At 41.2% G+C, this 124,539-nt stretch overlaps 4 protein-coding genes and 1 long non-coding RNA gene across 18 annotated transcripts in view; 2 read left to right on the forward strand and 3 right to left on the reverse strand.

Moving 5' to 3' along the window:
* The window catches only part of LOC104629709 (organic solute transporter subunit alpha), a 12,480-nt gene extending 5,693 nt beyond the window's left edge, over positions 1 to 6,787 (reverse strand). The window contains exons 1-5 of one of the 2 annotated variants that reach the window (XM_075774883.1): positions 6,562 to 6,787; positions 4,953 to 5,104; positions 4,763 to 4,836; positions 3,045 to 3,203; positions 1 to 74 (exon numbers count right to left, since the gene is read on the reverse strand). The exon at positions 1 to 74 is cut by the window's left edge and continues 38 nt beyond it. In XM_075774883.1, coding sequence (XP_075630998.1) covers positions 1 to 74; positions 3,045 to 3,203; positions 4,763 to 4,836; positions 4,953 to 5,104; positions 6,562 to 6,640 — 538 coding nt within the window. In that variant the 5' untranslated portion in view covers positions 6,641 to 6,787. Of the gene's footprint in view, positions 75 to 3,044; positions 3,204 to 4,762; positions 4,837 to 4,952; positions 5,105 to 6,202; positions 6,452 to 6,561 lie in introns of those variants that run through there. The other variant, XM_075774890.1, reaches the window with a different exon arrangement.
* A 22,398-nt stretch (positions 6,788 to 29,185) lies between these two features.
* Positions 29,186 to 52,310, reverse strand: ZFX (zinc finger protein X-linked). Of its 2 annotated transcripts, XM_075774904.1 has the most exons (8): positions 52,009 to 52,310; positions 45,989 to 46,077; positions 44,960 to 45,526; positions 36,052 to 36,201; positions 35,723 to 35,866; positions 35,499 to 35,633; positions 32,814 to 32,954; positions 29,186 to 31,333 (listed from the first exon to the last, which is right to left on the reverse strand). In XM_075774904.1, the coding sequence occupies exons 2-8, from the start codon at positions 46,047 to 46,049 to the stop codon at positions 30,147 to 30,149; spliced, it is 2,385 nt and encodes a 794-aa protein (XP_075631019.1). In that variant the 5' UTR covers positions 46,050 to 46,077; positions 52,009 to 52,310; the 3' UTR covers positions 29,186 to 30,146. The 2 variants fall into 2 exon arrangements, with proteins under 2 accessions (XP_075631019.1, XP_075631028.1); XM_075774913.1 differs by lacking the exons at positions 44,960 to 45,526; positions 45,989 to 46,077; positions 52,009 to 52,310 and adding an exon at positions 43,765 to 43,838.
* LOC142604970 (uncharacterized) lies at positions 52,217 to 55,623 on the forward strand. Its single transcript, XR_012838806.1, has 2 exons — positions 52,217 to 52,333; positions 53,152 to 55,623. It is a non-coding gene; the product is annotated as an uncharacterized LOC142604970 (long non-coding RNA).
* Positions 55,624 to 70,230: 14,607 nt separating this feature from the next.
* On the reverse strand, positions 70,231 to 84,308 carry EIF2S3 (eukaryotic translation initiation factor 2 subunit gamma). Its single transcript, XM_075775188.1, has 12 exons — positions 83,930 to 84,308; positions 81,523 to 81,586; positions 80,904 to 81,031; positions 80,660 to 80,781; positions 79,169 to 79,263; positions 78,212 to 78,370; positions 76,818 to 76,952; positions 75,789 to 75,883; positions 74,708 to 74,852; positions 74,110 to 74,279; positions 72,965 to 73,137; positions 70,231 to 70,672 (listed from the first exon to the last, which is right to left on the reverse strand). The coding sequence occupies exons 1-12, from the start codon at positions 83,996 to 83,998 to the stop codon at positions 70,609 to 70,611; spliced, it is 1,419 nt and encodes a 472-aa protein (XP_075631303.1). The 5' UTR covers positions 83,999 to 84,308; the 3' UTR covers positions 70,231 to 70,608.
* KLHL15 (kelch like family member 15) lies at positions 84,247 to 114,127 on the forward strand. Of its 12 annotated transcripts, XM_075775093.1 has the most exons (7): positions 84,247 to 84,344; positions 84,941 to 85,288; positions 86,670 to 86,766; positions 86,903 to 88,165; positions 88,755 to 88,871; positions 97,559 to 98,270; positions 107,223 to 114,127. In XM_075775093.1, the coding sequence occupies exons 6-7, from the start codon at positions 97,566 to 97,568 to the stop codon at positions 108,330 to 108,332; spliced, it is 1,815 nt and encodes a 604-aa protein (XP_075631208.1). In that variant the 5' UTR covers positions 84,247 to 84,344; positions 84,941 to 85,288; positions 86,670 to 86,766; positions 86,903 to 88,165; positions 88,755 to 88,871; positions 97,559 to 97,565; the 3' UTR covers positions 108,333 to 114,127. The 12 variants fall into 12 exon arrangements, with proteins under 12 accessions (XP_075631208.1, XP_075631212.1, XP_075631221.1 ...); XM_075775097.1 differs by lacking the exon at positions 86,903 to 88,165; XM_075775106.1 differs by lacking the exons at positions 86,903 to 88,165; positions 88,755 to 88,871 and having other exon boundaries at positions 84,941 to 85,064; positions 85,193 to 85,288.
* Positions 114,128 to 124,539: the final 10,412 nt, after the last annotated feature.

The following is a 124,539-nucleotide window of genomic DNA, read 5'->3' on the forward strand; positions in this document are numbered from 1 at the left end:
TTGACAAAAACATGAGCACGGGTCGAAAGAAAGCAAACTGAAAGGTGCCCAGCTTCAGCCAAAAGAGGGTTCGCCTGGCCAAAACAAAATAAAAAATCACATAGGCTAAAATCTTATTAGCAACCTTAATAACATTTTTTGGATACTGTCAACTGCAAAACTTTTCCATTCCTGTAGCATGTGGCTAAAATCTGGGGAGGAATAGCTTCAAGATTAGAAAATCTTTCCAAGAATTACCCAGTGTTTATTTAGTAAAGTCTCTACAAAAATAGTACTTTTCCTGTTCTGCAGCAATTACGTACTAACCGAAGCTAGGCAAAACATGGTGTCTTTCTCTGCCCCAAAGCTAACCAGAGAGCCAGTAGCAGCATAACCAGTTTCTGAACAATAATGCCACTTCCTTGTTGCCTTACTATTTCAGTTTTCTGACAAAACTGGGCAATTTGGCCTTCCTCCTCAGTCATTTCCTAGTCCTGTGGTAAATCAAGCAAGGGAATCATCCAGACCTAGGTGAAACAACTGGTATTTTTTCAACAACGCATCATGAATACTACCATGTAAGCATCTGGTTTTGCTCCTCTGTACTCTAGAGAGTGAACTATCTTTCGCTTGGCCAACTGCACAAGGGCAGCGGGACAGCTCAGGATTTCTGTCAGTATAATCTGCATCCAGAACACAGCCCATACACAGTAACCTGGCCAGACAGCATTAAAGGTCACCAGGAAAGGGGCAGATGCACTTGCAAACAGAGGACATGAAAGATGACTGACCTGAACTCGCCTTCAACCTTCACAGGACAAGCTGCGGCTGCTGTGGCTGGCTCACATTTTAGTCTATCACTGTGCATTTTCCATACTGTTAATGTTGCCTTCACTGTAGCTCCTTGGGCCCTTGAGACTGCATCAGAGATGGCTCAGCAGACAACAGGCTGCCATTTAGTACGTTACAGGATATAGCCACAAACCAGGAATTACAGGAATTGCTCAATTAATATAGCTAATGACCACAGGGTTATGACCAGCGCAAGCACAAGTGGAAGGGCCTACAACTGGCCAGCCATTTAGCGCATGGCCTTTTCAAAGATTTATTATTCCCAAAGGGTTTTAAGAATAATATGACAAACAGTGCAGTCACTGCAACACCAGGAGTTGTCTTCCTTGTTGACACAAGTCTACCTTTCTTAACCATCAGGTCTCTTCTGCCACATCTCTCCCCACTGTATGGCTTCTTACTTTGCCTCATCTGTCTACTGTACTTTGTTAGCGTTCCCAGGACTGCTCGATAGTATATGGCTTTTAAAAAGAATTAATCCCTCCCTTGGCGTATCTCCCTGTTTCCCCAGAAGATACCTAAGGGAGGAATATGAGACTGACCTTTCTCTGGTATAGCTTGCCCATATTTTAAAAAAAAAATTGTACCCTGTAATGGGAAAAGGCTAGAAGTCAGAAGCAGAGACAGCAGATGGGTTTCCCAGTGCTGCAGATGCTCGAGAAGGAGCCCTAAGCCCACTGCAGAGCAAAAAGCCTTTTTTTTAAGACAGCTATCCTTCCTCCCAGCAGTAGTAGGCACTATCTAGCTCCTGATGGAGTTAATATTAGCTAATCTCATCCTGGATAAACCGTCACTGGACTGATCAACAGCAAGGCAGAGCTCTCCCAAGCTCCCAGCTACCACAACCTATACAGAGGGTGACAGACATGGAAAGAAGAACAAACATACCGGTGACACATTAGATCTATAGCACAGCTCTGTCCCATGGCATTTCTTCAGCTCTGACTGCTGAAATGAGCCTGAACCAATGCCCATGAAAATTAGGAGGAGTCATTTAGATCCATATCAGTAGTTGCTGATTTTACATCATTGTATTACATCCATTTTTGGAGATATATTTTTCAGTCGGTTTACTACCCACTCTTCTTAGTGCCCCCTCCATGTAAATAATTACTGTTATTCCATTAAAATAAAATGATGGAAACAAGAGTTTAAATTCTAATACCAAATAAGGCAGTTTAAGGAAGAATTCTTATGAAAAAAAATGAAGAATTTTTGCAAAAGCATCACAAACCACTACGTTGCGTTCTGTTTGCCACTTTCATTTAACCAGACCGTAAAGTCCCTAAGGTCCCTCTGACACTAATGTCCAGGCCCCCATGGAAACATCTCTGCCTTGCACAGTCAGTCCTTCAGCTTTTGCTCGTAATGAGAGAAACATTCTCATACTCTGTGCCAGTAGGAAAGCCCTGGGAAATACATGAGGCTTCCAGGCTGTGAAGCAGTGTGTAAATGACAGGGTGACACTAGCCAGAGGAGAAGCCCCACCAGGCAGTGCTCAAAGGAGGCAGGGTTTATGTTACAGTATATTGTCTCCCATAGGTGCAGCTCTCCGTCCTCACCCTGCTTCTCAAAGGTAATACAAAATTTAGTAGAAGAAAATATTTGCTTTTGCCTCACCAGACAATGCCATTTCATTGAGATCAAAGCTTTCCAGGAATTACATCTATTTGTTGTTTTAAAAATTATTTTAATCTGAAGTAATTTTAAAGTCAAATTTAGAATGAAACGTTGAAGAGAAATTTTCTTTCAATGCAGCCTCAATTTGACAATTCTGCTTGTGAAAAATACCCGATTTGGAGACATTTGTTCCCTTCTGGAATGAAAAGAAACTGAAATCTCAATTGTTAGTTTTTCTAGAGTAGAAATTCCTCCACCCACACACCACTGCTTACTACAGAAATGGTTTCTTGGAAGAGAATGGGATTAGTTGGGGAGATACCACAGCGCTCAACATTACTATGAGTGGGAACACCGCACTGCGTTAAACTGAGAGAGCTCATGCTCTCGACTCTTGTGCAAAATTCTGCATTATAAAAATGAAATAAATTAGCGATGGTGTACAGCCTCAAAGTGATGGCACTGTTTAAAAGAGACAGCTTGAGACTGACTTTCGGGAAGCAGGGAGGCCCTTTGCAGTAAGCCCGGCCTTGCCAAGTTGGCTGCATTCCAACAGCCATTTTCCAGCTGGGAAATCTTAAAGGGCAACTCACCTAGTGATGCGCACACGAGGGAGGCAAAGGCAGCAACAGCAGCAGGGACCAGTGCTGATCTTGAAGCGACCATTTTCAAACCGTCTGAGGAGCAGCTTTTGACCTCCACACTCTTTAATCATCATCAGCAGGAACTTGTGGATAACTACAGCAAAAAATCTAGGAGAGGAAGAAAATGCCAGCTTGAATTTGCCTGTGTGTCTCTTGTATGCTGAGCAGGCCAGTGCCACCTTCCGTCCAGGATTTTTACAGCTTGTGCTTTGCAATCAACAAAAATTCTAGCACTAGCTGTGAAAAACCTTCTGCTTTCCATCACCTTGGAGGACCAGAACTGCCCTAACATCACCGAAAGAGGAATAAACTGAGGCACAGAGCAGCTGTGGAATTGCCCAAAGCCACACTGGTGGCTGGTGGCAGAGCTAGTATTAAAGCACAGGCTTTTCTGGCCCAAGCCATTATGGCCGTATTTTTCCATCAGTTATCCAGTCCTGACTGGTCCAAACTTTTTTGAACAAGTTCTCTTCCTCCTCTAAAGAAAACCCCAAAACCAACAACAAACATGGATAGGTCCATATATATATTTTTATTTAGTTAGTTAGTTATCATTGAATGTGCTGGCCCAGTCAGGATGAGGTTCCTCTGCAGCCAAAGCTGATTCAAGCACTGACTGCAAGCCCACATCTCCCTCCTTCACCAGCTGCACATTCTCAAGCCCTCCCAGGAACTAGAGATTGCACAACCGCCCTTTCCTCCCTGTCCTAAACTGATTTAGGGAACTGATTCACTGAAATCCAACACCACCAAATAAAAGAGGTCCTCTTCAGCTGCACTGCTTCCGTAGAGGAGCTTGCTGTACAGCTGAAGACTGTGAGTGGCAGTGGATGCAAGACAAGAACCTGCAGCTTGGGCAAGGGAGGAGAGGGGATGCAGATAGGCTTAAAGTGCCATAGGACTGAATCCTTGGAAGTTTTTGGTAACCTGCACAAATCGCTGCATGCTCACAGTGTTCCCTACTACTGTGTTTTCCCTCCTTTTTTACTCTACTCTCTTAGTAAATGCAATGTGACAAAGGCTGAGACTATTCATGAGAGTCTGTGATACTGTCCTGCAGTTGGTTCCAAAATCATCACAAAATCAACTGTGGAGTGCCCAAGGCCACAGCCTCCCCCCCACCTGGCTTTGCCTACCAGGGCTGCGCCATCATCTCCAGAAAGCAAGGACTACATTTCTCTGTTCTTCTCTGTGCATGTCAGAGCTGTCACGCTTGTATAGAAAGTGCTTTTATCAGGACAACTGCGGAACATTTTTACATTGATATACTCATTGGAGGTTCACTTGCCACCATTAATAACAGACCTCCATGGCTCATCATTAGTAAAAGCGCAGAGAAGTCACAGGTCAGAGTCTCACTCCACATGACACGCAGAGAGAGGAAAGAAAGAGTACCGCTTCAAAGCTACTGTCAATCTGAGGGATCAATTACATGCGAGTCACAGTTCTTTCATACTGAGGTTCCCACACTAGGAGACTGTAACACTGGGAACTGCTTTAGCATTTTCCACCTCCCAGAAAAGAGCTGCCAAGAGATTTCAGCTCAAACCAAAAATTACTAAATTGTTAAATTTACAAAATGACTGTGTTTACCAAGAGCAGTGGATGTTTAAGGGGAAGAAATTCAGGGTTTGGGGCAGCTGTCTAGAAACAAGCAGAATACTCACACTGCTGCTGTGAAATCTGTAAACATCGTTGAGCGAGGAATCCACATGCCAATGCATGAAGTAGTAGCAATCACCTACAGAGAAAGGGAGGAGACTTGTACAAAGGGCAGAGATAAAGCAGGTTCACGTGGATTTTCAGGGAAACCCTATTTTCAACATTCAATTTTATGTCTTTTCCATGATAACTTACTGGAGCTGCAGCATTAATCCAAATTATGATTGATCTTTTGGAGGAGGGGATTTTCCTGTAAATGTAGACTGCTTCCTCTATAAACACCAGATTGGCAATTAGTGTCATCAGAGTCAAGATTGCAAAGAGAAATCTCCCCGGTAGGTCAAGACCTGCAGAGAGAAAAGAAAACAGAAAGTTCTGATTTATTTCATAAGCATTCCAAACATTTAATGTTCACCATTTGTTTAATGACACCATCCCTGAGGGGCTTCTTAGCCCTATTCCTGCAAAGACTTGCACTCATCCTTAGCTACATAGCTGGACCATTGACTTCACACGATGATTCAAATATTAAACTTAAGTTCATGACTAAATCTGTCCAGGATCCACAGACAGCATATAGGAAGAATATGCCTTCACGTTCTCAAAGCATTATGCAAAAGTCCCCTTCAGAAAGGTGGAGTTCCAAGACAAATGTCCTTAGAGGAATGCAAATACGTAACAGAATATAAACAAACATATAACACGTAATATAAATACAGTAAATACATATTCTGGGAACTTTTCCAGGCAGACTACAAGCAAAAATGTATTTACTGAGTATTAGTTCTTTGCTTCTGTTTTATGTTCATAGGCATGTTTGTGTATAACTTCCTTAGGCATGCAAATTTTTTAGAGCTTGGTGGAAGTTTGTGGGGCACACGAACAGGATTAGCTCCTGATATATCTAGCCTGAGAAAAAACTTAGTATCTTCACCAAATTCTTTTTTACTTCTCCCTTATTGCTGCATATGGGTATCAACATTTACCTGTGGCTGATGGTTTTGTCTCCCTTGATGCTTGGTATGGATATCAACTTTTACCTACGGCTGATGGTTGAGGTGGATTTTCTCCCAAGAAAGGTGCTTCCAGAGACAGAAGAAAGCACTGCAGTGGAGTCATGCTTAATTTAGGGGAAGTTCACAGTCATCACTGATACCAACTGTTGTAGCGGCCGTAGCCTATCTAAAGGCATACCAAGCAGTGCTTGCAAAGGTGAGCCTCTGCCCAGCCTCTTGAACCCAACCTGCTTCAAAACCCCCAAGACTTCCAGGCGTGGCTGCGGTCCACATCTCAGCGGACATCTCCACACCCTAGATCTCACCACGTATAAGCCTGAGACGAGAGCGGAGTCTACGTGCTGGTTCAGTGCTTGGTTCGGCACGTACCGGGAGGCCCCGGCGCTCCCCGTCGACCACCCTTCCCCTCGCTCCCCCGTTCTCTCACACCTCCACCTGCAGCTCTGGGCTGGGGGCCTGATGTCCATTCTCCCTTCCTCGAAGCCGAAGGCAGCTCGGCCCCCTGCCAGGCGGAGGGCCCGCCGGCGCTGGCAGCCGCCTGCCTCCGCCCCGGGGAATTTTGTCGCCGGGAAGGAACGGCGGCAGGGGATGCAGGGGCAGCAGCACAGGCGGCGGCGGAGGCAGCCACCGTCAGCCGCCGCCGGTGGGTGCTGAAGGCGGATCGCGGCCGGGCAGCGGGCCGTTAACGGATGGGCGGCAGGCGGAGGGGCCGCCTGGCAGCGGGCAGCCCCCCTCTCCCTCACGCCTTTCCTCCCCTCGCCCCGGCTCGGGCGGGCTGCCGCACTTACTCTGGAGAAGTTCCTGCGAGTAGGGCGGCTCGCTGGCGCCGCAGGACGGGTGGAGGGTCCCGTTCGCTTCGCCCTCCATGGCGGCGCGAACGCCGGCCCCCGCCAGGGTGCCCTGGCAGTGCCGAGGGGACGGGGGACGGGCGGCGGCGGGGATCGTTGTCGGCCCGCTGGTTCCTGGCGAGCGCGGGAGCCGCGATGCGCAGCCCCGTTGCTCGGAGCCGCCGAGGGGCGGTTAATGATTAGCCCGGGAGCCGGGGCCGGGCGGGTGGCGCCCAGGGTCCGGCCTCCGCGCTGCGTCCTGGTGCCAGCGGCCCCGGGCACCGGCGGGTGGAAAGTGTCGAGCCCGGGGAGCAAGGCGCCCACCTCGCTCCCCACTCCATCTGCGAGGAGCCGTGTCCCGGCTCTTCCCGGCGGCTCTGCTCGGCCTGCATGGAGGGGCTCTTGCAGAAGCCAGTGAGCCCCCCATCCTCGTCCCCTTCCTTCACAGGCCCAGGGTGTCAGGGCACCTGGAGTCAGGTCTCGCACAGGAGCAAGGGCTGCCAGCCGAGGAGGGATGGGGAATCAACTGAGGAATGGGCTGGATTCCCCAGTGCCATGTCTGCCTTCACCCCAGCCCGGTTAGAGCAGCCCTGGGCACTACACTGTCTGCAGGGGCCTGTGCAGGTGGAAAGTTACTCGTTGAATGTAGCAGATGTTCAAAGGATTTTCCATGGAGGCCTTCACCAAAGACTTCCCGATAATCTTGGCTCAGTGAGATGAAAAGCTGCACCATCTTCTGCACTGGCTGAAGGAGAGCACGTCGAGGGTAGGAATACACTGAGAGATTCTCCACCTGCCCACATGTTTCACTTGCTGGAAGAAGCTTTCTGCAGCCTTTTCAGCCGTTTCCAGGAAGAGGGAATGAGTAATGAAGTGATGGAGTTTGGTGATAGCGAGTTGTTCTGGATAGTGAGACTGAAAGCTGGCTGCAAGAAGCAGCAGAGGGATGCTTACAGATCCTGGTGACAAGACAGCGGGTGACACGCTGTATCAATAAACGCAAAGTAGTGTTTGGGGGAGGAGGGCAGCCCTAACTACCTATGCAATGATGAACTATTGCCACTCAGGAAAAAGATCTTGGGGCCACAGTGGATAGTCCTCAGAAATGATGGCTGAGGAACCAGCATGGGAGAAAATGCAAAGGAATGCCAGGAATTAGTGGATAAAGAAGGGAAGACATAAAATGGCTAAAATACATGTGGAAGCCACCTTTCATCAAGTTGGTATTCCAGAAACTTGAACAAATTGAGGGGAGGTGGGAAATTTAGGGACTGTGGGATGTTCATAGGCACCATGGGCCCTGGTGGTAAAACCTGGCATCTTGCAGTTTTCACAGAATTCCCAAAGGTTTTACAGGAAGGACAGGCTGGACACTGAAATGCTGCCAGCAAGAACACAGGGATGAAGAGAAGTGAGCTGCTCAGTGGCCAACACCAGCAGGTACTCAGCTGAGAAAACGCAGATCCCTTCCAGTGTGGCAGGATTTGTGATGGACAAAGCTACTGACAGCCTGTTCTGTTACTGTCAGGAGGGCTTGGTTGCAGACCAAAGCCATTTATTTTGAGTCCTCCTTGGCACAGCAATGCCATTGTTTTCACTGCATTGAAAGGTGAAGCAGAGAGCTTTACAGTTTCACTGAGAGGGATGCAGCAGTAACTGGCTGTTAAAATGTGGTATCTGCCCAGTCTTCACAGGCTGCCCAGAGCATCCTCCATCCAGCACATCTTCTGCTGCCCAGCTGCAGAAAGATACAGGCAAAATTCTTGAAACATCATTTCAGATTATTTTCTGTTTGGAAGTCTGTTTACTCATCCTGAAGAAACAGTTGCTAGTAAAGGGGGAAATAGCCTTAATACACCATGGATTTTCTACCCAGTTTTTATCAAACTCCTTGAAGATGATCATGTATTCCAAAATGTGACCAAAAGCTCAAGTTAGGATTTGCTGAGATGGAAAGATGGCCCAAGGCCTTTGAACGTTCTTCCTGAGCCGAGACAACAGGATTCCCATCTGCTGCTACTTTGGTTGCCAGCTCCTTGTATTCCCTGAAAGCTAAAAATAAAAATCCCTTTCCTGTGAATCCCCTTTTTGAATGAGGCAGGTTTGTCTATGCTTTTGTTAAAGAAATCCACACGTTAAGCATAGGGGTGACAAAACTCATGGCTGTTTTACCATATTTAAAAGAAACCCAGAGTCTGCTTTGACTTAAGAATTCCTTGAAGAATCCACACAGTAACACTTTTGGATTTGACAGTCATATTTTAGCCATTCAGCAATACTGGTTTGGAGCAAATATTGCAGCACACACTGTACATGGCGTTAGAGAATTTCCTGTATCAAACCTATAGAAAATTAACAGGTTGAAGTTTAGAGGTTAAGGATTAATTCTCAGCTGCTGTTGTAGAGATCCATCTAGTGTGCTTTTCTTTTAAAGAGCACTGCAGATGTTTATCTTTCTGCCATTTTTATGATGACTTTCATTTTCACCTGCCTCACCGCAGGAAAAACTGGGCCCTCTTAGCTCTGTTGAACAGGACGCCTGTTGTGATCATTGCCCCCATGGCGCACAGTCCGGAGGAGCTGACACCATCTATGGTTTCTCCCTGAAGGAGGCATACTGGCCTTCAGAAGGTGACACAGCCTCGCTATCCCATACTGGTCGGCCAAGCCTATAGACAGAAATCCTGATGTCAGCCCCAGCTCAGAAACTGAACAGCAGGAGATCCTTCAGGCTAGCTCACAGGACAAACTCAAAGCTCTGTCACGTAGGATATATAGGATAGGTTAACGTATTTTGGTTGTAGGGAAGTCTAGCAGACATCATCAGTGCAGATGGGAAAAACAGCCAAAGATTTTTCCTGGGGGGCAAATTATGTTCAGCTGAGTTCAAGCTAACAAGAAAAGTTTGTATTAGAAAAATAAATCAAATCATTAGTGCCATAGGACTGTACATCAGATTTCTCACAAGTTTAGATACCCAACCCAATAAAGCCATTGCCTTTTCACTTATTGCCAGTAATAAGCTACCCATTTCAGAAAAGGTGGCTCTTTAATGTAAGAGAAGTAAGATCTGTATCACTTAATTAATAATGGGATTTCCTTTTTATTTGGATCCTGGCAGCAACTCTAAAAATACAATGACTACAATGAAATAGATTAAGATAACAAAACTAAATTGTCATTTTCATGCCTATTCAGATGGACAAATTTCTACATGAAAAGAATATCAGGTGTGCCAGAAGCTTTACATCTGTGCTTTTAAGAGGAAAGCTTAGACAAAGACTTAACCAGTAGAGAAGCAATAAAAGAGAAAAGAAATAGGCTTTCATTAAATCTGAAGCTAATCAGTTTGATTTTATCTCATTTCCAAAGTAGCAAATCAGTTTCTGGCAGTCAATATAGGGGAGAAATATAAAAAGGCAGAATCAAAGTATTACTTTTGTAATATGTTGTTACACTTTCATCCAGATACGATTAATTATTTGCCTTGTCTTACCTTTTTAAAGTAACTTATGAGCAATTGAATGTGGCAGTAGAACAACAGAAAGGAAATTCACAGCACTTCATAGTAGAACAAAGACCTGAAAGAACCTTATAAAATTAGGACCCCAAATTGGTGGTAAGGGGGGGTAGCCAACAATCAGCATCCTGAGGGAGAATAGAGGCAGGTAGTGCATTTTCTCTGCCATTGCTGTGATAAAGTACATATATTTGATTGCAGAGCTTTTCAGCAATGGGAGAAGTTTTTCCCCAAAGGAGTGTTGATGAGCAGTAAGACAAATATGTCTTAAGGACCAAGTAAGTGCCACTTTGTGAGCATCTCATATGTGTCCAAGGGCACTGATGGGCAAAGACAAACCTTACAGATCTTCAGCATCAAAAGGAATAGATTAGGATTAAGAAGCTCTTTCCCTAGGGTGAATTTCTGTAGATTTTTCCTTTCCAGTCTTGATTTATAATCCCCAACTTCTAGAGGAGGGCTGTCAAAAATTTTGAGAAGTTTTTGTGTCAAAAATGCCAGTTCATATGAACTGAAGCTTCTGACAAGAGGGGTGATTTTCAAATGATTTATTTACAGGACACTATTTTTTTAACTTCGGTTTATGTGGAAACATTGCAATTTGACATTTCCTACATGAACTGTTCAGCATCTGCTGTTCGAAGCAAAAATTGCAACTCATTAAAATAAAAATTAAAAGTCATGGAAATCAAAATGCAATGTTTCAAAATGAGGAAATTGCACACAAATTGATTTTTTGTTTGCTTATAGAAGTTTCTGCTTTTCAGCTTAATTCAGGTCAGCAGACCTTAACAAAAGCTAAGGACCTCTTTATGGAATAGTGTATGTAGAATCAATACAGCTGTGCTCGATATCATGGTTTACAGCTGTTTTCTGAAGGGGAAAGCGAGGGTCTCTTTAGAAGTTACTGATGTTATTCTGACTGGAAGATGGCTTCTCAGGCACGCTGCCGTTAATGAGTAAGTCTGCTTTTTCCATAACAGCGAGGTGCTGGGCAAGACAGATCATGCATTTCTTCCTACAGGTCATAACATGACAGGAAAGGTTTTTGCTCCTTCTGTCTTGCTATTACTAGGGGGGGAAAAAAACCCCAACAAAAACCCAGAACATGTACACACAACAGTAAAACTGTAATATAATAATAAAATAAAAACCACCAAACCAGAACATCCTCCAAAACTAGGGGAGACCACCCACTAGCAAGCAAGGAGAAAAAAAAGCATGCATGTATGAATGCAAAACATTGTCAGTACGAGTTTTAGTCACCATAGCAGTGAGACTGCCTGTACCAGTAGCCTGGGCATGGGTGAAATCCTGGACTGTTCACCTACAAAATCAGTGCTACAGCCCAAAACTGTACTTTTTACTTTTATATAGACACAGCTTGTGAAATTCTGAAGCTCAGTTTGCAAGCAGTGTTACGAGTAAAGGCTGGGGAGCTTAGGTTGTGTGCTTATATTATCTGTTTCTTCTTATTTCTGGCCAGACATGCACTCCTAAGGTTTTTCCTGTGAGTGAGTAACAGAAATTAGATTAAGAAAGTTACAGTCAGAAAAAAATATATATGTTGTTTTCAGTTTGATGTTATTTGAAAGCTACCTCAATTCTACAGCTGTCCCTACATGCATGGGAAATTCACGGTTTTAAAAACATATTGAAAAGCCATAGGCAATGTTTGAGTTTGCACTGAGCTGTGAAGGTGAAAAAAAGAGCACAACCATCCTTCAAATGGCATTCAATTATGAATTTTTTTCCTGCAGTTCATACACAGAGACAACAGGAGCAGCGAAGAGATTTTGGTAGAGGAGCAAGACCGTCTGGAGCACAGTTTGGCTGGAAAGGAAGAATAAAACCCTTCAAATAAGCATTAGGCATGTGTTTGTAATAGCTGACAGATAAGACTGTCTGCAGATGAAAACTGGAAGTTGGGCTTTGGACAAATACCAAAACTGGACAGGAGTAACTCGGTGATCTGAGATGTTATGAAATAATATACAGGTCAGAGTAAACCAGAAAAAAACCCCATGAAACTGTTAGCAAGAGTGAGAGACTGTGTGGCTGCCTGTAGCGCAGCTCCCTTCCTTTGCGCGAATGGAGCCTGCACCTCTGAGCCATGCGTGTGGGACAAACGTGCTCCAGACATAAAACTGCTAAGCCAGGGGCAGCTCTTCTCTTGAGGCTGGGGGGTTCCCTCCAGGACTTACAAACCTGGTTAAAATGTTTGTGGTTCTGCAGAACAGAAAAAATACCCAACCCCCTAACTTGCAAAAGACCCTGTAGGTTTCTGGTATGGACCCCTGGACGCTTTTATGATTTTTATGATTTTTTTTTTCACCTTCTGGAGTTGGTGTGCTAGGTGTGCCTGCAGCATCATCCCGAGGGGGTTTCACTAACTGTCCCCCAGCTCACAGAGACTGGCAGGGGCAGCTCAGGCTGCCAGAGGGGGGGGGGGCATCGGAGAAAGCCATGGGGTCCTTCCCAAGAGGGTGGCCATTTTTTGTGTTTTCCAGTGACAGCTAAATACTCACATCTTGGTAGTATTGCCTTGATAACGAGTAACCTGTACCGTTCTTGGGTTTTATGATATTGTTCTCTTAAAAGCCCAGTGTTTTGTTTCCACTCTATCTGTATTTGAACAGAAATGTGAGTCTTGTGAATACAATGAAGGAGATTCACAGCAGCTGTGGTGGGTTTTTTTTTTGTTTTGGCAAGGATTTCTTTCATCCTGTTGTAAAAGTCAAGCAACCTGTCTCAGTCTCAGCTTTTCTGTCTGTGTAATGGCAAAACGGCACTTGCCTGCAGAGCAGAGCAGTGGAAGGGTCCCCCCCAGTGATGGCTGCAAAAAGACAAGAGACATTGAAGTGTTTCTTGATCACAAATAGACAAGCGAATTCTTCTGATACTTTTCATATTTGGAAATGTATCATCTTTCAAGGATTTGGCGTAGTCGCCGAATTCAAATGTTTAGCTTTGCTGGGCAGAACTGTTATGATTTATTCCAAAGTGTAGGGTTAAAGGCCTCATTTACAGAGAGAGAGAGAGAGACATTGCATAATTGTATTATCTGGTATTTGTATTAGCCAAAAGATGGGTTCAGATCAGCTCGCTCCTGGAGCGTAATGAACCACAAATGACTATAAATATTCACATGTTATCAACAGCTGTCACATCATCTTAGCAGCTGTCAGGGGATACAGCTAGAAATCTGTGACTGTCCAAAGAGCAAAATGGAGTCTGAAGTAATACAAAAAGTCATCACCAAATAACTGAAAGAATAGGCTCAAACCAGCTTTAAGAAGTAAACAAACAGCATCACTATAGTGAGCATATATTTATATTTAGAAGTCTCATTTTCTGTGTACTTCTGCCCTCTCAAACCTTTGAATGGAATCTGATAGCCATGATTTCAGTTCTGATGCTTTAAACAAATATGCTACAAAAATGCCACTTTCTCCTAGTGCAGGTCTGCCTAAACAGCACTGGCATACTCCTGACAGCGTTAACTCTCATGATCCATTGATATGGAAAATTACACATTAAGCAAATTTGCAAAGGCCTGCCAGAAATGAAAAGCAATTTGAAGTGGAATAGGTATAATGAGTATTGTCATCAACTATCTGCATATCTGGATTTTATCTGAATGCAGTTTTCTTCCACTCCTCACACACCTTCATCCTCCTCAGTTCAAAGTGTTAATTTGTCATCCTCTTCCATCTGGAGTAAATACATACATAGGACGTAGGCGCACACCATAGTCATCCTGAACTGAGACACAGGTTCCTGAGCGATAGTGAATTAGGGCTCCAGTTTGCAGAGCCAGAGGACTGCAGAGCAGGACTTTCAGGTCATCACATCTGGCTTAACTCCGGAGGGATTTCTTTAGCAAAAGCTCAATACCTGTTTCACTGGGTAAAATTCAAATGCTGTCTTTCCATAAGGAAGCAAAAGTAGTATCTGCTAGTAGACAACCTGGGAGTTCCTGATTATGTCTTTCAAGCTCCAATAGAAATTCCTGCTCTGAATGTCGGAGTTTTGGTACTCCTGCATTTCCAGAAGGTCCACAGCTGACCTGGTGGCAGACTGGAGCAAAAAAGATCTGTTGAGGTGTGCCTTTGGGTAGGGTACACCTTGCATGTTCCACTTCTACAGCTTTCGTGAAGGTAGGCTGACCCGCCCCAGACCCAGCCTGGCAGCACACCCTGGTCCAACTGCCGGTGCTACGTGTGGCGGACATGGCAGCAAACTGGCATCAGGTGGCCACAGGCCAGCTTGTAACCTGAGAGGAGGGCATCACCCCACACAACGCTGCGGCCAGTGCTTAGAACAGTTATTGCAGCACTTCTTTCACTGCAAACTCAAGAGGGATAGGAAGGCTGAGGCCAAAGAGCATAAGGAGAGATGTGGGTGATGTTTCTCGTGAGGGCTGGGACCTTGAGGGTGCAGGACTTGCTTTGGGCTCTCACCCAACAGCCAGCAGCTGAGATTTAGTAGACGACCAGCCACATCGCTCCAAAGTTTCCCCGCTTTCAGGCTACTCTGAAGTTAGCGAGCTGATTTCTATGGCCTTTCTGCATGACTGAGGATAGCTGCAGCAGCATATCCCAGATGTCCACCTTGGTTTAATATCAGCAAAGTGTCTTTTAATGCCTGTCCCAGGACACTATTCTCCCAGACAAACATGTTAATATATACACACACACTTTATCAAGGTAAATTTCATCAGCATCTGTTTCAGAAAGGAAGGAGAGGCACTAGAGCAACTAGGAACTGTACTGCTGGCCACTTTTTCTTTTTTAATTTCTTGAACCTTTTTCAGAAAAGCTGTTCTACATTTCTCTTGAATTTCATCATCGTGTCTCAGGACATGCAATAATATGCTCCTGAGGGGACAAATATCATTGTAAAGAGATGATTGTTAAAAAAAAAAAAAGTCATAGAAAGAAAGGAGAAAGAAAAGCAGATGGTTTGCATGCTAGTCAGGCCAAGTTTGTAGGAAGAGATAATTAATTTTATTAGCCCAACTTGAGTGAGCTGGAAAAAACTGGGAACGCTTTCAAATGTGAGGAAGATCTGAGACAGCAGTGTGTCAGTGACATTTTAATAGATATATTTGCTTCCAGAAGAAAATGTATGGCTCAAATACAGTAACCTTAGGCAGCTTTTTAACTGTGGGTAGACTCAAGAGGCAGAAGAAATTTTAACACACTATGAGCTGGCCCCTAGAGAGACCTTTTCTGCACATCTTTCTCTTGAGTTTGATGAACTCACTAAATATTTTCAGATACTGCTTACATTCCTGATAGCCTCCTCCTCTCTTCCCCTCATCTTTTTGTTATTAGAATATCTTTTGTTATTAGAATATCTTTTTGTTCTACAGGAGAAATTGTTCGTGTTAATGTGTAAGTTGCAGGGTGCGTGGTCTATCTGAGACCACAGCAAGCTTTCCTACTCTTGCTTGGCAGTTCCCATGGCAGCATCTGTTAGCTCTCCCTTAGCCTAACATCTTTCTGATTTACCTCCACTTGCCTCTTCTATTATCTCCTCTTGCCACCAATTTCCTCTTTCCTAGCATCTGACAAGTTGACTAGCACCTTCATATAGCAACTATCACAGCTCCCCCAGCATCTTTCAGCCCTTGCTGACAGCTGAATAATATGGTATCATCTGTCCTGCTTCAGAACTGTCATTCCCACACAATAATTTTCAGAGAATAATTTTTCTGATGCCCTTTGTTTCTTTTTCCTCGGTCCCCCAATTCTACATAGTCGGCTTACAGTTTCTCCAATATTTACTCCCCAGCAATTCATTCTGACTTTGTAAGTGGAAGCAAGAAGCTGAATAAGTTCCACCCAAATGCTGAGCTGTGTATTTGCGGGGGGGGGGGGGGGGGGTGTTCAAGTCTCACGATAGAAAATTATTATCTTGCCTGACTGACAGGTAATACTTAGAGTCCGATCTCTGCAGTGCAAACATTTGCATGGCCTGAAAGTAATTTATATAAACATTTGACAACAATTGCTTGGAATTTACTATGGCTGAAAACATTCACGTCAGTAAAACTAATTCAGGGAAATGCTTGCAAAAAGCCACACTGTTATCTCTCTAGAAAGAATGGAAATTTCACAATACTTGGCATTTTTCTTGAAGTCTCATTTTCTGCAAGAATCTCAGCTTTTGCTCAAAATAAACGTCCATTTTTTAAAGATATTTTTATCAGAAAAAAATATTGGCAATGTCATCTATACCCTAAAGATTAAAAAAAATCCCAAAACAGAACTAAACCCCAACCAAATACACTGAAAGGTATATATCTCTTTAAATCTCATCATTCTGTGAACCAGGCTTCTAACAGCTTAGTCCAATAAGCTAGAATACTGAAGAAAATGTATTCAAACCAAAATCATGCTTTTAATGATTCTTGGGCTATTTTTGCAACACTTGAGAAACCTGTTCCCCTTTTAAAAGTCAGGTGTAATTCCTCTGGTGTTTAAAAATAGCTAGACATAAAGCACGGCATTGTTACATAGTCAGTATGGTTTCCAAATGCATTCATGTGGAACCTCCTGTGTTTCAATTTGCACCCGTTGCCTCCCATCCTGTCACTTGGCACCGCTGAGAAGGGTCTGGGTCCATAATCTCTACTCCTCAATAAATATCATCAGGTGTATATATATCTATATTTCACACACCACCACCACCACATATAAATACTATCAGGTATCAGGTACTCGGATCCCACTGAGTCTTCTCCAGGCTGAACATCCCAGCTCTCCCAGACTCTCCTTGTATATGTGCTATAACGTATACCTACCAACCATTTTACGAGCTCAGCTGCATCCCTGGAATATTGTGGTTTCTACATGCTTGTTTATAGAACATGGGTACTTCTCTGATTTATGAATGTATCTGTGTATATGTCTTGTATGCTCAAATAATTTTACAATGCCATTGTGGTCTTACCTCTACATCAGATACATACTAGTCAACAAGTAAACTACACCCATCAGGGTCTTCGCATATGCCTGAAAAAGTCATGAAAAATTACTCACATTGTATTTTGTGTATTTGATACAAGCTCAGTGGCATAGCTCTAAAGCAAAAGTGAACCCCCACTCCTGCTCCATTCCCTGCAAGGATTTCAGATGGGAAGGGAAGCCAGAAAAAAAAAGGAGGGAAACCCTATCGGTATGTCATGGGAAAGAGAGGAGATTGGAAGAACAGACCAGTGGGCAGGCCTGAGATGTGTGACTGTGGCTGATGCTGCTTCATTAGGTCTGAGCAGTGTTTCTGTTAAGAGTCATCCCTTAAAGCGAAGCAAAGCTTTTAAAGACAACAGAGCGCAGGAGCCTGGGCCAGCTGCCCTGCCGAAACGTCTGGCAATAATTGGACGGGGAGGAGAGCCCCAGCACTGAGCACAGCAGCACAGCCTGCCCTGAGGAAGGAGGGGTTGGGGAACCCCGGGGCACCCCTGCCTCCTGTGGGAAAACGGCTTCTTGAGCTGTTTCTTCTGAACTGAAAAACGAGAGCAGAGACGAGGGGTTTCCTGTCTGTTGGGGCGAGTAAATGGTGGCTGATGGCACAAAGGTTGAGAGAAGGTCCCTTTGCACAGCTGGGGTGCCAGCCTAAGCCACGGCACCTGGTGGTCCCAAACACCCAGGCTAGGGTTGCTCTGGAGGGCACGTCAACAGTTGCCCCACTAGAGGACAGAAGAGGGTAAAAAGCTATAAATATACCTCGATAACTTATGTTGTCCTTTATGTCGACCTTGCAAGTGTTTTCTTTTTTTATCCTGGGCTAAAATAATGTTGTGAAGGCAATTCGTTTATATTTGAGGATGAATTGGGAAAACAAACTCCCTGAGCATGAGAATGGTTAGGTGTCATTTGCTCATGGAGGATGAGAAGTGGAGGAAGGGAGACAAATGACCCCATTTAATACAGCCCTGGCAGAAGGGCTAGGCAGGGAAAAGAGGCACCTTTAGATTGCCTATCTGCAGCTATTGACTTGGTTTAACTTTGGCAGGTTCCTTGGGTATTACAGGACACAACCACTCCCTGCAGTCAGGGTTGTTCTGACAAAATCATTGTAAACCCATTAATTGTACAATCTTGTCTAGCTACTTCTTTGGGAGTGTTATTTCACTGCACTAAGAGCCCATGAACAAATATTTCCTATCGGTTGCATAACCTGGGTAAAGTCCCAAAATGAAAGGTGCTCCGTAAAGGGCGGAGAGGTTCAAAACCAGAGCGAGCTTCTTGCCAGCGACATGTGCACCCCTGCCTGCCCCAGTGGGATTAAACCTGGGCGAAGGGGAAGCCCCTCCAGATGAACCTGGCTGAGCCAGGATGGAGTTACACATGCCCTTAAGCCCATGGCCAGGCTGTCGGGCTCTGCTGTGGCCCCTCAGCTGAAGGAGACATTACTCCAGGAGGCCAAGGCCATGCCATGGGTACATTTCTGCCATAGCAGAGGCAGCACAGAGACGCCTCTGTGCCCAGGCCTTACAACACGGTGGCCACCACACACATGCAGGCAAGGGTGGACTTCCCCAAAGGGTGTCTGTCCATCGTGATGATCAGCACCCTCATCACAGTGATTATCACTTCTTGTGGTGATCTGTCATCATCACAGTGATCATCATCCACTGGCAGTGGGAATGGGGTGTGGAGGGATGGAGCTGGGAAATGTGGCACCCTGATGTTCCTGGCTAGCTCACACATGCACATGGACACGCATAAACTGCCAGGAAGCCCCCTCTCCTCCTCTTCTTCCTCTCCTAGCCTCCGGCATCTGGCTCTGAGGGCCCAGCATCAGGGGCCTCGCTTACTTCTCCCCGTGGGAGAGGCCCAAGGGGCTCTTCCGGGGAGCAGAAATACAGACAGAGGCGGTGCTCGCTCCACCTAACCACAGTGAAACCCAAGAAATAGTTACACAAAACTTGCCACTCCTTGGGAAACCCAGGTGCAGTTTTCTCGTTTACTACCTTGTCTGTGAAAAAGGGAGCCCCCTTCACCCTGCCCAGTAAAGGGGTAACGCCTGGTGCTACTGAGCTGCTATCAAAGGTAGTGTCCTGCTTTACCATACAGGCTTATGACATTCTTCCTCCTAGTTTCAACCCCGTGTGGATATTTGCAGAATGAAGACAGTAGCTTTTTTTTTTTCCCCCAAATTTCTTTAATTTTCCCCTCACTTGCTTTGACTAATATTTGAGCATGCTGACATTTCACATTCCCATAACCATCCTGGCTACTACTAGTCCTTGAAGAGTCCTTCTGTCTAATCATATTTCCCAGATCTCTTTCTTTTCTAATGCAAAATTAGACCTGGACAGTAAATTATTTCTTCTGTCTCATAAAAATATTTTGGTATTTAAAAAAAAAAAAGGTGGCTTTTTTTAAGCTTTGGAAAATGGAGGTCTTTGAAAGTAAGGTTGAAGACAGAAAAACTAGCTAGAAGACAAATATTGGGGAGGGGCAGCATGCAGGCTTTGCACAAAGCGAGCGCTCCACTGAAACTGGAAAACGGGGTTGTTCTCATGAAAAGTTTTCATTTTAACAAATACGCCACTTTCATGATGTCAAAATTATTAAGTAAAAAATCCTAACCACATGTACCCCTGATTCCCTTCTTCTACAACTATGCAGTACCTTTCTTTCATTTCTCCTCAGAGTACCAGTATATTTTTCTTCTTGTTCTCCCTTTCTTAAAAAGAAATGAAGCAGAAAAATATTCATAATTCTGTAAAGAAAATTACTTTCGATCCTATTCCCTTGTATATTATTTTTGTAAGGGTCAGCTATCAATCAATCACATTTTCTTTGCGGTAAAGTGGTAAAATGTGGAGTGCTCTGTAGCTAGAAATGTAATTGTGTAGACATAAAAATCATATCCATAACCATCCTATGGATACTTATCTCAAGATATGTCTCTCTGTCCTTCAGAGCAATAACTGTAGCAACTGAGAACAGGACAGGGGGAGCTGAAATTTTATGACGCATTTATTTCCAGCAGATGTAATAAACTTCAGAGAAACCATAGTTGTCATAATGTAAGGGACACTCTCATGTACTGGAGAAGCTTTAAAGCCATTAAAATGAAATACGGACCATTAAAGCTCTTCAAGTATTTTTCAACTTCTTATTTAAGGCACAGACACCGAAGACTGTGGTTGCGTTATTCTGTCTGATGTCTAGTAGCTTTTTTTAAAAACTAAAAAGGCCGTGCTGCCAGGCTGCCTCTTCTGCAGTTGCGCAAACATCTTCCCAAGTTGCGCAAACATCTTTTTATGATGCTGTGATTTATAATATTAATGCTAGGCAATATTCATTTATATGCTAGCATATTTATGCTACTTAGGATGTTAAACACTTTTTACATGTGAAATACCAGTGCGCTCTTCCGTCTTACAGCAAAAGGATTTTTATTTGATACCAAAAGATAAATAGCATAACGTGTGGGGCAGAGTTGAAGATCAGGAGCCCAGAGGTGTTTGCTAAAGGAGGACCAGCCTGTGCCCAGCGCAGCAGGAAAGGGCCAGACCTAGAGGGAAGGCGATGTTGAGACGGAGCAGGTAGGGAAGGAGGAGTTGGCTAGCCAGCCTGGCACAGGCACTGCAGCTGCTGCACAGAGCCTGCAAAAAATGTTTTTTTGCAGACAGTTGAGGAACTGGATGCAGTTTTTACAGATGAACTACAATACAGATGGAGTCTATTTTCTTGCAAAGCAATGTGCTTTATAAAGCATGTGAGATGTGTAAATAAAAGGAGTGTGAGACATGCAAAGTGCGCCACACATGCTACATTTCTGAAAGGTAATTGGTGTAGCTAGAGACGAAGAATCAGATGGATGCCCAGTAAAGGGATTTGTTCTTATAAACTGTCTGGAGGTCAGCAAAAGTGTAAATCAGAGTCCTTTAGGAACACGATTAATATCTTTTCGTGGGTATCTGCTGAGAAATGATGGCTTTTGCTTATGAAGCACTGCCCATGCTTATAGTGAAGAGGTTTTCGAAGGCTCCTGCCAGACTCCTTCGGCACATCATTCCTTTAAGTGTCTTACAATGACAATGAAAACTGTCATATAGCATGAAAAAAATCCCTGCAGCAGGTATTTTTCTTCACTAGAAAGCTATACCATAGTTTAAATTAGCAAGGTGCTGCTGAACCCTTATTTAAAATATGTTTGTGCTGACATCCTGAGAAAAGAGTTCCTTTATTTAATTGCACTGTCAGTGCCGATGCTTTCAGCTAAAACCATTTGGAGTTAGACCTTTTAATAGAAAGTGACAATTTAAATTGCCACGATAGCAGCATAAATGGTGCTTAAAGTCATTACTAACCTGATGTTGCAGTTGGCTCCAGACCAGTTTATTAAAGCAAAAGAAAGGTGGAAGGAGTAGGGGAAGAGGAAATTAAGTGGTGAATCATTAATTCCTTCGGAACTCGCTGTGACAACATTAGCTGTGATGAATATATTTGCCTGTGTGATGGAGACGACGTGTAATGCTATCCTTGCTTTGTGTTAACATCCCTCGCTCCTGAATCGGCAGCAGATTTGAGCTTGCTTTCCCAGGGATGGTGTCCTGGTCTCCTCGCTCACTGCTGTGGCCCATGGGGTGGGCATCTTTCTTTTGTCCCGCGACAAGGGGGCTCAGCAGGGCACCAGCTGCAGGGAGCCTGAGCAAGAGGTTTGGGGTAAGGTCTCTCCCCCCCGCATCGGCGGTGCGGAGCTGCTTGTTTAACTTTTTCCTGGGAATAAGGCAGCTAATGTCTGTGGGGCCAATCCCCCGTGCCCTGCGGGGTAATACCTCTGCAGGGGGGTGTCTCTCACCCACCGAGATGCCCTCGGGTCTGACACCCCAGGGAAATAATTTTGCTGATGGGGTCCCCCAAGCTACCGAGTGAAAGCGGGTTTAACAACGACCCTTGCAGCGCTGCCGTGGCTAAGGGCTGCGGGAGCGAAGCCGAGGGCAGGTGAAGAACACCCCGGGGAGAGGACAGAGGCCTGCGGGCCCTGCGCCTGGGAGAAGCACCCTGCCAGCTGCCGCGGCGGGAGGCCTGCGGCCGCCGGCCTTATCCGGCATCGCCACCTAGCGACAAGGGCCCCGGGCCGGGCCCGGCCACTGCCCGAGGAAAAGCAGGGCGGGGGAGGCGGGAGATGAGGGGCTCAGGCTGCTGTTGCGAGAGGGTTCGCTCGGCCACGGCTCCGGCTGTCCGGCCGGGGATCTGCGGGCCTCGGCTGGAGGCTGGGGCGCAGGCAGGCACTGGGCTGAAAGCTGAAGTGGGAAGACCTCAGGACCTCAAGATGCCCCTCAAGGGGCTGCCCTCATCCCTGGGGCACTTGCCCGAGTGCGGCACTTCCCTCTGCAGATCATTTTGGTGTCAGCAAGCTGGTGACTTTTGCCGTGGAAAGGCAGGGTGCTATCACAGAGGGGCTGCTGCCAGCAAGTCAGTGAGAGGTGCGGAAGCCAGGGCAAGCTTTGCGTGCAGGGGCCTTTCCAGCTCCAGCGGAGCAATTCCCGCTTCTCCCTCTTTCTGCCTCTTGCTCCTAACAGCTCCAAACAGCAGGACTGCCAGCAGCAGGAGCCTGGCAGGCCAGAAGAACCACAAGTTTTCTGAGCACGCATCAGCCAGGAAATCTGGTCTTCCCCTTATTTGGAGACACCCCTCATTGCCTCTCCCCTAAGCTCTCAAAGTGTTGGGGTAAGTTTTAGGGTTGGTTTGGTGTTTAATCCAGTCTCTGCAGCCAAGAACATCACACGCTGATCCAACCTCCTCTGTGGTGATGGAAGAAAAGCTGTGCACTCCTGACCTGTGCCATCATTTGGTCAGTCAGCAGGGTTTAATTTGGTCTTGGCCAGGCCAACTGAAAACCAAGAGAAACCCCTGTGATTTCCGTCCCTTGAACTGGGCATCCCCAAGAGGGAACAGGACTCCTACAGGTTCCTACTGCTGGTCCCACTAACTGGATCACCGATTTAAGGTTCACAAGCCGCTTAGTGCTAACAGGCTAAGCACCGGCAGGTCTAATGAGGCTTTGGATACAAGAATTTTCTTAATCCTGTGATGGGGAAGAAAAACCTGCCTGCGGGGAAGCGACGTGTTTGGCCAGGGGTTGAAATGGTGTCCCCAGCCCCACAGGGGTGATCTTGCAGACCAGGAGCAGCCCCAGGCATCCAAACCATACAAAACCCACCGAGATGGCTAAAGGATGGATATGGTGCCCTCAGTATTGCCCCTCGTCCTCTACAGGTCCTCTTGTAGTGATCTAGCCATCCAGTTAATGTAGGCAAAGTCTTTGGGACTAGTTGTATGTTACCTGTACAGCTCATTTTATATTCTTCCAAAAAATATAAATAAATAAATAGGGACAAAAAAACCCTGCTATTTTTAGGTACTTGAAGCTCAACTTGAAAAGGTTCCTCTGTAATCTGGCATTGCTTTCAAGTTTCAGTGTCAAGATGAAGTTAGTTTTCTTTTAAATGAAACCTGGGACACACTGAACACACATCACTTGCCAACTTGGGTTGCATTTGGTTGTCTGCAGCTCATTTCAAAAGCTCTCAACTACAAAAAGGGACATCTAGTAAGAAAAGGCGTTGCTCCTCTGCCACTCTTGCTGCTCCAGTGGCTGTCCCTCCCTCCAGCCGGAGCCAGAGGAGGAGAGGGGGGTTAGTTCCTTCTCCATGTGCAGCTGTCAGGAAGCCCCACGACCCTGCACAAGCAATTTGGACTCCTGGGAGGCAGCCAAACAGGGATCCTGCTTGCCAGCCACAGTGCAGTGGGCGCTTCATGCCACGTTACAGGGCAGGTTTTGGTCCACATTTGCAGGTAAGAGCTACCTGGCCTCAGCAGCAGGGCTCCATTGTCCCTCCTGCTGCAAGCAGGGGTCGATCCTGCCTTCCTTCGGTGGTTCTCTTTAGGCTTGCATGGAAATCCTGGCATGCAGCACTTGGAGCACAGGCTGTTTGCCTTTCTGCCACAGCCAGCTTCTTCTCATGCTTCCCAGGCTCTGTGTCTGCACATGTGAAGCATCTGAATTTGTGGTGACAGCCCCGAGCCTCAGAACTGCTCTAAAAAGAGAAGGCATGGGGCTCCCCTTGCTCTGCAGCTGCCATGAGGCAGTATCACCACCCCAGCTTACTGGTGTCTTTTTGCAAGGTGTATGTTGTATGGCAACATAGGGTTGTGGTTTGTTTTGGGTTTTTTTCCCATGTTAGGTTTATTGTGATACCGGTCAACTGTCCAGTGAGGTGACAGCTTTGGATACTGCTGCAAAGGAGCTCAGTGGATCTCGTCAAATGTCAGCACTGCTCCGACCGCCCACAGAGGATTCACACTGCTCCTTGGCAGAGGCTTCCTAGCAAAACTGCTGTGTCAAAAGCCTAAGGAAACTAAAGAATTCTCTTAGTAGGTCCATGATACATAGGCAGAATGGTATTACTGCTACCTTAATTACATTAAAAATATAGTAAATATATAAAGTATATATTAATTTTCTCAGTTTCAAGCACTTCTTTATTCTTAGCGCTCTCTGCTTCTGCCAGTCATTTGACCTGCTGTAACATCCCAGCTCCTGTACCTGTGAGCACTTGTTAGTTATGATTCATCCTTTCAAATGGATACAATCCTGGCATTCCTTGTTTTCCTGGGCTGTGTCAGACAAAACATGTCCCAGTCTTCATAAAACTAACTTTACAGTATCAGCCTCAACAAAACTCTTGATTTGTGCCAATGCAAGAGAAAAATCTGGTCTGTATTATCTCCTTTTTTTTTGCACGTCACAAAAGTGTCTTTTCATCTGTATTTGTTCAAAGGACTCATCTTGTCCATTGGATGCAAGTAGGAAACCTCCCTGGAGGATGTCGCCACCCCTCCATGGGCTCCAGGCGTTGTGGGAGATGCTGGGGGCACCACACTGGTGGGTGCAGGTCCCCCTGGGGCCTGTATAGCACCTGGCAGTCCCAAGGTGGTCACAGGTGGCTTTTGATGCCCAGGTGTGAGCAACTGAGACCAAGAAGTCTAAATAGGACAAGACAGGGCTTTTGGACCCATGGCACTGTACTCGTAGGTTGTCCTCTGAGCTTCTAGCCAACGTGCTAGACCTGGATTTAAAAGTCTCCAAACAAGCCCTTTGTGTGGCTGTTTCCTAAGGCATGGACATCTCACTGGTCCCTGCTGGAAATGCCATCGTCAGGGCCTGTGCTCTCTGGTCACCTGTTTTGGACTTCGATTAGTTTTTCAATCAAAAACCTGATTTCAAGCACTTGGCTTCTCAAAAGAGACTCCAGGATGCTCACTCAGGCACCTCAGCCCCTGGCCAGCATGGGGACACTGGCATCATGGGGCAGTGGGACAGACGGGCATCCCCCCCAGCCGGGAGGCAAGTGGACACAAGCACTGCAATGGCTTACAACAGTAACACTTTTCCTGATTTGTGGAGTTTCTGTGGGATTCCAGTAAATATTACCCAGTCAGTATGCTACATGGCTTCTGAACCCCCTGTGCCCGAGGTTTTTAAAGCGCTCATTGCCTATAGAAGTTCATAGCATTCACGATTGCCACAGGTCTGGGACAAATGAGGCAGATCCCCGGCCTCATTTAATACTTCTGCTACTTTTAGAAAAGAAAAATATATCAAAATGCTTGCCTTTTCTGCATTGTCATTCTGAGGAAACCAGAACCCTCCCTTCAAACTCCTCCACTTAGTAACTCCTCCACCTAGTAACAGGTTTTTGGCATGCCTGCCTTTTATGTATATTGACAACTGCTTTGCTCCTGAGCACTCTGCTGACCTGCTTATTGGTTCCAGTCAGCCACTCCTTGGTCAGTTTTCTACTGGTCATCATTGTTAACCTATTAATTGTTTCCTATTAATGGTATATTATTTAATTTTAATTACTACCTTTAATAAGCTAGTGAACCACAGCGAGCTGTTAGCCAGATACTTCTTTTCCTAATTAGCGATGCAGCCTTTTTGCTCGCAAGCGAGGCTGTTAAAGAACTCTCGGGTTGGTACCCAAGCTCTCCTGCCCCAGCACCCTGGGTGCCTTCGCTGCCATGTCCCGGGGAGGGGGACATCACCCCTGCGGGCTGCAGGCACCTGCGCAAGCCAGGGAGCCTTCAGCAGAGCCCGGCAGCGAAGCAGTGAGGCTTTCACAGCTCAGGAAATCCAGGAGGAAGGGGAGGTAGGTCCAAGGGGAGGGTGGGACTTGCTAGTCTGCATGAACTAGAAGAACTGGGAACTCCTGCTGGCTCTTCCCCACAGCAGCCAGAAATAGGGATGTTTGTTCTCCGGTGCTGTGAACATCTCAGGTACCCAACGTACGGTTTCATGGCGAGTGGTTGAGGAACATCAGGTAGATGGAGAAAACAAGACAACAGATCAAATCAAAACCAGATTGCTGGCAACTCGGCGTGACAGCTTCTTCATATGAAGAGTTGCCCAATGCCAGTCTGGCTGCACGATGAACCAAGCTGAGGAGTGAACGAGTCAGCATTTCCTAAAGGTATCCAGTGAGAGTATGCTAATTGGACTAAATACCCTGACGATTTCAGGGTCAACAGACACCTCACCTCCACATTTCACCTCCTCCCTTCTCAGGCAGCGACACCAACAGCACTTCTGCCATTATGTTAGTGGGGGGCAACGGGCTGGCATTAGGTCACGCACACCATTAAAGCGGGACAACCTGTGCCGGATGAGTCATTACCAAAACTGTTCCCACGTGCACAGTTTAATTTAAGCAGGTTGAAGCATTCACAGAGCAGTGGGAAAACCAGCCAGAAGCCTTCTCCATCCCCACCGCCGGGCAGCGCCAGCCCCACCAGTGAGGAGCGGCCAGAGGAGCTGGGGCAGGGCAGCCAGGACAGGCAGGGACCCAGCCCTGGCAGGAGCGCAGGGGAAGGGAGCCGGGATTCCGCCAGCCTCCACGGGTGCTCATGTGCCAAAAGAAGAGGCACCGGGAAACACATTTTATTCATTTAGTTTTAACAGCAGCGCTACACCTCGTTCAACTCGAGGTTTGGGGGGGGGGGGGGGAAGGGGTGTTTCGAGACAGTGTAGTAGCACTTAGTAGGTAACCACCTTGCGGAAAAACAGTACAGCATTTTACCAGCCACAAATCCTTTAATACAAAACCAGACATTACAATGGATTTCCAAGACCTGCTACCCCTGCCTTTCACTTTTGCAGACTCTCGCAAAGGCACCTTTCAACCAAAGGAGGGATGGCATCACCCGTGCCCTGGGACTACACCAAAGGAGCTGAAAAACGGGGAGCAGAAAAAGAAGTGAAAGGGCACTTGGGTTCGAGATGACCACGTCCCTCGGAACAACGCTTGATCTCAGTACTGGCAGCAAATAGACCAAACGTTCATTAACAGGAAAATATTTTGAATTTTATTTTTTCACGTTATTATCAAGTACACCATTACAATAATGTCACACATCCCTATATGATTCTATGTATTTTTTTTCTTTTGCCTTTTTTACAAAGTGTACAGAGGGAAGGACGTATACAATATTTAACAGGGTATTTTCTACAGAACAATAATTTATATTATGTCCTTGTAAAAATCTGTACCTTTTTTAAACATTAAACTGAAACATCCATTTTATAGCATTTGCTAAGCAAATTATTTAAGAATTAAAACTAACTGTAACTAATGTCAGTACATTAACAATAACTATAATTTCATTTTCTCTTTATACAGACAAATACATTTTACAAAATCCACTTGACCAAACCCTTATTAAAAAAAGTTTCAACATTGTGCTTTAAAAAAAAAAAAAAAAAAAAAGTGTATGATTCCAGACTACGTAAGAGAAAGAAAACGTGTAAAATTGTGTTCTTTGTCTTTCAGCTTATTTAAAAAAATAAAGTTCAAAATGGCTAAAATCCTCAGCGATGCTATGGGAATTTGTGCAGATTTTGTATACTTTTCAGGTTTCCAGTTAGAAAATGCTTGAACGTAAGGGCGGGGGGGGAAGTGGCAGGAGGGTGCTCTGCAAGACGCGAATGGAAAATCTCTACTGGGTTTTACTGCATCTGATTTGGCAATCAGTAGGCAACAGACAGACAGCTACGGCCATGTAGAAAATCCACTCGACTTCACCGGGGATTTCAACGAAGGCACAGCGCAGCACACCTCGGTATTACACACTAAAGGTTCACAGCCCATGAGTAGCAACGTTATACAAGAGCACGTTGGACAAGTCTGGGGGCACTACGAAGGAGGCATCAAAAGGAAAAAAACCCAAAACATTATACAACAAAGGTAGTGACATGGCATTCGACCCTCCTGAACTGCAAATGAAACACGAGTATTTCGGCTTACAGTGAAACAGAAGGGCTGAGCAGTAGGAGCAGGGCTTGGTAACACAACAAGGTGCACATATGAAAGGAAACTTTTGTCCCTTTATCACCCCAAACCTGAAATCATCACTAAAATCCCTGTTCAACAGGAAGTTTGCTTGCCTAGAAACAAGAGCCAACACCGGGCCAGGCCCTGAACCCTCTCCATTAGTGAATTGTTGGTTACAAATCTATGCTAAGCTGGCAGGCAGCTGGGTCCGAATTCCGCAACCCACCATCCACCGCTGGCTTCAGCGGGAATTTGAGCAAAGGAAGCGGGGCCGGGTCCTAAAACCTGGCGTGTGACTAAATGGTTGGGGGGTTTTGCGCTCCACAGTTGTCGTTAGAGTACGGGACTTCATGCTTGGTACATTTATGCTGCAATTAGCAAATGATATGGCGCTATTTTATAATAGTCTTCAGGTGGCAGAATTACATATAATAATTGTAATGTTCTGCCAGCTGTTTATAAACAGATTAAATGAACTGGGTTAATTCTGGATACTGTACTAATTAATAAACAGCAGCTTAACACAGCTGCTAATGGCGCACAAAAAACATTGCATTTAGAAACAGATCTGGTACTATCATAAGTTACTTATTAAGGATATCTACGTTAAAACATCTATACTCCTCATGAACGCATCTGCTCCACTCCATCCCCCTCTGAAACTCTCACTGTAAATATCTCATTTCCAAAATCCAGGCACCTCTTGGTCTTAAATTTTATTTGAAAACAACTCTCAATAAAAATGTGACTCAAACCACAAACTGTTCTTTCAAAGAAATACTAATATACATAAAAGCATTGAGTTTGAGGTACGTTTACCGGCACGCACAGACAGTTGTGATCTATTAACTCTGCAAACGGAACAACAGTATTTTACGTTTCCAACATTAAGACAGCAGTAAATTGAAAAAAGAAAAAAAAAGAAAAACCCAACTCATTTTGTAACAGGCAAAACCTTTCAAAGACAAAGAAGCACAGCACAATAAACAGAATATTTGAGCATATTTTCAAATTCGCCGAAGGAAGACAACAAATGCCCCAAAGCACTTATTTTTAAAAATGTTTCTCTCTACAACCTGAATTAGAACGCAGAATAGTTTCCCACGATAACGTTAGATGTGTAACTGCTCAAACGGACAATAGTTAACCTGCCACAAAGTCTGTATATGCAAAACAAGACAGTCAGGAGGGCCCGAGTGACTTCATCTTCAACATCACAATTCCCCATCGCATACAAACCTCTGACAATTTTATCAAGAGAAATTTTCTATTTTTAAAATTCACGACAAAACTGCATTAACATGGACACTGTGAGTATCAACGAGGTCAGTAAGATAAATATACTTAAATAAACTATTACGGTTGAAAAATTCAGTAAGAGACGGGGTTTACTTTATTAAATGCAACTTTATTGTTGCCATCTTTTCTTCATTTATTAAACAAACTGAATAGAATTCAGAACACGCTATTGAACAAAAGGTATAAAAGTCAACTAGAAGCAATAATCCTATTTTTATACAGCAACAAATCAAATGCACAGTATTTTTTTTTTGTTGGTTTTTTTTGTGTGTGTGATAGCAGGTGATTGGCTTTAAAATAAGCTAACTGCCTGAAAGGCAAAATTCCTTTACAATTCCAGCCGTTAAGTCTGTGAAAGAGACTTTAAGGCAGCCCAACATCTTTATGATGCCGCATAATGTGCTGGTTCTTCTCTGAAGGCCTTCGGAAACCTTTCTTGCAATACTCACAACGGTGAGGGTAGTCTTTTGTGTGAATGGAAATAACATGCCGTTTGAAGCCTGAGGCGTCTGTAGTGCTATACTCACAGTACTCACATTGATACACTTTCCTGCCACTGTGTGTTTTCATGTGTTTTTTCAGCTCATTTTGTTGCCTAAAGCCCTTTCTACATCTCTTGCACCTGAACGGAAGATCCTTTGTGTGAACTGAGAGTATGTGGCGACTCAGAATGAACGGATCTGCGATCTTAAAGTCACAATGTCTGCATTGGTGCAACTTTTTACCCTTGTGAGCCGCCACGTGTTTTTTCAGTTCCGAAGGCCTATGAAAGCCTTTATCACACATATCACACTTATGAGGATAGTCTTTCGTGTGGACTGAAATTATGTGTCGTTTCAGATCACTCGAGTTTGAGCTCTTATGGTCACAATGCAAACACTGATGTGTTTTACTTTCTTGATGCATAAGCGTATGCTGCTGTAGCTCTTTGGTATCTGAAAAAGTCTGGAAACAAATATCGCACTTGAGTGGCGTTTCCTTACTGTGTTTAGTCTTTACGTGAGTTTTCAAGTTAGAAGAGTCGGCTGAGCGGTATTCGCAATATTGGCACTGGTACGGTTTTTCACCAGTGTGGATTCGCATGTGCTTCTTGAGCTCTGACGGATGGCGAAATCCTTTGCCACACTCCACGCAAATATGGGGAAAGTTCTTGCTGTGGACAGCTAAAAGGTGGTGACTGAGCAATCCTTGTTCTGCTGTCTCATAATCGCAGAATTTGCACTTGTGCATTTTATTAACTCCTTTGTCCCTGTGCACCATCTTGTGAGTGAATAAAGTTCCTGCGTGGGAGAAGCTTTTCCCACACTCATCGCACTCAATAAGCTTTTCTGTTTTGTTGGTCAGCTTATGACTCTCCAAGTGGTTATGTAAACTTATTTTTTTATTCGTAGTGTAATCACAGTCCGTGCATCTGTATTTCTTCTTGGTAAGAAGGTGCTCTGGGTGGTTCTTCATGTGTCTTTTCAAGAAACCTCTAGATTTAAATTTCTTTCCACAAATCATGCAGGGGTAGACTGTCAATGGATGACCATCGGGGCCAATGATTATTGCTGAAAAAACAACAAAAACCCCTTCATCAGTATTATACAACAATATTAGACTTCAATAAATGTCATATTTCAACCTTAACAGTGAGCTGAATTGTTAAGTAAGCTCAGAGTCAGATACATACACTATACTATATAATAAACAAGCTTGTAACTGTGTTAGGCAGAAGAAATTGGGGGAATTACTATTTTCACTCATTTTTATTATCAGGAGAAAGGAAATACTGTTTTTTGATGGAGACAACCAAAGCATAACCCAACTGTTCTTCACCTCAAATAATTCTACTTCGAAGAATTCTGACCCAGTTCACACATTAAACACATGCAGAAACCGACGCTGGTGCAAAGAACAGCAGCCAACGTATTAAACCAAGTCTTACAGAGTGAGCATGGCACACGGTCTTCGACTTTCCACGAATCTGTGGATAAAGTTTAATCTGGCAGTTTAATCACCTACTGCTGACTACAATTCGCGTGTCCCCAAACTAACACCTCCTTCTTGTGCCATCTGTCACAATCACAGTCTGAGGAGGTATCAGGCAGGAATCAACAAGAACACATTTCACATACTGACACCTCAAAGCTTTGGAGCTTATTTGCACTCATCCATCAGCCTGATTTGTTTACCCTGAATTTGTCTAGGCATGCTAAAAAGCTCTCTTTTCTAAAAATGTTTTGGAAGGAGAACTGACTAGGTAGCTGGAAACAAAAAAAGCAAACTTTAAGATGAAAACTTGCCTGGTTTACTAATTCAGTGCTAGACAAAACAGAACTCCTACAGTTAAGTCACAATTTGGGAAGAAACTTTGAGTATCATTTAAGGCAAGGCTACTGAAGAGAAGAGTCGTGTGGGTTTTCAACTTTATCAGACCAAATAAATCGTTCAGACCATAACACGGTACCAGCAGAAACCAAATCATGCCAAAACAGCGCATCTGTTCTTACAGATGCAAGTAAGAACATTGGTGTGAACATCAATGTTGTGTTTATCTCACAACTAAAACAGAAAAGACTACAGAAGTTACATTACCAACTGCAACATATAATGTTCAGATTTTCTGCTTACTTATTGAGTTGATATAATGAAATGTATTGTTCTATGTATTTTCAATAAAGACAAAAAAGGTTTTTAAAAAGTACTATTACAGAACACTGTTTATCTAACATCACCTTTAAAAAAGTTAAAAACATTAAAATTGGTGTGGCAAGTTAAGTAGATAACCTTTTGCTATGATACTGGGGGTTTTTTTACATCAGAGATGGTTTCCTTTAAAACACCCCCCCAAAATCCAAACCAATGACGTGTTTAAAAACTTTAAAATAAAATATGCATTCATTTATGATGTAGAAGTGGTGTTAACAAAACAATTCCCAAAAGACTCACTGTTTTTTACAAGACATTGCACACCCTACCAGCAAAGTACATCTGTTAACGGATAAGCGCCTACAGGAATGAGAGTACGGCCAGCAACCAGATACTCACCTGTTTGATACTGCCTAGACTCAGGTCTCCTTTTTTTCTTTGGTTTTTGCTTAGCCAGTCTCCCAAGTCCAGCTGACTCATCTATGTGCAAAAGAGCACTTGCAGTGCCATTCCGACTTTCAATGCCATCGTTATTATTACCTAACAAGACAAGTTAAAAAGTTACCTACCGTCATCACTCTACAGATTATTCGAGCAACATACTCTACAATAATAAAAAAAAGGGATTATAAACTGTTATCTGGACATTTAATCAAACCACGATGAGCTGCAAAACTTCTCTGTAACTTACGAATTCTGTTTGATATTATGAACCTGGAGCATTGGCCCTGTTAAACTGATTTTACAGGACTACACAATTTACAGGAACTAATGGTTTTACATTCCACAAAGAGCTCTCCTTTAAATGCAGTATTTTTTTTTGCATTTTTTTGATTGCTAATTATGCCCAAAATGTTTAACATCAGTAAACAATAGCATGTCACAATATTTACTGTGCCCGATTTTCTTCACAGTCCTGAAATATATGTGTGAGCTCCCATTCACTTCTGGACATCTGAATTCACCTGACTGAAGTTTCTCACACACCAAGTTTCAGAACTGGAACTGCGACCAAAGAATCATTCTGAACAGCCCATAAACTTTCACACAAAATACACTATTTACTATTTGCACACCTGATGCTTTAACACTTACAAATTCTTTTTACTGGGAACAGAAAGCATGCTCAATATTGTGTAACAGAAAGAGGCAAACAATCTTTGCCTTACAGAGCTTTGTGTTTAATACACAAATGGTATCACTGGATGTAAACCAATGAAAACTACAAGTAAATATATCTATATATTCAGGGAGGTATTTACTGGCAATCAGTTTACCATTGGTTAATTTGGTTTAACATTGGTAATTTAAGGGCATAACTAAATTTTAATAACGAATATTGTGGTTAAGTATTTACTTGAATCAGTAGAAGGCAACAGTTCCTAGAGAAAGCAGAGCACACAAATAAGACAGGAAGATTGAAGTGGAAGAAAGTGCAAGTTGCTCAATAGCTGTTCCCTTTGTAGAGTGCCGAGAATGAATATTCATGATTAATGTAAGAAGACTCAGAGCCAGGAAAGGCATATGCAGAGCCTAAAGAGTCTGATCTATATGCTAGCTCAAGTGTTGAGCAGCAAATGTGGCAAGTTGCAAAAGCTGAAAACACAAAGCCTTTTCACATCTTACATGTACAAAGTACACTTTGTAACAGGTGCATGAAGAGTCCTTCTAGAATGTAATGCAAAACAGGCCCCAAGCCTTTTTCTAATACTAGAATAAAATTGCAAAAACTTTCTGGAACATAAAGCACGGTGGGACCGGGTTTTGCTACAATACAGCAACAAAACAAATTTAACATTTTAAGATGCCATTGTTATCAGCTCTTAAACGTTCCTTAAGTGGAGAAGAGTTCTGAGAAGTGCAGATGACAAACCTCTACCATTTTCATGCCTTTATGCTTCATTATTTCTTCCCTTCCCCGCCACCTCTCACCTTGCATATTAGGTTCCTTACTGCTGACAATGCAATGACTCCACTGTTTCCCACATTCTTAAATCCTCCCTTCAATTCCATCTCTCTGTTCTTAATGCACTCTGCTCAATTTTCTCCTCCAAAATCACTGAATATTCAGTCTACAACTGTTGTTTTGAGTTCACTTAAATTCATTTTTAATTCCCACTCAACCTGGCTTCTGTACTTTCATTGCCACTGAAACTGTGCTCACCAGTATATGGCCAAAGATACGGCTCTGGGTGCACTACCATCCATCTCTTAAGCAATTTTTAACACACGCTGCTACCCGAAATCTTGCCCTCCCTTGACTTACATTCATGATTCCAGTCCCCATGGCATTCTCAGTATCTCCCTGCCATTTGTTTGCTGGCACTATCACCACAGTCCACACCATGCAGACATATAACCTAAGTTTTGTCCTCTACTCCATTATTTCTTCTGCTCCGTTTACTCAAAGTTTGTTTAGAGGGAGAACGGAGCAATACGGAACATTTTTAAGACAAGATTTTGGTCTATCAGCTTACTAAGTTTTGGAAATCAGTTTGTGCACTAGTTGATGCTCAGATACTAACATTCAAGGATTCCATTCTGCATGCTGGAAGTATTCTCAGGGTTCTGCTACAATTTTAAGATGTCTCCCTCCAGCTTTTTTTTCATTTATCAATTAATTATTTCCATTAGTGAAATCATGTATTTATATGTTCCTTCTAGAAAGCATTTAAATCAAGCTAGAGGTCAGCGTTGGATTCTACTGTTACACTGAATCTTATATATTCCCATCTGCTTTTTTTTCCCCCCAAAATAAAAATACTCAGTTCTATTCCCAAGCCATCTCTTACTGTGTCCTAAAACTGTGAAGGACAGATGTACACGAGATGCAATTTTTCAGCTGAAAGCCCTTCTACATCATGAGAGTATGAAGGAAAATGCCTGTTAAAATAGGAATAAGAAGCAGCCTGCCTTACAGCTTCTCTCTTCTCTTTTTAAGGCTCATTATGCCAAGACATCATTCTTACACTAAAACTAAAAACAAACACAAAAGCACAAATACTCCACTACCTTCCAAAATACAATCCCCAACATTTTGCTATAGACAGTGTCACCAGGAAGAATTATTTGAGTATTACCTACCATAAGCTGCTGCCCAAGCTATGGGCATGAAAGTTTTAATTTCAGTGTCATCAATTTGCTGTTCATGGGCCACTGCTGCATCCTCCTCTCCTACAATCACTTCCATATAAACCTCATCAGCTATTTCTGCAACATCTAAGAGAAAAAGTCAAGAAAAAATTAATAGGAACACTGCACTGTTGAAAGTGAAAATCCCTGTTCCCAAATGAAAGCCACCTACTTACTTAAGTCTTCATCTTCATGCTGAGAGTCATTTACAGTCATGTAAACCATTTTCTCCCTTGGAATACGAATACTGCTATTTTGATCAAGTAATCCAACTGCGTGGTCATTCTCTGGCTCGCTCTCCACAATGTCTACTGTGCCCCCTGATTAAGAAGACCAGAGCAAAATATTTTAAATGCGCTTTGTTCAAATTCTATGCTAAACCACAGAAAACTGAAAGTTTGTAGCTCTTTCAACATTTAGACCCACAGCTCTTTACAGATGACTGTACAGATGACCGCAGTCTCTAATTACGCAAAATTTCAGATGTCAGGTTGGAATATTTTACCTAAATCATCTTCTCCAGGATCTGCTTTGAATATATACACCTTGATGACTTCTGGACAAATGCCATCCACTTTACAAGAGCCACTTTCTGACTCTGCTTCCATGGTAATTTCAGCAGAACCTTCGTGTTCTATCTTACCAGCATCATCCACTACAAAAACAAGTTAATACAATTATCCAGTCATATACAGACAGACATGTATGAAAGTCTTTTATTACTTTATTACTCAAATTTGGAAGCAGTTTAAGATTACATTGTGATAAAGAACCTACCCATAAATATTTTTTTCATATCCTTGAAAACACCGACAATGAACACAGAAATAAATTCAAGCCATATCTTCTAGTTAAGGGGGAACTGCAGGAGTGCTGCAGTGATGTGACTAGAAGCATGAGCACCACAGCAAGCAATACTAATAGTGAAATAATAATCTGCAGTAAGATGGTGGTAGGAAGAAACTGCATGTTAGTACTTACTCTGTGGCATAATTTCATTTATTCTGACTGCTTTCTCCTTCACAACTAATAAGCTATTAAGTGTTTTTTTCAAAAGCATTATCTGTTGCTCAACCATGCACGCGGTACTATTTCTGCCAGTCAGACCTGGTTCCTTGCAAAACGGTGTTATTGGTGCTTGTTCAACTGACAAAAGAGAAAACCTACAGGAAGAAACCCCTCCACTTTTCTCATCCACTCAACAGCTGAGGGATTGAGCACAGGCTCAAAACTCTGCCCTGATGCTACAGCAGTGGTGAACCTATTCAACCTATTCAATGGATTGTTCATGGTGCCCTTACTGAAAGGGACTTGCACTGGATTTTATGCTGCAGCCCAATACCCTTACTATCATCTCAGATTTTGCTCTCTTCCTTTCAGAAGTGCACTGACACCACACTTCAGTTTGAATTGCCATAACTTGCCTAGGCCTCCCACATAAACATGGCTAACAGCCAGCTTTATGAGGAACATATTTCTGATTCTTAAGACATGCTCTACATTGGCATGCTCGCACACACACCATCTTACTTTACCAAGCGTGGGTTTTCAAGAAAAAAATGTTAAATATGCATTTAGAAAAATGAGATCCAGCATCTCAAGACCTTCAGAGAATCTCTCAATTTCAGAAGCCCCAGAAGTTTCTCGAGTGTGGAGATTATTTAAGAATTCTTAACATGATGGCATACTTTTTTAATTTGTGACTTTATTGTTCATAAAGTCACTTTTGGAGGCTGACATGGATACCTTCAATTCACAACACCAAGACATGAAATTTATACTACAGGAAGTGTAAGAACTGTCCCATAAATGCTGTAGAATTTTTACTACCACGCCTAGCACATACAAAATACTTAATAAAGTATGGTCACTTTACCAGCACTCATTAAACTACCCTCATAACTAAATCATAGCTTTACTACTCAGTAACTACAACTCTTCCATTTACTTTAAGATGTACTTTTTAAAAAAAGTTCAAAACATTGTATTATTTTCCTGCCATGAAGTCAATAAATTAGCCTTTAAATTAGATAAACTAGCACATGTTGTGTCTCACGTATCAAACACAACTGTATTTAAGTACAATTTCTCAATGAGGCTTCACTATTCACAAAGAAATATGAATAACATTAAATTATGAAGTACTAAAGTAAACTAGTCTATGTTTCTCCTCACCAAAAGAGCAGCAGAAAAAAAAAATTTAAATACTCTTATGCCAAATTCATGATCAATGGCCACTGTACAGAATGTTTCAAGCAGTACGATGTTTAAAAAATGATTGTGCGTCATGGGACAACATAACATCTTGTAGCTGAAACCCCAAAGTATTTCAAAAGTAAAAACCTTCAGATGTTCTTTTGAATCATATTAACAACATAGCTCCACAGTACGTATATTCAGTTATTGAGCAGACTTTCATAAATTCTTTGGCATACACATGAAATACCAAACATCACTGGAACTCTGACAAAAGGAAAACTTGCTTTTGTTCCTACACTCGATTTATAGTGTTGTTCTCTTTTAACTTGGCTGTTTCCAGCGTCACGCACGTGTACTTGGAAGGCTGTCAAATCAGTGCAGACTGATTTTACACCACTGAAGCCAAAGGGGAAGTCTGCCACCAAGCTCAACTGATGCTGGAACATACTCAAGGAAGGAAAATGATGGCTGAAGCAATCAGAGAGAAAACAAATCTATGTACACCATGTGAAACAGACTGGTTTCTTTTAACCAAAACAGTGTTTTTTACTTCCATACATACATGGAAGTATCCATTGATAACATTTACACAACAGAAGAATTCTAAATCTTAAAAATATGCTCCATTTACTCTTCAAAATAAATTCTCCAAGGTTCAAAGTCATCTTTTAAACAACATGAAAAAAAATAATCGTTACACAATTTAGAGTTTGTTTATCCCTGATTTTCCTCCACATTCAACAGTGTTTTATAAATGTAACACCTGGTTTAAATATTTTTAACAGTGCCATTAAAATGTAAGGTAATTGATGTGTAGGAATATTAGACCAACTTTTCTCATCCAAAAGGTAAAAAAATCACTCCTGACAGGTGGTAATACTTGAAAAACTAAAGTCCCTGAAGGGCTTGAAAAGTAACAGCATTTGCAGTATAGTAGCATACAGATAACAGGAAGAAAAGTAGGGTGGAAAGGAAAAGGTAGAAAAAAAGATAAAAATCAGAAGAAGAGACAAACAAGATGAAAGAGAATGGGTATCTATCACACACTGTATCATTTCCATGGTATTTTGTCCCATGGCTACATAAGCATTTATCTATACTGACTCACTGATGCTCTGGCAGCATTTATGAAATTTGATTTCTATTTAACACTTTCCCTACGTTTCTGCATTCTCCTCATACCTCAGTCTCACAATCAGAGAAAATGATATTCACAAATACTTCACTGATCAATGTTTGAAGTTGGAACTCTGATGACGTTTGAATTTTTCATTCGAATTCACAGCCCATCAAGGGATCCCACAAATACCATGCATGACTGATCTTCTCTCACATTGTTCCTCTTTGAAATTGCAAAAAAAAACCCCAAAACAAAACCACCACCCAAAAAACAACCCCCAAAGTACTTAAAAGTATTAATTAAGCTTGTAAGAGACCGCTTCCTTTCAAGTAGAGATGCTGGGCAGTTACTAACCACAAGTCACATGCTAGAAAAAAGTTCAGACTAGCATTATTCCCAATGCTATCATACCTTGTGCCTCCATTTAATGTAAATTGCAAGAATGCATTCTATGGCTTGCTTGCCGTCATTCTTTACAGACTTCACTGATGAGAGGAGCCTGACCTTTGCATACTATGAGCTGTAAGAAACAGCTAAAAAAAGGATGCATTTCTCCAATGTTGCAATAATTGCTTCCATATAAAGATAATGCTTGATTTTTTATTAAAGTACAAACAGATGAGAAAGGTGTCACAAAATATGAAAGACGTAGCATATTTAAAGCCTGTCTAGTTGCCATTTACATTACAAGGAAATCAACAAAAAGAGACCAACAGATAAAAAAAGGAATAAAGAGTAAACCAAAGAAATAAAAGATGCAGGCAACATTAACAACAGATCGTTTAATGTGTTCTATCATGATGGCAGCATTTGTCTCCTAAAAACGTTACATCTAATAAAAAAAACCCCATATAATGTCATAAACTGTAATATCCAACCAATAATTATCTCCTGTATCTTTACTCTCCCATTAAAACATCTCCAATGGCATTTCTGGGACAGAAACAAGCTCCTGTGCATTGATAATAAAAACAGTATTTAAAACCCAGCTGAGGCCAGTTTCCCCATAAAGGAGCATAAATGCCAGCCCCAGATCCTGCATTTGCTTAAATGGTACATCTTTTGTTTAACCATGACATGTACAGTTTACCGAATAAATTGTTTTTAGGTTTTTATATCCAATATTTAATGGATCAGCAGATACAGACTTTGTAGCCTTGCAGTCTTTTACTCCTAACTAGAAAAATGCAAATATCTGTAACTGTCTTTATTTTTGTAATGGTTTCCATAAGCTTTTACATTTATTCTTTCCTACTATTTCTCCTTTATGTGGCATTAAATGAGGAAGATAAAAGGATTGCAAAAGACAAAATTCACTTAGGCACTAAGAAACCTTCCATCTTGTTCAAGTATTTTAGCTCACTGCTAAATACACACTGAAAGAATTCTTACAAACACTCTAAGAAAAAGTTTGTCTCTACACCAGTTTAACAGATCTTAAAATCTGTCTATGGAGCAATTAGACAAGAATCATCTATTTTGTCAGCCTTTATGTTCCCAAATGATTCTCTTCGTTGCTAAAAAAATGTGTATCATGGGTACATGTCTGCTTACAAAATAAACAACCCTATTTAATCATTCCTAATGAAAAAGGCCACTAGTAACTATTCTGTTTTCTCTAAAATAGATTAAAAGCATGCTGTTCCCCAGACAGACTTTGTTATCTGTGATAGAAACATTTCACTTGTACTTCGCTTGATAGCAGAGAATTCCTAGTCCACCGAATAAGTTATTTTTACTGTCTAGTTATTTCTTAAATGGCAAAGCAGGTTTCTTAACCTGTTGAGAAAATAGAAATCTGTTCTATTTTGACTGTAAAGCCACTGCCATCACGCACGAGCAAGAGTATATCCTATGTATCTGAAGCTCCCCTCAGGGCGGCAGTCTGGCAGAGAACTTCCTGAGCTCCAAATGGATGTCTAACACTTCTGGTCCTGCTCTCCCCAGCACACAAATCAGACTAAGCTCTGAGGCATCCCTCAGCTCAAGGCAACCCTTATCTCCCTCACCTCTGATGGTGACCTCCTGAGCAGCCTTGGCTGCAACAGCTGTTGGTGCCATTCCAGTGGTCAGGCAGAGGCACTGCAGCAAGTTCTACCTCACAAAGAAATATGCGATTTCCTGCATATTTGAACCTCCAGGGAAAAAGAGGGAGGTATTTATTTATGCTAAAAAAGCAGATAAAAGCATTTTGTTTTCTTAACTAGAAGTCTACTGGATGAACCAATGAAGGCATGAACTTTATAGCTTTGTTGATCAGATCCATTGCATTCAACTAAAACATCCAACAAGGATGAGAAAAGATAGGTTTCACCTAGACCTATGGGAAGATGCAATCATTATTCTCTCTGAGTACCCGGGGTTCTGACTCCTGTAATGAAAAGTGTTAATTCAGATAAACAAAACAAACACGTCTAACTCAGAGCAAAAGTAAGAATATGGATGGACATAGCATGGCCCCTGTATTTGCAAACATCATTTAACTTCCTAAAACTGCAGCTTAAACTTTGTAAGGCTACCCTTCCCTCTCTCCAGACTCCCCTCACCAAACCTCCTTTGTGCCTTTAACTGCAATTGAATATGATTATAGCAGAATACAACTTCTTGTCTCATGCAACGAGTTCATGCGAGAGGATGCGTCTTTCTCCACCAAACTGGATAAACTCAGACAAGCAAAAATCTTAATTTCCATCTCATGGCCAGTGCAAGGCACTACTTTCTTTGGCTAGTACATGCTGGGGTGGGGGGTTGTTTTGACAAACACTAGCTAGTATCACTATTACTGTTTCACTTACGGACTAAAGATTTTCCCAGCCTTAAAATTTGCTACCAAATAAGTAGTACCAGTGTGAGCCAAAACACAATTTATCCTTTCCTGACCAAACTCATGAGCTGGCTTCTTATAGCATACATGAAAGAAAACCCGATTTATCCAACCTCCCTGAGTTCTTTTCAAGCTACTAACTAGTAGCAGTTTGCATTCTTTGTTGAATGAGTATCTGATTCTGCTCTGCCATAAATGCCCCAAACTGACCACGGACCAAAAAGGAAGCCTGAGGACAAAGACAAAGCATCCAAGAAAAATGATGAGTACATCAGAAGGTAAGTGATAAGCTGTGCCAAGAAACATTATCTTGGAAATTAAAAAAACAAAGGCATATCAATGCAGAAGCTAACTTAAATCTATATAGGAAAAGAAATATTAAAATACTGAGTTTATTGAAGCAAAGTCACAGAATGAAACCCACAGGGACTGTACTCTTTGAGAAGACAACCAGTCTGAAACCAAGAAAGAAGGTAGAAATACAACATTTAAAGAAGTACACATAGATTAGTAATTTCAAACCAGGTATTTTCAGGATAAAACTAAGAAAATTATCTTATTTTAAGAAAATCTATGTAGACTCAGTTCGTTACAAACAAACGCAGAAACCCTTAAAAAGAGAGCCACAAGACAGGAAGAAGATAGCAAAAAGATTTTGCCAGTAACTTCCACTGAAGAAAACAGACTGAAAAACCTATGACAGAAAGAACACAAAATGTCATCCCCTGCTTTGCAAGTGACTAGATAAAAGAAGACCAGCAAAAGCATCCTGAAGAACACAGTCTAGCTCCCAGATCTGGGAAGCAGCTACATTTGGCTACTGTAATGGCAGACAAAATTATATTCCAACATCTGCCCCTGCAGTTCAGGGAGGTTTGCCAGAATCCAGCAGAAATTTACAGGTTAGGATGAAAAATCAAAAACTAGGCTGATGTTACTACCTTTTAAAAACCACCCAACGCTAAGTGCAACTGAAGAATGGAGACAGTCAACAGATCAATAAACACATACACTGTTGATGCAAAAAAAAAAATATATGGAAATTAATTCAATTAATGTTTTCCATACAATGAAGAGACTATTTGGCAAGATAGTCTTTACTTGACAGAAAAGAACTAGACTCTGACTTCACAACCAGAAGAACTTGTTATGCAGGCTTTAAACACAGTAGGTGGTAATAGGGAACTTCCCTTTAAAATGAACTGTAGAACATACTTAACACTTTAACAACAAATAGAAAGAATGTATGTTTTGTAGCGTAATGATTGTTTTAAATGCTGGCTTACTTAAGGTTCTGAATCTAAACAAAATGTACTGCAAGACTATCAAAAGGTGTTTAATACTAAATAAAGTACGAAACTGCAGAGATACATGACTGAAAACAGAGAACACCCTGGCACAACCAACCAATTACACTCCTGTGTTTTCTGCCAGTTACCACCTGTTGAGGACTGGTACGTCTGAGAAGACTTCCCAGCCGGGTGGGTATTTTAGGGATCATGCAGTATGACATCTACCAAGATGTTCTCATTCAGCCACTGACAATGGTTGAATGGGACACGTATTTACCCACCCCTCTCACTTGAATTTACACAGACACAGTTTGCAAAGCGTTCCTATAACAACAGCCCCAGAGGCCTCGCTCTGCTGCCCCGTGCTGCAGGATGACAACCTGCAGGGGAAGGGTGAGCAGAGAGACAGGAGCAACAGCATTTTAAAGAGCTACATTCAGGGATAAGAAACAGGTAAGGATCACCACCAGAGTCGTTATGTAGTCAGGCCTCAATTATCCATAGGTGGATTATCTACTTTGTTGCCTAACTATGTTGCAGATGCAGAAGCATTTGAGATGCTTTCATCTGATCTAACTTGGGTCCAGAATCAGAAAGTTTATCTGTACCACAATGTACAGAGTGCATTTATTAGTTTGGATCAGTACTATTTCAGAGAGCAGCATCCCTGATCTATTTCACCTCAGTATGATCTCGCAGCTTAATTTTATAATATTTTGTGTTATCCATATTTTGCATTATCCCATTTCATTGTTTTCCCAGATAATAGAGAATTAACTGTACCTCATATAAACTCAAAACATGGCTGCACAAGGTTACTCAAGGAACTCAAGAGATGATAAATTAAGAAATGCAGTGATCCTAGGTAAGGAGAAGCAACATTAAAATCCGTAAGTACAGAATATAAAATTAAAACAAGTTATTATACATTTCAAAAAAGTGTCCAAAGGAAAAAAAAAAAGGGGGGAAAAAAAAGAAAAGGAAAAAAGGTAACCGAAGCAGAGCATGAAGTATGCCTCATCAATGGAGTAATTTAATGCCAGACAAAATTGAAGTGCCTGAAATAGCAATTAAACAAACCAGCCTAACGAAGCTTTTCTATTTCTACAACAAACAAATGTTCAGCAGCGACACTCTGATGTTCCTAGGTGCTGCACTGAGAAAGCATTATTATAAGTAACACGCTTAAAAGTAAGCTCTAGTTCGTACAAATGGATATTCTCAGTAGAAAAAGGATTGATGATATGCTCTGGTTTTTCTCCACCCCCTACTTTAAGTCTTTTGAAATATGATTCAAATGGATTGTGCCACTGTTCCTAAGGGAGATTAAGATATTCACGGTTGCTTCTCAGCTATGAGCAGCAATAGCTACTCTTTTTGTTAGCAGCATACCTCCGTCCTTTGCTTAATCAAGAGAAGAAAACACATCCTAGCAACAAAGAAAATCGTATTGTTGCCTGTATCTAACTATAAATGGGGTGGAAGGGGCGGGGGCTTAGCAAAAAACCAAGACAAGGATAACAAATTGTCATTTGGACTTCCAAAAAACAGGGTTTTTTACTTTCCCTTTTCCGTGAAATAATTTCTTCTTGTTTTCTTAATGTCTTGGCAGTAATCTTAGTAACCTGCATATACATGCGTTTTCAAACAATGTCACATTTATTTTCTTTCAGTTCTTACTAAGTATATGGCATTTAGTTTACTGGAATTCTTACTCTTTCATTCATATGCTATAAAATGCTACAGAAATAATTTATAATCAGACATGCATTTGCCAGAATTTCTGTTAGCTTCACCAGAATTTTTAGCTGGTACATGTTCCTAAAAATACCCCCAATTGAGTACATTTGTGAGATCCGCATTTCATTAAATAATACAGGAATTCTGGTTTTGGTACTGTTGTAAGCCCTCCCTCAGGTATTTCAAGCACCACCCAGGCCCATATCAAGAATTTCCATGGCTATACTCAGACACTTACAGGAAATCATAAGGTAATCTTCACAGTTGCCCTTCTCATCTTGATGTTCCACAGGGATTCCATTGGCATCGATCACTGCCTCTGATGCACAGTCTGCCACCAAGACTTCTTCAGAAACAACATCTGTTCCCAGCGTATCAGTGACAATATCTGCTTCTTCAACATTGTCATGAACTACATGTTCTACATGTCCAACTTCAGGTACATGCATTGACTCACTTGTCAGTACATGTTCTGGTATAGACATTGCTTCTGCTGTTATGTCAGAAGCCAAAACATCATCTGGGACAGTGCAATGAGCCAAAGAAACCTCTTCGGCTACGTCTGTGTCCAGCACTTGTTCAGGAATAATAACAGTTTCAGATACATCTGGCTCCTCCATGATATCTGGGCACTGAACATCCTCGATAACAACATCCTCAATGACATCTTGGATTACTACAGAATCTGGATCATCAGGAACGAAATTATGCACGGTTATATCTGAGTCGACTACATCTGAAACAAATACTGTTTCCTGTACTTCCACAACAATCTGATCTCCATCCATATGTCCTGCATCAGCTCCTGAAAAACATAATTAAAATAGCAGTTAAATTGTAAAACTAACTCAGGTGAAGTGGTTAATAATTGAAATTACTTCTTTTTTACTTCAACTTTTACACTAAGCTGCAATTTAGTAACACAGGTATAATAGCCTCTGAGCAATTAAGATAGGGAGATATACGGGGAGCTGATAAAGCAAGTCCTCAGTAGGTAACTAACTTAACTAATATGAACAATATTTTCTCTCCTAGAAAAGGTTACCAGTTTTTAGACTCTCCCTCAATATCCAAGCAACCATTACTTGACAGAACAGCCACTCATTCATATTGCTCTGAGTAATAAAAACAACTGGAAATCAAAAGTGACTACTCTATACAAAAGCATTGATGCAGCATAGCACTTTTAAGCAAAGACAAAATAAACGACAGTCAATAGCAACTAATGTGAACACTCTACATATCTACATATTATCTCCTGACAGACCTGTTGGATCAAAAAATGCATTTGGCTCGTGTGGCTGCAATTCAAGCCCATCTTCATCCATGGCCTTTAACTCTCATCAGTCACAGACTCTGTAGAAGGTAAAGAAGAAATGTTATTTAATTTGTATTATGGTATGAAGGTTGCCTCTGCCTGTACACTGAAAAGCAGAAATTTTGGGCGCATGGAAGTTAACAGATAACGCCTCTAGACTTTAAGTTGGACTAGATTTCACTGAAGGTACTTCTGTCTGGGATTACAGAAATACTACTCTAGAACACAAAAACATGCAGGGTCTGAATAAAAGGACTGTGAGCTCCAACACTCCAGATCCAGTTCTCAAAACCCTACAGTTCCATAAACACAGAAGCAGCTGGTAAAGTGATATGAAAATATTATTCCTTGTAATCTTACAAAGAAAAAAAACTTACGACAAAGCCAAGACAAGTTCACACTCAAGTCTTTTTTGGGTGGTGGGAAATACAGCATTGCCACATCAATAACGCTCAATAAGGTAAATTAAAGGTAGACAGCTAATAATCCAAAATGCACACAGCTTTTGATGTCCTCTGTGTTCATACTTGGGCAGTCAGGAGGAAGGTATTCCTATGTCACTTCAGGAAATCATCAACGTAAATTGCTTCTAGAACATAACACCATATGTTTTCAAACCCCAGATGCATGAGTATTTTCAAAAACTCCACCCCAAGACAAAGTACCTATTTGCTTTTGTATTAAAAAATATCACAAGTTCTCAAAAACTACCAAATGTTGTATTCTACCAAATTTCTTTGAACAGAATGTCAACATTTCTTCAATGCATAATAACAACTTAAGATTTCAATCTTCTTAACAAAAGAACCAAACAAGACCACCAAGTTAAAATATTTGCTAAAATCTGAAACTGCAATCTAAATTTTGCTGCTTACATATGTGCTTTATAGTTAGGATCAGGCAAACCTACTTGGGTAAAATGTGATCTAACATAAACTTGTACTGCTCCCTTGCATTTAATCCAACTAGTTTCCTAAACGCAGAACCAGCAAGAGGTAACAGAACGTTGTTACACGTTTCTGCTCATGTTTCTGTACAAGTGGAAGATGCGATTCTCCTTCCTCCAAACATTTTTTCACAGTGACAGGCAGAAATCTCCCCATTCCTGTGACACTTTCACAAAGGACCTAGAGAAAACATTTAAGATTCTGCCCAAGGTTTCCATAAGAATCATAACCTTTCCAAATTACATCAACTAACATTTACATTAATTAAGTCTTCATGGGGGAAACTGCTATACAAAAGTTAACAACTACTTCAAAACACAAACCTACAACTATGATGTGTAGCAAGTATTTTCTAGACTTCACCAATTTTCTAGCTAAACTTTTCTCAACTCTTCACAGCTAACCACCTAATTTACATATCAGAAAATTTATTTTTACAAGTTGAAGGAGAAATATAGCCAGAAATTGAGCTAGAGGAAAAGCAGCGGCAGTCTAATAATTTTCCAAGGGGTCCCACATTTGTGTGATGTTCAGTTGGAAGGTCCCTATATTTTAAAGACAGCTGCGCTAACAAAGCATTGTGGTGTCCAGCTGGTCATAAATCACCTCACAATTATTCTGACTGTCAAGCATTTATGTCAGAAGCACCCACTATTAACAGGAACAGCTCTTCACACAGATGCTTTTTTCAGAATCAAGAGCAGAAGAAAAGTGTTTCTCAGCCTCAGATACAAGACATAGCTTGACTGATGGCAATCAACTTCTGCCATGCCACAGAAACCAGAACAGAAAAACAAAGTTTCATACAGTCATTTAAGCAAGAATTATTCATACCCAAATTGGTTTACTTCCATCTATTCAGTATACACCTAGCCAGTCTATTACAAATGTCTTTCCTATTCATCTTGTCTGTGTTGTCTTCAGTTTAGTTTCTTCTGTTGCTTCTTCTCCAACTTCCTGTATGCCTGTACCTATATTATGTTCATTACCTCCTCACCCACTCATTTCATCTCTGCAGCTTCTAACTACAGCACACTCCCATCATTCACACCAAGCCATGCTACTCATCAATTTGTAGCAAAGATTGTATCAGCGACTCAGAGATTTGGGGGGGGGGGGAGGGGGGAGGGGATTAAGGGTTGACGGAAATAAATTGCCTCTATCCTTGGGCAACACACACCTAAGAAGCTAGCACTCGCTGTCCAGCTCTCTGGGAAAAGTCAAGCCACTGTTTCTGCCTGTGCTTTTGAGGACTGTATTATCATACCTATTAGCCTCTGATTGACTGGGACCCAACCAGCTTGAAGTGCCAGTTCACCACTAGCTACTGGAAGAATTGGCATTTGTTTTCTCTGCTTCCTGCTTTCATCACCCACCTAACCACCACTCCACCACAAATTCCTACTTATGATTCACCCATGTACTTTCTATATCCTCTCCCCAAATTTCTGTCTCTACGAGTGAGGCTCTCCACCATTGTCCATCTGTCTGTTCTCTTCACCACCGAGATACAGAGGCTGCCCCCACTACCTCCCAGCTTCCCAAAGGAGCCCACTGACACCATCTCTTCACTGATGCTCTCCGTGCTGCCCAGATTCCAGGCGACATGCTAAAACCAACGAATCTCTGTGGTCTTCATGACGGCGCAGTTTTATGAAGACGCTGCCACCAGCAGTGACAGCTCCGCAGACCTTCAACTGCACGGTCTTTTCAGCCACAGGGGTGTAATATGCTGCAAAGCGAAGGCTCAAGTTCTACACAAACTGAGCAAGTTTCCTGGGGACATGGGTTTTCAAAACTGAACCTAAGAAGGGACACGGATGTATGCTTTGGTACTTGTTCCAAAGAAGAAGAAAAAATACCCAATCCTTTCACTGTATGAGTTTCTTACTAAATAAGGTTTCTCACAACACGTTTTTGTACCCAGACCCAGCCAACAAATTTACGTACACAAATACCCGCTCCCGTGCGGGACTTTAAAAGTGCTCTGCTAGGGCACAGACCCCACCTCCACAGAAATTTTCTGCAGAAGAGTATGCAGGCATTTAAAACAGGATTTAATTAAATTGTCTAAAATTATAAAAGTGCCTAAATCAAAACCTGAAGCCCAAAAAGGCATCAAGGCATTTGTCCATGGATAGAAAAAAAAAACAAACCACCCCACACCCCAAAAATTTCCTGAAATCATCTCACATTTTGAGCATTCTAACCAGTAGATCAGAAAATATTGTGTTTCTTCCTGATTTGCTCTTCTGAGTAGCGGGCCAGCACAGGGGCCCAAGATTCAGCCAAAGTAAGATAAGTCACATGGTTCTGTACCAACCAGCAGCTCTGTGGTGAAGATATTGTGTGACATGAAAAATACCAGAGCTTCTTGTTGCGAGCACCACACCAAACACCTTCAAATTCCTTGGCAAGTGCCCTAAGCTCTGTGGTACCATAAGGCTAAGGAGCAATTCCAGCAGTTCATTTTCTGCAAGATTTCAAGGAGGGCAGAAAGTCTCCGTTCTTTCAAAATATTGCAGCCAACACTTACCTCAGGAGCAGATTCTGGCACTGAAGTAGACAGAATCAATTTTCAGTCCAGTTTGGGAACCCAAACTCTCAAAGAGAAGCAGGTGCCCAGCCGTTTCCCTACACTTGGTCCTTCACAACACCCAAATCTACATGGTTCTTTGTTCAAATTGGAAACTGCTCTTCTACCACTACAACAGAAAAAGCCTAGGCACTTAAAACCAGGGTTTATATTTCTAAAAGACCTAAGCATCTATACCTTTTACTTGGCTTGGGTCTATGTCAGCTTCACATGGATAGAGAATTAATACAACTCTGAAATACACCTAATTCTGTTTGTGAAGTTAGTTCTTACAAATTGATTTGTATCTATTTATTCAGAGACTTGGCTGGTTTTGGTTTTATGAAAGTCAAGGCGATATTTTCAAGTGAACGGACAGACAGAAATTATAGATTAATGGAAGAAATGGTATTAAGCTACTAGCAACAAAATAACCTCACAAAATAAAAATGGGTATTTTCCAAAAATCTCATCTTGAGTACAACCAGTCAAGAAAAGCAATGTAGACACTGCACTAGTCTTGCCACATTACAAATCCTTGACTCAATAGGCTTAGCAAGGTAATCAAAATGAAATAAAAATAAAGACAAGCTGCAACATTTTAAAGATAAAAGAACTTTAAAGTAGAGTTCCTTAGAAAAAAAGAGCTCTAATATGCCTCAGAAACCAACAAGTTTCTCTGCTCTCACCAAAAAAGGGGAAAATAGGAAAAAGAGAAAAAGCAGAAACCTCAGAAAAGTCATTCTTATGAAAAAGAAACACATAAGGTAGTCCTTTGCCTACTCCTAAAGAAAGAACAGTAAATCTGTTTATTTGGGGTCAGGGGCATAAACTAAACACCAACAGCAAAACTCTGACCCTTCCCAGAAAAAAACTCACAGCATAAACAGTAAAAATTCCCCACATCCAAGCCCCTGCTCCTACCCACGCTGAGATGACTTAGTGTACAACCATAACCAAGTTCCCATCGTGCCTTGCTACATCACATTAAAAACTGCAGCACGCCTTGCATGTCCCAATTGGGTTAGAGCCCCGAGCTACCCGAAGCTTCGCTGTGGTTATGAGACGACCACGGGTTCAGTCTACACTACTGCTGCAGTGTCACAACTCTCCCTACGTGACCCACTTATGGAGAATGCACTGTACACACATGCTCTCAATCACACACACATGAAAGGGTAAAAAAAAAAATACTCCTATAGCATCTAAATCCTATCTTAGAAATAACCCCCATGACTATTAGGTGAATAAACAGAAGAATAAAAACAATGTTACAAACGCGACAGTGTAATCATTTAGCTGTTTATTTCTTGATGCATCTCCCTCAGTTGTTGCAGGAGAAATCAGTACTGCTGTTTTGTCATTTTGTAAAAAATCTCAAATCTTTTTCTCTTTGTTGTAGTTCAGTGGCGTATTTGCAGAAATTGTTTTTAAAAAATGGGTTTTCTCCAGATTTCATAAGGATGTTGTGCGTCAGACACCACCTAAGCCAATTCTTAACGAAACCTAAATTGGGGAAATAACCAGTCCCGGGCGTCCCTTTGAAACTACTTTCCACTCAGCTGGGGGCCTCTGCAGGAGAGAGGATAGCCAGAGGGGAGGAGAAGCAGCCAGCACCAAGGGGGGGCCCAAGGGGGTTGGGGGGATGGGGTGGGGGGGGGGTGTGCGACTCCACACCCGGCTCCTCGCAGGGCGCCTCAGCGACGGAGGCCGAGGGCGAACCTCACACCGCTGCCCAGCCAGCACTGCCCAAACTGCCGCCTGGGAGAAAGGGAGAAGAGGAGATCGCGGGGCTGGCGCGCCGGGCACCGCGGCAGTGGGAGCACGGCTGGCAGCCTTGGCGCGGCCGTACAGGAAGCCGCCACGGGCCGGAAAGCGCCGAGATCCCCTGCGACTCGCTGGCTGGCAGGCGCCGAGGCAGGGAGGAGGGAGAGGCGGGGGAGAGGGGGGGGAGAAGCGGGGGTGGGGAGGCTACGGGCTCTCCCTCTCCGGAGCCTGCAGCCCGGCGCTGCGACGAGCGGGGCCAGGGGCTCCCCCCTCCGGCCCAGCCTGCGCGGAGGCACGGGCTATGGCGAGCGATTAATTCAAGATGGCGCCCGGCGCCCTCCGCCTTCCCCCCCCCCGCGCGCCGCCATTTTGTCTCCTCCTCCAGACACTCTCCGAACCCCCCTCGGCCGGGCCCGGGGCCTGGCACCAAGCTCTCCCGCCTCCCCCCGGGCCCGCAACCACCCCCCTTCGCTTCCACTCCCCTCACGCCGTCGCCCCCGCTGCCCAGGGCCGTGCTAGGCGCGTAGAACCCGCCGGCCCGGGCCTTGCGGCCCGCTCTTTTGCCGGAGCCCTGGCGCGGCCTAGCTGCGGCCTCCTCGGGGCCTGCGCTGCGGCCTGGTGCGGGCAGGGGAAGGCCCGAGCCGGGCCGGGCGGCGGGGCCCAGCCCCGGGGCTGCTTACCGTGCGGGTGGCGGGCGGCGGCGCTCGCCTCGGCGCGGCCTCTCTCAGCGCGACTGGGCCGAGCGCGGCGGCGGCGGCGGCGGCTGCGGCGGGGCGGGCGGGCGGGAGGGGAGGGAGGGGCCGAGCTCGGAGCTGAGTGGAAGCGGCCAAGCTCCCCGGGCCGGGCCCGCCGTCAGCACGTCACGTCACTGCCCGAGAGAGACCCAGGAAAAGGCGGAAGGGAGCGCACCGCCGCCGCTGCCCGCCGCCTCGGGCCAGCCGCCCGCCGGGGCCGGGGCCGCCGGGCAGGCCGGGGGCCGCGGCCGGGCGAGGCGAGCCGGCGCGGGTAGGGGGGGGTGGTGGTGGCGGCGGGCGGGGGGGGGGGGGGGGGGGGGAAGGCGCGGCGGCGCTCGGCTCCCTACGGCTCCTCCTGCCGCCGCAGCTCGGCCGCGAAGCGCCGCTCGGGGCTCGACGTGCGCCCCCGAAGCGAAGCGGCTGCCCCGGGGACCCCCCTCCCCTCCCGGCCCCTCCATGCTGGCGCCGCCCGGGCGAGCCTCCCCCGCCCTCCGCCTCCTGCTGCCGCCATCCCGCGGCGCCGGTCGCCAGGCCTGCGGACCAGGCCGGACCCGGCGCGGGGGGTGCGGACAGACGGGCTCCGTGCTCCCGTCGGCGTGTTTAACTCGCGTCTGCGCGCCGGGGGACGGGGGAGTGGAATTTTAGGGTGCGGAAACTCTGCGCTGGGACAGACGCCGGCCTTGGGCCGGGGCTGGCGTGGCCTTGGGTCACCCCGGCGCGGGGCGCGGCCACAAGTGGGAATTCCGGCGAGTAACGGCAACGCTGAAGCGGCGGGACTCGGTGTCGGGTCGGGGGGGGGGCGAAGTGGCAGGCGCAGCCGGAGCCCCAGCGTTCCACGTGGAAGGCGGCCCTTCCACGCGTGACAGGACGGCGCTCCCTGCGGCCGCTGGCACTGATGTAAGGGGCTGCCGCCGCGCCCGGCCCGCGCTGCCCCCCCGGGAACGGCAGTACATGGCGGGGGGACGGACACCCCTTTTGTCAGCGGTAGAAATTTTGAAATTCTGTGCTGTTGAAACCAATTGGCTAGGAGTCTTTTCTGGACCTTGTCCTGAAATTTCATCGGAATTTTTTTTTTTTTTTTTTTTAAAGGGAATTGCTGTCGATCCATGAAAGATACATCCTAAAGTTTTCAAGGCATCAGAAATTAGGTGCAATGAGTAACCTCATGGAGATGAGGTACATTCGATTTGGTTGGAGTTCTTGTGTAACTGTGAGGTCAGGGCTTGAGGAGGCTCCTTCATGTGCTGTTCTTACCGGTTAAGTAAACTGGAAGGAAATTGGCTGTTGCACTTATCAAATGATGCAGATATGACTTATCTGGCCATGAGCAGCATACACACACTGTTTATATTGCGAATGAGCCTTTGGGTTCAGCTTTGACTCAGCTTTAATTTTATGCACTAGTCTTTTCTATCTTTAATGCACAGGCTTAAAAAGTAATTTGGGTGATACTTGTAGTTTAGGTCAGTATAGCGTATGGTAAACATGTACGCTGCACCGTGCAAATTTTAACCATGATACTGAGAATGGAAGAGGAACTATAATACTTGAAAAGTGATTCCTTTTATTTATTGTAGTTAAACTTTTGTAGAGGCAGGCCAGACCTGTATTGCAGGAGAGGGTCCTAAAATATTTCCCTTTAAAAGAATTTCTGAGCTTGACTGTACATGTAATATTAATGTAAAATAGTCTTAAATAAATATGCTTATCAGGATGGAAGAGACCAAAGGAATGAGAGCGGAGAAAGATGATGGTGAATTCATAATGAACAGCAAGGTAGATCTAATATAGAAAAGTAAAAAATGGTCAAATTATTTGTTGGTTTTAATTATGCATTGATAAGGACCTTGGTTGGAACACATCTCTAATAAGCCTGTGTTATACAATGCTTTCATAGGAGCTAGGCCATTAAAATGATTAAGGGACTGGAGCATCTGGTATACGAGGAGAGGATGAGAGCTGAGACTGCTCAGCCCAGAGAGGAGAGGGCTCAGAGGGGATCTTACCCTTGTGTAAAAATACCCGATGAGGGCAAGTAAAGGCAGCATAGCCAGACTCTTCTCAGTGGTGTTCAGTGACAGGATGAGAGGCAATGGCACAAACTGGGAAATTCAATTTAAAAGTAAGAAAAAAATTTACTGTTTGTTCAAATAGGGGAAGTGGTTTCCCAGGGAGATTGTGGAGTCTCCATCTTTGGAGATACTCAAAACCCAACTGGACACAGCCCTGAGCAACCCGCTGTAGCTGACCATGCCCTGAGCAGGAGGCTTGGACTAGATGATCTGCAGAGGTACCTTCCAACTGAAACGATTCTATGATTTTTAAGCCAGTTTTTCCAACAAACATAAAGTGCATAGAAAATTATAGTGAACAGCAGGGTATCCTATATGGTCTTTGGTTCCAAGGACATTTTAATCAATCTGTCATTCACATAGGGAATGGAGGTCCAGAATACAGGGCCCCTCAAAGATTCAGGATATCCAAATGTCAGGTCATTGCAGGGTAAGACCTCAGAAAAGCTGTGATGCCATTGAAAGGCAAATGGCTAGATGTTTTGCGAAGACCTGCATCTTAACTTCTTGACTGGTTGGCCATTCACCCTGTCTGCATGTAACCATTCACCTTTATCCCCTTGTTCTTTACTGCTCAGGAGCCAGATAGCAGCAGCTTTTGAGTCATTAGAGAGACATTTTGCCCTGATGCAGCCATCACCTAAATGTTGTCCCCAGCCACTATTGGTTCCGCTAGAAGCACCCTGCTCTGATCAGGAACAGGGTAACTCCCATCGATGGAGCTGCCAGAAAGGAAGCCATGTTTACGGCTGATATTCACAGCCCGTTCTGCTCCCACAGCTAACGGAGGAGTCGGAGGGCAGAACGCACTTGAAAACTGCAGATAAAATAGGTATGCTTGCATCATAACAACATAGGTTAGCCTTTTTGCACAAATGTTTTTGTAACTTGCACTTTTTGGAGTGGAGTAGGCAAATGGTAAAAATACATTGTAACCAATAGGATTTCTAACCTTAATTAGTAATGAGGTTGGGTCAGATTTGATACACCAGAGACAGAATATAGCTTGTATGTAGAAGTTGATAGCTCAGTTGTTTGCAGTCCTGTGAACAGAACCCTTACTTTCCGACTGTCATTTTACCTGTGATCCAGTGTTTCTTTATGTTTTTCAATAGACCTTGTTTTAGCGTCACTCAGCAGTAGGTACCATGCTGTGTCTGACTTTGCCCTCACAAAAGCAAATGAAGCCGGTGGCTTTTGCTGAATCTCCTCTTAAAATTATAGTCATACTTAGCAGTATGACTAGCAGAGTTAGTTCTAAAGATACATGCTGGTAATTTCTTACTTGGGCACCTAATTATCACATTTGCTGTTATGATGTTATGATCAGGTTCCATCTAGGTAATCGTAAAAAGTTAGTGTGTCCTTCAGGTCATGAAAAACTGGTATGGCTGTAAGTCAGTATGGCTGATAATGTTTGCATCCATCTAATGAATAATTTATGTGTGAATAAATTCTAAAAATTAGTAAAGAGTTTTTTTCAGTCACAGTTCTTTCCTATTTATTTTGTGTCTTATTTAGTTCCCTTTCCAGGTACCGGCAACACGCTGAGCAGACAGCAGTGTGCTGAGTAACACTGCCAGATTTTTCAAGCTCTAGCTCCTCTACTGCTGACAGCCCTAGGTTATAATCATAGAATCATAGAATGGTTTGGGTTGGAAGGGACCTCAAAGATCATCTAGTTCCAACCCCCCTGCTGCAGGCAGGGACACCCTCCACTAGACCACATTGCCCAAAGCCCCATCCAACCTGGTCTTGAACACTTCCAGGGATGGGGCCTCCACAACCCCTCTGGGCAACCTGTTCCAGTGCCTCACCACTCTCACAGTGAAGAAAGATGCCAAGTTGAGGGTCATCAACCTTGTGTTGACTGGTTTGAAGGCCTTTAGGTAAAGATGTGTTTGCTTCTTGATCTAGTATGAAATTTGAGTTATTTTATCATCCAGTTACATTATCATGTTTCCTTTAGCAGTATCAATTTTTCAATATTGATGAACCTATCAACTGGTGATGAGTGGTCATTTTGAGTTGAATCAAGGTTACTCCACTGTACAGTAAACATCCTGAGTCTGCTGAAGTGATCTGTTCATGTTTTTCCTATGCAGCCACAGTGATGGAGGGAAATTAGAGGTTGAGTAGGAAAGGAAGTGTGTGTGGGGTGTTCTCATTTCTCCAAGAATAGTCTTCTGTTAATATATTTTCGTGGAAATTCTATGAATAATTTTTTTTGTCTCCCAGCTTCTGTTTGAAGCTTGTCTATAAAAGAAAATCCAAGGACCTAAAGTCTTCTGTAACTTTTTCTATTTTAGTTATTAATAATACTCCATATGCACCAATACTTACCTGCAATCATTTGATTAAAATGAATGACTAAGGAGGATTAACAAGATTACTTGTAACAATGGTAAAAAGATTTACTTTGTAACTGTAGTAGCTGCTAAGTTACTGAAAGGAAGAGTTGGAAAAAACATCATTTTAGCTGGCTGTGGTGCAGCTTTGCAAGTAACTTACACGTGAAGCAGGAGTTTGGTGTAGTTAAATACAAAAACTTGCAGATGTGATTCTGATGCAGTGCTTGTAATACTACTATTCACTAAACCATTTGTGATTTCCAGGAAAACTTAATTACCTTTATTAGTAGCATTCCAGCTATTAATCCAAGCAACCCATGATATGTGTCAAAGACTGCATGCATTTTAAAAAAACCCGTGGATTTCAAAAGAACCCAAACACCTGAGTATTTAGTATTCTTGTTTTCATACTGCTTGTATCACCACGAAGACTGCCCCTGACAAGAACTGGAGAGGAGAGAGAGCTTTGTTGTGTGTTAGCAGCAAGAGGTTTTAGCAAAAGTGTATTATTTCCATCAGTAGCTGAAAAAGGGGTGGTGGAATAAATGCTTCTGTTTTCCATGTGACAAAACCAGCAAAATGTGTTTGTAGTTCATGAGGATTAAATAAAGCAGTTTTCAGTCTACAAAGAACTCTGTGAAGTTTAAATTGTGAACTTTTGCTGGGATAGCTTTGCCAGGAAGGTCAGTTCCTGCATTAGAATTAATTTACTCAGGAAGAAAGGAGTGTGGCATAAAGCATGTCAACCAAAGCGGTGTTTTGTGGTATAAGGTGGAACTGTACTAGGACCATTTTTCATGCATTGTTTGGGACAGTTACACTGAAAAGGTATCCTTGTAAAAATACGTCCTAAAGTGAAGGAAGTATGAGGGATAAGCAGTCATTCAATTGATACTATTTAATCTGCAGGTCCAGATAACCCTGGAGTCTTAAAAGTGAACGTAACAAAGGAAAGGCTGTCAGACTAAAAGTCTGTTAGACCTCATAAGCTGTTTCTGGACAGTAATCAGTAGACAATGCCTAGTGAGAAGTTACAAGTATAGAGAAAATGTAGAGTGGTACATGCCTCAAAATACAGTCCTGCCTGTTTTTGTCAGAGGAGGTGGCTGGTCCATTTACAGTAATAAATGTAAATCTCAAAAGGCTTGAGCCATTTCAGAAAGAGTGATATCAGGGCTGGTTCCCGTTTGAGCAGGATGAGTCGGGTACTAATAAGCCAGCCCATCATCTTAAAGCCAGTCCTCAGCAAAATACTGGAAAACACAGGATTTCTTTGCTAAAGAGTAAAAGGACAGGAATATAATTAATACCGGTAAGCGTGGCTTAAGGAAAAAAGATCTTGGCAAACATACCGAGCTTCATTACTTGAGTAGGAGAGAAGCTTCAGCAAAAAATTAATCATGTAGATGGTGTAGACTTTGGTAACGTGCTTCATACTACACACCAGTGAGTCTCACTTAGTTTCAGTATAGTACCTTAAATGGCTTAAAAGCTGATGGACTGACAGATTCGAAGAAATAAGTAGCATTACAACAATAACCAAACAGCTGATTGTTCGTGGAAGTGGAGCCTTAGTTACAGTATCTGGCCCAACACTTCCATCTGTGGTCTAGAAGTCATCATGGTATTGCCACTGATTTTATTTGTGGCTGTGACAAAGATGCTGGAGTGAGTTAAGTACGGATGATGAGGAAAAGACGATAATGGAGAACAGTCACATGGACTGGATTGCTTTGTAAATGGAACCACTTAAATAGATTATGTCTTAATGTGTCCACATGCAAAATTGTGTATCTAGGATTAATGAATGCAAATTGTGTACCTAGAAGATATTACTGAATCCTGGAAACCAGAGACTTCAGAAGAGATTGAAGAGGTGCGATCACAAGACACTTTGAAAAGAGTCTGGTGTACCCATGGGACAGAAAGGGCTGTTTGGGGGTGCTAACACTGGAGTAGACAGAAATAGAGTTTGTGTCTGCTGGGTCCCCTTCTTTAAATAGATGAAAAACTGGAGAGGCCAGAGAGGATCATTCAGAGGCTTATAAAGTCTGGCTGTTTAATAACAATAGGAACAAAAAAATAGATACATGAATTATATAGTGCTTTCCTGGTAATGCAAAGTCATTTTAGTCTAGACAAAGACATAACTGAAATTGATAGCCAGAAGTTTAAACAAGATGGATTAAATTTAAAAATTTAGACTTGACTGTCCAAATGGTAAAAGGTGATCAACCATGAGCAAAACACAAGGGGCAGGATGGGTTCTCCTCCCCTTGATGCCTTCAGCTGAAATTTAATGGCTTATATGATAGAGAAATTCATCCTAGGCCATCTGTGGCAATTCTTCCCTGCCCTTTCAGAAGTGGAAGGAAGTACAGGTATCTAGAAGAATATAATAATTTCTTGAAGTCACAGTTTTTAGTATTCTGATATTTTCAGTTTAAGAATAGTTTCAAATCATTCCTTTTGCTCTAAGGCATGCCCAGGTCTAGTTGCTCTGTAGTGAACAGTAAAATCTTGCTTCTTTCTGTAGTCTCTGTAGGGCTGTTCAGAATTTCTAAAGAATTGTCCAGACATTCATTTGCTTTTGTAAGTTAAACTAATGTAATTACGCAATACAAACCTATGGGGACACTTAATTCCGTGGAGTCCTCTAGTGTCCATGCTGTGGTGCTTGCACTCAGCCAGCAGTGCCTGTTTCTCCCCTCTCTCCAGTCTCGGATATTACAGGATCGGTATTTCTAAATACTGCCAAGCTTTTTACTGGCGGACTGAGACCCTATTCCTGTTTTTCTTTGCTGACTGCTTTAGGAAAGTGTCTCTGTGGCCGCCCCAAGCAAATATTGCCACCATGTTGCCGTCACCAGCCCTTCATTACGTCCGGGCAACCACTTGGTCCTTCACCAAAAATGTTCCGGGCTACATGGTCTCAAGGGTTTCCATGCAGGACCTGGAAACATCCAGTGAAGAATGGGCTGCGACCCACAGAAGGAAATGTGTCAGAGATGATTTCATCCCAGCCACTGTGCCCAAAATGGGTCTGAAGAGGAGGTTCTTTAACTCCTTCCACTTGGTGCAAAAATTCTGGCAAGAAAACAGCTGCTGGAACCTCCTAAAGCAGCTTGGGTTATTGCTGCCTGCTGTGGCAGAGGCATGTGGCCATGCACAAAATCTGAGTGGATGAAGCAAAGTCCCTTGAAACTGCCTGCAGAGAAGTGAAGATGGCTCAAGTCATCTGGAATTGACAGGATGTTTTATCCACAGTATGAAGTGTTGAATCATATCATGGCCAAAGAACCAACATCATCAAATTCAGGGAAATCACAGCATAGGACAGATGGAGTGAGATAAGAAGGACACAAGATACCCCAAGGTGTGGAGTGATGTTAAGAGGAGTCAGGGCTTGGCATTCCTGCTGGACAGGGGAATGAGAGGAGTATGTGATTAATCTTTCTTGTGGGCAGGGGATCACAAGCCTATAAAACTGCCCGGATTTCACTATGCATATGTTATCCATAGGCACCAAAGGGCAAGTGCTTTATAATCTTGCATTCCTCTCCCAAGGCACGGTTCAGTTTGACTTTGATGGGCACTAAATTGGTCACAGGCTGCTCGCAAGTAGCGGCTTCCTTGTTCTCCAGGTGGCTCTGTTAGTTACCTGCCTCATTAAGGATGGGATAAAACCAGCATAGAACTCCAGGACGGTCACCTGCCATATCCCCTAGCTTCAGCAACTAGCAGTCCTGGATTTGCTGCATGACCTTCTCCCACCAGGCAGTATCCTTACCAACGGAGCTTGAGCACCAGCTGAGTGCTGCAGCTTGGTGTGCTCCCCGTCACCCTCCCTCGGGAGGCTGTGAAAGGGCTTTGACCCATACGTCCACACTTTTGCAATCACCTCTGGTCTTCAGGGTGCTCCTTGGAGAGACCTGAAGAGAGAACTGGCGTGGCGTTGGTGGGAAGCTTCACATAGTTTCTGGGAAATGAGGCTTGGAAGGCACAGCCTGGGCTTGGAAGGTGTCCGCAGCGCCCGGGTTTCGGGTAGCGTCTGGCCCGATGCTTGTCAGAACAAACTGCTGGGCCACTGAGACAGGCACCTTCCAGCCCATTGGTATGCAGCATGAAGCCACCGACTCTCTTCAACTCATGGAGCTTGTGTATTAGTACACAAAATTCTTTTGAAGAAATTGCCATTAAAAATGCATATCAAATAAACCAAAAGTCTTTCAAAGAAGGTTTTCATGGCATTAGAAAACATTTTCCCAAGTCCCAATGTAGACGTTGCTGAGATCTGTGTAACGCTGAAAAATAAGGTAGTAGAGGAAAATCTATGAAAGAAGCATGGCAACATGTTCATGTGGAGGAAGTTCATCATGATAAGGTTGGGATATTGAATAGCAAAGGAGTGGGAAATACACAGGCTGAATAATGAAACATGATCTGAGAATATCCTATTTGTCAGTGTTGCTTGGGGTCTGGAAAATAGATTTGGATTTAGACCATCTAATGGTTCCTACTTCTAAAAAAAGAGTAATTAAAAAATGAGTTCAGATATAGCAGCCTGACGACCAACTGACATGGTTTTTATTCTAGTAGTATTGTGCATCTTAGAGATCTGTGTGCAATGTAAAGACCCCCCTGGCTGGTTGGACCCAGAAGTGGAATGCGAAGGGCTCATGATCGGTTTGCCCGTGCTGTGCTATATGTGAGATAGTTGTGGAGACAGACCAGAGGAGGGTCCAGCTATTGACAGTCTTTCTTATGGTGGTGATATACAAAGTCAGTAAGTTTTAACTGACCTAATAGGTTTAAATTGGTGCATATGTTGTAAGGCCAATATGAAATCTCTACAGCTGTGTATCTCTCTTGGATAAGCTCTCTATTTAAAAATACTAGCAATGTGCACTATAGTGTCACTTATTTTGAAGCTGTCTGACATTTTGTGTTATACAGGTTTTTAGTTTGCCAGCTTTCACAAGTCTGAAATTTTCCATAAGGGGTGTTGGCCTCAAACTGAGTTTTTTGGGAAGTTTCCAGACACAGTTTTTTCAGCTGCCTGAGATCAAAATGCATTTTTTTTCCCCTTGTTTAAAAAAAATAAAAATTTTTAATTGAAAGGTTACAGGAAGAATAAAATTCTGAAAAAAGATCTTAGATTTAAATGGCAGGGTGGCCCCTGTGTTGAGCAGGGGTCCCTGGCATCCTGAGCTGACAAGTTCTTTGGCTGCATTAAAGTCTGTGAAATATCTTGGTTTACAAATATTCAGTAGACTTCTTAATACTTGGTTGTTTAAGTTAGGGTTTCACAGGCAATTTTATTTCTAGCACTTCCTTATTAAGTGCTGTGCAAGCTTAAAGGAATTTTTAATTGGGTAGGGAGGTTAATTATTTATTCTACAATTTCAAATAACATCCTCTTGGTTTAAACTCTCATTGTTTTCGGGGCGGGGAAGGTAAACAAACAAAAAAATCCAAGATTTAGCCTCTAATTCTGCAAGCTCACATTTCATTTGCCTTATTTGTCCATGAATCAAAGTTATCGCCTCCAGAGTTGTTGGTGGGTACATGTACTAAATGTGAAAGGATGAGGAAATATTCAACCCAATACATTGCTGGAAGTCGGCACTGGTAGATCTTGAAAAAGAAAGGCTAGACAAGATTCAAAGAGTTAAAAGGTATTTCTATTTTCTCTTCTTGGCTAAAAAAGTTGTAAATGGCCCCCAGGGATATTTGCTTCAGTGATTACTTCAGAATTGTATTTTGAAACAGGACTGCACCAGCCCCTCCCTGTTTCTCTAATAAATAGTTTAACAAGACAGCAAGACATTACAAACCCAATCATGACGTTGAGGGACAAACCTTCTTTTCAGTGAGATTTTAAAGTGAGGAACAAAATTTGCTGCTAGAGTAGCAGTAAAGACAACACTGATTTTTAGGGTTGGATTTGTTGGTTCAAAGCCATATCGTTTGCTCTCTTTCCAGCAAAATTCTTCCATAGCTACATTAACTGTGCTCGGGGTGAGCCCCGAGGCTACTTTGCAACCCTCCAGTGAAAGATCCTACATAAAAATGAAAAACGAGTTTGTCCGGCACAGATACGAGCAATCTCTTTTCTAATCTTTACGTAAAAACACATGTTGTGTGACTTGAAACTGTCCTTCAGGATTGGACCAACAGGACCCAAATTAAGAATGGAGCAAAAGTAAGAAGCAAAGCACAAATTAAATTCAAACTCCTAAAAGTAAAAGGTTCTCTGAAGAAGCCCCTTGTCTCTCCCTGTCCTCCCCTGACCAGACATACGGACTCCGTGGTCTGCTTCAATGGATAGGAGTTTGCGATCTGCTTAATACGTGCAGCAGCTTTTCAACAGTCTGTGTAAGCTACCAGGCTGCACTGGAGAGTCCATTTTTCTGTGACGTTAGGTGTCAAAACAGACGCCTTCCCGTCAAGCTCAAAATCCTTTCGAAGACAAACGTGAAGTTTTAACTGTAAAAATAAATTCCCAGCATAAACACACAAACTGGTAGAATAGCAACAGCGTGAAGTGGTAAGTAACGTAAAGGAAGAATTAGACCTTCAGGAAAATGGAAGTCGTTTAAGATCACAGTCTCCAAAACACTTAAAGCACAAGCTTACCGTTAAGCGCGTAATGGCCCCGCTGGTATTAACAGGAGAATTTGTGTGCCTAAAGCGTACACGTACGTGGTTTGCGGGGCTGTTTGCTGGCTCACCGTGTTTAACACACATACATCAGGCAACTAGGCAAGAGGGAAGAAGCCAAACCCACGTGGAGAATATGTGAACGCTTGCGATTGTTGTGGAGGGAGTAATTAATGCTCTCGTACCGTTTTTGGTGAAAAGTACAGCTCCATGGTAGATTTATAAAGGGTTACGCTGGATACAGTTACTGCCAAAGGAATAAATGGGAAAGAATTTAAAGAAAGAAAAATACTTTTTTGCTAAACTTTATGTTATCAGCAGGCTTTTGGCTGTAGCCAGGTAAAAGTACAAAAGAAAGAGTACGCTACTTCCGTATGCCCAACACTAGTCACCGAGGTAAAAAAAGCTTCTTTAATGAAAACTTGCAAAAAACGTGACTTAATTCTGTATGTAGTAGTTAGGACTACATTGCAAATGAAATATTTTGAGATTCATAATAGATTACATAGTCGAATAGATGATTAAGGAAAAAACAGGAAGAAAAATGAGTCAGAGAACCTTAAAGCACATTTGCAGGAGGAAATGCTTTTCAGGTCTTCATTGTAAGCTAAATACACTGAAATAACTAAACCTAGAATTGTGTAATGTTTGGCAGGGGAAGGGGCCTTCTAAATAAGATAATGAACCGTGTCTAGTATCTTAGGGTCCTTTTACAAATGTCCACAAAGAGACAATAAAGGTGCCCCCATTCATTTGAATCCTTAGAATTGTGGAACATGAGACTTAATTTGTGAATCTTATTTTTTTTTTTGCAAATGTACTGAAATATTAGAAAAAGTATACTAGGCTTTAGAAAGCAACTGCTTGAACTGGAAAGTTGGTATTTTATAAATGCATACCCTGAAATTTCTCAATGAAGCCTTCCTCAACACAAGTAAATATCTTATATATTAACATCATTTCAACTAAAACATTTTTACAATTTTCAGCCATGCTTGAGTATGATGTTCTAGTTCCTTGTATTTTAGAAGAGACATTGAAGAATATATATTTATTTAAATGTTTGAGGTAATTCCTTTGACAAAATTCCTGTTCCTTGGCACCAAAACTCTTTTGCCTATTCCTTCTTCGTCGCGCACTGCCCACATCAGGAGACTTGTTTGTTATTTAATCCTTTTGAGGTAAGAAAGGAGAATTTATTTATGTACTTGTATCCCTTAAATACAGTTTTTGACTGCCACAGCTGAAATATCATTCACTGCATACCAAAAATTCTCCACAATGTTAATTTTACCTGGGCTTAGCCTGGAAAGGTGTGAAACAAGCACTTTTACTATTCCAGTAAGATGGACTGGAGACGTACAGAAAATTACATGTGCACGTATAGCTGTAGCTTTACAGAAACAAGAGCAGCAATACAAAGCCAGAGCATATTTGTAATTTTAGCATCACGGTCAGTGAACATCAACTGCTAAGGCAGCTGTGCCAAAATTATTATGGCAGTGGAAAAACTGATGAATGACAAGTAGTGTGTCCATAGTCTGGGGACTGCAGTAAAAAGGCAACTGGATATAATCATGCATGCACAAGCGCCATCGTATGGTCAGGAGGTGACAGGCTCTGGAAACCAGCAGTTTGGGCAATGTATTCTTCTTGTGGTGGTGGTTAGACTAAAGGGAGGGCAGCTGTTTGAAGCTTTGTGAATGTTTAGCCCCGGCCTTGCAGCAAGAAGTGACCCGGAGTGGCAGGGGCAGGCACAGGTGGGGCATGGCGCTGGCGGAAGCACTGGGGGGAAACCAGCTGTGAACAGGATGAGGGCAGAAATTGAAATCTTACACACAGGCAATACTGAAGCTATCATCAACATGACTGAGCACGGAAAACCAGTAGAAACTCCTTTTCCAGCAGTGAGCTGGAAGGAACTTTTGGAGGTGATACGAAACTAATGCAACAAAAACATAATTTTAAAATGCTTTTGGCTTTTGTATATACTGGAACAAAATCAGCAAAGATGTTAATTGAAAATTGATGCTTCACCCCTTTAGAATAAAACCTGAGATTTGGCTGGAAATGGCATTTCCCCAAAACATACTGAAGTCTCAGAAATAATTACTGACGCAGCATCTTGACTTTTTACCGTTGCTCAAGATAATCTCCTTATTTGCATTAAATAAGCATGATGTATTACATCACGCTGCCTTCTTAAATACTGCAGTAATGCAGCCTGGCACAGCAATGTCTTCAGTCAGTATTGTATCCTCTAACAATGCTTTAATTCAACTACAGCCAATACAAAATATCATAGGATAGGTCAAACCTCCTTCTCTCTTGGACTGTTCAAAACCACTCAGTGCCCCAACCAGGAAAACAAGGTGAGACAGAGGCTAATGGAACGACTGTGGAACCAGCAGATCCACTAACCACCCCCCTCATTTTTTTCCCTCCACTGCAATTTATTTTGGGTAGTTTAAAGGAGTTCCCCGTAAGACACTGGGAGAGCACTTTTCTTGTGTCACAAACTACGAAACCACCCGCTCACCTGAATAGCAACCTCCTCCACCGTTAGGTGTATCTAACCTCTACAACAACAAACTTTATACATCACTATATAACCACAGGGGGCTGGTGATTTTGTAGAGCTTAAACTTTTAGGAACTAATCTTGCCTGTTAGAGCCAAGGTGGTTAAAGCAGCAATGTTTTTTGCCTTTATAGGTATGACTACAACTTTTCCTAAACTCTCTCCTTTTTAAGGTATACAGTGCAACAAATAAAACATCATCCTACATTTTTGTTGAGTCTAAGCCTACCCATCCTTTTAAGACTTTATATCTTTCTCAGTGTTCTATGGCTGTTTCTTCAAAGAATGAACCTCAATAAGCATCATGCACAAATACAAGCTCTTAGCTTTCTCTCTTTTCTGCATGACACCATTATTCTCTTTAGTTTCTGCACAGCCATGCACGGATCTTTTTCTAGTGAGGTAGTGGTATTTGTATGCAATAGAAGTATATGTACTAATGCCTTTGAGAAAACTTCAATATGAAATGAAGATAATGACTTTCTCCCCACATTTTCGTGAAACCAGAGCTTTGAAAGCCAACCTAGGGTGTCAACAGCAGCACCACAACTCTGGGAAATGTTCTCTTCATATAACCTTCCTCCTTATACAACCAACCAGAATGCAGATACTCCATACATACTCTCAGGTAAAGGTGCCTCCTTTTTTTAATTAGCTCACCAGAGTGATTCCTAAAAATAACGAAGCAGGAGAAACTGCCAGAATTTGGGGAAACACAGAGATGTTTTGGGTTTATTTCGTCCATCGTTGACTTGCATTTTGACTGCCTGGAATTACAATATTACAGTTACAGTATCACAGCTCAAGCTGCGTTACCAGTGTGAATTAATAGATCTATGGCACTGATATATGCACATAGGCTGGGATGTATTATTAGTTTAATGGAGCTAGAGTGCGGTCATACATATAAACCCTTAAGGTGCATTAGGTATCCGAGGAAACATGAAGGTTATTGTCTGGAGAAAGCAAAATACAATTTCCCACATTCCCTGTCACCTGAAACCTAGTAATAGAAACTTCATTTTAAATCCAAGCTCCCAACAGAAAAAGACTTTCATCTGCTTCTCTCCTTTCATTTCTTAAAAAAAAAAAAAAAAAAAATTTTTTAAACCCGTTCCATCATCTGATTCACTGTACATCTGTACAAGCACTGGAGCCGATACAACAGGTATGTAGAACAAGCATCCAGGAGCAGGACTAGGTAACTAACCTAGTTTAAGAATTTTAAGTGAGTGGTTTGCAGGGCAATACAGTATTTGTGATATGGATAAACCTAATGGGGAACTCTTTCTTAAGTAGCTTGTTTAATTTGAGCTAACCAGCCAAAAAGCATTACCAAACCTTGGTATGACAGCCAGCCAGTGCCTCTCATTAGTTTTAATACAGAACCAATCACAGGTTGATAAAAACAAAACAGGTTGTAGTTGTTAACAGACACTGGTCTGGCAGGTTTCTTAGACACCAGAAGTCTTTTGCAAAATATTTATTGAGGTGATATACTTTCCTCCCAGAGCGAGGAGGTACCACTATGCCAGCACCCTCCTAAAACCAGTTACCAAGTTCTGAGAGATAATTGGCAGAGTCAGTTACCTAAGGGTAGGTGCTGGCGCCATCCCACTGTATCCAGCTACCGCTCCAGCATGTGGTGAGTGCGAGAGCTGCCCATTCCACACTTGTGCCCTGGCTAGCCATCCCATTTGAAACGCAACCACACACTGATGTTCAGGAAGCTAAATCTGACCTATGGAGGGTAAAAAAATAAAAGAAAGTCATCACTCTGAAACAAATTCTTGGTAAAGTGAGAGAGCTTGCAAGTCATTTGTTACCATTTTCACTCTGGCCGAGAAAATCAAAGTAATTTTCAACTTCCTTAGGTTTACATGGTACCTCTCTCCCGTCATTCATCTAAACCTCAGCATCACAGTTCAGTGAATGCAGAGAGGGGGAACACAGACACATCTGCGGACAATACATTATGCTTACGCTGTCCATACGTGGCGCTCTGATGCTGCAGGGTCATGTGCTTCATGCATTCATTGAAGTCTCAAAATGTTCCTGTGATTCTTTACTCATGCCAGCAGAGTCAAAGCTTTCCAGTTAGAGGATATGTAACATTTTGGTGGCAAAAATGAACTTTGTGCTTTACCTGCCCCCCACCCCTGGTGTGATAGGATACATAGCACACTGTTTATGTCATATGTAAATCATGGCTCACACCTCAGACTACCAATCCATGCTCCTAACCTCCCTGCTTCGCTTGGGAAGGATCAGGAACAGACTCAGAGTCAGGCATGTGATTCTGTAACAACCATCCCACTCTTCAGCAACTCTCTTCTGCGTGACACAGCATACATGCATGAATAATGAACCCAAGTCCACCATCAGAAAAGGAGACCCGTTCAGAATATTAGAAACTGCCTTGAGAGAGGGCTGCAGCTGCTGAAAACCCCTAGCCCAGCCTGGAAGAGCCACTGTGAAAGCAGGCTGATGCAAGAACAGGCCAGAAGCAAAATTCACCACCCTGGCACTTCATTCCCTCTGTTCTCTCTTTAGTTCTCACCAGTTCCTCCACACAGTCAGAAAAATAAAGTATTACTTAACATTTCAGAGGAAACAAAGCCCTTTCATAAAGCATTTCTTAATGCTACTGGTAATACATACCTACCTAATAAATCTGAGATCAAACTACAGCAGTATCTAATCGTGTTTTAGATTAAGTAATGACTTAGGGCTATTTAGCTGGCAGGACATAAGGCTGGCTACTAATCCTAGCACTAGGACAATACTAGTACTTTGCATTTATTACCTACCCAAGTGAAGGAGTACATGAAGTGTTCTGGAAACATCATGGCACTTTTTATTTTTTAAACTGTAGATCAAGAGATTAAGGCCTAATCTCCAAGATATCTGGATGCCTAAAAATGCCTACAGGTGCTTAACAAATTTCTCAGAAGCATTTCAGCATGTCTGTATCATCAGACCCATATATTCAGTGCATTTACAAAGAACCCTTTTGACTGGATTTCACCCTGGTGGTGGTGTCATCCTGGCACTCTGTGGTAGCTTCCTTTCTCTTCTGTGCTCACCCTCATGCTCCCAAACTGGCTAAGACAGAAGTCTATCCAAGTTCCTGGAATTCAGTTACAGAAATGAGCTTTCAAAGCATGGAAGATGCAGTCTTTGAAGCAGACATATTTAAGACTGTATACCGGTCAAGTACTAGGAGAATCAGGAAGAACTATAGCTAACTCTTTTAAAAAGGAGAAGCACTACACAAAAATTAGTGTTTACTGTCAATGCCACGTGAGGTAGAAGTACTTTACAAACAGAGAAACTGAGTACAGGAATGTAGATGGAATAAGGCAAAAAAATACACTGTAAAAATGGGGAACAAAATTCAAATTGCTTCATCGAAGTCCATTTTCATGAGTGAAACAGTACTTACCTTCAAAACACCCTTGAAGATATTGAACATGACTGAAACCAGGCTTTGAAAATGAACACAGTACTTTGTATAAAAATATGGAAAGTAGCAGGACTTGCTAAATACTCTAGTATATAAAATACCTAGAACTATGTACATTAGTCCAAATGAAGAAGTTAAACCTAAATGGATGAAAGTATTAGCGCCCTACAGCAAGTTTATTACATTCTGTTTTCCCTCTGAGGAGTGTCATTCAGGCTAGCTAAGCAAAAATGGTTTTACACCTTTTTCCTCATTCTGAATTCCACACACCCCCCCGATCATTTCCTTCTACAGCCTTTCCCAGGTGTTTTACAGTTCAAGATCATAGCTAGTATTTGCTCAGTATACCTTTGAAATAAGTCATTTACTCTTAACGTATAAAGAGCCCTCAGGTCACTCACACAGAGTTCCATGATGAAAACCACCAATGTTTCAAATTAATCACATTCTTTTTGTAAATCCATTCTAAAATAAGGTAAAAACCAGTATTGCCAGTTCAGATCCAGTTTACTTGTAGTTTTTCTCTGGGGGTTTAATCAAAACTCCTTATAACAATAGAACTGACAAATGTAAGTCAGTCAACATTTAGATGAGATGTTAGAAAGAAATTCTTTACTGTGAGAGTGGTGAGGCACTGGAAGAGGTTGCCCAGAGAGGCTGTGGATGCCCCATGCCTGGAAGTGTTTAAGACCAGGTTGGATGGGGCTCTGGGCAACGTGGTCTAGTGGAGAGTGTCCCTGCCCATGGCAGGGGGGTTGGAACCAGATGATCTTTAAGGTCCCTTCCAACCCAAACCATTCTGTGATTCTATGAACATTGCCATCCTAATTAATGAAGTGTAATCCAGCTAGAACCCTAACCTCAGAACCATAAAAACTAAGGACAAAAGTTCTTGCTGTAAACAGCTGTCTAAACAAAACAAGATGTTGTGCACAAAGGGTACTAGTCTCCAAGGAGAGTTTGTTTTCTTTGTTTTTAATTCTTGTACTGGTTGAACAATCAGCACAGTCTTTTGTTACTCAGGAAAAAAAAATGTATTAATGAAAATAAGCAATATTTTATTTCAATACCAGATTTATGGTTTGTGTGTTACACTGGGGCTGGCTTGACTGATATTAAACAGATATGTCTGAACCACAAAATAACATAAATTAGACATGCCATGGGACATGTACAATTAATTTCTACTGAAATGTGGATAATTAAATCCACTTCTACGCCAATTCTTTTACACTTTTAATGGTGATAGTGACTAGTATTTTAGTAAGAGGGTAAAATTCAATCAAATGTACAAGGACAGCCATACAACTCACAGATAATGTTTGCACAGCTTCCACTTTCACTGTGAAAATATACCCCCTCCAAAATAGAAATAGGCACTTCATCTTTAAAAATGAAGCACTCTCTTTTGTTCTTCAGTCATCGTCAACAGTTGGCTTGATTGTCACTCCTCTTCTGATTTGACCCCAACCAATTAAACTGCAAAAAGAAAAACAGTTTATATTACTTTTAATAGCAGTCAGAAATATTGAGGATAAATCAACATCCTTCTGTCATTCCTATGCCTTCAGTTCTCACATTTTGAATTTTCTCCACCTCTCTGCCACCTAAAATATCCTACAAGATCTACGACTGGTTGGTTAGTGGAAACGGTAAAAAAGGATGAGGGACAGAGAACATTTCTATGTTCGTAATCAGCTAAGGATGTACCTTTGAACAGGAAGCTAAAAATCTGAAAGTGTTGTAACTGGTGCACTGTAAATCTATTCTCAGCTTGATCTATTCTCACCTCCGCTTGCAGTGCTGCATTACTTTCAAATAGAAAAGAAAATGTGAAAATTCAGACAAGATGACAGTAAGATTATAAACAGAGCTGTCATTCTTGACGAACATGTAACGTATAAAGGTAACTCAACTCTCAGGTAAGTTCTACTATTTATATTCAATAACATTAAGGACCCTTTTATAGGTCACTGTTGCCTCAGAAAAATATGCTTTTAAAAAGAAGATAACATTATGTCCATTTCCACACTGAGCAGGCAGTCCATGTTATTCGTACAACTGCCTTTAAAAAGCTTCCAATTTCTGGCAAGGAGATATTCAGGAACCACATGTGCATCTTGATTTACTTTGCTAAGCAGCAGAGCCTGTCTCTGGACACCAGAAAAGGAACTGAAGTGTATTAGCCCAGCACTTCCCACTTTTTGGGATTATATCCATAGGTTTTAATTAATCCACCTTTGAATTCATTGTTCTTTGGAATCACTAGTGTATCCTGTTTGTTTGGCCATTTGCTGTTTAACGTCTATGCTTCTATATATTTATTTGCTACTTCATACTTCCTGTTCATCTCGTTTTCTCACTTTCTTCCATCTTTTCAGTACTCCATTGCCTCAGGCTACCAGTTCCTTTTCACAGTACCAACCGTATGTTATCTTTACTCCAGCTGGATTTTATTATGCTGTTCTTCCCAGTTTGCCTCTTTTCCCTTTTCTCAACTTTCAGTTTCTTTATGTTGTCCCTTTGTCCTTTTAATACAGCACAGAAGGTGATTTTTTAATAACAGGATCTTTATAGCAGGCTGCCATTACTTGTCCACCCCATAAACCAGAGAGAAGTGGGCTTTTTGACAAAATTTGGTCATGTTTTTCAAGTGGGAAGTAATCTAGAGAAGTAACAAAACTCAGATTAAAATTTACACAGGCTGTCAGTCTATAGCTCAAAAAGTGTAATTTCCAATATAAATAGTTTCTCCTCTTCCTTTTGCTTTCCCTGCCTTAACTTGGGTCCTAGTCATCGTCTTTTTTTTTCTTCCTCTCTCTTTCTCTCATTTCCCTCCCTCCTGTTCAAGAGATGTTATATTTTCCTTGGGGTATTTTTCAGGGAATAATCTCTTTCCTGATTTGTCAGCTAGCTCCGAGACAGCAAGCACTGAATTCTCATCTACACTTTCCTGTTGACCTGAAAAAGAAACACACATCCATGGATATTTAAAGCTTGTTTTTTTTCCATACAGTAGGGACTTCTTGTATGAATGGCTACGTTCCCTTACACTTTCTCCTCATACTACAAAAGCTGTGCAGGGTCAATGAATCTAAATACCCTTATGATACTTATGTAGTCTTATGGAATGCGTAAACAGGTACGGTATGCATAATCATCTAAAGAGAAGTATGGCATCAAGCTTAAAGTGGATCATCAACAAATTCTGCTCATCATTTTCAGCCTCCAGATGCTTCCATTTTATAGTTCTAATTTGAATGGGTCAATCCAGTTGATACTTTTTTTTTTCCCCTCTTTGCTCATAGTACACAAAATACTTGAACCTTAGAATGTCCCTTCTCCATTCCCCGGCTATTACTTCAAGATTGTGCTAGAAGTTGCATACAGCTCCACAGGTTGAACATCACTGACTTAGGTGTGTATAAGACAAGCTTTGGCTCAGCATTACTAGAATTTTCAAACTGTGCTGCCAAGATAGTCTACTTTTAGCTCAGCTAAAGCATGGCTGTTCTGGCAAAAAACCACGAACCTCAGATGTTTCCTTGTCTTTTAAGTAATAGACATCTACGCACTATAATGCTGCTTTTAAGAGGCTAGAAATTAAATAAAACAAAACATCCCACAATAATGGTGTCAATGTTTTAGGAGAATCCAGAGGAATTTTTAAAACAGACATACAATTACCTATTCTAGAGCAAAATCAGATCCATGTATTTTTTTGTTAGCAATATAACAACAAGGTACTCTAGCAATTTAGCACTAACTTACCGCCAGTGTTTCTCAACTCTTCGACTCAGGGCAATTTTTTCTCCCACTTCTGTGCAGACTGGGTTAGTTAGCACAATCTTCCCCAAATCAGCTTTTACTGCACTGACTCTCCCTCCAGTAGATAAGGATCCTATGTTTACCATTAAAACTTCATTCTTCGATAATTTTTGCACCTGGAGACAGACATATAAAACTCTGAAACATAAGCTTTAGTACTTAAAAAATATACCACAGACAATATTGAGTATTGTCTACTACCTAGCTGCCACAAAAAGATATAGCTGAGAAATGCAGAAACTATAAATATCACACGAACCATGCACAACAGTGTCAGTGGATAAAGTTTATAGGTGAAAGGACAAATATGTAAATATGTTGTCCCTGTAGTACTGCAGGTTCTTGGTATGATATACTTTCTTGGGATTTCTCTGCGTTTTCTATGAAAGATACTGAAGACTGCACATACTGTATGAAAAGTGAAAACAGTCTCAGATAATGCTATAAACTGGAAAGTTATACCATAACAATAATCTGGATATTCTCATCTCCCTTAGGCCTACATACATCAAAATGATTTCTCAAAAAATAATTCATTTCACAGGATAAAGAGAGCACTGAAGCACTTAACTTACTGTTGCATGAAACAGTTTATAGATTTTAATGCTAACAGGGAAAACTAGGACCTTTTAGTTTGTGTAAAAAGGACCACAGAACATGAGACTGTGCTGTGCATCAAATTCAGTTTCTTTTCAACTAGAGTGTTTCAAAAATACTTAACTTCAAAATGTTCTTCAGAGAGAGGATCTACAAAAACCAGGTAAGTATTAAGTAGATCAGTACGTGTATAAAACTAATCATTGCACAAATGAATAGACCGATGGCAAAGGAAGACAACTATTGAGTATGTTTAGAAGAATACCTAACTCCAGGACACATAAATACTTAATGCTACTTTACACGACTCTGATATGAGTTCCTTCTCCTCTGAAAAGCATTCTTCTACAATATTTAAAAAACACGTAAGTTCAGTGACAAGTGTATATGAACAGGAAGACAAAACTACTAGGTAAGATCAAAGAATGCATATACTAATAAAACTTAGCACAAGAAGAGAAATCAGCAAAGACTGAAAAAGGAGTACAGACCTTTGCAGCTTTCTTGTCTCCTTCAGTGCGCACACCTAATAGTCGTCTCAGCAAGAAATAGGAAATTTCTAGCTCTGTAAATATTTCCGGCAGTGCTCCAACTGCACCAAGAACTTGGCCCACCATTCGGTCAGCCCGACACAAAGTTGGATCAATCTTAGTTCCAACACCTACAACACAAGGAAAGGCACAAGGAGTAACTGGAAGGTAGCTGTCACATGTATGTATTAAAATATTTGAAGGAGATCTAAAAACAACAAACTGAGAATGTGCTAGGAATTCCCTATTACCTGGACAGCACTTTCAGAATGTCAGCAAGACTGTGAGCTCTGTCTAAACAGACAAAAAAATATTCTACTGTTAAAGCCACTACAATTAACAATGCACTTTGATCTGCGTTGGCCAGTGACAGTCAAGAAAATTATTTATTTATTAAATGTCTAATTTTCACACCCATGCTGTCTCTCTTTACATACATGAATTATCTGAAATTGCTCATAGCCTTTTAGTTTACTACACTGAGATTAACTGTTGAATGAAACCAAGTGTTTTCAATAAGCATGAAGAAATAAATCTTTTCATTAGAGAATATTCTTACCTATAAGACCTCCTGGAGCAGCATATTGCAGATCATTGTGTTCGGCAAAGAGGGACACAATTTTGGAAAAGATCGGCTTGCACATGAGTTTTCCTTCACTGTCCTTGGACACAATGCCAGGCCGCACCTCAATTTCCTGACCCACCTAATTACAGCAGTGAAAAAGTGATTAACTGGTTGTTTCACAGGAACATAAAGCTAATTACTAGTCACAGATAAGACCTATTTATCCCAAGATCTACTATTTATACAAGGCTGTGGTTCTGGGCTATTGTAGAATTTCTAGGACTTCTGTTGCACCGTTTACTGCAAATTGAACAATGCTGAAAGCTCTGTGTCTTACAGCCAACGTAACAACTGATTTTCTCTTCAATACAATTTACAAAACTGCTTTAGCAAAGGGTATTTACCAGCTTTAATTCCAGTATTTAAATTTTAGTTTAATTTTTTAAAATGACATTTTATTTAGAAATGTTACAGCCCTGAGAAAAAAAGAGTTAATTCAATTGGTGTAACTGATCAGCATCAATAAACTGCAACACAAAGAAAATACAAATTGTATAAATGTTCAAAGATGTAGTTTGCTTTCCAGCCTAACAGAGCAACTTTTAAAGTTTCCATCTATTGACAGTATCCCACAAGGAAAATAAAAAAATCAAAATACACAGAATACTTAAATGGGGAAGTGGGACCTGTGGGAACCCACACACACTTCAGGGGTACCTTTAAAGTTCTTTTGGTCCCCTCTTTCCCCCCAGTAATTCAGCAAGTAAAAGTGATAGGACTGAAAAAATAAAAAAATAGCTCCCTCAATTTTTGTAAGCAATGAAATCAGTATAATTATTAGCAAAAGTTAAGGCTATGGTAACAACAGTACATATAAAAAATAAAAATCAGTGTTTCTTGTTCCAATATTTTCAAACTGGAAAATAAAATTGAAGCACAGAACGGATGGGTGCTATCCGACTGTATTCTAGTTTCAAACCCACTCAATTATAAACATTAATTTTGTACTAAGCATGCAAAAATTCTACTCATTATTATCATTACAAATATACAGACAAGAGAGGGAAAAGGTTACCTTTAAAACACCCTTTAGAATACTGCCACCAGCTACACCCCCCTTAAGGTCATCAACTTCACAGCCAGGCTTGTTGACATCAAAAGATCTAATTACTGAAAAGAATAGACCATAACCACATTTATATTTAAGATTAGTTTTTAAAAGCATTAGTGCCTTTCTTTAGCAATTCTTAATATTATTCTTAATAAGGTATACACATATTTCTAAATATTATAAAACATATTTTAGTGTTATCCCTGAATTATGATGAATATTTTATTCTGAATTTTTAAGTATATAGTTGATTTTGTTCTCAAAACCATTTAAGCTGCTCATATACATAAATGGCCTTTTAAATGGTTTCTGGATAGCAAAAATTAAGTTAAATATCAGTACCTGAAACACAATGCAATGATCAACTATATTAAAAAAGCCCCTTCAATATTCACAATGCCAACTGTGGATATTGTAACCTTGTTTTAATGCAGTCAGTTTTTATGCCTTCTGAACATGTATTTTATAGGTCTCCCATGTTTGGTGGTTTTTTTTGGGGGGGGGGGAGCAAACAAATGGATTCATTGTAGTGGAACTGAATTTTAAAATATTCTGGACAAAGCCTGAGACTTCCAGGAGACAGGACTCTAACACAGAAAATCTAACCAGGCTACCTGTCAGGTTTTCATGGAAATAATTTAATTTTCAAATTCAACAGTTTGTCAGCACTTCGTTAAATCAAATTTAAATTCATAGAAACTACAGGAATGTTTTAAGACATGGGTAAGTTTTTAATATTTATTGCATTTTAGTGCTGTCATACACATAGAATATGCAAAAACCCCAGCAATTACCTCAAATAGATTTAACTATAGCAATTAGCTATGAACAAACAAGACAGCTCTCAGAAAACATGCAAGTTTTAAAAGAAGAGCACACTAAATGCTCCTTTTAAATCTACCTCTTTAGAGAATTCAGCAACATGCTATTTCAAGTGTAGACACATATAGGAAATGGTTAGCCATGAAAGGCCAGACCTAAGCATTTACATACCAATAAGCCTTGGTTCAGATGTGAAGTCTCGCAAAGGGACTGGGATTTTCTTCACTATATACTCACAAACTACCTCAATGTTGTATTTCAGCTGTGCTGAGATTGGAATTATGGGAGCTCCTTCTGCAACTGTACCTAAAATAAAATCAGGTTCAACATCAAGCCTTAATATAGTATTTACAGCAACATGAGCAAGTGTTCTGTCATTGTTAAAAATACTAATGAATTTCAAGGCACATTTTATATGTATTTCCCAAAGCAGTGAGTACCAGAACATTTATCCTTCCCTTCAACATTTTAGCTCAAACCAGCCAGACCCGCTTTTCGAGGCAGTTGTGTTGTGTTTGGATAATGGTGTACTGAGAAGCTTTACAGTTGCTCTCTGAACATTGTGCAAGATAATCTTCTGCTCTAAGGGAGAATTCACTTCTTACATTGTGATCAGAATATTCTTAAGATAATTTCCATCTCAGTATTTGATACATCAGTATTAATTTTACGGTCAGATTTCATTGTGACGAACTAAAATTCCTATCAATTTTATGATCTATGTTTTTGTAGTTTTGCAATACAAATATATACATTGGAAAAATCCTAATTTTATGGAAGGATTTACATAGATATCAAGGCTTGTTAAATATTATTAGTTTTAATTACATCTATGTATGTTTCCTGCAATAACTCCAGTTTTTGCAAACAATTCCAAATTTACACATCAAGCCACTCTGACATAGCCATTATGAACAGCTTCTGTGAGGCAACAATTCTGAACTGGGAAAAAAAAAAAAAAAGGGACCCGTTGCTACTTTTGATGGTGACAATCTACCTCTGCAGCTTTTCATATACCCCAGCTAGAGCAGATAAGCAGGGAAAACAGTGGAAGCTCCTGGGAAAGATGAAGCTCAAAGCACTAGACTAAAGCTGAGCAGAACTTCATGGATAGAGTAGGATAAACCTTTCTGAACTAGACAGAGAGATGAGAGATCAATATTTTGTGATTAAAGTAACTAAGGCACTTATACCTACAAGGTGCCCCTAACAAATACTGCACTGCAGTAAAAATCACAGTACAATCTCTAGCAAAGAAACAATCCAAGAAGAGACAATAGCAAGAAGAAACCACAAATTCAGTGAAAGCTAGCAGACAAGAGCTATTGCTATTAGTTTTACACCAAGAGCTCTGACCAACAGCCATAACGCTACTGTACATAAGCAGTTGGAAACAGGTAAGAAGCACAACTCCAAAGGCCTATTTTTGAGATTAACAGACTATGTACACTGGCATCATCTAAGTAAGAGGAGCTTTTCTATAAACATATAGAAAACCACTATGTCCATGTCCCAACACTGAAAAATTTCCACCACTAACTGTATTTCTGCTGCTGAAAACTTACCTTGTACAAATGCAAGAATCTGTTCATACTGTTCTTTAGCCTGGCTCTCCTTCACTAAATCAATCTTATTCTGTAGAATCAAAATGTGTTTCAGTTTCATGATTTCTATAGCAGCTAGATGTTCTGAGGTCTGGGGTTGAGGGCATGACTCATTACCAGCTGAAAGAAGAAAAGTGACTACAATATAGAAACTATAAAGATAGACAAAACTCCTACAGTTATGACATCTACTTTCCATTGTATCTTTATAAAAATTTAAAAAAAAGTCACCTCTCAGTAAGCTACATGTGAAGCATCCAAGTCAATAAGCACCTAGTCTTCCCCAGAACGGCTGGCTGTAGCATCCACACTATATATGACAGATGAGAGGTTGCCAGAGTGATTCCCCCATTCTACTTGCTCCCGGTAGAAACGCACATCTAAAATTTCCGAAGACACTGACAGCTTACTTGGGTCTGCTTGATTTATTCCATCCTTTAGGTTTTCAGACATCAGACTGTCTAAATCAAGATAAATCTCCTGTACCTTGATTTTGCTTATATTCGTCTGGGTTTATTGTTTGCACTGAAGTTTGTGGACTCTCCTATATTGCAAAGGCTACAGATTTAAAGCAAACTGAAGCTTCACAGAAACTCAAAATGTACCTGTAGCTAATCTATTTCCATAAAATTACATAAATTTTACAGTAAATACTATACCACTACAAGGTTTCATCTTACCTAATTAATTTTCAATCAGTTGGGACAGCTACCAGACTAATGAGTATATATAGCAATTATTTTTTTTTAAACAGTTTGTTAGGGTACATTTTCATTGTAGCATCACTTTATTTTCTTTAACACATCTCAAAAGCATTCACTTGGCTTAGTCACCCTGCCCCAATAAATTTTAAAACCCATACAAAGTTGCTTCATGATATTAAAAGATAAAGCTCTCCTTTTGTGTAGCAATCATTACCTATCAACAGTAAAGCTGCATCCATTACTGCTGCACCGTTCAACATGGTAGCCATCAAAATATCATGCCCAGGACAATCCACAAAAGAGACATGCCTGTTGTAGAAGAAGGTTAAAAAGAAGTCCAAAAGCCAATTATCAACAATTTATCTGACTGATTTATTTAAGTAGCTAGGCAGACACCAAAGTTAGAAGTATCCTTAAAACAGAGAAACAAACATTTCAAGACAGACGCTGAGAAGTAATACCTTAAAAGTATTTTCAAAAAAGGTTCTAAAAGAACACAGAGAATACTGAACAGCTACTGAATAGTTTGTCTGAGTTTTAAGATTCAATATCATATACCCATACTAGATATTGCTTTAATATTTCACAAATTTACTTGTAAAACCTCAAACAAACAAACAAAAAACCCCACACCAACCAGGACTTATATCTTTTAAAAGACGCCTCACATTCTCCGATGTTAGAAAATTATGCGTCTTTAATTACGCAGTTATAATTGCACTTCACTTCAAAGATTTATCTACAGAGACAACGTTACAGCTCTTAGTTCCACCCTTACGATTTTATTGTGCAGATCATAATAGTCGATTCACTACATTCTTGCCTGAACCTATTCAGTGAAGAATCCTTGTTTCCTGGTAGCATGCCACCAAAAAGCAAGGGACTAAATTGCTGCTTCGCTAACAATGTTAGAAATCTAATGTAAGCAAATAAATAGTAAGACAAAGAATCCAAAGCCTTTAACCAATAGTTTAGCAATAGCTCCATGACTGTCACACTCCAACAAAAGTTACTGTTAGAACAAGTGCTCTACTGGGAATCTGATGAAAGGAAGGAAATACGTGATTACAGCACTATGTGTATTTTTTACATAAGCATGAACTAGGAATCTTGTCATACAGCAGTCTTTGTGCCTACCTTCATTTGAGCAACCACTGTAAAGACCCAAGTAACAACTGTTGTGGTTACTATGCTTGCGTAATAACCATGCTATGCTTTACTGGAAATGAAGTAAATAAAGAACACCCGGCCTCCAGTTAGAGGCCTGATCTCACATAAAGCGTCAGGCTTTCATATATTCAGTTTAAGAACTTTGAAAACTTTTCTGCCTCTAGGAAGAAAAAGTTTAACAAAGGTCACCTTCCAGAAAGGAATTTTAAAGATGCATTTGTGAGGCCCACATTAGTTCTCACTCTAGTGGCTTTAAAATACACTTATATTAATAGCAGGAAAAAAAAAAAAAAATCCACTTCAGAGTCCTGCAAATACCTGAGGACAGAAGACATAGTTGTGCTCTACGTGGACTGTGCATCACAACTAATAAAAACAAAGCCGTTTAGATGATACCTTAGATGAGGGGTGCCCAGCATCTAAGAACACGTAGTCTGCCATAACAATACATTCAGCTTGCAGCTCAATCCTGGCTATTTTCAGTTACGTAAAAGGAAGAAAACACAATTTATTCTATTCATTTTACAGCAGTTACCTGACGAGTTTAAAGTTCCCTTTGGTGCCAGGAATATCTGTAGGGAACTCATCTGGGGTACTACTTCCACAGGATCGGTAACATTCTGGCCGGGAACAGCTTGGGTCATCCAGCTTGTAAATCTGTAAGTAATTTTTAAAAATTGAGAAAAAGTTTAATTCATCAAGGGTTAGTTACTTACAAGCTTACATCCACCCTGAAATTTATTAGCAACATATTTGCTAAATTTATAGTAATGACTCACCTTTGCATTAGCATAACCCAGCTTGATTGTGATATTTCTTTCCAGTTCATTTTTAAATCTGACAGTATGAACTCCAGATATAGCTTTGACTACTGTCGACTTTCCATGGGCTACATGGCCAATTGTACCTGTGTTTTAAAAACAAAAGTTTGTTAATAAACTATTTTTTTAATTTTCTGCAATGTTCCATTACGATCAACACAATTACCCCAAACTCTCCATAGGCATTAAGTCCAGAGATCCCATCAGAAGCATGTATGGGTTTTATGATCATTTTTGCTAAAACAAACAAGATTCTAAACTGAGATCCCAATGGACAGAACTTTGCATTTTCATGAAATTAATTTCAATGCTTAATTTTAAGAGAAGATAAACTTTGCTTTAGCCACTATTCCCCACTTCATTCAATAGTATTCTTCAAGTAAAACTGGTGCTTTTCAAGTTAAAAGGGTATGACAAGACTCTTCTTGCACCTTGCTAAAATTTGTAATAAAACCACTGTATCACTGTCTGTTTCAGTAACAATTTCTTAAAAATGTTCTCACATAGGTACCACATGCTACTGCTTGAGCACTAGTCACATTAAGGCACCCCTCTTTTTTCAGAAGTTTGTTTTTACCTATATTAATTGTTGCTTGTCTGCTGATGACTTCTGGTGAAAGAGGCGTCAACTTGGTAACATCCTGTATGAGGGAGATGTTAGAATTTATTCTTCTTGTATCTAAATGTTTAGAGAGTACTATATGTATTTTCTTTAAAATTATCCAGTAGTTCTATTCAGCAAAATCCAACCGAGATCATTAAAATAATTCTAGATATGCATTCCAATCTCTTAAGTATATGAAATAGGATAAAAAGTGAACAAAATCCTGCTTGTAAATCAGTATAGGTTGTAAATCAAAACACTGGTTGTAAATCAGTATAGGCTGCAAGGTGTTAAAGATGGAAGTGAACAAACCAAAAAACCTCAAAAGAAGCTCTAACACACAAAACACCCCTTACCTATCCCCAAACTTACATTATGCAACAGGTAAATTCAAATTAATTTTCCATGGGCTACACAGTGACTTGCACCCATGTTTTACAAACAAAGGTTTGTCAATAGACAGTTGTTTAACTGGTATAAGGTTCCATTATAATCAATATATAATTACTACTAACACTTTGGAGTCAGTAGGTCCAGAGATTTCATTAGCGCCGTGGACTGAATTTTGGTTTGCTGTTTGTTTGGGTTTTGGGGGGGGGGTTGGGTTTTTTTCTTTCTTTTTTTTTTTTTAAACAGCTACTTTTTCCTCAAATACTGTTATTGCTGCTTTAGGTTCCAGACAAAAATTCTGCTGGCCTAAACAGACTGTTGCATGAACCTACTGGTAGCACCTGCCAAATCAAAACACTTACAAATACATTCCATATAGTTAAAAAGACAACTCTGAGTTATTTTGGGTTTTTTAAAGCTGTTTGTGCAAATACTGGACAAATGTTGAAAGCCACTGAAATGTTCCTCTGTACCATTTTTGAAACTGTTTACACAGTTAATTTCCATCTTGAACTGAATTCATATGGATGACCCGCTCAGATTAAGCAAAGAGTCACAATGCCAAAAGAGACCTCAGCGCAGGATAGGGTATACATATTTTGCTAAAATACAAATAACACACACACACATTTCCACTAAAGCATATATTGTTTACACTGTTACATGCAAGTACAATCAAATGTAAGCTCCCTCATTCTATTATTAAATATTACATGAATAAAATATTCAAGTTTAATACAAACCAAGTTTTGTCCACCTAACACAGGCAATTAAATTTCTATTTCTTGAAAACGACTACATGCACTGAAATCAACCATGGGAATATGACCTGCAGATGGCAGCATCTAGTAGGGTGATAAGCAGGTAAACATGATGCAAATCCCGTCATCAAAAGAATTGTTCCTGGTGCACACAATTATGCAAGCATGCAATTTTTTCCTCAAGACTGGTATAAGGCTAAGTTCAGCTATAAGCTCCAGTCAACTGTAAGCGTACAAGGACCAAATGAAAAAGTACAGAATAGACTTAAAAGTAATTCCCACTGACCTCCCAACTAGGCCTATCTGTGCTCTTTCTGACTGGTAAACGCTATGGTCAACAATGAAAGGAAGTAAAGAAACTTTCTGAAATTACTAAGATGCTTCACTACAGAATATCAACATGCTTAGCTATAGCACAAAAAGAATTCTTGTGCTCAAACCCCAAGAATCTCAAACATTATTACTGTAAAGACAAATAAGGTTTTCTAGATTGCTGAACACCAAAAGGCAGCAATAGGGTTTTCCACTGGTTTTGTCTGCATATATGTGCAATAAGTGAGACATTTAATAGGCAAGACTACCAAAGCAAGAGACCACTGCAACTGATTTTCTTGGTAGTCAAGAAAGTTTTCTCGGTAGACCAACCAAGATAGGGCTGGCAACCAATCCATCTAGCTCTCTGAGGAAACAGGGTGCCAGTTTATAGTTCTACTTCAGAGAGAGAAGAGCCTTTAATACCACTAAGCAGGACAGCCCTTACAAGGGAAAAACTGCACGTCTCCAGCGCTGTCTCACAAGAGCTTCACTCGCAAAGCCGGGACGCCAACCCCCCGAGCCTCGGACTCACCTCAACAGCAAGCGAAGCGCCTCACCCAGGCAACCCAAACCCGCTGCGACCAGCCTGACCTGCTCCCAGCGCCGCCGCTCTGCCCCGCGCCTACCTCCATCCACCCCTGCCCCCTGCCCCGGCGTGCTGCAACTCGCCCCCCCCCCCCCCAAAGCACCACGGCCTTCTGCGACCCCTCAGACCTCACCGGCCACAACGGCCGCGGCGGGGCCTGGAGGGAGGCACGGATCTCCTCAGCCTCCGAGCGCCGCCGCCACCACCCGCCCCCCCCCAACGGCCCGCCCGGCCGTCCCGGTCCCGACGCTCTCATCCGCTGCCCCTCGGTGTCCTCGCCCGCGGCCACCTGCCCCCGTCCCCTGGGCGCCCCGCGGACGGGTCTCACCAAGGTGGCGAGGTCCTGCCGGCTGAGGTGCGGCTGCCCCAGAGTCACTCCCGCCTCATCCCCCGCCATCTTGGCCCGAAAAGGAAGAGAGGAGACTCGCGCGGCCGCCTGACCCCCGGCTCCGCTCGGGGCCGCCGGCGCGCAGCCCGGCACCCGCCAGCCGGGGGACAGACGCCCGCCTCAGGGATCCGCCGCGCTGGGTTGTGCGAGGCCGCTGCCGGACCCGCCGCGGAGCGGGAGCGGCTCAGGCGCGCCGCGGGACAGGCTCGAGAAGGACCCCGGTCGCCCTCGCGCCGGGTGATGCAACCGGGCCTGCTGCAGCGGCCTCTCCGCGTGCGCCGGCTCCGCCAGAGATGCGTGCGCATGCGCGGGGCGGGGCTGCGGCGTCGGGAGGGCGCTTTGCGCCTGCCGCCGGGTAACGGTCGTGGCTTGAGGGTGGCGCGGGGCCGCTGAGGGGAGGCCCTGGGGCGGGGGGCTGATTGAAACGCACCGCTAGGCAGGACGTGTGGGTGGTCTTACAGCTTTCAGTCACTGCTGCTGGGACAGCCTGGGGAATCCGCGCTTCTAAGTATTCCTGCGGAAAGGGGATTGCCTTTTTTCTTTACGACAGGCCGGTTCGGCCCGCGGTTACTCTGTGCTAGTGCTGTGTATGCTGCATATGTAAAATACTGCCGTTGCTTCGGTAGGGTGATCAGGATGGGGACCTGGTTCGGTTCAAAGATAGGCCTAAAAAAGATTTGTCCTATGTTTATGTTTTATGCATATGTAACGGCATGATAATGTAGGTTTATTTGGGGCAGCAAGTGGGTGTGATGCAGAAAGGAAGATGGGGGTAAAATTGAAGCAAGATGTGCTTGTGTATACTGGAAATGAGCATATCTAATTGGATGCCTGATCAGCTTATCTGCTTGAACAGTAAAATGTCACTCTGCATATGTTGGTAATCTTTGCTGGGCATCAGCCTGATAAGATTTTGAATTTCAACCTTTCTCTTGTTACTGCCTTTTGTAGGCTGAGTGCTTAGTGTTAGGGAGACCATATGGATATAAGACCCTACCCCAAGACATGAACAGCTTGAATCTTTTGTACCAAGCAGCTAAAACCCCCACCAAATGTGTGCTGTTTTCAGAGTTGGGTATGTCATAAATGCTTTAAAAATGGAATTAAAATCCCTGAGCCAGTGATGAGAGTCAGTTTAGAGGTTCAACACAGACCAAAGGCCACAAACCAAACAGAGACCAAATTCACAACCCTCCCCTGTAGGAAACTGAATTGACTTCTTCACAGAAACTTCTTAAAGGCATAGAGGATATTGCTACTAACAGGATTTCTTCTATGAGGAGAGAAACAGGTTTCAATGTAAGTAACCAATTGTGTCAAATACATGCACATTCATCAACAGTGGCTTTGCCTGCTGGAAAATGCGGCGGTTCTCAGATTTTGCCTGGCTAACTGCTTGGGTCCAAAAAAAAAAACAAAAACACAACAACCAAACCAAACAGGTTTAGAGCGCACAACCATGTGACTGAAATGCGATGCTGGAAATCTGTACAAAACTGGTATGCCTGGTTTAACAATGCTTGTAACCTCCCACTTTTGCAAATACTACTATTTCCATTCTTTCCTGATACAAGAGTTAGAGAGTGAGTTCTGCTGGATATACCTAGAACAAATACATTGCCAGCATTCTTGTTTTGAAGGAATGAATATGAGAATGTGGTGAGAAACTTTACAGTACATATAATGCTGTGGGCAATGACAAAATATATTTTGTCTTGCAACCCAATAATTTTCCATACTGGTCTGGAAAATAAATTTTCATATCTAATCTTTCATCTGGCCACATGATGTTTTCAATTTTGTATAAAATATCTCACTTCTGCGAAAAACAATAGATGCTTATGACTGAGATACACAAGGTATAGTGGGAACATGATGCAATACTTGGTTGTAGTTGCCTCGACGTCCAGGCACATTTAATCACATTTTTATGAAAATGAACTGAAAATACTAGACTCTGTAGCTACTTAGCCGTTTAAATTATACAATAATGTAGTGCAATGTAAAATTATGGAAACAGTTTTTGTCACATTTGCAGCAGCCTTTAGAAAGGATTTAATCCTTGCCAAGAACCCTGTCAGGAGTCTGGAAAAAAATACACAAACTGTTGCTCCTATTTTAACAATGAGATTATACATTTAACGTATTATGAGATAGTCTTGGTACTTTGATTCACTATATTTGGGAATATTTGAAGTATGATGAAAAAACAGAAAAGTCTAAAGACTGCAAATGTCAAAGTAGGTAAAAACATTTCTAGAAGTTGTCAAGTGTATTATAAATATACATAAATTAATATTTAAAATTATCAAACAAAATGGTAAATAATCTATTAATGTAACTCAAAGGTATATGTCCAGAATTTTATTAATTGCAATAATCTCATTTAAGCCAGTGGGAATGACTTAGTACAGATGCCTGAATCAGAGGGGTCTGCCCAAATCTGTACATAAATTAATATTAACCAAGGTAATGTTGATAGCACTGGTCATTGCCGAGGGCTCAAATTTAACAGTCTAACATTTTTATTTAGGAAACTAGAATTGAGGTGTTTCTAATATATTTTGATTTTTCAATAGAAGCAAATTGTCCAATGAAAAGGAGATGTGGGGATTCTTTCAAATGTTGAGAATAAGTGTGTCAAAGCTATTGGGCTTTTTTTTTTTTTTTTCCCCCCTAGGTTTGAGGTCATCTTCTGTGGCAGTGTGTAGGAGAGACCTGAAGATCATCTTACGCCTCAGCTTGCCGCAAACTGCAAACAGCAAAATGACAGTCAGGTAAAACCAAGAGAGTCCTGCTAGCTTTTTCCATGCTCACTGACCTATGAAGGTCAAAAGTTTGAAGAGGGCAGAAGGATGCATCAAGTTTTGTTTGTATCATCGCTGTGTATGAGAAACTTACTTTTTACTCCAGTTTTTCTTTGCTGATGCACAAGATGCGAGTGCGTACGTGCTTGGTGCAGCAGAAGATATATCGCACGAATAAGGAAGGGGAAGAACGTCTTTCCTTTCAGACTTAGGCAGCAGGAACGGTAGCTCTCTTGGCAGAGTCAGTACATAAAGGTTGGTTGTTTCACCATAAGCACACAAGTAACAGGTTTTCAAACAGTGGCTGGGGGAGATGGGGCAAATTTACTGCATGAGGAAGTGGATGGGGTGGAATAGTATGGTTTTCCAACGCTGTTGGGATGAAGGAGTGAATGGGAGCAGGTTGATTGTAGTGTGGAATAAGTAGGCTGTGAGGGAGCAGTAGGAGGGCAGGGTGGGAATGGCAGTGGGAAGTCTTTTGTGAAGCAGTGCATGCAATAGCTGGTTCATTGTGTGAAGCTGTGAAAGGTGGGAAGGACATTCAGCTTGGGGGTGGCAGCTATAGAGGAGGTACACTCTTGTTTTATAAATCAAGAATGGGATGGGGGTGGTAATGTGAGACTGAAAATAGGCAGCAAAGGGGAGAGGAATGGCAATAAACAGGGAGAGGATGGCAGCATGCGGCCCGCTATTTAAAGCGGTCAGTGACACAGAAGGTGACGGGGAGGTACGTAGCAGGTGGCATGTGGTTTGGGGGTGTCAGTGGCAAACCAAAGGTCTGCGTAGTTTAGTTCACCTCTTACAATAAAGTCACAGTTTCCCAGGCAAAGGCAAGGTAAAGTAGGGAGGCGATGTTTGTGCTAAGGCAAAGCCCTGTCCATCCCACGCTAAGCTGCAGTTCCCCGTGGGCTGCGTGCAGTTTGTTGCTCGAGGGCAGCTACACTGAGCGCCTGTGTCTGGTGGCCCTGACCCGCTGGGCTCTGGTGACCCGGTTCCCACGCCGGCTGGCAAGGCTGGCTGTAGGAGAGGGGAGCTGGGATCAGCAGGCAGCACCGGCAGCTGGCCAGGTGTCCGGGGAGGAGTTCAGCAAGCTCCTAACAGGAGTTGCGTTTGCCCGGGGTGGGTTTCAGCTCAACGCCCCGCGGGGCTGCTGCCCAAGAAAACCCAGAGCTGCAGAAGCGTTGGGGAAAAGGACTGCGGTTCACAGCGGGACCCGGCCCGGCGGGAGAGGGGTGGAAGGGAACAACGCACCCTCGGAGCCACCAAAAGCGGCCGTTGTGGATGAGCGTCCTCCCAAGCTAGACGCAGATGATGGTTCTTGGTACCGCTTTCCCAAGCCCCAGCCGTGCGCGGCCTCCGCTAGGCTCCGGTAAGGGGCTCCTCTCCCTGGGGCGCGCCCGGTCTCCCCGCGGCCGCCGGGGTGTGGACCGGCGGGGCCAGGGCCGGCCCGGCGCCTTGCTGACACTAGAAGGGGCAGGGAGGTGCCGGTGGGAGAGGGCCCACCGCCGGGCGCGGGGCGGGGGGTTGGCGAGCGGGGCCGGGCCGGGCCGAGCCGAGCCGCCCCGAGGCGGGGGCGCGGCGGTGGCGGTTTGCCGCCCCGGGCGCGCCCCCCCGCGCTGTCCGCCGGGCCCGCAGGTGGCGGCGGAAGTGACGGCCGGCACCGGGTGCCTGTCGCGGGGGAAGATGGCGCCTGCGGCCGTGCTAGGCAGCGCAGAAGGTAAACAAGTGTAAGCGGCGGGGGTGCGGGCGGGAGCGGCAGGGCCCTCGGGGGCGAGGCCAGGCCAGGCAGGGCCGGGAGTGCCGGTGACCGGGCGGCGCGGCACGGCGGGGGGCGGCTCCCCACCTCCCCCTGAGCACGGACCGCGGGGAGGAGGGAGCCCAGAATCCCCCCTTCTTCCTCCTCCGCCGCCGCCTCCTCCTCCTCCTGGCTTTGCCTCAGCCATTGCCCCTCTCTTCAGCCCCCCGGCGCCTCCCTCCGCCGCCACCGCCGCCCCCGGCTTTATGTTACACAGAGGCCCCCCTCTCCGCCGGTCCAGCGGGAGGAGCCGCGTCTTCAGCGCCGCCGCTGCCGAGAGGTAGGTGAAGCCGCCGCCGGGGTCCTCCGGGCCTTCCCGCCGCTGTCTTCCCCCACAGAGTGCGGCCCTGGTCCCTTCCTGGCCTTCAGGGACCCGCCGCCGGTGGAGGCAGGCGCGGGCAGGGGACTTGGGTGCCCGCTGGGGTTGGGGGCGGCGGCGGGAGGCAGACTGTAGCGGGGTGGCGGGCATGGCCGGGCCGAGCCGGGCGGGCGGGCGCCGTGAAAACCTCGAGTGCCCACGGGGCGGGGGGTCGCGGCCCTGGGCCGGGCGCCGCAGGCTCCTGCGGCCGCACGTTTCTAACTCCGAGCCCGCCTGCCCCGTTCGTCGGGGAGCTCGGCCTGCGAGCTTTCGCGTACAGCGGGGCGCTGCTAAACGTGCCGAGCAGACTAACTGAAGTAGGTCATCCGAGTTCCTACTTCAAAAATGGCTATTTCACGATCAGTGACGTCGGGGGAGAAAAAAGTAACTGAGCAGAACGAGTACAGAACGAGTAGACTGCCGCTTAGGAGTGTACTGAAGCTTTGACCTATTTGGTAAATACTTAAATGTCGCTTAAAAAATTAAAGTTCCTGGTTGGTTTAGTTTTGGTTTGGTTTTGGTTTTTTGTTTGGTTTGTTTGGGCTTTTACCCCCTCCTTTAGAAGAAAAATAGGGAAACCATAAAGCTGTTACTGGATAAAAGGGCAGAACTACTGAAGTCTGGCTTCCCATTGACTTCTTTGTTGTGTATACTCGTCCCTAAGATAATAACCCAGCTCTTTCACCACCATTGCCCCAGTTCACACTCCGATGCCCTCGGCATACCACCATGTGCCATCATCGTTTCTGTCTTTTTTCCTTCCAACGCCTAGCCAACGTGTTTAATTTCTTCCACATGTCCTATAAACTTTCCCACTGTCACTCATCTCCTTTCACTTTCCTTAATTATAGCCTATGGCTGGTTTGGATCTACACATGTGTTGATTTGCCTTTCAGCAAGTAAAGCAGAACAGATAACTGTTGAGCTCACACTGGAGACACCATATCTTTTTCATTTATCTAGCTGCCAATTTGGGGAAAATTCGTAGAAATTGAATATGTTTGAGATTTTTGTCTTTCTGGCAAATGACGTTGACATTTGGCAATGAGGTCAAAAGCTTGTGTCTTGAACAAAAGGTGCAATCTCATTAATCTTATTGTCTCAGAAGAGGCTAAAAGTATTAACTAAGTTAGCAATAAATATACAGGTAATAACAAAAAGACAATTTTAAGGGATAATTTAACTATCTTAATTAAAAATAAAATTATTTTTACTAATATAGTTTAAATATTACTTGTAGCTTATTACCTTTTTATTATGCTAAAAATTTATGTGACAGGAGTCCAAACGCTTAAAAGTAGAATTAGATTTTTGCTACTAAGAAGTACTTAACTACTTTTCTGTATAAAATAAACTGTGATTTTTTTTTTTGATAAATACCTTCACAATGAGAAAATTACTCTTTATTAATAATTTTTTTCTTATATTTGGAAAAATTGATCATTGTAGAAGCCACAAACATATATATATGTGTATGGAATGTTGGTATGTGGGATAGAACAGTCCTATCCACTTTGAGAGCAGCGGCAAATGTGTGGTTTTACAACACTACCATCATGTAACTCTTAGGTATTAGTGATACAAGTTTGGGGTTTTTTTTTAGTTAAAGACAATTCTCATTCTTATGGATTTATTAAACAATTTTATACTGGGCACCTGTTCTGGTATCAGTAAATGTAATTGGAAGAACATTGAGCTGAGCTTGTTCTACATTTGGGAGCATGTTTTCCTGTACAGGTGTAGTGATGCAAAGATTTTTTAGCCAAATTGTTTAAGCCATCTTCATGTCTGCAAAGTGCAGTTACATCATCCGCATAATGGACTAATAAGATGAGAAACTAATGTAGATCTCATTGATATTAATTCATGAGGCAGAAGCTGAGTTTAGATTCAGTTAGGTGAAGTTGAACTGGTCAAGTAATTACAGCTGATGCATATGTCTGGCAGTCTTAAAATGCTTGTCAAGCATGTACTTTCATTAGAATCCTTTTGATAGTCATCCTAAAGCTTCATTTAAGGGCTGAGCTGGGGAGCATATTTTATTCTCTAGTGGCTAGAGTTGTAAAATGGAAAATTTCTGACATAGAATCAATTAGTATTCATCTAAATTCAACATATGTGAAAACTGTACTCTTCAACAGTATTTTAAAACAAAATGATTCTTATTTTGTGTGTATGTGCTTGTAATATTTTAGATCCTTCCCTGCAGAAAGATTAAATTGGGTTAGACTATAAGTTTTTAGGAACAGAGAAACCTGTCCATTATGAATACTTGCATGTGAGAGCACCAAGACATCTGCTTGAGTTAGAGGTTTCTCAAAAAGCAAATGGAACAAAACACTCTCTCCTAGTACTGTACTCTATGAATATAGCTAAAGACTACTCGGCAGGGTTCTAGCATACTTACAGAGTGGTGTATAACCATACTGAGTTCTAGTATATTTGGTAATAACTAGTTCTCATAATGCTTCTAGCATAACCATAATGACCCCAGAGACAGCTGATGTGTTATAAATATTGCCACTGTTATGAACTGATGCAGATCACTCAGAGATAGCAATATGGGTAGAGATTGTAAGAGGAGCTGTCATGGTCAGATGCGTGCCCCTGAGAAATTTTTCATGCAGTGTGGACAATTTTCAGGAGTACCCAAGTTTTTATTTCTAGACTTCTGGCAGTTTGGTTCCTCTGACTGGCAGTGATCAGTAAGCTTCTGACTCCACACTTCTAAAGTAATCCCGTGTTTCTGGAATTCTCAGCACGGATGGGTGAAGTCTTTAGCGTGAACCTACCAATGTGTTTAAGATTAATTGTTTCCCAAATGTAGCATATTAATTATAAAGGATTTTAGATCAAACACATAAAAACTTGATGTGTTTTTTTGTTTCCTACATTTGCAATTGTTGTAGCAATGGAAAGTTTTGATATTCACTAGTTTTTGATCTATGTCACTTTTACGTCATTCCTTCTGTTGCTGTTGGTAGGGAATTATGATGAAAAATGGTGGTTTGGACAGGGTTTAATGGGTTTAGTGTCAAACCAGGTTTAAATTGGGGGCTAAATTATTTATACTGTGTAAATGTATATTTATACACTCATGGCATTCTCATTGCAGTACGCTGCATTCAAAGGCCCAGTTTTTCATGACGAATATGTGCAGTTGTGAATGTTTTGCTTGTGTGTGCAAATGCCTGTGTGTATTGTATTTTCATACATCTGTATAACATTTGACTATGGAGAAATGTCCTATTTCTGCAGGAAAGTGTTAACGAAGTTAAGGTCAAAGAATTCTGCTCAAAGCAGTCTTTGCTATGTACCTCATTAAATAAAGCATATGTAATGGCTTTAAAATTTGCATTTAAATGCATACATCTGATAGATGAAAGGAACGGGATAGATGGAACAGATTATTGGCATTTAAACTCTATTTTAGTACTTTGCATAACCAAAGTATGGTTCTGTATGTCTGGTGAAATGTTTTCATGTAACTTGTAGATACAGAGTTTTATTATGTGAAAATTTGTTGTTCAGCTGTGTTCACATAGGTGCTTTCTCAGAATTTCTATGAGGTAGGTAGAACGAACGATACTTCAAAATCTGTAAATAAAGGAACTTGCTAGTTCTGTCTCAGCATCTCAGATGAGTTATTAAGGAACAGCAGCAAAGGAAAGCAGAAATATGCCTTTCAGCTGGTGTGCTAGAGTTGGTATTGTCAATACTTTCCTAGAACAATAGATTTCTATCCCTAGAAAGTACATATAAGCTTATGTCTTACTTAAACACACTTATTTAAAGGGTGCTTTTTTGGGAAGTGCTGCTGTTGGATAGATTTTTTAGATCAAGCAGAGCATGATCCAAAAGCGGATATTCCATAACTTCCTTTTCAATAGCCTGTGCATTTAGACTCCATTTCTTCTGCTTGTGACTGAGAGCCTTAGACACCCTGAGGAAAGAAGGTTCTCCTTGTTTAGCAAGAAAAAGCAGTCTGGAACAGGGTTTTCAGACTTTTATTACAGCTGCAGAATAAAGATGAGAAATCAGTGTTCCAAGTAAGTGCTTTTACAGTCACGGCAGAGTAGACTCTGTAATGCATTGTGTGCTAAAAGAGGAAGAAATATCAGGAAAAGCTAATAAGGTTAAGCGTATTTCTCTTTTGACTCTTCAGCAGAGAACCTTACTTCCTGTGCTGCATTATACTGATCAGCTCTAGTATGCGCAGAACAATGCAGAATGTGAACTTAGATTTTTTTTCCCCTTTATTGTTTATACGTTGGAATTTTTTGTTCCAGTTTTCTTATAGACCACTGTAGGCTACATGTCTTCCTTGGGATTAAGCGTGCTATTGTGATTTGCATGGTCAAAGAAAATCTAACTTTGAATTTTGCATTTTTATTGAAAATATGATAAAAAAATCATTTTGTTATTATCCTCTGGGAAATAAGCTGTGGCATTTGAATAGTGCATAGAATTACATCTAAGATTGCAAGTCTCTGTGTGGGAGGAATGGCATATCTATGCTTTAGAAAAATGACTTCATTTCAGAGTATTTTGTATTGCTTTTTTAATAGTTGAACTACTACATTGCTATTTGCTTTTGACTGAGGATACTAGCTATAGAAATGAAGATTTTTACCAGTTGGTCATAATATGCATTTAACTATCAAGTTTCCCAGTCTCTGTGCTATTTTAACCACCTTTTGCATTTGCACTGGCAAATGCATTTTTGTGTTTTAAAGAAAAATATATCTGCTGATATTGTGTATGGCTTTATGCCAAAATGGGTGTTTACCCCTTTTATTTAATGCAGGAAGACAAGTAGTCTTTTGCTTTTCACTTGTAGAATTCTGAAGCTTCTTTAGATGGTGTTATGGAGAAATCTAACTGGTTTTGTCTCTACTTAAATAATGCTGTCTGATGTTTGGGAGGAAAAATATTTTGAAATTGAAAACTGTAGATTTACTAAAAATAGTATAAGCAGGGGTGTGAAAAGAAAGATTAAGTGACTTAAATCCCCACGTTTAAAACATTTTGAAATGATAATTTCAGAGTGTTGACCACTTTGTTACCATTGTAGAGTTTTGCTGCCGACTTCTGGTTTTAAAATATTTTTGCAGAATAGCCAGTTTTAGGGAGATGTGAAAATTGGAACCCTAAAATGTATTTTGGTGACTCCTGCCACCTTATTTTTGGATAGATTGAAAATTTGAAGGGTAGTAGCTTATACCTGATTTCAATTTTTTTTTTTTTTTTTTTGGTGTGTGTCTCTTATTGCTATTTAATCAGAATTAAAAGGATGGTAGCAAAAAAAAAAAAAAAGAAATTGGTGCAGTCTCTGTGTAAAGCAACTTGATCACAGGCTAGTTGATGTTGGAAGGGACCTCTGGAGGTTCGCTGGTACAACCCCCCCCCCCCCGCTCAACAGGGCCGCCTACAGCTGGTTGCCGAGGATTCTCTCTGATACTGGCTTTTGGGGTTTGTGTATTATTTATTTGGTTTGATCCTGAAAAGGAACACTGAAGGTGCTCCTCTGGATTTGGTGCATTTACCCTCTACCATTTGTCTCTGCTCATCTTCACTTGCCAGCTCTTCCTCTTTGCTTCTTTGAGTGTGAAGAAAGACGCCTTTTCAAGCTATCTTATGTAAAAGTTAATTTCTCTCCTTTTACCTATAATGTAATTGTCTTTCTCAAGTTAAGGGGAAAGACCCTAGTATGTGTTTGGTGCTTACTGATACGGTTCTTCTATGTTCTTCTCATATGCAGTAATGTATATACTGTTTTGAAGAAATCCCTTCTGTGAGATTGCCACCTGCATGAGCCTGTGTGATGGGAAATTCCATTATTTTCAGATTAATGTATATTGCTTAATTTCTGACTTTTTTTCCCAAAATAAATTTTTGTGTAATTCTGTTCACATCTCACACTTGCCGATTCCAGCTGTCCTGTCATGTCTTTTCCATTGATGTTGGAATTGGAGCTGAGCCATGTGTCCTAAAGAAATGTAATTTACAGAGTTGTACTGTCTGAGCATCCTAGTAACCCTTAAACCTCTTGGCTAATTTCAAACAAAATTGAGAGATAGTTGTTTCATGGTGCTGTATATTTTGTGAAAACGGATGGCCCATTTAAAGGCAAGTGACCCTTAAATCTCTTAAACAGGAAAGACTGAAGTATGAGCTCAACTATTATTAAACATCAGAGAACTTGGGGCAGGGGAAGGGGAGTTACAGTGCTCTAGTGAAAGAAAAAAAACTAATATTAGTGTTTACCTGTTTGTTTGATAAAAAGAAATCCAATTAGAAAGCAAAATCCTGAAAAGTAAGGCTTTATACTTCCTCGTCAGGGTGTTGCTTCTTTTTGAGGTGGTAAGAGTTACTAAACTAATTCTTTCCTTGTCTACTTTTGTGTACGAATTAGCAACAACTAAGACAAATATTTAATAATTTTTCTTTCTGGTAGGCATGTGCTGTGTTCAGGAATAAGGGACTCACAATGTGAAGCTCCAGAATAGTTTGCATTTTCTCTCTGTCTTCAGTGACACTGGGGAGTATGCTATCATGGATACTGGCGAGAAAGCAATTGGATTGTCAGCTTTGTTCTCTTGCTACTGCTCTTACTTTCAGGAATTTGAATTTTGTCATAAGGCCTTAATTTTCGTGAACGCTCCCAGTATTAACTTCTACTGTGCACAGAACCCGTCAGCAGGCTTCAACAGCGTGGGAGCGGTGCTAATTCCATGAGGTGTGGCTACAAACAACCCACTCACCACTTTAGTTTTGCATAGACAAAGAGTATCTCTAGTTTTGTTTTCCAGGATATGTGCTGATGAATTAAGGAGAGGAGATGATTATCTGTCCATGGAGCCTGATAAAATACATTGCAGTTAAAATGGCAGCAGTCAGGATGTTGTGCTTTAGGAAGCGGCAGTAGCATGGTAACTGCTCTCTGAAGTTGTGAAATCTGGAGTCACTTCTGGGTCCATATACTGCTTCAAAGTTCTATAACCTTGACAATTAGCAGGTTTTTAAATGTGTTGGTCTTTTTTAGCTCTTCATGTAGGTTACCAGTACCACAATGTTATTAACTTTAATTGTTATAGGAAATTCAGAGTTAAAGCCACAAATAACTGAATGAATGTTACAGTGTAATTTAAGGTGGGATACAGTGAAACAAAAAAGGTTGACCCAATTCCAGTAGCTGATTAAGGCCAAAAGGGGAAGAAGTTACTCTTCTTCCCTGTTCCTGGCCACATTTGACGTCCTGCCCTCTGCATCAGGTTGGTTCTTGTGCCATCCCCCCCTGCAGTGTCAAGTCAGAAGTCAGCTCACTGATAAGCAGAAAGCTCTCTGGTTGTGAGGTGTTGTGTGTCCTGGGAGGTGGTGGTGCTTGTGTCCTGTGGTGGGGTGTGCGTGTCCTCCCCATCCCTCCCCCCTTCTTTGGTTTAGTTTTCTGTCAGGTCTGTGAGTTGAATTGGCTTTCTAGAGCAATCTAATGATCTCTAGAAATGGCTCAAAGTAGGCAGCAGGAGCTCAGACCCCAGAATGACAGAGAGGGAGTATGGAGTGCGCGGTTGCCCTTTGACTTATGATAAATTGTTAGATGGGTCCAAGCTGCCTTGTGCAACTTCACCCCACCTAAACCCAAGGAAGTTGAGCAAGATTGTGAGAAATTCCTGGACTTTGAATAGATTTTGACATAGATTTTTTTATTGAGTATTTATCTTCCTTAACATTAACAGGGTAGGATCCTGCTAATCTTTAATTTCTTTTTGGCTTATTTACAGTTTGACTATAGCTTGCACATAATTAACAGTATGTATCTGCAAATGTTCAAATGCTTGATAAGCAATTAAGCTTCACTAAACCCAGTAAACAGCATGTTATTTATCGTGACCTAATCTTGTCAGTGCTTCCTGTTGCCTTAGTATATATCTCATATATATCTCATTGGTATGTATCTCATCACTTAATCCCTATAGCAAGAAACAAGGGGGGAAAAGGGACTATGTTGTTACAGGAGGAGTGAGGCACATACACTTAAACAGTATCTCTGAAAACATTCAGTTTCCTAGAAATAACTTTTAGGTAAATTAACGTATATTTTTAAAGATACAATTATTTTTTTTTAACGTTATATCTTGTACAGATCTACTGGAACTTGTTTCTGAAGTTAAGGAAATTCGTCTTCCTTTCTGAAACCTTTGATATTCAAGAGTGGGTGTTTTATTGCTCCCCTGAGATAAATTCTTTAGAAAGATTGAGGGGGAGATAGGAAGAAAACCATGGCAACCTTTTTAACATTGCGTATTCATTATCTGACCACTAAGTAGCTTGGAGTGAGGAATAACTTCAGCAGTATTGCATAGTTATTCTTGTTCATTACCCCTTGTTTAAAATGAGACTATTGGGGGGGGAGAAATATTTAAAGTTTGTGGTTTTAAGTTGTTTCTTAAGTTGATTTTTCAGCTGAAGAGAAAACAAAAAGGATGGTGAAGACTTTTAAGTCTTAAATCCTAACTGAGATTGCTTTTATTATCTGGTCAGGAAGGGCTTGTGATATGTTATTAGAAATAACAAAATTTTTTTATTTATTTATTTTTTCTTCCCCCCAGGTGATTCATGGCAGGGGACGTGGAAGGGTTTAGCTCCTCCATCCATGACACCAGTGTCTCTGCTGGATTCAGAGCACTGTATGAGGAGGGATTGCTTCTTGATGTCACACTTGTCATTGAAGACCACCAATTTCAGGCCCATAAAGCACTGCTTGCCACCCAGAGTGATTACTTCAGGATTATGTTCACAGCTGATATGCGAGAACGAGATCAGGACAAAATCCATTTGAAAGGTCTGACAGCTACAGGCTTCAGTCATGTCCTCCAATTCATGTACTATGGAACTATTGAACTGAGTATGAACACTGTTCATGAAATCCTTCAGGCTGCCATGTATGTCCAGCTTATAGAGGTGGTAAAATTTTGCTGCTCTTTTCTCTTAGCTAAAATCTGCTTAGAAAACTGTGCAGAAATTATGAGACTTCTGGATGATTTTGGTGTAAACATCGAAGGAGTCAGGGAAAAATTGGACTCCTTTCTACTAGAGAATTTTGTGCCACTCATGTCCAGACCTGACTTCCTTTCATATCTTAGCTTTGAGAAGCTCATGTCTTACTTGGATAATGATCATCTGAGCAGGTTTCCAGAGATAGAGCTGTATGAAGCTGTTCAGGCCTGGCTACGCCATGATAGAAGACGCTGGAGGCATACGGACACCATCATTCAGAACATCAGGTTTTGTTTGATGACACCATCCAGTGTTTTTGAGAAGGTTGGTGCATTTGAAAAGCAATAGACAGGATTCATCATTTAGCTAGGGCAGCATGCTATTAAATAGGTAAGAGTCACAAACCTATTAGGAGGAACAAAGAGATAGCATTTATTTTTCTAATAAATCCATAGAAGACAAACATCTAAAAGTATTGTCATCTGACTATTAGACAATAGTATGTACAGTGGCTGGAGAACAGGTAGGTTTACAACACATGTTTTTAAGTGAATTCATATGGAAAGGATATTTTAAAATAGGGTCACTTGTATCAAGTTTTATTTCAATCGTTCTTACTGTTTTCCACAAGTTGCTGCTTGCTTTCCAGAGATTTTATAGCTGCGTACAGTATGTAGGGCATATGTCATGGTAATTGTTATCAATATAACAAAACATAGTGACTGTAGATTTTATGTGGTTACAGATTTTTTTGTTTACAAATGAAAACTAGCATCTGCTGTTAAATCTGCAGGGCGTTTTTGTTGTTGTATCTTCAGTGCTTGTGCTGGTACATGGCAGTTGGAAGTAAGCCCTGATCCTGCAAAATTACACATACATTTGGTTCTATACAAGGCACATAATACAATCAAAAGTTACTGATGATGCGAAATGTAATGATTTACTTAAATATCAGAGGAATCTTTGTAACAGGTGATCTAACATTCAACTGATCATTGTATGTATTAAGAGGTTAAAAGAGAACTTGCTTTTCCTGCTGTTCTGTTGAAGAATAGACAAAAACTGTTGGTTTCCAGTTCCTGGGAATCTCTTCAATAGGAGAGAATTACAAAACTTTGTAAGCAGCTCTCTGGCAGGCTGGTAACAGTAAAGATATTCAGGTTAGGAATTACTTAAACTGTGCTGTTTTGTTTTAACAATGTTGTGTGATAAGATACAACTTTAACTTGTGTGGTTTTCACCTCTCAGTGAATTAATAGGATTTAAGACCCTGTGTTTTTGTTGAGCTTCTTACAAATTAATTTCCCGTATATTCTTACTTACATGTCTAGTGAATATACAGATAAGGTTGTATTGTTCTTGGTGGTTTTAAGGGTGACTGGATCATTTCAGCAGTAATGCTTGCACCTATTTGTATTTTAAATTATAAAAGCTATTAATTACTTCAGAGACTAGTGAGTTTTTATATTTTGGATTTTTTTTGTGTTTGTGAATTGAGTAGAGGAAGTAATAATACATAAAATATATTTATGATCCTATATTAGTATATAGATATAAACAAAATAAATACCTAAACATATTTTAGAACAGTAATGTAATGTTCATATTGGGTTAAAACATTTCCAGTTAGTAAGAGCTGAACTCTGCAAGGTACTGTGTAGTGTCTTGTTTTTAATAATGCTTTTACGTTATTATTATGTCATTTAATCCCTTCAGTAGGAAAACTGATAGGATTCACAGAGTATTAAGGCCTATCTAGTAGGGTAAGACTCATGTGAAAGTCTGTTTCAGCTCTGAGTTTTTGGGATACAAGTTCTAGCATCAAGCATCTTCAGTTAAATTTCTGTAAGCACAAGTGAAAAGTGTATGTTGGGCTTCAGCATTACATTTAGATATAACTTCTGGTGCTTGTTTTGGTATCGGTAGTATACAGCACTTCTCAGGTTTTATCTTGACAGCTACCAAATGCTCAGATAGCTACAACTTAAGGGGAGAAGGAAGTTGTTTTCAGCATCCCAGTTTATATACCCACATGTGAAGGCTTTATCTGTGAATACCCTTTCCATTAATAGTATGTGGGAACAGAGAGAAGCCAGTGCAGATTCTGGAGTGGGACAACTCAGCAGAGGGAAGCGCATCTAAATAAGTATGTCATTTGTTGCTGCAGCTAGGAATGTGTTTGTGTTTTGCCCTGGCTGGAGAGCATTGAGTAATCCAGTATGACAAATGACAAAGGACAACTGCAGTTGGAGCTAACATCAAAATATAGACCATGCTTTTTTATTTTTTTGTTAATAAAAGAACATGTCTGTTAACTGTTCTGGCAGTAACCTAAGGAGAACTCTTTCTTCTGTGTGTAGAAGGGGGGAAATATTGGTAAAACTGTTGTGGGTTTGGTTTTGGGTTTTTTTGAGATCCACAAACAGAATTCGCTCTTTTCCTGAAGCCAGCACATACTAAATGCCTGTGTGAATGTACCAAATACAATCTCAGCTTGACTCTCACGGTTCAGCAAACTCTGTATTCACTATACACTGACTGGCTTGTCATATCTACTCTTATGTAATCTTTCTAGCACGCATTTCTAAGATGCCTGTCATTGTAGTATATAAATAACTTATATAACTTAACTTTGCAAGTCACAGTAAGGATACTTTTAGCCTTTTAAGCCATTCTATTTCTTATATCATTTTTTTAAACAGATTTACAGTCTGAGTGGGATGGCTTGTCCTTTTAAAAAGGAACTGATGAGCAACTCTAGATTTATACCTTGAGGCTGATATGCATTTGGAGTGAAGGTGCAGCCTGTTTGCTTACTGTAAACTGTCCTGAAAGAACTACTTCTTAAGTATGAGTAGATACTCCTTTTGTTCCTCAGCCCTTAGAATAGATCTAGATGTATGAAGGAAAAAGGAAAGATAAATGAAGTAAGGATTTGGGGAATAGTTAGAAAATAAAGGCAAAGTGTATGGGGTGAAGCACAAGTTCCACTATCCATATTACATTTTCCTTCATTTGAAACATATCCAGGGCTCCATAAATCTTGAGGAAGCTTCGAGATAAAAGTTAGAGGGCATTTCTCTTAGATCATTGAGTTCATGTCTGTTTTATTGTGGGCAACCAGGTCATGATTTCCCTTCATATTCCATCTCAGCTCCATTTAGTTTCTGTGTACTACTTAGATTGAAGTGTTGTTTCAAAACCTCTGTCCTTAAAATTGAAAGGTGGGGTTTTTTTTTTTTAACGTCCAGTCTGTAGGGTTTGTTATGACTAACCCATGCTGATTTATAAATTCCCAGCTTAGATCAGAAACTTACTAATCACTACGTGCATCAACTTCTGCTTTAGACGTAGGATGAATAGCACATTATCTTTGAGTGTGTGCTTTCCTGTGCCTAGAAAATAGGAACTTCTGAGAAGATGTCATTGTAATTTTATGTCACTGTGACTTTACCTTCGATAAATGTGTTGAATTTCTCTTTTTTTTTTCTCATTTACCTTCATGTCTAGTAATTCATATGTATCTACTTCTGCAACTTCGTAAGCTGAAGCTTATAGTAAGAAGTGTCTAGTGGATGAGGTTAGTAGGCCCCTTTTATCTTAAATAGGTGCTGCACATGGTATTTTTATGTCTACAGGTTATTGCTGACTTGGATAGATTTGCTAGCAGTAATTATTACATGCTGAGCATCTCAATCCTGGCATGTAGATTGTTGGCTCCACTCTGATTTGAGAGATTAGATTTGAGTTGGATTCCAGCTTGATTGTGATAACTTCTCTTGCCAGTTTCTGAAAAGGAACAGCAAAATACTCAATTTGAGGGCACTGTCCTTGCTGCACGGAGACTATGTTGTCCTGTCTTTATATGGTTAGGCTGAAAAACAGTAAGTGATTTGTACCACTTGCAGAATAGCCATTCAAAGCCCTATACTGGTACTGACCAGTTTTTTTACTGGCCACAGGATGTAACTAAGTAATGACCCATGTTAGCTAAAGTGAAATGCAGCAGCTTGTCCAGTGCTATGCATACTGATGTTTAGTTGCAAAGTAGTTTTGGTTGCTGCTGCTATAGACACAGACGTGTGACTTTTTCTATTTGACTGAATTTTGATTTGGCATAAGCGTTAACATTTTGATAATGTTTGTTAACAGACTGATAATTGTGCTTAGAATATGGCCAGAGATAAGTAGATGTGAAAATAATAGGGATCCTAGTTAGTAGGATTGATGAATCTCTAGTTTTGATTAAGCTGAATCTCTAGGAATTATTTTTTTTTTGCAAGTAAAAGGAAAAAATTACTCTCTAGAAGTCTGATAGACACCATCATTATTCATTGCAAAGCTGTAGCATAGCTTCTGTATTCCTAGTAGTTGAGTTGCATCACTTACATATTCAAAAATGGCAGTTTAGAAAACTTAAGCAAGCACAATTTTATACCCTTTGAAATAGTCATCTGCTTATGTGGCTAGAGATGATAGAGTCACATTATAAGCCATACAGATTTTTCTGTGGGTTTTTTTTTTTACAGAAGGAACCAAGCTAATATCTGTCCCGTACAATAACATGTTAAGATGTAGTTACCAGGTATACAAATAATAGATGTTTAGTTTGGGTATTTCAAAAGTAGCTTTTATTTATGGTTTCAAAGGCTTTTCCCCAAAAGCCCAAGTAACAAAAATACAAATAAAGCAATAACTGTAAATGGTTGTATGAAAAAAAGGGGGGGAAAAAGCTATATACTGAAGTGAAACTTGTGTTACAGAATATCTACCTTGCATTTCATTGCTCTTCCTGCAGCTTATTAATTTCTTTAATTGTTTTAAGGGAGGAGGGGAAGATGATGAACATAGCATGGGATACATTTGTGGGGATCACACTTCAAATTAGAAACTAATGACTTACATTTTTGGCTTTACTTTTTCATAGCATATAGATGGAAAATTCTGAAACTTGCATAGCTACTGCAACTAGAAAAGCATGCATTGCAATACAGCAAAAAAATAAGCCATGGTTAATAGCTGCATTAATTTGGAAAGCCAGCAGTTTTTACTGAGTTTCACTGATTCAGACTGAAGGAAAGAAAATACATTCAAGTTCCAATTTACTATGGCTGGAGGGATGATCGTGATTTTGGTGAAGTCAATACCAAAACCATCAGGACTGCGTAGGGGATTAGAGAGGTGGATGTTTCTAATTATTTTCTTCATTTTTTTTTTATGGAATGACACATTTGATTTTGTTTATGCTGTTCCCTGTCTATGTAGCCAAAAGTCCAACTGTGAACCACTGTAACTGGTAGATGATGCAATGAGATAGCTCTCATGAGAGTTCTTCGGGGAGCTCTTATGTGAATGCTGTGTCCCAGCACTACCTCTGTAATAAGGTTTTGTACAGAAAACTGAAGAGAAAGAGTTGGAAAGAATGTAAAAAATGACATGAGCAAAGCTTCAGCACTTGGATTAAATTCCTTTTTTACATTCCATCCTAGTAAGATGAGGGTTGATAAGGAAGTCCAACTTAAACTTTCTTTGAGACCCTTCAGCAAGATAACAGAATAGTCTTTCTTTAAACTTTGAAAATGCTATGAAGCATTTATATTTTTTTATCAATTCAGAGTTGATGATGTACTCCTAAGAATGCACAATTGTTTTACTTCAAGGTTCGTCACGGTTAGTGTACATTTCCAGCTGTTTTGGATGTTTGAAAACAAACTTGTGAGTGTTCTCTCTAATTGAGTATGTTGGTAATTAGGTGCATGTTTCTTCTAGAGCTTCTCCGTTTGAACTTAACAGAAAATTGATCTGTGGGTAAGCACTTGAATATTTGCTGGTCAACTACTTGTTGCTACCTATGGGTAATGGCAGAAGTCTACTTTTGAATGCTGAGGGATTTCCTTCAGCGTATATTGGGTATCAGACAGCAATTCCCACAATGTTCTTTAATCTACTAAAGCTAAAACATATGCACAACTTACAGTTGTGTTTTAATACCTAAACACCTAAATTTTAATGCTTGCTTCTCTTGATTGTACAGACAAGTAATTAAAAGTGTTGTAACGTTATTCAGAAGTGTAGGTGTTTGAAGGGGTTTCATTACTGTGGGCTGAAGAGGACTTTCAAATAATTCAGTAAGATTTCACACAGGCAGCGTGTGAAAGTGGGCAAACTGGCCTACATTTTCTTTGTCTTCATTTGCATCAAACAAGCATGAGCAGTCTGTGCTTTCATATAGACATATCCTAACATTCATCTTAGACCATCATTTGAGCCTCAGGAGAGGTACAGCTCCTGTATGGCAGAGGTTGTGCTGCTGAAAGGTGGAAGGTTAGAAACACAGATTTTTTTTTTTATTATTTTATTTTTTCCCCTCAACAGCAAAGTCTAGGAAGCCTCCAACTACCTTTACTTACCAGAATTTAGGTAGAGTATCACTCCGTTCTGTTTTGTGGTTTGTTTTTTGCTGTTGGTTAGCCCCCATCTCCCCCACCCCCAAATATTGTAAGAATTCCTAGTGCTTATATATTTTCATGTTCATCTCTTCAAGATTGTGCTCGTAGATAGCTTCCCCACGAACTTCGGTCTGAAAGAGTTGTTTGTAACTGGTAATAGCATTCGCTTCTTGATGTCTTTCTGGTTTAAGGTAAGAGATTGAGGCTTTGCTTTGATGTTAGTACCTTTGTCAAGATAAGTAGTAGTAAACTACTAATAGACCGATTCCCTGGTCTTGAGATTCTGTCTCTGGAATTAGAGATATTCCTTGTTTCCTTTTGCATGCTCTCATGGGGTGAGATTTAGACTATGTGAAGGAGTAGAGTGGTGAGGATATGAGAGGCTTATTTTAATTCCAGTTTCTGGCTGGCATTTCAATTTCTGCATCTAAAGATGGAGTTGTAAATGTTGAGGGAAAGGAAAAAAACCATTTTCCATCTCTGCCAGGCTTTTCTGGCATGCTTCACGTTGTAAGCATGTTGATCCTGTTGTCTTCCATAGTCAGCCAAGAAAATGTGAAATGCATATAGGTGGAACAAAAGTCATTTATCTTTTTGTTTAATTCTGAAAATGATAGCCCTAGTTGGGGAATGTGTGAAATAGTTGTGCTGGTTTAGAATTTGGCAGTTACTTTCAAGGAGAAAGTAACCCACCCACAATTCTTATTGTTGGTTTAACTTCCTGTTTCATTTTTTGTAACCTTTAAAGCTTTCTATGTTTTACTGTTTTTCTGTGCTGTGGTTCTCCCTGCCACCCCTCCCCCAGCATGTTTTCTGGAATTTACATTCAGTCTTTTCAGTCAGGCAAGGTATATGGTTTATTCTAACAATTGCAGTATGAGCAGATCTCCTGTGTTTGTATGATATATTCTTTATTTGCAATAAGAAAATAGATCTGTTATTCCCTAGAAGAGTTGGGCTTACTGTGGGTGTTTTATAAGCACTGTACCTAAGTAAACCTTTTTGCTCCATCATTACCCCCGGTAAAAATGGTAGAAAGAAGTTGGATATTGCCCTGAGAATAATAGATGCAATCTGCATGTGACCATCCTCTTTTTCCAAGCAAAGATAAGTTGAACTTGTCAAAATAAAGTGGGGGAAGAAAAAGTGTAAATAAAGACATCAAATCACCTTAACTCTTGAGCTATACAGTGCTTTACAAAGGTTAGTATTCAGGATTGTTTTTTAAAATCTGGTGTGTAAAACAATCTCAAAATCTGTGTGAATTGTGTCCAATAACAGTTCAAAAGATTTAAAAAAATGTTTATCTGACAGCAGAATGTCTTAATTACTATACAAGGAAGAGAAATGATTAACAGAAAGCTAGCAAAATTTGAGTAGTATGTGTTTATGGACCAAGCAATTACTTTATTCACAAGGTATGAAGAACTTTCATTTCCAAATTGCTTTTCATACACATGAAAACTCACACCACCACCCCTTAGGTAAGTGGTGGTACAGGCTTTTGTCCCTTGGGACAGGGAATAGGAGGAGGTGGGGGAACAGGTATTGAAAAATAGCGGCTTCTGATGTTATCTTGTGGTCGCTTTGAAACTTCAGAGTGGCCTGACACTTTTTCAGAGCACTGCTTCTCTTTCTGGAGCTGGTGGGAACTAAAGGCACTCAGAGTGTTTGAAAGTGATCCAGTTTTATGTGGAAGAAACTGAGACTTAGCATCAAATCTGGTAGAGGATTTGTGGATTTGGCAGTATCTGGTGGGTTTTTATTTGGTTTAGAAGTGTAATTCAGAATGTTGTGTTAAACCAGACTGTACAGGAAGAATAGAGCCTCTTTGAAGAGAATCACATGGTGACCTGAGGGCTGCCTGGAGCTAGGTTAGTTGAAATGTTCAAGACAGGGATGTTGTTTTGAGATTGTCTTGGGACCAGTCTCAGGAAGTTAAATTGGCTTAGATAGTAGGAAGAGTCCTGGAAAGGTAAATTCTTACAATCTCCCTCCCACTCCAAGAAAACTGAGCAGGGATAGCTCTTTGCAAATTGAGATGGCACCGAGAAGGAGCACTTCACTACTAAGTGGTACTTCAAAGGTTATAACTCTCACCTAAGTAGTGGCAGTTCAAACCTACCTGCACAATTTACCAAATAAATGCACAACCAAAGGATTATAGGTTGAGATGTTTTCTTCTTGTGTTAAAGGTATTTGTTAACATGTGGAGACTTGCAGAGGGGAATCCATAAGGCAACCATCATGACAAGTGGTTAGTGTGATCACGTGTTCTGAAGGAAGGGGTTTGGGTACCTTTCCTTCCCACCCCACCCCAATTAAATAGTCCTGTGAGCAGAGCCTAGCATTTGGGAACACCTGCTTGGTGTTTGGGCTTGGGTTTGAGAATTCAGCAGAAATGAGGCGAAGGTAGACCTTGGTAAACACAGAATGAGTGTGTAGAATGTTTTTCAAAACGAGGAAAATAGTGCATTTTTAATTCAGGCACTTCGTGGATTGAGCAGAAGATGAGCAGAAGATGAACAGAGGCTTTTTTTGAGAGAAGATATAATGATTTTTAGGCTTGGGGATTTCAGTTGTGCCTAATTCCAGCTTAAGTTCTGCATGTCAGTATTCTGAAAATGTTGGTCATTGCTGTTAATCACTAAATTGCCTTCTGGATTTTGGATAACAGACACTAGCTTAACCCTTCATGCACAAATGCGATTGCTCTCAAGATTGCCTGAATGAAACTAAAATAATCTTCTACTGACACATAGTCATTTAGGTTTTCTGGATTGTTTCTCTTGGTCAGAATTTTAATATCTTTTAAATGTATTCATAGGTAAAAACATCAGAGTTTTATCGATACTCCCGGCAGCTGCGACATGAGGTTGACCAAGCCATGAATTACTTTCATAGCGTTCACCAACAGCCTTTGATGGAAATGAAATCGAACAAAATTCGTTCTGCCAAACCCCAGACTGCAGTATTTAGAGGAATGATAGGACACAGTATGGTAAACAGTAAAATTCTTCTCTTGCACAAACCGAGGGTCTGGTGGGAACTAGAGGGTCCTCAAGTACCTTTACGACCAGACTGCCTTGCCATCGTGAATAACTTTGTGTTCCTATTAGGTGGGGAAGAACTGGGGCCAGATGGCGAGTTTCATGCTTCATCCAAAGTGTTTAGATATGACCCAAGACAGAACACTTGGTTACGAATGGCAGACATGTCTGTTCCACGGTCTGAGTTTGCTGTTGGAGTTATTGGGAGGTATGTTTATGCAGTGGCTGGGAGAACCAGGGATGAAACGTTTTACTCAACTGAACGTTATGATATTACTGAAGATAAATGGGAATTTGTGGATCCCTATCCAGTCAATAAATACGGACATGAAGGGACTGTGCTTGGTAAGAAGTTATATATCACTGGTGGAATTACATCATCTTCAACTTCTAAGCAAGTGTGTGTGTTTGATCCCAGTAAAGAAGGGACAGTAGAGCAGCGAACGAGGAGAACTCAAGTGGTCACTAACTGTTGGGAGAACAAATGCAAAATGAATTATGCAAGATGCTTTCACAAAATGATTTCTTATAATGGTAAGCTTTATGTCTTTGGTGGTGTCTGTGTGATCCTGAGGGCCTCCTTTGAATCTCAAGGATGTCCTTCTACAGAGGTTTATGACCCAGATACTGATCAATGGACTATATTGGCTTCTATGCCAATTGGTAGGAGTGGCCATGGTGTAGCTGTTCTGGACAAACAGATAATGGTTCTTGGAGGCCTTTGTTACAATGGTCATTACAGTGATTCGATTCTCACCTTTGATCCAGAGGAGAACAAATGGAAAGAAGATGAATATCCAAGGATGCCGTGCAAGCTGGATGGCTTACAAGTCTGCAGCTTGCACTTTCCTGAGTATGTTTTGGAGCATGTTAGACGTTGCAGCTAAAACAGAACAAACAACTCAATGAAATACAAAAAGCTATACCTAATTTGTCAAAAACCACAAACCAGTTGAATTCCTTCAGAGACATTACCGTGTGTATAAGAACAACTATGAACTAAATGCTTAAGAGAAACAGGGTGTACAGGGAGAGTACTTACCAATTTTATTAGAAAAGCCAATAGTTGGTCTGATATTGTAAAAGCTTTGGGTTTTTTTTTAACAGACATAATTGTAAGTAGGGGAAAGAAAAATATATTTTTGAGTGTGGTTATTTTTTGGTAACATTTTATGTCCGTAATACTTTCTTCTGGGGTTTTTTTGTTGGTTTTTTTTTTTTTTTAAATGACCATTATACCACTATGCTTCTGAAATCAGTTGAGTTTAATGAAATATTTATGGAAGGAAAAAAGACTATTTTCATTTTTTATTGAGCATAAAAATAAAGCTCATCATCTGTACCAGGGTACAACCAGGTTTTAAAGAACCAAATTAAACCATTTCTGTATTTTATGTTGTCTTTTGGATGGTTTTCCCGTTATTTGCAAAGTATTCTCAAATCTGCTAGGTGGTTTTGTTTTCCCTTATATATGTCGAAGAATAATCTTAACCCCTTTGCATGACCTTTTTCCTGGTTTTGTATAGTAGTACCAGTAAGTCTGCCAAAATGCAAAATACACATTTTCTACTAAATTGAAAATGAAACATTTTTATATTCAAAACACTATTTCTATGCTGCCTTCTATTGTCTGCATTGTGTTTGTTGGTGAGTAAAAAATATATACACACACATGCATACACTGTAAAAACTATATATAAATCCATCTTTTTATGTGCAGTTACAGTATTATATTTCAACTAGTGCACAGATTCAGCCATATCTGTTGAATTTAAGGTATAGTACTGTCCTTTAATGAGCTAAATAATTCAAAGTTCTTAAGTAACTGGAGGCCTCGTTTGGTATCAGAGTATCTTATCTTTAGTATATACTGATTGATTCAGTAACTTTGAACTCTTTATATTGATGCTACATAATGAACTGTTGATAATTTGTTATTTTATAAATTATTTTTTAAAAGTAAACACATCTTACCTGAGTTTCTTTTATGTTTGAATGTGCTGCCCAGTCTTCTTTTTTATGAAAATGGAAAATGTCAGTAAGCAAATGCTCAGCATTGCTTTGACCCACGGTTATTTTCAGAACTGGATAAACTACAGTTTATTCTTAGTACTGTGCTTGTACTCATACTTCAATACAAGTATGTTGTTTGTACTTGTACTGAAGTGGTATAATCTTTTTATTATTATTATTTTAATTATTGACTGCTATGAACTACTGTGTTTTGAAAATGTGGAGTTAGGTGGTTGGATGGTTAGTACCACTTTCTTTTACAAAAAACCCTACACAACTATAGCTACTGACCTCAGAGTGCCTGAATTGAGATGTGTGGTCCAAGAGGGCTTTAAATAACTCCATTGTATTAACTTGCAGATATTACTGACAGTAGCTTGGTAAGAATTATCTGCCAAGACATAAATAATAACAGTAATTACTTTCTGATTATATTTAATGGTGTGAAATTAGCCACTTCTGGCTCTAAAGGAAAGATTTGGAGAAGTCGAAGGCTCACACTTCGTTCAGATGTGTAGGGGCAAAATGCTGAAACATGCACCTGCATATTTTGTAAAATCTTATGCTGCTGTGTTTCACTTGAAGCAATAGACTTTACTTTATATACAGAAGTGCAAAACCACTTTATTCAGCATCTTCCAGTCAGAAATCACTGTAGAAAAGGAATGTACAGTACTCAGGGAGTTCAAAAGAATGCACTTACAAAGGGACCAAAATCACCCTAAATTTCCTATGTTAAAATAACCCCTACTTGCCTAAACTAAGTTTGAAATAATTGATAGAGGTTAAAACAAGATGTAAAATTCCTCGTATTTTGATATTTTTGTAGTAATTGCATTCTGGGTTGAGATGTGAGGATTTGGAGCTCTATGGCAAGTCAACAGAGTGGGAGTTTTTTAAGTAGAAATGATTTATTGATAGCGTATTTTCTTTCCATATGTTTCAACAGAAAGAGAGAGTGTATACCATCATAGCTGTAGCAATGTTAGTTACACCAGTAGTGACTGGACCAAATACTGATTCAGCCTTCTGAAGCAGACTAGTTTGCAGTTAAATTTAAGTCTTTTTTTAATCAAAATTCAGTTTACTGAATTAGAAATCTAATTTACTTTCTTAATAGCTTAACTTAAAGCCAGCGTGGCTTACACTAAAACCTCAGTTTCGCTGTGAGACTTGTACATACGTTACCCTGCATAGGTGCAGAGATAAATTGACTCCAGTAGGTGCTGGCTGTGTGCAAGTAAAAAGGTTATACTGTACATAGTTCATGGAATATTGGGGCACAAGAAAAAAACAGTTTGGGTTTTGTTTTTTATTGTTTTATTCTTTTTGTCACCAGCTTATTTCTCAATAAGTTTATGCGTCAGCAAAAGCTAATCCTGCTTGAGTAGGCTTTCATGTGCATGTTACGTATAGGACGGAGTACTTCACTTTTATCTAGGGCCAGTCTGGGGAGTGGTTGTGGTTCTGGGTATCTGGTCTGCCATGATTCTTGTCTAGTAAAGGACATGGCCAAGATTTTATTAAAAATAATGATAAGGATGGGGGTGTCTCAAGTTACATTTTTGAGTCTGCATTTAAGCAGCTTCTGAAGTTCCGTGCGCTAAGCAGCTGCCACTGAGGTCATTGGTGAATATTGACACTTGAAACGTGAAGAACCAGATGAATTTTAGGTGCTCTCTTTTAAGTTCATATTTATCTTCAGGCGCCCAGTTCTGAAATATCTTGTTCAGGTTTGTAATAGTAATTCTTCTGTCAAATTCTAACTTGAACTGTTGGTTTCAGCTTCCCTGAAGTTGTGTCTCTGTTGAGAAAGCTGGCTGTAACCTTTTCAGCATTAGGAATGATTGGAATTTGCTTGGGTTTAGAACATGTAGGAATGTTTTGTTAATTTGCATTTCTACCGTGCTTTTATTGTTTCAAACATGAAATATAAAACAGTAGCTTACATTCTCTTCTCTATTGCAGTGGTACTTTTGAGGCAGTTATTTTTGTTACTTTATATCTCAGACGGATTTTTTTTTTAAATTGAAAGTTTCTATTTGTGTTTGCTTTTAGTATTTAGCTCCAGATAATGTAGTGTTTAAATAAAACCAAAACTAAACTGGCTAATTGCTTATTACTACGAACTTTTGAGCATTATGATCAGATTAATATGAGTTTGAAAAACATTTAAATGCCTCTCATTTGTCAAGGAAAAGATAAGTTATGATCTTTGATTACTAAGTTTGGGAGGCTTTCTTCTAATCCCAACCCAAGATAATGGAATACCAGCAAATCTGATCTCACCCACATATTCAAAATTTAACACATAGCCTGCTTTTAAACAGCAAGTGTATTTGCCTTTTCTTAAAAAAGTGGACATAGCGAGTTACAGTCTAGTGTTTAGGGGGTTTTTTGTTTTGGGGTTTTTTTTTTTTTCAACATTTATAGCAAAAATGTATCAGCTTCATGTCTTAATTTAGCAACTAGCTCCAGGAGAAAATTTTGTTTTCATATGAGCCAGAATGAACAAAAAGCATAGTGCTCCTGTAAAGGGGTCAGACACTGCCAGTTCCCATTCCACATGCTGCTGTATCTGGTTTTAGGGGACACATAATTTTTTTTTCAAGTACTGCATAAGGAAAAAATAGCTAATTTTTCCCCCACAAAGTGTTGGTAGTAGTTTTGTAGTGGAAGTATTAGGTGGCAAAAAAAGCTTTGGAAATATTTTTCCCAGTTGATTCAGCTGGAGGAAGGCAGCACTTGATTTTACAAAGCTATTTCAGAAAGCTCTGCTAGCAAGAAGGGCTAGTGGCAGCATACGAGCTACCTGGCAACCTGGTTTTGTGTTCCTTTCCTTTGAAAAGTGTGGCTGTCCTATTTTCTGCGGTATGATAGCAGTTCTGTTACAATGAGCTCTGAGAGTTTGTGACTTTACTATTTCTCTGCTTTCTGAGATTTGCAGCCGTTTTTTCTTGGGGACCTCCTGCCTTACAAACACAAGTGCTGCGGTTTTTCATGCTGATAATATTGTGACTATTTGCATCAGGGACAAAGCTTCACTTGACACTCAGGAAGCAAAGGATAAAATTCAACAGGTACAAATTCAAATCAGTTTAAAAAAAACACATTGCTTAGCTCATTATGTCCATTCTTTTGCAAAAGGAGGATAAGCATTATGGGGAGATGCTAACGGCTCTTTAAAAATACTTTAAGCTTGTGTTGGCATTTATATGATAAAGTCTTTTTAGAAATATTCACATTTGTAGAGATATTTTGCCTTTTTAATGTATTTTTCCTTACAAAAAAAAAAGTGAATTGGGCCCCTGATTCTTTTAATATTTCAAATATGTACTTCACATATGTGAACAGGCCAATATAAAAAAACCAGAAAACTGTAAGGTACTTAAAATAAAACATAAAAGCGCAAATGTTACTAAACTTGTGCTGAAGTGTTTATAGGGTTGGGACCATCGAAGAAAACATCCATCCTGCTCTCCTTCCATTAATAACACTATACCTGGTGAAGTTACTTGAAGAAGCGTGGTCCATCACATGCAGCAGGGCTCACTGAAGGGAGAGTGGGAAAGAGCATAACTGGAAAGCACCTGTAATCTGTTTAAAGCAAAGCTTGCCGGTGTCCTGTAGCTAACATTTTGAGATTTTAATGTTTGTAAAACAATCTGAAGCTGCTTAAAATAAATACTAATGACTACTTTTGCATCTGTATTTTTGATATTCGGTGAGTAACTATAACAATTTCATTCCTGTGGATAAACTTCATAAAATGTAGTTGTATGTGGCAGGTGGCAGAAAAACTGATTTGTTTTGAGCACAGCTTTCCTGGCTTTCCCTCTACTAAGTTGTTGTTTGGTTTTTTTTACTTCCCAAATTTCAATTCATGTTTATATAGTCTTTTAAAAATAACTTTCAAAGATGAATTTCAAATACCTTTGGATTAATATTAAGTTAGTAGCTAGGGGAAAACCACTTCTATTTGCAGATGGTAGTTTTTGTTTATGGCTCTGGTGGAAAACCTTATTGTAAGTCTAGAAAATACAGTGTTATGTAGGACTGTCAAGTTAGCTACGCTTAGGGAACTTCTATTACCTCAGTGAGACCCACCTAACTTTTATGTCAGTTCTGGGAACAGGTGAAGGGAAGAGTGAGCTATGTTTTTATTTTAAATATTTTTTCCCTATATATTGTTATTTTTTTAGATCTTTTTAAAATAAATTATATGCTGGAGATTGCGATTCTGCTATAGTATCCCACTTGATTCCAGTGTACAATATCAGATTGTTTGTATTGAAAAGAATGTATTTGATATGTTAACAGGAAAAGTTATTTTCAAACTGTGCTGTATTTGTGCTAGCAATTGGAAATATTCTCCTACAGAAAATTAAAATTATATATATATGACCTCATATGTACATTTGGATTAACTGTCTAATGACGACCCCAGGGCTGCTATAAACTTCTCTGAATAATTTAAGAATTTCCTCTTTTTTAACTGTTTTAAAGCCTTTTTTTCTTGTCTTTTTTTGGCAGAAGGTAATTTTCCCTAGCTATGGACACAGTATGCTCAGACTTGCATATGCGCTCTGTTTGATTTTTAAACTGAAAAAAAAAAATGTATAAAGTGTGTATAAAGAAAAGTGTAAATAAAATATTTTTAATCTTTAAACACTTGTGTAAACTTTGTAATATTTAATGTTCTAGAGCTGGATTGCTTCCTACAGGACTTCCTACAGTTTACTCAGTTAAGCAACTCTTCAAAAATGTTAAGTGTTGCTCTAATTCATAATGTTGTGTTAAAGTTATCCCAACAAGAACAGTTGGATATCCTTATATAGCATCAAGCTCATATCTTTAGCTGTGTTTTATCATCTTCCCAATTTTAATTGTTTTTGTGCTTTCATGTGTCTACTCTGCATGTCAAGCTTGAAATACTGTTCCAAGTCGACTTCATCGTTACATTCGTAACTCTGTGTCAAGGCATAAATTTGGTGTTAGTCAGCCCCCAGAAGAAGGGACTGCTCCCCGCTGTCATATACACGGCATCCAGGGCTCGGAGGCAACAGGCGTTTACCACGCACTTGGACCTCCAAGTGCTGGAAGTTCAAGTCATACTGCTTTACGTTTCCCAGAACGAAAAGGGGAAGCTTCGTTTCAGAATCACGGTGTCGGGTCAAACCGACATTCAGTACCGGGGCGGAAGGAGGCAGGTAAAACAGGAGGTTATGATCTCAAGCAGTCTGATGAAAGCCTGCCTTGTCAGTCCCTTGCCACACTTTTCCTTTTCTCTGCAACTACTTTTCAGCAGCTCTCTTGCTGTCAGATCAAAGCCCCTGGTTTAAAAATCTGCTATCAAGAATGTTTGAAAATAAGTGGTGTCTCTGTTAATATTGAGTTCTAAAATAGCTTTTTAATACTTAAAATTACTTAAAACTTCATTTGCATGCAATAACCTTCCCCCCCCCCCATTTTGGTAACTTGATTTCATCCTACACTAAATAGTTCTGTTTAACGGGAGAATGCTGTGGATGAATTTGTGCTGGTCCCTGTGATATGCATCCCAGGAGGAAGAGCTTTTCTTAATTGTGGTGTGTCCCCATTCTTTGGTTCAAAAGGAGACCAAATCTGTTAGACTGATACAGTGGAAGAGGAGATGACAGCAATCTTCTCACACTGTGTTATTCCCAATTTTTTTTAATTTCCCTTCTCTGTGAGCCAGGTTGTATTTTTGGCAATACCTTTCTTCCACAATGCTACGCTGGCTGACTTGTTAGCACCTCTGTAGTCGATTAGAAATCCCAAATAATGGTTCCATTAACTCACTAAGGAGAGCTCTCACATTTTAACTGGTTCATAGTTGCTCATACCAAATCCTTCACTTTTTTGGAATACGTGGGTTTATTTTCTGGCAGTAGTTCAGTCATCTGTGTTCACTTGTTTTGCGTGATAGGAAATTAATGTTAGTTTGGCAAAGGATTTTTTTCAGTTCATTCCTTCCAGATTTTTTGGTGTAAGTTATCTACTCTTGTTGATTTGAAACTCTTAATTTTAACAGATGTTCCCCCTTTGTTGCAGATTGGGTTTTGGGTTTGTGGGGTTTTTTCCTTTTCTGATTCCATCAGCTTCATAACATGGAAAGGAAAACTATTGCTTTGGGTGTTGCATAGATTCTGTACTAGTTCTGTGCCTTTAGAGTTCATAACACACTCATGAACATGTGATCTCCCACCCAGCCTTTAGCCTCTCAAGTCTTACTTGATGTTTCCATGACATCTTTTAATCAGAGTGCTGCCTTCTCCAGGGCGACTTTCTTGGCATTTGCAAAATTTTCACTCTTACAAGGGAGAGGGTAAGGAATATGTGTAAAGACAGCTTTCATTTCTTGTTTTCATTAACACTTTCCACGTCTACATTTGATGCTTTAGTTGCACTGACAGGTGCTTTAGGCGATGTTTACAGGCAAAAATAAACATCGTGATATCTGTTTAAATACCCAGTGACTCTTCAGTCATCTATCCATTGGAATGGACACTAGCGTTAAGCATCACATGCTCAGCGCCAAGCCTTCTAGACTGATGCTATGTAGTACTTGAGGAGCTAAAAAAATATTCTGCCATGTGTCTGATGTCTGTCAATTGCATCTCCTGGTGATGTCACCCTTGGTAGCAGTTCTCCTGTATTATGGATAAATGTTGCTCAGTAAGTGGTGCCAAAAAAATACTTGTTTTCTAATGAGATAGATGGCTTTAATGGTTAATCTTTTTATTGCACTATTGAATTTTACCGGACAGATATGTCTTTGGCCTCAACTGGCAGCCTCCTTTCCCACACCCATTTCAGTATGTCCTCAGGCATGTTCTAAGCAATGATTTGTTTACTTTTTTTTGTTACTTGGCTTATCTCATGAGTTTGAGTTACACCAACCATATAATTCTTTTTCTGTGTGAGAATCTTTATCTCCTGTGGTGAGTCGTGCATGTTATGGGTCTGTTTATATGTATTTGAGTACTACCGATGAGACTTTCTGACTTTACCATCCCTTCTTTGTCAAAAGAATTGCATCGTGCTAACTGGAACCAAGTGTTTCCCCCATGTTTAACTTCTATAGTCTCAGGGGAGAAATTCCAAGGAGGTCAGTGTCTCTCTCTTGTGTTTGCCTTCCCAGATTGAAGTCATACAAAATGCATGGGATTGGGATTGTGGTGGTAACACTGCTGTCAACGCAAGACATGGCCTAAACACTTTTCCCTATGTTGGTGTAGTGATGGTCTTCATTTTCACTCCTGGAAAGCAAGAAATTGCTCTGCTGTGATCTTGCACCTCTTGGCTAGTTTATTCCCGGGATGGAATCCTAGTCACTTGTGTGTCCTAGGTTGGCTGAGGATGTTCCATGGAATTTGCCTTGTGTCGCACGTGCTGTCACTTCTTTCTCTGGCTCTTACAGGTAGTTCTGCAAGGATTTATTTATCTAATACAGGTGACAACTTGATACCAAGAACTTATTTTAACTTCTTATAATGAAACCCAAAACATCAAAAATTCAAGTTTCAGAAGAAGGCATTTCAAAGTGCAAGACCTTTTTTTGTATATATTTCTTCTCGTGATTTTCAGTTCATTTATTGCAATCAGGAACAGTCACTGTCAAGTAATACTTTTTTCTTCACTGTTTCTCCTGACAGATTATCCAAAACACTGAAAGGAATTATATAGTCGGGGAAAAAAAAAATGATGATAATTAACCAAACTATAGCTTTTAATTTAATGACTTTTCATGCTCTTAAAGTTGGGAGCTGATCCAATTAACAGCCTCATTGGAAGTGTTTGATCTGTTTTCTGAAAGAGCTGGATTTTGGCTCAGTACTGTTCTCTGAAAACAAGGGGAGTAAGGCTGACCTCTACATAAGTTAAATAAACTAAATACTCCAGACAAAGAAATCTCAGTACAAAATTGTTAACACCCAACTAATCAACCAGCTGTACTTTGCAGAAGTTACAAAATGATCACAGTTGCTCAGTTTTAGTTTTGTTCTAGCTTTGTGGTGCGGAGATTTTTATTTTTCCCATGGTAGAAATTAATTACAAGAATGTATGTTTTGCTAAGCTTGTTAATAGGTGTAGGAAGCCATGCTTTCAGGTTTGCAGCCTCGTTCAAAGCCAGGCAGAATGCATTAAAGTGACTAGAAGGGTTAACAATTTTCCAGTGCCTTAACTTTGGAAGATTTATGCATCTGCTGTGGATGGAAATAGTTCACTGTCCTCCAGAGATAATGCCTGGGACTGGGCATACAATTTACCTGCTTCATACTCCTGTTCTTCTGTAACAATAGATTGATCCTCGGGCTTTTCAGTTTGTGAAATTACCATTCCTTGATGTTCGACAAAGTGGCTCCTATTTGTAACACCCAGATTTTGTACCTGTATAATACCATGCATTGTTACACGCATACAGGAGTAAGAACCTATTAAATCAGGCTTGAGAAATGTGACGTTTTTCTCATCTATAAAACTGCCAAAGCAAGTTAAAGCATTGGGTTTTACGTGTGTCAGCACCATATTGTACTAATTTACAAGACCGAAGAGGTAGTTTCAAATGCTGTGCTAGAGAAAAACAGTTAAAAGTAAAGACAGTGTCGGTCTGTGCACCGCTACCCTCTCCCCCTTCCATTCCTACACCATAAGCTGCAACGATGCCAGCCGTAGCACTCCTCCGTTGGGCAAAACCATACATGACTTCACCTTGTAAGTAGCAGCAGGTGATAATATGGTAAAGATATAGGGGTGCCAGTGATCACTGAGGGAAACTATCTAGATGACAGTTTTAATTAGTGATTGTGAAAGAAACCCTGAAACACGTCTTAGGGTTTCCTAAATGCATTTCAGGACTAAACGGGTGGAAGGTCAGGTGTTACTCCCCTGTGGAAAATGTTCCCCGAGGGGAAGTGGTAGTTGAAGGTACCAGACGTGATGGTTCTTGATGAACCTGAGGCAAAGGAACGGAGAAGTGCAAAACCAGCCTGAACAGCTGCCATGGTAGCGAAGAGTAAGGAACTGTACTAGGCTAATGAGGACTTTCCACAGAAACACAGGGTTATGTCCTGAAAAGGGCATCTGGCTTCCAGTTTTGCCTTGTACCACTCATTCTGTCTCAATCAAATATGCCCTCTTCTTTTTTGCTGGCTTCTGTTGAGCTTGAGAAGAGCAATGTGTTGGCTGCAGGGACACTGGAGTGGACCAGTAAAATGAAGAGGTGACCAATGAATGGTATGGAAATGAAGATCTAGAAAAGAAAAATATTTAAAATCCAAACCCAGGCTTTTCCTCCCATAAAGGGTGTTACTTTGGACTGAACAAATAAAGCCATGAAACCAAATTCTGCCTTCTAGAAATAGAATAATAAAGGTTTTCCCTTACACTCTTCTATTACATCAAATTATGGTGGCAGCATCAGTGAAGAAATCTGGATGATTCTTCATGTGCTGCTCAGCTCTGTCTCCCTTCTTGTTCAAGCTGCACAGCGCATCCCTGCAGAAAGGTCTGCTGCTCTTCCGGTCCCTGGGGTCCTGCAAGGCTTCACGCACCAGCCTAGGGGCTTAATGGGGAGGCAAGTTGGAGCTTAAGCCAAGAGTTAACTAACAACATAAGTATAGGCTTCACTACTCAAGTACACAAATCTTTGCCTATTTCTCAGTAGCTCGGATGGTGCAAGGTGTGGCACACCAGGTGGTGATACGTGCTGCGTTCACGGTGAGTCCCACGGACCTCACTGTAACTCCTCTCTCTGCCTTACAGGTGCGTGCGGATACTGTTAGAAACATTAAAATGCAATTTCCTGACAGCAAAAAGGCAGACACTAGAACACTTTCAGTAATAGACTGTACTAATCATGTAATGGTATATGTATATATAGTAACCATCTAATACATTCTACTTCTCATTCATGGGAGAGCTACATCATGTGCCCTGGTAGAAAGTAAAATAGAAATTAAAACCCTTCAAAAGGGATCATCCTAAAAGTCAGTTATAAGTAACAAAGTAAGCTCAGCATGTCACTCTTAATTATTAGGGGCAGCACAGTAGAAGAAGGAATGCGTGCCTTTAGTTGGAAATTATTTGGTAGACCTAGAAACTGTCATTCTGGTAAATAAGGTACTACATTTAATGTATATATTTATGAAGATACTGATGCAATACATTTATAGGCAAATGAGGTAAAAATACTCACATCATCTTGCTAAGAAATTATGGATTACCGTGAACATAATTTTTAAGGTAAAAAGATTTGATGTGCTAAATACCTAAAGAGACTGCAAGACCTTTCACCTCTTAGCCTCAGTTAACTTTCAAAATGTATCCAGCTCGATGAAATCTGAGTTGCATTTGAATTTTGAAAGGAGCTGGACTTCGTTGTGATGGGTGCTTAAGGGGATCAAAAAGGTGTTTGTGTTCTCACTGCTACTAGTAGCATACATCTGTGATTTAGAAGAGGATTGCTGCACTGCACATTAGCTGACATCCCTGCTGGTAGTATCAGCAGCTTGTTAACAGAAGGGTTATTTGTCGGTGCTGGAAGGGAGTAATTGAAAAATGTGGAACTAGAGCTACTGATGGCTGCAGTGAGAAGTAAAGGATTTGAATTAGGGAAGGAATGTTTGGGTGTTTAACCATGGTGATAGCAAAAGTGAAACTGTATGCAGTTGGATTATACTGGGTTTTTTGTGTGATATGTTTCTCTTTTCCACCTGTCCCCTGTCTTAGAATACAGGATATTTATTTGAAAAGCACTGAGTATATTCTGTCTCTGTCAGAACGAGACAAAGCTGATGATACAGCACGTGCTGAAATTCAAGTACTGGTTGACGCCAGACGTGAACACAGTGATGCCTTTGTTGCAATTAAAGGTAAGTCCATGGGAAAGCACAAAGAGCTCTGCAACGGCATCTGTCCTTAACAGTCAGCTTGCTTTCTGAACGTACGACTTCAGACCTTGTAGGTGCTCTGACAAACGTTGAAAAACGACCCACCTTAAGTATGAAAAACAAAAGCACAAGGTAAGTTTCATTCCAAATAAAACAGTATCCTTAAATACAAAAATCTCTTCAGGCCCCCCTTTTTTTGCCCCCAAAGTTAGGAAGTGAATAAAGTAGAAAGAATGAAAGAATATTCTTATGTATATGTGAACTACACTCACTTCATAAAAGAGACTGGGAAAGGTCCACCATCACACACCCCCATAAACCCCAGTTCAATTACCTGTTTAACAAATACGTGCTGAAAGTGATGGGAACACGAGAAATGGATGGTGCGCTTTGGGGACCGGCCTACAAAAGCTGTACACCTGTGTATTGGGTCTGGCTGAGATGGAGTTAATTCTCCCCACAGCAGCCGCCCCTGTAGCCCCCCCCGCTACCAAAACCTTGCCACGCAAACCCAACACAACCTGACACGTCGCCTCCCACTGTGCTTTGTGCGGAGCACTGAGAAAGCCAGGCTCATGGCGTTGGGTGAAGCTGCTTACCAACTGAAAGTTCAGTTTATTGGGGCCCTTGTGGTTCTGTATCTTCTATTAATGACGTATTTTCAAAAGAACTTGAGGAGAGATCTGCCAAACAGCATCGTTTTAACTTAAAACACAACACAAAAAAGCTGGAAGAGGCAGAAAAGCGGTTTATTTTATAAAGACCTTAAAAATAAATTCTAAACAGGCTGGCAAAACTATGCCAGTGGTAAGTCATGGTATTAAAAAATTCATTCATTTTAGTGAATAAAAGGTGCATGGAAAAATGTGTTAGTTTTAAACATACGGCAAGAGTTATCACGAAGGAGAACATCAAAATAAGCCAGCCTTTCAGAATTGTAATGTTTTCCAATGATCAGTGTGAGTAGGTAACTGCACTGATATTTAATGGGCAGATGTTACAAACTCATATTTTAACAGGAATGTGCAACAAATCAATTATTTTTCTACTGTACCTATAAATGTGTGGCAAATAATTCTCATTCTATTGCTAGTAAAGGACTGTTATTTTCCTGACAAAAAAATTAAACTGTAAATAAGCAATCTAATACAACATTACGAATGCTCAGACTGTAAGGGCTAAGGCAACAGATTAGAGATCAAGTTTCTTAAATTGTATTTCTGCCTGGGCCGACATAGTTTATGAACTGTGGCAACATTTTCGGGCTTCTTGAGCTGCAGCTTTCTAAGGGAAATACTTCTTTCACAAGTATTTAGAAAAGCCAGTTACCAAGGAAAGGGAAAAATACTGGCATGCAAAATAAAACTGAAGCTCGGTGTAAGTCCTTACATTAGAAACAGCCAGGAGTAGATCATGCCAGAGCTCTTTATACTGTGGCCTCACCAGCAGAAACTTCAGCTCCTTTTTAAGTTTGTCTGACAATGTTTTGGACTGTGCATAATCCATTATGGCATATATTATTGGTGTCCCAGGGAAATTTTGCAGAGACAGCCTTCTCCTGCAGTTATTCCTGCTACCAAAGTACGTAGGGCTTTCTTCCAGATTACTGGTAGACTGTAAGGGAACAATACACCTACATGAAAGCTAAGATGTATTGTTCTTCTCTATAAAGGTTTTCCCATTCTTTTTAATCAGTCATATCAATTACTTTAAAGATTAACTTCCACACTAAAGACAGATATGCACTGAAGATGCTAGAGCGGATAAAATTGGTTTAAAAAAATTTTATAAAACTCTCTGTTCTTCAGATATTTATATCTGTGTCACATAGTTGTATCACTGATTGCTGCGCAGTCACTGAATAGAAATTGATCACAAAAATATGTATTTGTAACATATACACCATTGTATGTCCAGAAACAATGGGAATTTTCTTCACTGTTCACGTACCAAACTTAAAAAGCGAATGCACTTGAAATACTCTTATGTCTGTCCTCTGTGAAACTGGGAAACAGCCGGTCCCCCCCAGAGCCTGGGCTTGAGCTGTGGTTGAGAACAGACCAGAGCGGGCACCGCTGTTCACCTCAATGCCATCACTCCTCTCGTGGGCGCTCCTGTCCTTTCGCGCTTTGAACATTTTCTGTCTCTAGCACCTCGAGGATGAATAAAATGCACCAAGAAATGTGACAGCTTTGCAAATGACCCAGTCACGCTCTCACAAAGCTGCCATAAAATGCTGCAAAATCCTTTTTCCACAACCATTTGCCGCACCCTGGCTGCTTATTTTCCACAGATACAACCAACTGCTTAAAGCATAATGCAAAGGTGACAGAGGCCTATTAGCATTCTTCACCCATCAAATGCTCACGTGTGCTTTAGATATAACCCTTCCTTCCTAAAGAGGGAATCTTCATAACCAAACCTGTAATAAAATAGTGGAAAACATTTTCTAAATGCCTGTAGTCTTTCATTGTACCAGCATCTGTTTCATCTGTTAGCCTGTGCGTTTGGTACCGAAGCTCATCTTGTACCATTTGCTCGTGGTATTTCTGCTACCCCATTAACTTGCAAGCATCAGCTGCTGCCTGTGAAATACCGCAGAAAAATACAATAAAGCTTTAAAAAGAAAGGGCACAAACCCGAAGTCATCTTATTTCACCTCAGATGGCTCCTGGCAATAATCCAGTGTGCCAACAAACAAGAAGGACTGTCTGGTGATTTTACAGACAGCTTGTTGAGAAGCAGCACCCAATTCTACAATGCAATGGTCTAACATCCCCATTAGTCTGGGAAATATTTGCTCCTGCTATAGCTGGTTCCATCAGGTCTATAAAGAGACTGCAATGAAGAAATGTAGGTATTTTCTTTAAGAAGAAAAAACAAAAATTATCACAAACAAAATTTAAGATTGTGAGAGGGTGTGTACCTTGTCTGTCTTTCCACGATAGCCTTCCTCATGGATTGTTTGCTATTGTGTTCTTCAAATGCTTTACCTTTGATATTAAAAAAAATAAAAAATCCATGACTAATAGGATGCTATTCTTCATATCCTAAAAGCAATATTAACTATTTGAAATTACAACAATTTGCAGGGGGGGATGGATGACAACGACCTGAGACAAGTCATAAAGAGAGGATCCACGTTATTTTCTTGGTGTTCTTATTTACATGCCTAAATGAGGAAAGGAGGCTTCCCTCCCCGTGCTGGGGAGAAGGAGAAGATGATAGAACGCACTTCAGAGCAGAGTCTGGGTGCTGGGAACCCTCTGGAGGAGTCCACCTCCTCCAGTCCATACCCAGGCAGCAGAGGTTCCCACGAGGTTTCAGGAGTTAGGCAGCCTGAATCACCCCTTCACCCCAAGACCTGACAGAGCGACCTCCCCAGCAGGACTGCGATGGTGCAGCCTGTGGAGTTTGCATTTTCCATACGTAACAGTTAATCTGAGCAAAGGAAACAGACAAATGCTTTCAGGTATCTTTGCGTCTTAAGCTTTGAGGTAATTTTTCATTGCTACCTAAAAATTAACAGTATTCAGTAAAAGCAAGGCACTTGTTTGCATTTGAAATCTGTTATGTGACCAAGATATAAGTACGAGGATAAATATCCTCCAAAATGTTAAAAATAACAAGCAACATGATCCCAGTAACTGATCAGAAAATGATGACACATGAATTCAGTAAGTCACTTCATTTGATGGACGACTTTTTTTTTTTTTTGCTGCCTCAGCCCTGAGTGTTGCAAAAGATCTTAAAGACAATGAAAGGCGGAAACTCCTGACCAGCACATCTGAAGAAGCAGAGAAGCAGTTAACTGACCAGCAATATGAGACCAGTTTTCCCGGGATTTAAATCAGAACGGAATATCGCCTTGGTTTATCTTATCTGATGGGAATATGAGTTATTTCTGATGTTGTTCTGCCACTGAGTAACAAGTCAGACAGCACGGGGTGCACGCGAGAGCTTCCCTCGCGGCCGATGTCGGCGGAAAAGAGCTCGCTCCCGTCCAACTCACTCGACTTAGCTGGAGGTGCCGCTGCAGAAACCAAGGAGGGTTAAGATACAGAGAAAGGTGTAGTTTTATTGGGTTTAATTTAACATTTTGAGATTAGAAAGGCACGCAACCCTATCTTGACCTCCGTACTCTACCCCAATCCAAATTCTAATG

The sequence above is a fragment of the Balearica regulorum genome, chromosome 1, assembly GCF_011004875.1.
Source record: "Balearica regulorum gibbericeps isolate bBalReg1 chromosome 1, bBalReg1.pri, whole genome shotgun sequence".
Taxonomy (NCBI): Eukaryota; Metazoa; Chordata; class Aves; order Gruiformes; family Gruidae; genus Balearica; species Balearica regulorum.

Excerpts from the sequence above, each read along its gene's own strand:
- ZFX (XM_075774904.1), bottom strand. The coding sequence starts at position 46,049 with ATGGATGAAGATGGGCTTGAATTGCAGCCACACGAGCCAAATGCATTT. Across the intron at positions 45,527-45,988 it reads TGCATTTTTTGATCCAACAG|GAGCTGATGCAGGACATATG; the intron begins GTCTGTCAGGAG and ends TATGTTTTTCAG. Across the intron at positions 32,955-35,498 it reads AGCTTGGGCAGCAGCTTATG|GTAATAATAACGATGGCATT; the intron begins GTAGGTAATACT and ends TTGTCTTGTTAG.
- EIF2S3 (XM_075775188.1), bottom strand. The coding sequence starts at position 83,998 with ATGGCGGGGGATGAGGCGGGAGTGACTCTGGGGCAGCCGCACCTCAGC. Across the intron at positions 76,953-78,211 it reads GATTCTTGCATTTGTACAAG|GTACAGTTGCAGAAGGAGCT; the intron begins GTAAGTTTTCAG and ends ATTTTATTTTAG. Across the intron at positions 73,138-74,109 it reads GAGACAAGAAAGCTGCAAAG|GTGCAAAAATTATCGAAGAA; the intron begins GTCTGTACTCCT and ends GTCTGTCTCCAG.
- KLHL15 (XM_075775093.1), top strand. The coding sequence starts at position 97,566 with ATGGCAGGGGACGTGGAAGGGTTTAGCTCCTCCATCCATGACACCAGT. Across the intron at positions 98,271-107,222 it reads CATCCAGTGTTTTTGAGAAG|GTAAAAACATCAGAGTTTTA; the intron begins GTTGGTGCATTT and ends ATGTATTCATAG.